Source organism: Amblyomma maculatum, chromosome 6, assembly GCF_055883805.1.
Source record: "Amblyomma maculatum isolate TAMU_Amacu chromosome 6, ASM5588380v1, whole genome shotgun sequence".
Classification (NCBI taxonomy): Eukaryota; Metazoa; Arthropoda; class Arachnida; order Ixodida; family Ixodidae; genus Amblyomma; species Amblyomma maculatum.
In genome coordinates, this window is record NC_139349.1 from 39,601,931 (window position 1) to 39,745,429 (window position 143,499).

The 143,499-nt window shown below is 44.9% G+C and overlaps 6 protein-coding genes and 1 non-coding gene across 10 annotated transcripts; 3 read left to right on the forward strand and 4 right to left on the reverse strand.

Annotated features, from left to right (window-relative positions):
- The first annotated feature begins 244 nt into the window (after window positions 1–244).
- Window positions 245–12,400, forward strand: twr (signal peptidase complex catalytic subunit SEC11 homolog C twr). The gene is made up of 6 exons (XM_084606512.1): window positions 245–439; window positions 1,106–1,215; window positions 1,876–2,025; window positions 4,795–4,914; window positions 7,924–7,981; window positions 11,997–12,400. The coding sequence occupies exons 1-6, from the start codon at window positions 395–397 to the stop codon at window positions 12,045–12,047; spliced, it is 534 nt and encodes a 177-aa protein (XP_084462638.1). The 5' UTR covers window positions 245–394; the 3' UTR covers window positions 12,048–12,400.
- Window positions 12,401–21,706: 9,306 nt separating this feature from the next.
- Window positions 21,707–44,073, forward strand: LOC146185594 (neprilysin-1-like). Of its 2 annotated transcripts, none has more exons than XM_084606513.1 (5): window positions 21,707–21,821; window positions 23,968–24,057; window positions 27,875–28,021; window positions 30,834–31,267; window positions 39,391–44,073. In XM_084606513.1, the coding sequence occupies exons 1-5, from the start codon at window positions 21,795–21,797 to the stop codon at window positions 41,093–41,095; spliced, it is 2,403 nt and encodes an 800-aa protein (XP_084462639.1). In that variant the 5' UTR covers window positions 21,707–21,794; the 3' UTR covers window positions 41,096–44,073. The 2 variants fall into 2 exon arrangements, with proteins under 2 accessions (XP_084462639.1, XP_084462640.1); XM_084606514.1 differs by lacking the exon at window positions 21,707–21,821 and adding an exon at window positions 21,940–22,050.
- Window positions 44,074–47,796: 3,723 nt separating this feature from the next.
- On the reverse strand, window positions 47,797–59,830 carry LOC146185595 (disintegrin and metalloproteinase domain-containing protein 10-like). The gene is made up of 10 exons (XM_084607871.1): window positions 59,822–59,830; window positions 59,411–59,644; window positions 58,356–58,548; window positions 57,816–58,009; window positions 56,270–56,450; window positions 55,523–55,685; window positions 54,305–54,403; window positions 53,619–53,809; window positions 50,234–50,439; window positions 47,797–48,028 (listed from the first exon to the last, which is right to left on the reverse strand). The coding sequence occupies exons 1-10, from the start codon at window positions 59,828–59,830 to the stop codon at window positions 47,852–47,854; spliced, it is 1,647 nt and encodes a 548-aa protein (XP_084463997.1). The 3' UTR covers window positions 47,797–47,851.
- Window positions 59,831–62,300: 2,470 nt separating this feature from the next.
- On the reverse strand, window positions 62,301–68,101 carry LOC146185596 (disintegrin and metalloproteinase domain-containing protein 10-like). The gene is made up of 4 exons (XM_084607872.1): window positions 67,972–68,101; window positions 66,185–66,326; window positions 64,698–64,816; window positions 62,301–62,608 (listed from the first exon to the last, which is right to left on the reverse strand). The coding sequence occupies exons 1-4, from the start codon at window positions 68,099–68,101 to the stop codon at window positions 62,301–62,303; spliced, it is 699 nt and encodes a 232-aa protein (XP_084463998.1).
- Window positions 68,102–74,633: 6,532 nt separating this feature from the next.
- LOC146185597 (disintegrin and metalloproteinase domain-containing protein 10-like) lies at window positions 74,634–96,872 on the reverse strand. Its single transcript, XM_084607873.1, has 13 exons — window positions 96,854–96,872; window positions 95,662–95,803; window positions 94,668–94,786; window positions 90,166–90,416; window positions 89,503–89,940; window positions 89,194–89,380; window positions 88,583–88,776; window positions 87,237–87,417; window positions 86,519–86,681; window positions 82,357–82,455; window positions 81,304–81,494; window positions 77,264–77,469; window positions 74,634–74,810 (listed from the first exon to the last, which is right to left on the reverse strand). Exons 1-13 carry the CDS (start codon window positions 96,870–96,872, stop codon window positions 74,634–74,636), a joined length of 2,367 nt encoding a protein of 788 aa, XP_084463999.1.
- Window positions 76,346–76,419, forward strand: TRNAP-CGG (transfer RNA proline (anticodon CGG)). The gene has a single exon. It is a non-coding gene; the product is annotated as a tRNA-Pro (tRNA).
- A 3,898-nt stretch (window positions 96,873–100,770) lies between the features above and the next one.
- Window positions 100,771–121,052, reverse strand: LOC146185599 (uncharacterized). 3 transcript variants are annotated; one of them, XM_084606515.1, is made up of 8 exons: window positions 120,885–121,052; window positions 116,041–116,082; window positions 114,629–114,813; window positions 107,910–108,052; window positions 107,657–107,773; window positions 106,875–106,979; window positions 104,221–104,440; window positions 100,771–102,520 (listed from the first exon to the last, which is right to left on the reverse strand). In XM_084606515.1, the coding sequence occupies exons 1-8, from the start codon at window positions 120,925–120,927 to the stop codon at window positions 102,335–102,337; spliced, it is 1,041 nt and encodes a 346-aa protein (XP_084462641.1). In that variant the 5' UTR covers window positions 120,928–121,052; the 3' UTR covers window positions 100,771–102,334. The 3 variants fall into 3 exon arrangements, with proteins under 3 accessions (XP_084462641.1, XP_084462642.1, XP_084462643.1); XM_084606516.1 differs by lacking the exon at window positions 116,041–116,082; XM_084606517.1 differs by lacking the exons at window positions 116,041–116,082; window positions 120,885–121,052 and adding an exon at window positions 115,142–115,296.
- Between the last annotated feature and the right edge of the window lie 22,447 nt (window positions 121,053–143,499).

Below are 143,499 nucleotides of genomic sequence, written 5' to 3' on the forward strand. Positions count from 1 at the left end.
TAAGCAAAAAATATTCACTGCAAATTAAAGGGTTGTTTTAGAAAAATAGGCGAGTGTGTACGTGTGCAGAAAAATCACTGCTTATATAGATAGATAGGTACGGCATAGATCAACGTGCTAACGTTTTTAAATATACTTGCATAGACGGCGCTTTGCGGTCTACCAGTCTAGCAACGTGAACATTATTTTTTTCAAGTTTCGGAAGGTGGCGCTAGCAGAAGAAAAGTTTGTTGTTTTTTTCGCTTTACAATCGCCGGGCCCCTTTCAACTGACGTGTACCGGTTAGGTGTATGTGGCGGCGGTGACGCTCGGAGTACTGCTGCGGCTGGAAGTGCATCTACACAGTTTTCGCTGCTTTTTCGGGTCTGAAGGACCCAAAATCCATTAGGCAAACATGCTTGGCATGCTAGATGACCTGAAACGCATGAATAAGCGGCAGGTAAGCTAGCGTACCGCGTACGCTTCATCCCATGCTGGCGATATCTGTGCTTGCCGCGTTTGTGATTTCCAAAATCAGCACCTCTGCAGGTAGAATTTACGCCTGTTCGTACGCTTCTCGTGTATTTTCTACTAGTTAATAAGTGTGGGCTTTGCTCTCTTTGACTTGAAAGGCAGCTCTGAGTGTTACTTTAGTCGACGTATCCTTACCGGAGAAACCGGCCGTCGCCAGATGTTTGGTGCACGAAATGCCTTTAATTATTAAAAAAAAAAGCCATTGGTCTTGCGAACGAAGCTGCATGGCGTTGTCTCGTCGTCCACCTCTAGCGTTTGTACTTACGAAGTAGTTTATCTATCTTTATTACAAATTTTGCGCACTCGGCCGCACCAAATTGCCAGCAGGCGCCTTGGGCATTAATTGAGCACGGTATTTGTAATTTTAACACGTGAGCATTGCCCAGAGTGTTCTTTTTTTCCTTCTCTTTGCTGCGGTTTGCTTTGCCGTCTCTATTATCCCTTGGTTATTTTCCGGATTGCTACGTGAACGTCCGTGCTTTCGTTTTTCTGTGGACTTGTGATTCTTTACATTGCGCCATATATTTTAATCCACGTGCTAGCACGTATTGTTAACATTTCTTTGTCGGTTGGCCTTTTCCCCATTATACAGCTTTTATACCAAGTATTAAACTTTGGTATGATCGTGTCGTCTGCGCTGATGATATGGAAAGGGCTGATGGTCGTCACCGGCAGCGGCAGCCCCATTGTCGTCGTTCTCAGGTAAATGCTGCAACATTGACCGTGCAAAAATTACTACGAGTTTCTCCGTTCACAGCACCGCCGCTGCTTGAGTTACTTGGAAAGCTAAGCCACCGCGTTCTGAGCATAACAGACCACCCGCTTCTGACAAAAGTAATTTGAATTCACAACCTTTGTCCAAATATTTTAGGCCACTTTACAACTTTATATCAGGCCGCGCAGTGCAGGTGCAGTGAGTGATGCTGTTAGCTCTGTGAAGCTCTATAAGTTGGGCTCTTCTAGCTCGTGGAAGCCTGTGAATACTGAGGGAGCATACCTGATTCTAGCAGCAGCCTAAACTAGATAGGTAAGGGCCTTCATACTTTCAAGAGAGGTTGCACAAAAGTCACAGCTGTTTGAATTCTCCCTAGAATGGTTCTTTAGATTTGAGCGGACTGCTGGCAAGTTATTCACTTGGGGACAACTGCTGATTCTGTGATCATACTTTTAGTTTTTGTGGTGTCCTTTTTGATGTCCAGTTTGGGACATCAGATGTCCAATAGCACTTGAAAGCTGACTTTGTCTTCTTGCTGATATTGGATTGCTTAGAAGAGGTCATTTAGTTTGAACAAAATGAGGCTTGTGCATGCTTCTTGCCATGGAATTTCGCTGATGGTGTAGCCCATCTCTTCTTGCCACCAGTGGTTCCATGGAACCAGCATTCCATCGCGGAGACCTGCTCTTCCTCACCAACTACAAGGAGGACCCAATCCGGGTTGGGGACATTGTGGTTTTCAAGGTTGAAGGCCGTGACATCCCCATCGTTCATAGGGTGCTCAAGCTGCACGAAAAGTAAGTAGGATGTCTTGATGTTGACCTGCCTTTCTTCCCTGGTTTTTGTCGTACTTGTTTGCATGGCAGAACCTTTTCTTTCAACCATGTACTAATAATTACACAATAATGTTAGATGAACTGTGGTATGGATGAAACTCTCGAGAAATATGCTACTCAGGCATTGCTTAACAGAGCATATTATGGTGAATGAGTGCTTTGTAGGGTAATTGCCAGAAGCTTTGTGTCTCGAAGGAGAAGTTTATAATCAGTTGGAAATTATCCCTGCCCACAACTTACCTGAGAGAGCAGGAGTGGCTGCTGCTTTGCACACTCAGTGGTGCAGTGTATTGTAGGCACTCACTGCAGTATGGGCCGCGAAGGATTGCGCAGCATGCCTACTTTCTAAAGTATTGTATGATAAGCACTGCAAGTATCTAACTTTTTCATAAAGAATTGGTAACCTTGTTATCATGGGGGTTAGGATTTTTTCTGCACCTCCTGTATATGAACTGGATGCTCAAATGACTGGATCCTTGCATCCTTCTTCTTGCATCCTTCCTGCCTAATCCTCAAGGTTTTCTTTTTCTGCCATTGCTTAAGCTGTCTGTCTGAACTTCAGTGCGAGTTCAGCGGACAAGTTTGTTTGATATAGTTGGGGCTTAAATTGGACAGTAGGTAAGAGAGCGAGAACTGGGCATAGTTGATTGTACAGGCTACTTTTTGGCGCACTGGCTCTTCATGAAATAGTACAAACTGGACACGGACAAGACAAAGCGCAAGCTGAAAACTGTTTATTCCAGCAAAGTTTTTTTCACATTTATACAACAAATGACTCATGCCACGAGACTAGAAGGAGGTGTAAAAAACCAACTGAAGCGAAGGATAATAACCAGAGATGAAAATCAAAATATCAAAAACAATCGAAACCAGTAACAACTAACTACTGATTGGGCAAGTCCGTGCTCCCAGGAACTAAATTTAGCACCAGGAAATCATGGAAAATCATAACTACCTACGAAAAAAAAAAAGAAAACAAGAAAAAACAGGACCGCAGTATTTGTTTTCCATGATTGGCTGGTGCTTTAGTTCTTAGGGGCATGGGCTTTCCCTATCAGTAGTTGTCATTGGTTTTCTTGTTTTTGATATTTTGATTTTCATCTTTGGTTATCATCCTTCGCTTCTGTTGGTTTTTTTGCGCATCCTTCTAGCCTTGTAGCATGTCATTCTTCGTATTAATATGTGAATAGCTTTTACGAATAAACAGTTGTCAGTTCGCGTTTCGTCTTGTCAGTGTCCAGTTTGTTTCATTTCGTGAAGAGTCAGCGCACCAAAAAGCAGCAGACAGTACGTAGCCTACCAAGTGGCTGAAATCATTAGCAGCTTTGTCACTGATAATGAAAAATGGGGCTTGAAATGAGAAAGGGTGGGCTAGTGACTCTCGCTCACAAGTGTCTTATTTCTTGAACCAGAGCAATTGGCCATTCTCATCAGCTGTTGGTTGCAAAACTACTTCAGCCTTAGCATTTGCTACTGAGGATGAATAAAGGACCGCACTTGAAATTTGACATAAAATGGGACCATGTATTCTGTGCAAGCTGGTCCCAAAACCATTGAACACATGGTGGGAAGGTTTTGTTTTGGTGTACACAGGAACGATAACACTAAGCTAGCAAGCTTTCTTGCCAGGGATGCATGTTTCTCTATGCAACATTTACTAGTGATGTTTGGCATTTTTTTTGCAGTGGATTCAGCAAAACTAAACCTGGCTTTGCTGTTGAAGTTGAAAGTTTATTTTTGCATCAAAAAACAAGATACAATAATATACAGCGAGAGGTCCCATGGTACAAGACCGCAGGTGGGACCTCGCATGGTAATAGATTTTGATAGGCAACATAAAGAATAATAATATTGTAAGAAAATTTATGAAGCAACACTGAAAATAAATAACGAAATACATAGTAAAGAGTGCATTGGCAACAGATTTAGATACAAAAACAGGATACAGAAAAAAGTACAAAAACGCTTATGAATTCCGCGACACAAAAGGTAAATAAAGAAATCACGAATTAAGAAGAAAATTTTTTAATTTCAACTTGAACAAAGAAAGTGTATTAGTTTGCCTAATGTCGAAATTCAAAGAATTCCAGAATGATATCGACGAAAATTGAAGGCCTTGTTTCCCGTAGTTAGTACTGACCTTAGGTAGTAGAAAATTATTATGTAGAGCGAACCGTGTAACGCTGTTGCTTCCAGCTAGCTGAGCCACAGAACCGCATAGCGGTAGGACTTTTTATTGTATATTCACATTGAAAGGCATTCAATACATTGTGGCTGTTTTTCCTCATATGCCTTGGAATATAACTCAGCTGCCTACCTTGATTGATCCTTGCACTCAGAGGCTTCAGCACTATATAGGTAATTGCCTTATGCGAAATGAGAATTGAGTGCATTGGTCACCTATAATGCAAAGTATTTTCAGTCTTTCTGGTTTTATAATGGGCTCGCAATAAAATGCCCAAAGTGTTGTAATAGTATCCGGAACTTCCCAGTTGAGGCCTCGTTATGAAGTACGCTACTATCATTTTTTTCTTTTGCCTCATCCCGTGGGCACGTACTGTGTTTATTTTTGAATAAACTGATTTGATATGAAAAAAAAAATGTTGTATCGTCCCTGTAGAGATCTATAACGTCTAATTCAGTGTACCGATGCTAGAGGCAAAGAAGGTCATTGTGTGTCTGTTTACATCGAGAGGTGGCCTGTAACCACTTTTTCCACTTTTCCTGTAGATCTGATGGGTCGGTGAAGATTCTCACCAAGGGGGACAACAACTCGGTGGACGACCGAGGCCTCTATGCCCCTGGCCAGATGTGGCTCGACAAAAAAGATATTGTCGGGCGGGCGAGAGGGTAAGTGGCCTTCATGCAACGACACATACAATTATGATGGCCTCACTTATGGTTGAACACCTTGTTAGCAAAGATAGGGGAGGCTTGTGGCCACTGCACTGTCCCCTGCTATTGTGTGCAATTTGCTTATGCTGTTTGAGAACTGGTTCTCATTCTGAGCTGTCTAGGCAGTTTGAGCAACAGATGCATTTGCGAGTAGATGCAGCAGCCTTGGCAGCTTATCTAACATCTAACAAATATTTCAGGCTTTGTTCCAAAGGCACATGCCAACTTCATGAGTCAGCTTTACCATCAAACTCGTTTTCCAGCTAATTTCAACTAAAAGCCCTTATTCTGAGGCAGTATGCTTTCTTTGTGAAAATTTAAAGGCTTTAAGTGGGGAAACTGCTTCTAGAGGAATATTTTTTCTTCATTACCAAATTTAACCAAGATGCACACCCTTGACTGGTTTTTGTAGTGAGAGCTACACTAAGCCAGCCTCTTCGCCATGATTGCACTTTTGCCGTGATTGCACCTTGGTCGTGGTGGCATTGACCTTGAGCTGTTGAGTAGTAGTAGTCTTGGGAGGCGGTAGATGGTGGCTGACATGGCTGAGCCCTAATGTAGGGCTTCCTGACATTACTTTTGGCAGGCGCTGCCAACTCTAGTCTCCTTTCATATGGGAGGGTGATACCACAATCAACCTGCCAAAATCCTTGCATTCACATTATCCCTAGCCCATGCAGGCACATTCATACGGCTCGGTTAAAGCGGAGTTTCATATGTTGGCTGGTAGCTTACGCTATCGCGTCATTGCGAAGGTGGGAGTGAAAACAGATAGAAAGAGGTGCCGTAGTGGAGGGCTTCGAACTACCGCACTATAAAGGCTTTTTCCTCATCGCACTTTAGGGGTCAAAAGTGCCCCCTATGGCACAAATAAAACTGAAGCCATAGAGTAAACTACTGTGTGCAAAAGCCATGCCTTTACTCTCAAGCTGAACCTAAGCGTAGCCATGCAAATAGCTCTCGCATAACTCCAGATTTAACTACAAGCTGAACCACGGCTAATGTTTGTGCTGATTTTATGATATGGTAGGCTTAGTTTTGAAGATGCATTTAATTAGCATCCTATGATTACCAGAAACATTAGAAAAAGAATCTCACTGTAAATGGTCACACATTGCATATGATTAGATTTCAGGAAGGAAAAGGAATGCAATGTTGGAAATAGTCCTTTAATTTTATCATAATAAATTATGTTTGAGACACATTGAAACTCAAGGTACGAATACTTGCCTATTGTGCAAACAATTGGTAACGCATTTTAAAGATTTTACAACCTTAATTAAAAATTCTGGTCCCAACATTGCACGCTGTGTGCATTAGCTACGTGCCAATAAAAATTAAGGGCCCCTCTGGTACAGATAACGAGATATGCTAGTTTAGGATTTGCTGGGAGTCTTAACATTTTCATTTTGAGAAAAAGGACAGAAAGAGACAGTGCTATATGAGAAAAAGGACAGAAAGCAGACGAGATATATGTATTTCTTCATGAATCACTCCATCGCAAGGTTTTTTGAGCTGGGTTCATTAACACTGGAAATATTGATTAAAAATGGCACTGTGCTCCTCCTCTCCCCCTCAACTTAACACTCTGAGGCACCAGGAAAAAATAAAGAAAACAGCTCGGGAACTGCGCCCTGCCCATGAAAATGTCATCAGCTGACGCTTGGTTCACCGACTTCTGATTGTTTCACTTGAGCTTGAAGTTTCTCCCTCTCACACCTTGTCTACATTGTGTGCTATAACAGACCCGTAGCTTGAAGCATGACTGCTTGCAGTCACTGAACTTCCGCAACTTTTTCTGGAGTTGCAAGTGTGGAAGGCTGCTTAGATGGCATAAGCGTATCACGCTTCCAGCATGAATGAATGTTCTTTCTTTTTCAACATTTTGGATGCTCACCCCACCATTGTGGCTCAGTGCTTAGGGCACTGGACTGCCAATCCCGAGTATATGGCCAGTGCCAGGAAGCTTCCGTGGAGCCATTGTCCCCAGTTTTAAATGCTAGAGCCAATTCTTTTCATAGGCGCCGGAGGAAAGCCTGCTAAAGCTTTGTATCATTGTCCTGGCAACAATATCGAGAGAGAAAAAGACGTCCTTGTCGAGCGCGACTTGAACCACCGCTAGTGAAAAGGGAGTACTATGTCCATATGCCGCCACCGCCATAGCTTATTGCGCTGCATGCGTGCACAGACAGTAATTCCTTTTTAAATATCAGTTTCCTTCCACTCACCAGGTGGAAGGAGCTCAAGTAGTCGAAATTCTAGAGGTCTGTACTAAGGCAACCCCCATAGCTGATGTCACTTTGGGACCCTAAACACTACAAATCAAACAAGCAATGACGCTCGCGTATTGCTATTATTGAAGACAGTCTGATTGATTGTTACTCTGCACATTGGCTCTATGGCACGTCTCGAAGAGAGCAAGTGTTTGCGAAGAGGGGATCTAGTTACAAGGACAATGCAGGTGCCACAAACTTGCTCGAGGGGCTTGTGGCACTTCAGCAGTCTGCATTCGAGTCCTACGTAATGATCCGAAACCTCAACTGCGTGTGCTTTCTGCATGAACAGCACGAAAGGGGCTGGTTGTATGAACGCAGAAAAATGATAAAGAAAGTCTGTAGCTGAGCACAGTGTCACATTTTTTGCATGTATTGAAGCCAGTGTGTGGCTTGCTTACTCAGCATAGGCTGGCATTTTCAACGCATTTTTCACATTCATACTGGTTGCTGTCCTAATAGAATGTGGCTCAAATTTAAGAAATGAGGAAGGGGGTGGCAGTCTTGGCTTTAGTCCGTGGCACGCAGATTTGATCATACTTCGCCGCTTTTACACCCTTTGTTGCTACCTGTTCAGTGCACCTGGTACTTGCTGCGTAGGAAATGAAAATTTGCTGCTCTGGCTTTGAGAGGATCTGCTCTGTGTTCTCCACTTTTTTTATACCTCACTGTTTTTTTTTTTCCATTTCAGGTTTGTCCCATATGTTGGTATTGTTACAATATTAATGAACGATTATCCAAAGTTTAAGGTGAGTAACTGCTGTTCATCCATTACTACTTAACCAATTATGCATCATGAAGTTATTCTCTGTTTTCTTCCAGTGAAATGTCTAAGTGAGGGACAAAAATTTGTTGTCAGCATAAAAGAAAACTTTATACGAGAAGAGAAAATGTGCACTGTATCACTCATGGTGGGCACCCTACCATGCCATGAAGTCATAGTGGAGCACTTCCATATAATTTTGACCATCTGGAGCTTCCTAAACCTCTCTGAAAGTGCACACTGTATAAGCCTCATTGCAATCGTCTCCTTTGTGACTGAGGCTTGATCTCGCTGTCTCCTACTAAGCAGCCATATGTAACAGCAGTCGAGCCACCTTGGCTATTTTAATTGTGGACCTTTCATGCAGTATTTTCGGCAAACTAGGGCAGGGAAATGAGGGACTCAGTATGGAAAACATATCAAAGAAGGCAGCAATCACTGGAAGTTGCAAAGCATCGGGCAGTACTATGTATAACGGGCTGCGCATCAATTGAGATTAACTATGCTGTGCGCTAGGTGCGGTTATCCATACGATTAGTGTTCAGGTTGTTACAGCAGAATGCAGTACAGCTCTTAAAACGTGGCTTAGTTATCAACAAAAATTCATTCATTCTGTCGGACTGAGTCACTTTGTGGATACTGCATCAAGTGCACTAATTGCTTCTTCTCTGGTTGATAGTTTCTTATTCGTGAACACAACTAACGCAGTGTAACGTAATGTAACTTAGGCTAATAGAGTGGGCTTCAAGAGAAGGGCAGCATAGCAAGGGCCTGTGAGCAAAAGGTTAGGTGCGCCATGAAGCTTTGTTCCGTTTGATCACTCTAAATGCCACCGGGCGCAGTTATGGCCTTCTTTGCTGTGCAAGATGCGCTGAGATTTAACTCTGGTGATAGCGGCTACGCACAACTGCAGCTTGTGACAAGCTTTTTTCATTTTTGGAAAGGAAATTAAACATTTTGAAGTTGCTGAAATTATCATTCTGGTAGTGATTGTGGTCATACCAATTCGATTTATTACGCAGCACGTAGCTTGGAGTGCTCCGCATCTGACGGTGCATGCGACCTCCACTCAAAAGCTCGAGATCTCCATCGGAGTTCTGCGTTGCTCAGCTTACTCAGTGGCCATTGGAGCTGCCCACGTAGCAGTGCACTATTTTGCTGTTGAGTTGACAGACTGTTGATTCAGAAATACCCATGTAACAGAAGTATTGGGCTGATAACAGTAGTCATGCAGCATAATGGAATATTTGCTTGTTATAGTGGTCACAAATTGGCCAAGCAGTCCTCGACATTTTCCAGTCTATAAATCATCGAGTCCCACTTTGCCAGGCACCTAAGCGCTTGAACTATGGTAAGAAGCTGTTTGAGTGGGCTGCAGAGGCTTGTTATTCCAGCCCCTTTGTTTCGCTTACAAATAACATTGCCTAGATGACGTCAGGTATTAAAGAACTCCACTTGCATAATAACGGCTCAGCCTCGATTTGCTTGACAAAATTCAATACCCTGTTGCACAAATGTGAAATATAGCAAAAAGGGAGAGATAATAGGCACAAAGAGCAGAAATTTTGCTGAAATCAGTGAATTGACCAATTATCTCGAAAATTGATTGGAAATAAAAGGAGGTGCGAACAGAAGGAAGAAGCACTTGCCAACGTATTAGAAAGCACAGAGTTTGAAACTGCACACAGCTCGCCCTTTTGCCCATGCTTGTGCTTCTTTGAGGGGAGCTGCTTCCTTTGCGATGCTGCCATGGACATTCTAGTATGTCACTGCCCACTTTAGCAAAGTTTTTTCTAACAGGTGTTATGTTAGCTCCTGCGCGCAGCAGGTGTATTATGGGCATTTCACATGAGCGAGGGGAGCCTGATGGCCGAACCTTCAATGAAGGCAGTATATTATCATGATAAGCTAAAGCTCAACACACTTCCGGAGGCAAAGCAAGCCTGCAAGGGTAAAATGAGTTGTGTAGCTCTCTACTGCTTCAAGCGGGGCCGTCCTTGTCGTCTCGTCTTTGTCCACGTCTTTTCGTGCTGCTTTTTCTGTCAAACGGTATGCTTGCGATGCAAACTTCCACTATGCTGGAGCCAAGATTTGGGGGCCAAGGGGAAGTGTACGGTGCACACACATCCTGCTTGAATTGCCACCTCCTGTTGGCAGTAGAAGTGTGTTGGAAGCATTATGCTTTACATGACACAGAAATTGATTAATGATCTGTGTGCCGCAACTAAAGTTGTATTTCCATTAAATGCACTGTCAGCAACAAAGGAAGCACAGACAGGATATCTGTGAAGCAAACGCAGGGAAAAAAGTTTATCTGCTGGTGAGGAAATATACAGAGGCAACGAGTGTGTTAGCTACGGCGAAGTATTCGTGCCATCGAAGTAAAAATTTAAGTTCACTGATATTCGATCACCCTCAGCTTAACTCGTTTAATTTTGCTATTTTCATTTTAGCAGCCTTTATATTTTCCTGGTAGTATAATCTGTGTGCTTTATGAGTGATCAGTTTGTGTAAGGCAGAATGGTATACATTTTCATGTGGCAAATGTTTTCTTTTGTGTGCTCACCTGCTGAGCTTCAGGACATGAGGTCAATTCCAACCACAGTAGCCATATTTTAATGGATGTGAAGTGTCCGTGTACTGTAAGGTGTCAGTGCACGTTGATAGAACCCCGTGTGATCGAAATTAGTCGAGCTTCTTGCTACGGTGCCTGTTATAGCCCACGGCGCTTTTAGACGTCTGACCCCAAGTACAGTACAGCATACCATATCATACCGTGTCATGCCATGTCATGCCAATCAGATGTTTGCTTTGTTGACCTCTGTTAAAGCCACTTGAAGTTGTTCTCAGTGCCATGTTTAAAAAGAAACATCCTTCAGTTTCACTCCCCCTGGTTTTTGAAGGGGAAATATGGAAGAAACTGTTCAAGGGGACGTAAGCTATACTATGTAGCTTATGTAGCTAGGTTATGTAGCTGTGCAAGCACTCCCACAATAGGAATAGTGGACTTGGACTTTGGCGTTATTTAGATGTCCATTTTTTTATGATTAAGGGTATGACTCCTTTTTATTGTTATTTTGTGAAAATTTGGCAGACTGTTTTCAGCGTAGAAGACTGTTTTCATATCTTTTTAAATCCATTTTGCACAGAAGTATTACCTTTTTCAGTGATGAAATCTAGCATTCCTGTGCCGTCAAAAGTGACAGGGTACACTTTGGCCTTGTTTTATGCATTGACAGTAGATTTACCAGTAATTTATGCACATGTCGCAATTATAGCTGTGCTTGGCAAAATAACATCGTTAAAACAGTGAAAATGTTGGAACAACTAGGCACAAGTGCAAATTGAGATTTAAGAAAATGTAGTGAGTAGAGTTGCTGTCTACCACATCAAAAACTTAAGTGATTGTCCACTATTCCATGCAAATTGCAGCAATTGTCCCTCTTTGACTTTGTTATTTCACGTCAAGGAATCACTCACTTAGCTGTGGGATGGTGCTGGTTCCGAGGTAGATGGAAAATAGATGGTTAAAGAAAAGCATGAGATTTAATGATATCACAGGACACATTTTCACTGTAGACTGATGTATATTGATTTTTGTTTAACTCGTATACTGAGGTAGCACCAGAGCGTTACGCTGCCGGGGTGGTGCAGTGGTTACGGCGCTCTACTACTGTTCCCAAGGATGCGGGATCGAATCCCGGCCTCGGCGGCCATTTTTCGCTGGAGGCGAAAAGCAAGGCGCCCGTGTGCTGCGCATGTTATAATGTGTTCACAAAATAGGGCAGCACTTTGCCAGGTCTTACCTGCCAGCACCTCATTCCAAGGAAGACGTAACCATACCACCCTTTAGGATGCTTTCATCCTTTTGGAGGAGGAACCCTAGATTACTGCAAAAGCCACTACAATAATTGCCTAGCTTATGACTCTTGCAATTCCATGTTGTAAAAAAATCCCTGTTGTGGCCTGGGCTTACTGTGGCTCCATCTTTCTCTTTGCAGTTCCTTGTGCTGGGGTGTCTTGGGTTATTTGTGTTGGTCCATCGAGAATAGAAGGCTGGTCGCGGCAGCAAACTCACTGTGTCTTCGATGTCGACTGTGCGCTGTTGTGCATCCTTGCAAGTCGACGGCGAGGGACATTCCTTCCCCTCGCTCCTGCTGCGGCGACCATACATACCTGACAGTTTTTCATTTTGTGTGCGGAATGGGGGAAAGAAAAAGTGTTCCTGGGGGGTTGCTTTGAAGAAGGACGCCTCTGCGTTGTACTACCCAAATCTTTGCTGATTAATAGTTTTGGAACAAAAGAAGAAAAAAGACGCCATACTTATAAATATATGTCATCACATCACATTTTGTACAGGTGGCTGGAGCACGTGAAAGTGAATTAAAAGGATTTCTGTTTTCTTTTTGTTGTGCCATCTTTCAACTTGTCATTAATAGGGTTTTTCTCTTCCATATTAAGATGGAAGGCATCTGACGTGTAGGGTAGTATGTAGTTGTGAAAATCCGAACATTGACCGTAGCAGAGTTCACACAAAACATTGAAATTTTCAGTTGATACAGTGGCTAAGCTTATTGCGTATAATATTTTCGTAACTTATTTTTGCCATTTTTACCTTTTTGCCTTGTATGCATCTATATTTCTAGAAAGATTTGCTTGGGCTAGAAGGGAATATTAAATAGGTGCTTTTTGTTAAGAAAACATTACTGAGTACACATGACTGACGCGATGGAAGCACGAAAATGTTTACGTACTTTTCTGTCTAACTTATTACTGCATGCATGTCTGGTGATATGATGTTTTGCTATCTTTGGAAAGGGGCAGAGGGAATTTACATAATGATTTTGTTTCAGGTTCATTTTACTGTTTATTTTGTTCTTTGACTTCTCTAGACCTTTGCTGTTGCTGAAAATACTTTGGAGATAAAGGAGTGGCAAAAATTAAATAGAATCAACAAATACAGTATCAGCAACCTCACATTGAATATAAACTTTCCATCTATTGCTTGTCAAGAAATGGAGCACTAGCACAGTTAAATTGTACCTATAAAATGCATGGAAGAGGGAGATTTCATGTGCGCATGACCAGAAATTTGTATTTTAGGGCATGGGCCCTATACACCTTTCCAATGAGTGGTCACTGGGTGTCGCCATATTGTTTGCTGGACAATTTTTTGCACATGCTGCTAGAACGATGGTAGCTGTAGTTGAACCGGTTTTTCAGAAGACCAGAGGGGAGGAGTGAACGATATGGCGACAGCCAGTGACAACTTATTGGAAAGGTGTATATTTCCCGCGCATTACCAGCCATACTGAAGGTCCATTTTCTTAACAACTACACTACCTAGGTCATTACAGCTTTTTATATTCCCTATTTTTTCTCCAGATGCACATTTTGCAAAGAATTTTCATGATTTCAGAACAACTTTTTCTTTTGCTGTTTTCATAAAATAACTTCCCATGAAGAAGACACTGCGTAGATAGCAAGCAATAAGCCTAGTTCACGAGGTCTGCATCTCCGCTGATAAAATTGGAAGACTGTTCAGCTTTCAATGTTCTTTTATAATGGTGGGTCAAAGCTGACAAATATTGTGTAGTTTAGCTATTAAGCAGATACAGCATGCATTTAAACAAATGATACCCTATAGGAATGTCGGGACCAGTGTCGATGTGGTGGGGCAGCTGCATCTAACTGTGCCAAATTGAAAATCTTGCTGCATGCTGCTATGAAATGGAAGTCAGCGTCAGCAGATTGATATATGTGAGGGGTGACACGAAATAAACGAGTAAGTCTGTAGCTTGAAAAAAGAGTGAAATTGTAATGATTTAGTGCGTTTTCAGTGGACAGACTGTTAACACTATTACATACAAGTATTAAAAAGAGTTCGAGAAAAAATTGGGAAAAAAAAGGTCACAGTTGGGCAGTGATGGATGCCTGTTGCATGGAGGACAATGCACCCGCTCACACGGCCCCTCGGTCAAGCAGTTTCTGACCTGCAAAGACATTACTATGATGGAGCACCCACCTTAATTGCCTGATTTGGGTCCATGCGACTTTATTTTTATTTTAAAGTTAAATCTTGCTTAAAGAGAACCCATTTTACCTCACTTTAAGAGGTTCAGGCAAAAACTGGGAATCTCCTGAAGAGCCTTCCAAAAACCTCGTTCTAAAACTGTTACCAGCAGTGGCAGCACCTAATACAGAAGTGTGTGAATGCTGAAGGCGACTACTTTGAAGGTGATAATGTCACAGAGAACCGATTCTTTTATTGGACCAGCCTCTGATATTTGTTCAGAGGTGAGCGTAGGAATTGTGATGGAGTTGCACTTTATTGTGGTCTTTACAAAGCGTGCAAGCTGTGCACCATCGCGAGCGATGGGTCTACATGCTCATGCAAGGTTGCTCTACATTTTCACGAATGTTACATTTATGTTGCATACTGAAGCTCATCTGACGGCCCGTCAGAGGCGTGGGAGATAACGGCCTCTATGACTCTAGATCGTCATCTCTGCTGCGATATACCGTTCCCCGCGTTCTCCCAGTCCACGCCGGGAAAAGAAAATTAATTCCAGCGGTCTCCGCAGGCAAGGCCGCTGCTGTCGAGAAAACTGAAGATCCTCTGTCACTGATACACCGATACGCTGATTTCTCGATCACAGGGGCAGGGTAGCGACAGCATACGACAGCACTACTTCTGATTTGTGTGTGACAATTGACGGAACTGACACGATCGCCTTACTTGACACCGGTGCAGACAATTGCAGTGATGAGCCACGCCCTCGCCAAAGAATTGAGCAGTTTGGACGCCATGATTGGGCCCTATCATTCGCACTGCTGGAGGTCACTTCATTAGCCCGGCCGGAAGGTGCACAGCCCGAATCGGCATCCGCGGTTTCACCTACGTCTGTGAATTCGTCTTGCGCAACTGTTCGAGAGATTTCATCCTGGGGCTCCACTTTCCGCTGGTAAATGGTGCTGAGATCGACCTACACGAGGCACAAGTCACATTCTCGACTAAACAGGCGGTGACATGCTTCGACACCCGAGATCCTTGTAGCCATGCAGCTGCGTATCATGGAGAATGATGTCACGATGTCACCACGGTGCAGTGTCCTAGGCCCGTATTTCGAGTTTGCGTCGTTATCGAAGTGTTCGAGTCATCTGATTGGTCAAAACGCCGGAATCCGGTGTTGCCACTACGGAACCGGAAGAGGTGTCAACATCATGTTTCGGCGTTTCCACCAATCAGCTGACTCGAGGTCTGGGAGATAGCGACACTTTCGATAACGACGCAAACTCGGAATACGGGCCCTGGTACGTGCGCGTGCATATAATGACCTGTTTCATGACTGAGGGCATGGCGGAGGGCCATATCCCGCTGCTACTTGAAAGGGGTCTGTCGCATCGTTGGCAGGTCGAGGTCTTGTCCACCTACGGGTTGGCTGTACTACGGTCCAGGGCTTAAAGTCAGGGGAGTCTCGTGGGGTCTGAGACCCCTTGCATGAATACGAAGCCGGCTGTCATATTTTAATCCTCTCATTGGTTAGAACATTTCTTTGTTGTTTCGGCAATTTGGCAGCGAGTTTTAATAATAATTAACATGTATCTTCTATAGCCCGCGATGGAGGAAAATAATTTCTCCAATTTGTAAATCGATGTGCGAAGCAGGCCACTAGCCGCTTTCTCCTTCCCTCTTTATTTCCCTTTCCACCTGTGCTGGAATCAGTAGAGACTGGCGTTACCGTTCTGCTCACCAACTTTGCAAACGAATTTCAGCACCTTGTCAAAGGCATGGTGATCTTCCTCCAAGACGTCGCGGAGTGCCCACATTTGTGCGCCGTGGAAGGAGCCCGGTTCAAGACGATACTGGACCGTGTCACGTTCTGCCACCTGTCGAAATGAACACCGAGTTATCGCCGGCGCAGAAGGATCTGCTTTCGTCTGTCTTGGCAGATTTTGCAGACTACTTCGCCACGTCTTCCAAAGTGGGCCGAACTGCAACGCCCATACCGTGTTTCTCCGACGCAACGAGCAGCAATTAAGAGACAGGTCACCGAAATGCTTGCCGACGATGTCATTCAGCCGTCTACAAGCCCGTGGGCTTCGCCGGTTGTTCTCGTCAGAAAGAGGGACAACACTGCTGTTCTGTGTCAATTACAGAAAACTTTATCTTCACTAAAAAGAACGTTTACCCACTTCCCCGCATAGACGACGCACTCGGTCGACTGCGAGATGCCCGATAATTCTCGTCGCTAGACCTAAAAAGTGGGTACTGGCAATTAGGGGTGGATGAGAGAGACCGGGAGAAGACGGCTTTCGTAACACCTGATGGCTTGTATGAGTTTAAGGTGCTATACCATTCGGCCTATATGCTCGGCACCGGCCTCGTTCCAAAGCATGATGGACACCGTTCTGTCCGGTTTGAAGTGGCAGTCGTGTCTGGTTTACCTGGACGATGTCGATATATTTTCGACTGCCTTCGACCAACAGCTAGAACGGTTACGCCTTGTGTTAAAAGCTTTCAGAGACGCTAACCTTACAAACCAGAGAAATGTCACTGCGCTTCCTTGGTCACGTGGTCAGGGCAAAAGGCGCGTTCACCCGGACTATACCCGGACCCTGAAAGACCGCTGCCGTTTCTCGTTTTCCACGACCGACTGACAACAAAGCTGTTTGACGGTTCTTAGGTTTGTGCTCATATTACAAACGCTTTGTACGAGACTTCTCGCATGATCGCGAAACCGTTAACCACACTCGAGATGACACGCCGTTCCTGTGGGGAAGTGAACAAGAGGCCACTTTCCTTGAGCTTTGCAGCCGCCTACAGAATCCCCCGATACTCGGCGATTTTGATGACGCCGCAACTGACGTCTTCACCTTGGTCACTGGATCCTGGTGATAAATTTCGCGGGTGTGCTGACGTGTCTATTTACCACTGATCCCCATCTGGCCAGATATCCACCGAAGGGTTACAAAATGTGACTGCAATTACACGAATGCATTGTCTAAGATCACAGGGAGATCTAATGGAAATGTTAAGCAATGGAAAGCTTCGAAGGCCTCTTGAGTGTCCGACAGAGACCAAGGGGAGGGAAAAATTGTGCGGGTTTAAGCATGGCTTGAACCTAGTGTTAGAGCGAAAGGTGTGAGTGTTGCCGCGAATTTTTCTACGGACACCTGGATTTAATGTGCCACCGTCACAAGGTTCGAACGAACTTTTTGTCCTAGCAACTCGCTCTTGTCATTCGCCTCTACCAACTACCGAGTTATATGTCTTCTTTTCTTCTTCTTGTACTTTTTGTTTTTATTTTTTTTTTATTTTTCTTCCTTTTCTTCTCCTTTCTCTTCTTGTTCTTCTTTTTCTTTTTCTCCTTCTTCTTTCCTACTTCAACTCCTGGCCCAGATCTCGGTCTATACCTCATGACAGTTGCTAGGCAACAGTCACGTGGCACGGTGCCACGCCGGTGGTTTGAAAACCTAGTGCAGTGCAGCTTTCGCTACAAAAGAAAGAAATAACTAGCGTAGGTAATGCCTAGGAGTTCCAGCTAGAGAGTATGAAGGGATTCTGAAACCGGGCCACTAGTGCTGCAGAGGTGTCAGGATTGTTTTCACAGATCTGCTGGCAATAGTGCGGAAAACGTCTCTGTAGGCCACCGTTGCTCTTCTCATGTGACAAATGTTGGTTGTTTCGTAGAATTGGGGTGGTATACAAGTTTGGGGTTAGGTGGGCGGATGAGATTAGGAAGTTCGCAGGGGTCAAGTGGATGCAGCTAGCACAGAACCGGGTTAAGTGGAGAAATATGGGAGAGGCCTTCGCCCTGCAGTGGGTATAATCAGGCTGATGATGATGATGATGATGACAAGTTTGGGAGACGCGGGAAGGAAAAGACATGAATGAGTGAATGTCTATGACTCTTTGGGGGTGTGGGACAGTATCGTATTATTGGTTAGCTACCAATTTGTACGTAGCTTTAGAAGTGTTAAATAATCAGAGACCGTTGTCAGAGATCTTGCGTAGACGATTGTGGAGTGAGGTTGAGGGTGTAGCCTTGTACAGAGTGTATAGAGCGGAGTTTATAGTTTTTGTTGTTATGGTTTGGAGAGGGTTATATAAGAAAGGTAGCAGAAAAAATGTATTGGGAGCGGGAACCTGAGCGAGTTGTTCTGCTTGCATTTCTGTGAGGTCTGACTGTTTGGAAACTACTCTGCAGGCTGGGTAGGTAAAACTGAGTGGCATGTAGATATTTCCTGACGAACGGCCAGTACCGATTATAATAAAAAACTGAAGGAACTGCCCACTACTTTACAAACGGTGAATATGGAAAGAGCATGGTTGTTCAGGGTGAGGCTTACATGGTAACTGTTTCATTTATTCGCTTAAGTGTTTTGAAGCAATGTTCCAGCGCACCAGCACCAGACATTATTTGTATATTGTAAGAACACTGGTTGAAACTAATACTTGCATGGACGCATTGGTTTATTCACAAAATGGTGAGCTATCTTGGTAACACACACGTGAAGTATAAGCTATATATATATATATTCCCCCGGAGCGAAGAGGAGCCATCCTGGCGACTTAGGGTGAGGGCAAGAGGAGCGGATCGTAGTATGTTTTGAGGCGGCTCACGTGCACAGTTTCGCGGCCACGATGACGCATGTCCGAAGAGGGAGTGAGTGGCTCCACGATGTAATTCACAGGGGAGGTTTGGCGGACAATGCGGTAGGGGCCGTGGTACTCGGTTCGAAATTTTGATGACAATCCCGGTGGGGTGCCAGGAACCCTACGAGGGGAATCTCCCGGTTCTATTGAACCAGCCCACCTTCTCTCTGACCTGGATGCCTCCGACACCAACCGTGGTGACTACATCGATGCTCTGCAGTCCGATCCGACGCCTGATTCGTTGCCAGAAGACTTCTTCCGAACCGCCATCGATGACGCCCTTCCTTCCACCTACCGGACGCAGCTTGTGGCCCTTTTACAGACGTTTCGCTCCGCGTTCGACGCCGCCCACACACCTCTCGGCCGCACTTCCACAGTCGTGCATCACATTCAGACCGGCTCTAACACGCCTTTTCGACAGCGCCCCTATTGTGCGTCAGCAGCAGAGCGTCGCGTGATCAATGAGCAAGTTGAGGACATGCTACAACGTGGTGTAATCCGTTCACCTCAAAGCCCCTGGTCTTCACCAGTGGTGCTAGTAAAGAAGAAAGATGGCTCAGTTCGCTTTTGTGTTGATTACCGGCGCCTGAACAAAATTACCCACAAGGACAATTACCCCGCACCTCCACCAAGTGAAAGGGGGTGTTTACTGTATAGCCCTCTCCAAGTTGCACAGAAAACCACACAAGAGCACAGCCAGTCTAGGCCTCCACAAGCGAGCTCGAGCAGCGCAGCGGCACTTCGTCGTTCTTCTCCTCGTCTTTGTGATATCCTCGCCTAGTTCATCCTCGTCTTCATAATATATTCGCAGAGTTCACTACAATATATATATATATATATATATATATATATATATATATATATATATATATATATATATATATATATAGGGAGGGGGTTGAAGCTCGAATCGGTCCGGTAGGGCATAAACGTAAAGGAGGTGACACCTGGCCGAAACATCGGAATAAAATTTACTGTTTTTCCACCGTGTTCACCCCCTTTACGTTTATATATATATATATATATATATATATATATATATATATAAGGTTGCTACGCAGGTGTAAAAGCACGCCGCGGTGACAGCACTATTAATAATCTGTAATCGTGTGGTTCATGCAAGTTGCGGCACTTGAAAAAAAAGAAAAGTAGTCATGCAAGCCGTTTCTGCATAGCTCAAAACACTTTAATAAAACTGTTTTTATTTTGCGTTTTCATGAACAATTAGGGTGGATTCAGATCTCTTTCATTTTTTTTTTTTCACCTAAATGCTTGCAGTGGATAAACATTTTGCTGCTACCTTTGTTCGTTCGCGTTCGTTCGTGCGTTAAATAGGTTCCCTAATCGGGGCACTGCACCTTAAGAAACGAGGAAAAAGAAACGCACGTAGATGAGAAGAAGAAGCGAGGGAGAAGAAAAAGAAGAAGCGATCATGGAAGAAGCCAGCGGCAAGAGTACACGGTCTCGCCACAGGAGGTCATCTCATGGTAGACGAAGGTCCTCCACGAAAGGAAAAAAGCTGCTCGTGAGATATGCAATGTTGTTTATAATGTTATAGTAAATTGTAAATCGATTAGGTTTACGTATGAGTCGCACAGGTAATGGCGGAACCGACCTGGACGGCAGGTTATTGGTTTTGCGATTGGGCCAGTGCTTGCGTTAGATGAGAATATTTTCGGGCTGGTATATAATAGCAGGCCAGTCAAATAGAGCGCATTCAGTGCTCGGTTGCACTACGTAATCTAACCAAAATTAAAAAAAAAAACTAAAAAAGACGAACTATTCGGCAGGGACTTGTGTGCGTAGCCTATTTGGCCACACATCTCCAGGTTCGGAATTATGAAGTATGTCGCCAGATGATTTCGTAATGTATGTAGGTGACTAGGGGCACATATGTCCGCATTAACAAAACTTACTTCACCCAGTGAAGGGTCTGAGGAAGCGTGCAATCGCAATCTGTTCTTTTGGGTGAACAGCTGCTTGAACCTCTCACGTCAGTTCAGCAGAATCCGATGCAGTGCTTTAGGGGATATAGGACACACACTGATATTGCATTCCTTTATATAGGGACTATTTGCCTCATCCAAATAACTACCGATGATGGAATCGAACTCCCAAACTTGTGCTCTGCAGGGTGATCCGCTCAGCAGCATGAGTGCATGATGAAGGCGGGAAAGGGCACGCTATACGTACTTATGCTCCCGAGTGGTAGCAGCACCTGTGAGATAATGTGGAGGGCACGTGCACGAGTTAAGCTTTAGCCTGCCAGTGAGGCATTAAGTATTGTATTTTAAAACTGTTTAGCTAACCCGGAATCGGTTTGGTAAAGCTGAGTCAATGCAATATGACTAAGGGGAAGGTGAGGAATGTCACTTCATTGTTTCTATAATAAGTAACTCTGGCGATCTTTCGATATTCACAGATGTCAATAAGAAATGTAAACTATCAATGTCAGGACTGTGTGTACCAAACCACGTGGTGAGAACGGTTTAGCTTTAAAGATCTTTAAGATAGCCGTCTCTCGGGATGAATCGTGTCGAACGGGTGTTTACGCACAACATTATGCACCTGACGTCACGCTAAGGTGGCTGGTCACCCTAGTCGCGCTTGATACGGCCTCCTAACTCATCGATCGTGCTAGTTAGGAAACTTACTTTAAAAACTGATCTGTTCTAACCAATGTCTGTAATTGTCGTCATAATTAACTTTCTGGAATGCGCTTCGTTTCCTTTTTCTTTTTTCTTTTTAGTTATCTCTGCGATTCGCATGTCTAAGAATTTTCGCTACTGCATCTTATGTTATGCTTATCAACAACTCTACTTAAAAAACTGACCAGTTTTAACCTGTGAATTTTGTATGCTTATGGATTGTAGTGTTATAAAGCCATCTGCGATTGTTGTCATAACCTTCTTAAAAGCATTTCGTTGATTTTTGTTTCTTCTTAGTTATCTCTACGGTTGTTGTGTCTAAATTTTTTCCGGTACTGCATCTTTTCAACTGATTTCGTCACCGGTTATACCAGTATGTTTCACAATCCCAAAGCTGGCAACGTAGGAACAGTTTGCTTCAATGACCGCGAGTCCCGCACCTATTCGTAAACATCCAATTATGGTCAACTCGGACTGCCGACTTATTTTACATGTGTCCTATTGGATTTTCTCAACTGGTAATATTAAATTTCTCTGACACAGCTTAGCACAAAGTAGAATAATGACTGAAGGCAGCTCTGCTACCTGCAGCGAACAGCTTCCGTGGGTCGGCTTATCCTTGGCTTGCAGTTCGTACTTTTTTGTTGATTGCGGTGACTAGCTTTGGGTTGTTGGATTGTGGAATGTACGTGGAGAACTCTGAAAAAGAGAAAGGTGCTTTCAGGAAATCACGTAAAGCTTCGCGAGGTGTGTATTATGTTATCCAATACCTCGACTGGCCCCAGACTCTAAGGGCTCCTGTTCACTCGGAACATATCACGCGGGAGTGCAAGTGGAAGCCATTCGGTACTGCGACTTACTATGTGGGAGTATCTTCATTTGACAACTCTACGCCAACATTGCTCTAATATACGAAATATGTTACTAATGTGCCTGTTTGTTGAAGAGGCAGCTACAAAGAGGAAAAGAGTTGCAATAAGTTTAGGAGATAGTTCGGGCGTCGTAATTAAATAAATAACAATGCCTGCTCAGTTGCAGCAAGTCGCGAACAGCAAACTTTTGGCTAAACTGCGGAAAGGTCATTCGCGCTTAGTATATGTATTGTCGGACCTTACGCATGTTTGCGAACTGTTGCCCGACTCACTGCAAATCAAAATAAACTTGTGCCATTATTATGGTTGATAACGCTCAGTAAGCGTACTTGCAATACCACTATTTAATGAAATGCGCGTTTACACCAAATTCAACATACATCAGCAGCGCGTCGAAAGTCCTACGAAGGCTTTGAAGAGCTCGCAGATGTGTTTGCTGTACTTTTCTCACTCGTCCTCGCCTTGTCAAAAATGCATGCCTATTTACTGTTTTGCCATATATCCAGGCTCATGGAACGAAACCCCGTGCGCGACAGTTGCACGCAAGATATGCCATATTTCGTGAGATTCTGCGAGGTTAGTTTTTGTCTAGCGTTCCTGTCATCTGCAATCCCACACACGCGCGCCAAGGAGCGTCACACGACAAAGGCGATGGTGTATCCAAACATACCGGAGAGTGTGTGACAGATACAGTGCCTTTCTTTTTCTGTAGGCCAATTATAATTATATGTAGCACTGCAACGAACGCCGATAAGAGGCAAACGATAGGAGAAGAAGGATTAGGAGACATCTGAGAGACCCACTAATTAAGGGTGCTGTTGTTATTGTTGTGGCTGTAGGAAGAAAGAAAAAAAAATGCACGGGCTTGCTACTGGCTCTGTAGCTGAGCCACCTCTGCTGCCTCGCCTCCTCTGATGGGGCTGGTACAAGTGGGTTACCGCCGCTTGCGGCGAGAGCTATCCTGTCACCGAATTTTTATCTGTTGTAGGCCGTCATTGCACCCGCCACCGCTGGTGGTGGACGACGGCTGTTGTTGCGGCGCGCGTCTTTCTTTCCCTCTTCCTTTTCTTTCTTCTCTATTTTCTCTTCTGTCTGCCCCGCCGGGGTGGTGCAGTGGTAAGACGCCCGACTACTGTGCCGGAGTACCCGGGTTCGAACCCGACCTCGGCGGCTGCGTTTCGATGGAGGCGAAACGAAGAGGCGTCCGTGTGCTGTGCGATGTCAGCGCACGTTAAAGATCCCCAGGTGGTCGAAATTACTCCGTAGCCCTCCACTACGGCTCCTCTTTCTCTCTTTCCACTTTCACTCCCACCTTCCATTCCTTCCCTTACGGCGCGGTTGCGGTGTCCACAGAAAACAAGTGAGGCAGTTACCGCGCCTTTCTCTTCCTATAAATCAGTATATATATCTCTTCTGTCTGCACGAGGCAGCGGTGGTGGCTCAGCTACAGAGCCAGTTGCAGCCTGTACATTTTCTTTTCCTTCTTCTTACAGCCACAACAACTCCGCTGCCTCGTGCAGACAGAAGAGAAAATAGACAAGAAAGAAAACGAAGAAGCAGAGAAAGACACGCGCCGCAATAACAGCCGTCGTCATGCGAAATGGCCTATCGGTACATAATGTGCAAGCCGCTAACAATGCACATTTTACTGTATTGAGACGGTGCTGCCTATTAGTTTTTGATACAGGGTTCGATGAAAGGAGTATGCAGTATCTAGTATCGTTCTCCTTATAGGGCATTACTTATGAAGGTCCGAGGGTCGAGATTTACACTTCTTGCCTTCACTGTACAGGTAGAGCCAGGATCCGGTTCCGGACCGAATGTTCCGTCTGAGGGCGTCGCACTGTTACCTGTCCCTGATGTTGATCCGGCCATGTCACTGGTAAGTATAGTCATTAATAGTGGGAGAAACTCGTCATGAATTATTGATTTCTCGTTAGCAGGGCACATGTTCCGAGCTGCTCCCAACACATTGGGTTGTTGTCCATTTGATACTGAGATCTTATGCGACCTTGGAAATCTCATCACGAAAAAAAAAAAAAAGCGATGATTGGTCGAAACCTGGAAAAGGGAGGGGATAATAAAGATGGTTCTTTCTTTCCCCGTGACAAAATTCTGTGCCGATTGATGTCTTGCAGGCAGAACAGTGGCTCTTGTCGTGGATTGGGTATATAAGCTTCATATGTACATGTGACTATTTACAACTATATGGCAGTATTGTACATCACTGACTACTCCGTGAACCCATTTCAAGGCTACTCGAGACCAGGGCCCGCGTGTCTGTCTCCAGTCGTGTCCAAAAGCTCCCGGTTGAAATGGATGCATAGAGCACCGAACGTTTCGCGTTCTCTCTCCAGGCGTAAAAGTAAATCATAAAGTTGAATCATTCTTAAACTCAATTGATCGCGATTTCAAAGAATTCCGTTAAACCACATTTACAATAATTGCCCTTTCTGTGCTGAGAGCCCTTATACTCCAGTTGAAACGTTCTCGTCTTTGGTCTCCATTTCCTCTAGCGGGCGGGTACAGACGTTGTAGATTGGGGAAAACGTTCGCGGCCTGCATGACGGAATATAGTCACCAAATCCGAGCTGACAAATAACGGGAACTATCTGAACGGGCTGACCGTCGGGAAGCTAGCCAAGGGGCACAGAGCCGCCCTCGCGTTCATGGCCAGGGCGCGGTTCGGCCTAGCGTAGGGTTTTTCGCAATGTCTGGCTCACCCCTGCCTGATCGAAAAGAGTACTGACAAATTATTTAAGACTGTTGCTGCCGGAACACCATGGTGGGTGAGCGGTGGCGCTTTCATGGCATCCCGTTTAACGCAGAGCACAAACGCGCTTGCCCATTATTGTCTTAGGCCCTAATATGAGTGCATTAACCCTGTAGGAATGCCGATGTATTCGATGCCCCGAACAATACGGGAGGATACGTGTCTATGAATGCAGTGCCGCCTCTCCAAAGGTACCGGGTGCTGCAGTGAACACATGAGGTGGATTGTTTTTCTTATAAAAGTTCTTCCCTAATGTAAAAGTTGGCGTGTTTTGTTGCTCGTTTCATTTTTTAACGTATTTATTTTTTATTGGTACACACACATGTTACCTTGTGAATTTGAATCATGTGGCTGTGGTTCCAAGTTTTTGCAAGTATGCTCACCCCAATTACCCAAATTGTTTATTTGGCTCATAAGCCCATATATGCCACCAATTTGATTATAGCGCAGTTTAAGAGGTGATCTCAGACAGAAAGAAGGACACAGGGGGATCTGTGAGTGTTTGTGATCGCCTCTTAGAGCAATCAATCCGCAGAAAGCATACCGTCTAGTCTGCCTCTAGGTTCTTTAAAAACCATCACCTGTGTTCTCATATAACTGATGGCCTGTATGATCCATATCGAACAAGGTCATATATTTCGACCGTCCATATAAGGAATTTTCAATGTAGAAAAAAAAAATACACATTTAAAGCCGCTTTCTTTCTTTCTTACAGCACATAGGTGTTGTGACGCTGTCCCTTCGTGAAGGGAGCCCAGTAGAAGCCAAGAAGAGGTTGTGAAAGTATGGAACGTTATTTCAAAGGCGACGTATCTTTAAGGCACCGCAATGTGAACATTTGCTAGTCACTTCTCCCTGGAAGTAGGGCTGAAGCCCGCCCATAGAAACATGTAGGCAAAAGCAAGCGGAGCATACAAAAATGAAAAGTAGTTCGTGTTCTTTCGAGTGTTGTATCTACATCCAATGTTGAACTTCGCAAGACATATCTTCATTTTGGCCCACTGAGGGAATGAAATTACTTTAGAATGGACGTAATCTGGCAGTTCGAAGAGAATGTTTATAGAGAACACACGGATACTATTCCTTGCTGTCGCTCTTTCTCTTTTCTTCGTTGCTGTTAGCGAAGCTGCCGTTTATTCGTCAGCATTGTGTCCTGTCATTTCACAATCTTGTCTTCCACGCTGAGCCTTTGTGCCCCAAGCCTCAAATAATGCCGTTTTCAAAGACACGTTTTAATTTCTGGCAAGGGCCGAGGTGTGCAAGAACAGAGCAGTTAGAACTTGGAACACCGATAGGACCTTTTTCGTGTTTAAGTGCTACGTTTTTGATAACGTTACTGGGTGATTAGTTTAGGTTAGCATAAACATATTTGATTTCATTTGTGGGGTTTAACGTCCCAAAGCGACTCAGGCTATGAGAGACGCCGTATTGGAGGCCTCCAGAAATTTCAACCACCTGGGGTTCTTTAACATGCACTGACATCGCACAGCACATGGACGCCACTCCGTTTCGCCTCCAACGAAACGCAGCCGCCGAGGTCGGGATTCGATCCCGCTTCCTTGGGCACAGTAGTCGAGCGTCTCAACCACTGCGCCACCCCGGTGGGGCATAAACATATTTGAGCTAAAAAGACGTTCGCGATGAAACTTCTATTTTATGCACCTATATAAAATGTTTGTCATTCATGTTTTATGCTTTTTCTACACCGCATGTGTGTTTCTTCAGTTTCGTCTCGTCTTTAAGCCCTTCTACATTCTTATTTTGCAAAAATAAAATAAAATAAAAAGACCACATATTCTAACTTTTTTTTTTAGTTGCTGTATTTTACACATTACGCGCGATTTCGATATACAATACTTTTTTGACATTGAATATAACCATCTAGCTTTTCATAAGCGCCATTACAAGCATTCATTAAATTAAAGTACTTATAAAAAGTTTATTTAATCAATACTCAGGATCTTCTAAATATCAGAAAATAAATGTGCCCTCAAGCCTTGAATGCATTAAAAATAAAGCGAAACAAAATGTAATCCGGGATGTATCATCTTAAGTGCTGGGAGTCCATCAAACTGTTTCCACCGAAATCAATGATGATCGAGAAACAAACGGGCAATCTGATTTGAATTGACGCAACGGTCTTGTCTGTGTATGAGGTCGGATACTCCTATTTGAAGGCCGATGCGAGGCTAAAGTTGGTCACCTCAAACTCTGCCTTCATTTTGTTTTTCTACATTGATCTCCGAAGATAATCTAAACGGCTCAGCCATGTGCAGAGTGGTAGAAATCAGGTTTGATGATGTGTATAATAGTTTCTGGGCGTCGATGGAGATCAGACGAGTTTGTAAAACGATTGCTTTGGGTTTAAGTGTGGGCGATTATAGGACCGAACGAAAGGACAAATGGAGAAATGACGCTCAAAGTAAAGATGAAAGGCATACAAAAACTAGAAATGACGCCGACCATTTCATTAGCATGAATTATCATAAGCAACAGTCATTCATCTTTAAATGTGCTGGGAGTCAGCGCTTCTTCTCTGTCGATGCTCGATCGTAATATAATTACTGCTACCTAAGTAAGTTTTCCACACTGTTATTCATACTGCATTTGTTGACATTATATCTTTGAGAAAAAGACAAATGAAGGGATTTGTTCTATATTACTGCTTAGCATTTGTACTGTGACCTTGAACATGAAATAGGCTCAAAATCGAATGGGTAGCTACAGGCAGCGCTAGTGTAAGGAACCTGTTAATCTGACTCCACGTAATGAAGTATTTGCTCTAATTCATAATGTACTGCGGGAATAGCACCGGAAGCGACAAAAGGTTCTGGCTCTGCGACGCGTGTCATTTTGTTTTCACTTCTTTTCATCGGAATAAATTTCATGTACACACATTGTCGTTTCCTGTGGCGATATATTACAGGACTCGATCGGAGGCTCTCAAAAATCAACATCCGATTCATCAAAGCCAAAAGCAGACAAGAACACAGGGAGGGAGCCGAAGGCAGCGAAGACCACGGAATCTGAACCGAAGGCCCGGAAGGGCACGGAATCGAAGACAGCATTACCGGTGAGCCGCACACCTGAACGGTGTTAAGGAAGACTAGCTTCGACTTACTAATAAGTAAGTCGAAGCTAGTATTATTTAACGCTCTGGGTGCTTGCTTGGCGTAAAACGGTACCTTGTGGTATAATAAGGACTAGAAAATAAGATATGGTAGTAAATTAATATTTAATCCCGCCAATTTAGGGAATAAAAACAAAGCACAGCATGCGATCGTAATTTCGATTAGGAAAGCTATATACCGGTAGGCATGTCAGGTTGCGATCTTTGCGAAACAGAAACAAACTACCTTCATAGCATTCATATTACCTACTTTGACCGCACAAGTCTAACTACCTACATGCACTGGACGTTTTTAGGATGAGTTTAAAACATCCTTAGGATATATGTACAACGTAATGTGGGCGCGGCGTCTACTTGATACGTTACGCTGTTTGGGAAGTTTGTGGGAAGGTACGTGTCTGGGAAGATGCACAAACAGCACGATGTCTCAGTAGGCAATTCCACTAACTAGCGCTGTCGTGTGTAAACACTAGTTACAAGCATGCATGGCGGCGTCCACACTTCCCATCAGCGGTACTGAAGGCTAGAAATCTCTCCTCAACGTGACATCTGTATCAAAATATTTGTAAGGAGCGTCCTAGTTCCATCTCCCAGTACACTTTCGTAAGACTCAAGCAGGATCTGATCCCCTTGTTTACAGTTTAGGAAAATGGTAGCAACTGCTGAATCGAATGTCCTGCAGCGTTACTTCGGTGGGCAGATGAAAAATATTTGTTCACTGTCTGGCCGAACGTCTGCGTTTTATGTGCGAAATGCCTTTTCCTGCGCTCCCTGCTAATGTCGTCCAAAGCTGAAGGAGAGCCTGAATCGAAACAGAGAGCGACATTAAGCAGAACCTGAAGAAGTGCACGATACCAACTAATTGCAAATACTGCCAACTTTATCATCCGAATGGGAGCTAGGAAAAAAAACAAATCAAGGGAGAACTTAAGTCACTTTGCGTGCAGCAAGGCGAAAGTTATTTGGCCGCCCTGATGCGACCCTTGGAACTCCCCTGTTAAATAAATAGAGAGAAAGAGCTGGCAGTCTCCCTGGGAGAGCTGTTGCACACAGAGAGAAAGAGTATAGATTGAGAGAGAGAGATGAGTCTCTCTCCATTTTCATAGAGAGATATATAGAGAGTAAGAGAGACTCTCTTTATCTAGAGAGCTCTCCCTCCCCCCCCCCCCCCCTCTCTCTCTCTGGAGAGACATCTCTCTCTCTCTCTGTCTACAGACAGTAGAAACAGAGAGAGACTCTCTTTCTCATCACTGACTATCAATCTATCATTATAACTACCGGTCCCTATATACCAGAACCCCACCAATATTCCGCGGAATATCGGGGACAGATCTCTCCCTTTCGCCCTAAAAAAGCGCCATACTAAGAGCGGCATTTGAACCAACGTTGACAGAAACAGGTCAGCTTCGCTTCCTGCTGCCATCGACCACTTAGAAGCTACCATGGCCCCCTGTGTGAGTTTAACTGGTAGTCTAACATGCTGGGCTGTGGTTATCGTGGTAACGAAAATCCTTCATCGGTTTATTTGGCGCCGTGTACGTTTGCGAATCCTGCTAAGAGGAAAATCGTCTGTGAAGAAATTATAGGAACAGTAACTGTTTTAGCCACATGGTATTGCTACCTAAGGTGCTTGACTGTGAAAGTTTAGAAACCATGTTTAGTAGGTAAAGTACTCCAGCCGCCCGTTTTCGGAACCTTGTAGAAGGAGTCTCATGTGGGGTGTCAACTAGTGACGGCATGCTGTACATATTTTCGCGCTCTTCGTTACTTCATATGAATTGGATACATCTTCTTTAGGGACTGGAGGGGGAGGAGGCTCATGTGAAGTTTAATACTTTCTTTCTCCTCTTGGTTCTGCTGGGGGACAGATATATCTGAAGTACAACGGGTAAAGTTAAGACGCAACATATATGTAGTGCTTCCGATCCTCTGCCGGTCATACGACACATCTTCAGAACCACAGCGGTCAATTCTTCGAATATAAATTTTGTAGCGTTGCAGCTAGATGATGGCGTGAGTTGGAAAGAGTGTGAGAAACAGGAATAAAGATCGATTAGTGAGCTCTTTTATCTTCTACGAGATGGGCAGAGAGAGAACTAAGTCATCCATGCCTGCAGTTCCGCCCCGGTGCAGTGCTCATTGCGACAGCCCCCTGGCAGTTTCGAGTGCTTCAGCGTGCTAAGACAATCGCGGGTGGGCTTCAAATAAACTCATGCTCACAACTGCATTAGTGCGCTATAGTTCAAGTTCTTTATTTCATTTCAGCGCGTCTTGTCCTTTCTCCCTGTCGCTCGCCTGTTTGATTTCTTCCTCTTGGCCCTTCGCCACCCTTTCCTTTCTGCCGCCACAATTTCAGGTGCTCCTGACGTCGCGATAGCAGATACCGCGGCCGGCAGGAAACTTTTTTGCCCCTTCTTGCTTATATAAAAATGAATAGCCACACTACTCAGTTATCTTATTTTGCACGAATTCTTTTTTCTAATATTCATTCTGCGTCATTTACATTGGTTGACAGCGCAATGAAGGATCTTTGTCACCGCGAGAAGAGAGCGGTATATTATTCAGCGGCCTCACACTGGCCTCACAGATAGCAGCTGTCTCGTATGAAATGACACTGTATGATGAATAGGAAAATGAATCGTTGAAAATTCCCAGATTAACGCCAGCCTTCCGGCTATCTGAATAGCACGTAACACGCCAGCGATGCCACTCTCGCCCGATGCTAAAATTCTATTCTATTCAAAATTCTATTTAGGTGCCGCATATAGCTCTTCAGGCCGGAGAAGCAGCTTCCGGGTCGAGCCGGCCATTGCAACCTGAGCTGGGGCAGCCCCCACCTCTCTGCGACCAGGTGCCGTGGAATCCGACGCCCGTGCTAGGGGAAACCCTCTCTTCATGGCCGTTCTGGAGTACGCTGAGAAAAGTGTCCGTGGACGACCGCAAGCATGCAAGGATAGCTGTGCTGTGCTCTATTGCGGCGCTCATGTTGATCATCATCGGCTTCGCCTTCCTTTCCCGGGTCGTGCCTGAGGGTCTGTGCTCGTCGCCGGCCTGCCAGCGCCACCGAGCTCTGCTCGATGCCAACCTGAACTCGTCAGTGCTGCCCTGCCGGGACTTCTACGGCCGCGTGTGCAGCCGGTGGGAAACCACGCATGGCGGCGAGTCTGTCACGGACGCCATCTACCGAGAGTGAGTGAACGCCAGTTCTGCGCGTTAAAATGCCTCATTATTGATTTACTGATTCTAGTCAACTTCAAATCGAACAACAGGCACAGTTTTTGTCAAAAATATGCGGGCCGAGCAGTTCGCAATCTCGCAAGTGCCGAGACGTCTTGTCCTCAACCTTCCGGAGCTTACATATTCCTGGAGTGCAGATGCTCAGTTATAGAGCTTTGAAGCGAATCTCTTGGGTTGTACATTTTTGACGGATATCCTGGTAGCGTATTTTGGGCCGCCTGCTATAGAAAACTGAACGAAAAAGGTTCAGCCTGCTTTGACCCAACGACAAGCGCATGACGTGGTCGGGCTGCTTTCCACAAAGAAGCGAAAAAGTCGTACTTTTAACCATCAGTCAGTCAGTTCAGGCGTTCAGTCGTGTCCGACTCTTCGTGACCCTATGGACCATGTCACGCCACGCTTTCCGGTCTCTCACTATCTTCTTAACATCACATAGCTTCATCTGCAATGCCTCGAGAATGCCATCTAACCATCGCGTTCGCTGCCTACCCCTTCTCCGGCGACCCTCAACCTTTCCCAACATCAAATCTTTCTCCAGCGACTCCTCTCTTCTCATCAGATGACCAAAGTAGCTGAGCTTTAACTTTAGAATTTGACCCTCCAATGAGCAGTCAGGGTTTATGGTCGACAATATCGACTGATTTGATCTTCTGGCAGTCCAAGGAACTCTTAAGAGTCTTCGCCAGCACCACAATTCAAACGCGTCAATTCTTCGGCGGTCAGCCTTTTTCACAGTCCAACTCTCGCATCCATACATCACAACTGGAAATACCATAGCACGGGTTATACGGATCTTGGTTGGCAGACTAATGTCTCTGCTCTTTACTAGGCGGTCAAGGCTAACCATTGCTCTCTTTCCCAGAAGCAGGCGTCTCCTAATTTCATGGCTGATCTCTCCTTCCGAGGTAATCTTGGCGCCCAAGAACAGAAAATCTGTCACAGCTTCCACTTCTTGTCCATTGATGCTCCAGGACTTGATAGGGCAAGACGCCATGATCTTCGTCTTTTTAATGTTCAGTTTAAGCCCAAACTTCTCACTCTCTTCTTGTACGCGCATCAGAAGTCTCTTGAGTTCCACTTCACTTTCTGCCATTAAAGTGGTATCATCCGCATATCTAAGGTTGTTGATACGTTTTCCAGCAATCTTCACTCCAGCTGAAGACTCGTCCAGACCGGCCTTCCTCATGATGCACTCTGCATATAGGTTAAATAGGCAGGGCGACAGTATGCAGCCTTGCCTCACCCCTTTCTCAATCGGAAACCAATCAGTAAGACCATGCCCAGTTCTGACTGTGGCCTCTTGCCCTTCATACAGGCTCCTGAGGAGACAGATGAGGTGAATTGGAACTCCCATCTCTCGGAGAGCTTGCCACAATCTGCTGTGATCTACGCAGTCAAACGCTTTCGCATAATCAATAAAGCAGAAGTAAATGGGTTTCTGGAACTCTCTTGCTTTTTCCATGATCCAGCGAAGGTTGGCAATTTGGTCTCTAGTTCCTCTGCCCTTGCGAAACCCAGCTTGCACGTCCGGAAGCTCCCGATCCACATACTGCTGCAGCCTACCTTGCAGGATTTTTAACATCACCTTGCTAGCATGCGAAATAAGCGCGATCGTGCGGTAGTTGGAACAATCTTTGGCACTGCCTTTCTTTGGAATGGGGATGTAAACTGACCTCCTCCAATCCTGTGGCCACTGCAGGGTTGTCCAAATCTTTTGACATAATGTATGCAGTGTGTTAACAGCGTCGTGGTTGAGGTTTTGAAGCAACTCAGCTGGAATACCATCAATTCCGCTTGCTTTGTTCTTAGCAAGGCTGGCTAAGGCCCATTCAACTTCACTCTTCAGGATGCCCGGCTCGAGATCAGTAATCACAACCGTCCTATGTTGGGATTGCACATCCGGGTCCTTCTTGTACAGTTCTGTGTATTCCTGCCACCTCTTCTTTATCTCTGAGGCTTCAGTGAGGTCCTTGCCTCGTTTGTCCTTTATCACGCCCAGCTTAGCACAGAAGCTTCCTTTGATATCTTTGATTGTCTTATACAGAGCTCTTGTGTTTCTTAATTGGCTGTTGTCCTCAACTGCTTGACACTGTATGTTCAGGAAGGCATTCTTATCTCTCCTTGCTATTTTCTGAAAATCCGCATTGAGAACCTTGTATCTTTCTCTTTCCCCCATACCTTTTGCCATCCTCCTTTCCTCAGCTATTTGCAAAGCCTCTTCAGATAACCAGTTTGCTTTTTTGCATTTCTTTTGCTTTGGAACTACCTTAGTAGCAACTTCTTGTATTATATCACGAACATCAGTCCACATCTCTTCGGGCTCTTTGTCTTCTAGATCTAATTCTTGAAATCGATTCCTCACTTCCACAGCATATTCTAATGGAATCTGATCCAGATCATACCTGAAAGGCCTTCTAGTTTTCTGCGTTTTCCTCAATCGAAGCTTAATTTTGGCAACAAGAAGCTGATGATCGGTGCCACAATCGGCCCCAGGCCTTGTTTTTACTGCTTGTATAGCGCTTCTCCATCTCTGCCGGCAAATAATATAATCGATCTGATTCCTGTACAGACCGTCCGGTGAAATCCATGTGTACAGGCGCCTCTTGTGCTGTTGAAAATGAGTATTCGCTATGGTCAGGTTGTTTTCTTGACAGAACTCTACTAGCCTCTGCCCAGCTTCATTTGGCTCACCAAGACCGAACTTGCCTGTAATTCCGGATATTTCTTCACTCCCGACCTTAGCATTCCAGTCTCCTATGAGAAAAACGACGTCTGATGATGGGGTGCGGTCTAAAAGGCATTGTAGGTCCGCATAAAATCTCTCAACGTCAGCTTCTTCAGCAGCAGTGGTCGGTGCATAGACTTGGATAACTGTTATGTTGAAAGGGTGACCTTGGATCCGAAGTGAAATCATTCGGTCGTTTTTGGGGTTGTACCCTAGCACTGCTTTGCCCATTCTTCTGTTTACTATGAGAGCGACCCCATTCCAACCATATAAAAGTATTAATCATCCTCATGTGACTTGTTCACTGAAGCCTTCACGGCAGCACGTAAACCTGAGCTGACGTTAATGTGCGGAACATTACAGAACGGTGATTCCCAACAGAGGTTTTCCTTGGCTCCCGGTGAGTAGCTACCCATGCCCTGGGTTTGACACTATATGGTCGTAATGTGCGTCGTGTGTATTTCTCCACTGAACAGTAAAACGAAATCAGTTAGTGGTATTTGATTATACGAAACGACCTAGATGCATCGAAATTCTTGAGCTGATAATTTGGTTTCATTGTTCGCTTTTAATTTAGGTAAACAGACGAACATTAAGTGCTGAATGCTTTCTATTACGGAGGAATTGAGTGTGGTGATTACTGCAGACTTGATCTGTATCCAGCTACAATTTCTTTAAAACATTTCACGATAACCTGGCTTTGAAAAAGGCCTCATTTTCTTGCATTTGTATACGAAAGGTTACTCACTGCTATTTTTGTTTTCGCAAGCAAGCAATTCATCTTATTTCGCATACCGTTTAGGTTTCAGCCTAATCTTTGCTTTTGCCATCAGGGTGCTAGCAAAAGGTAAAAGACTTGCGCAAAAAGTAGATGAAGAAAGAGACGTGACAACAAGACAGAGCGCAAACTTCCAACTGGTTTTATTTAGGAAACGGTACCTACTTATATAGACAAGTGAAATCATATCATATTGATCAAGAGTAAACACGTGAGCACACAACCAGCGAAGATCATCTACCAAGCAGGGCAAAAAATGACTTAAATCTCATCAGATTATCACTGAGGCCAAAAAAATGTTTGCTGTGTAAGAAGGCTGAATGATGTAAGCGAGGTATACCAGCAAACGCAGACAGATACACACACATGCAAGACTGCGCGCGCGCAAACAACACACACACGCACACAGAGATACACACACAAACACACAAACAGACAAGCACACGTAAAATCTTAACAACACATTTCTATGGCTAAGCCAAGTCAGACCTAAAAACAATGTAAAAACAGGCAGTCGAAAACTAAAACCGATAAAACAGCCAAATGGCTGAAAACCTAAGTGAATAAAATCAATTTTCTAAGCAAAAGCCGCGTCAGTCATAAAAATCAACAACAAACAAGAAGCAGTGTAACAGCAAGTAACACAGCAAATCACACATGTCCCAAAAAGGCTAGCTCCTTATCTAGGAGTGTCAAAGAGGTTGAACTAATACATTTTTCACCGTTTTTCGTTATTAAAAAGGCCTCAATGATCTCTCTCTGCACTTTGGTTTTGCTACGTGCGAGAATTACAGTGCCCTCATACACAGGTTTGCATTTATGGCAGACAATATGGTCATACAGGTTGCCAGTTTTATAGCTTTCCACATTCCTCTTATGTTCAATGATTCGGTCATTCACACATCTACCCGTTTGTCCAATGTATAGGCACCCACAAGTGAGAGGCAGGCTGTACACAACATTGGTGGAACATTCAATGAACCTGGTGCCATGCTTCTTTTCACATCGCTCGCGTTTCTTGGCCAGAACGGTACAGACGCTTGACAGCTTAGTAGGCGTGGAAAAGAGAACAGTCACATCATTCCTGTTGCCAATCTTCTTCAGGTTATGGGAAATTTTGTGCAGATAAGGGATGACTTGAACCTGATGTCTTGGCCGAGGCACAGTCGAGGCTTTCTTACTGTCATTCCTTTGTGCTTTATGCAGTAGACTTGCTGTTACACTGTGGATTACGTTGGCGGGATACCCTGCTTTTTCAAGACGATTGATCTGGATGGTGACGCTGCTTTTCAGGTTGTGTGAACAGCTTCTGGCAAGTGCGGCTTGAAGAAGACCAGCTATAATCCTACGTTTGATTAGCTTCGAATGGGCGCTTTCATAGGCCAATAAGCTTTTCTTGCTGCGTGGATTGTATTTGAAACAAGGGCCGCATCCGGAATCGCTGAAGGTAATAAGCAAATCAAGGAACTGAATCTCCTGACGATGTGGTAATTCCCAGGTGAACTTGAGGCCTTTTGCTTCGGCAGTGAACAGCCCTACAATTCTGGCGACAAGGGCATCCAAGTCGCATCCAGGCGTCGCTTGAAGTATGATAAGGTAGTCATCCACATACCTCAGAACTTTCAGAACACCCATGCCTGTCAGGAAGTCACACATTCGTCGGTCCACGGCAGACAAGTAGATGTCACAAAGCACCGGTGCCACAGAAGAACCTATGCATATCTTTTCTTTTTGGACAAAGAATTTTTTGTTAAAGAATACTGCTGTGGAATTGAGATAAAACTCAAGCAGGGTGATGAAGTTGTCAGTGCTTAGCCCTGATGAGCTCTGGAAGTTGATTTCACTAGAGCACTCAATCTTCTCCCGGACAGTTTCAAGGAGCCTTCCTTGTGGAACAGAATAATAAAGATCTTAGGCGTCTACGGAAAAGGCTGTCTTTGCTGATTACAGGCTTTGAAGAGCTTCTACTGCGTCAGTAGAACTTTTAACCAAGAAGGGATCCTCAAGTGGCAGGGACGTAAGCTGCTGCTGCAGGAACTTACTTACTGCGGCTTGCCAGGTTCCTTTTTCCGACACGATGGTCCTCAGTGGGCATTCAGGCTTGTGTGTTTTGCCTGAAAAGAATACTTCTAAGAAGTGATTCTTGGATTTTTCGGCGACTTAACTTTCTCAAGGGAAAGATCCTGCAGCAACTGCACAGCAATAGATTTCTGCTTTCTGGAGCGAAATTTAACCTCTTTGAAATTCTTTCCTAATGCTTCAAGTGCTTTTTCTTTAAAAAGCGTTTCAGGCATGACCACAAAGCCCCCTTCTTTATCAGCCTGTAGTGCGGTGGCTCCGCAACGCTGTATTGCCTTAGCTATCTTCATAATGGGAGGCTTGCTTCCCTGGAGTGCGTCCACTGTTCGTAGCAAGCAGTCAACGCCGTCGCCAATCACTCTCACCTTGTTAGCTTCTTTGGCTCCTGCTGCAACGGTCCTTACAAGTTCCAGTAATTGGGGTCTGCTGGTCATTGGTTCGTAACTGAACTTCGGTCCTTTTTGCAGCGTTCTTCTGACGTCATCAGGTAGCCGCACCTCTCCCAGAACGACGAGGGTGTCCGACGTAGCACGCCTACTTTTTTCTTGTTGAGGCAAATTGCAGACAATGCAGCGCCACTGAAACTCTGTTGACTGGGCTATCAGCTTCTTGAATTCGGCGAGACGGCGAGCTTGTCTTGTTGGATGACTGTGTTCACTAACATATATCTTAGCCATTCTTCCAGCAGTCGAACTTGGTGCCAATACTCAGATTTGAGGATTTTGCAGATCCGTCTTAAGTGACCCCACGAAGGATTAACGTGTCCGAATAAATGTCGAACCTCCAGTGGCGCTATTTTCCTTCTGAGACAAAACGTGATTTTTTGCCCTGCTTGGTAGATGATCTTCGCTGGTTGTGTGCTCACGTGTTCACTCTTGATCAATATGATATGATTTCACTTGTCTATATAAGTAGATACCGTTTCCTAAATAAAACCAGATGGAAGTTTGCGCTCTGTCTTGTTGTCACGTCTCTTTCTTCATCTACTTTTTGCGCAAGTCTTTTACCTTTTGCTAATATGAACCAACTCGCCCAGAAGAAAGTACTTATTGAATCAGGGTGCTATTTCTCGTTTGAGCCGCCGTGATGCCTGAAGGGTAACGAAGTTCGGATACTAAGCCTGAGGTTTCAGGATAAATTCCGGCCGTGGCGGCCATGTTCTGAAGGAGACATATTTCCATATTGTCAATTGTACAGTAAACAAACATCTGGCTTGGGCTCGCAATCCGTCTGAAGGAATTTTAAGTATTCATTTTCGAGCGTAAGTCTCAGAAGGCACTTTAAACGAACAACCCCCCCCCCCCCCCCCCCACCCCCCTTCCAAAGATAGGGAATTTTTTTGCATGGTGTTCATTGTTTGATGGAATGAGGGAAAATACAGAGAGAGGACAAATGTAGTACATGGGATTAAACGAATATTTCGCCGCAAAGAAATCTTCGTTTTCGGAAATCTGACTAGATTTTCCCTAAACGACAATTTGCTACTTCCCAGAGTTAATACAAATTATGGCAAACAAACCCCTTTGTTTTCAGCTATAACTATATGAAATTCACTACCCTCATATGTTTAAACGGTTCGGTCGTATAGGCTCTTCACTAATATCGTCAAAACATTCTTATTAACGAAGTAATTATAACCACACAGTTATGTTTTTATTTTTTTATGTATTGTTCTTGTTGTTCATGGATTTTAACATATCTTAATGTTCAGTTTCTGCCATATTTGTGAATTTGTTTAAGCAATTTGTTTTAGGAGGTCCCCCTGACAGCTTTGCTTTGGTACCTCCTTCTGTACCAAATAAATCATACTAATTTGTGTAATACATTTCTGAAAATAAAAAAAACCTGAAACCTGAATGAAACCTGAAACGCACCTCAGTCCTAGAAAAAAAAAACGACGTATTGTATACACGGATACAGGAATGTAATAGCTGTAATGAACAAATACATGATTTACGCTATCAAGGTAATAATGAAATTTCAACTGCTGTCTTACGATTTCCAAGCCAAATGGCTAATGCACTGCGCCAGAAAAGCAACAGTATCAGCTTTTAATTGTGCTCTTAACTGTTCTTACAAATAATCTGGTTTCCGCTAGGTGGTGCGACTTAATGCCTACATTGTATAGTTCACAGGCCGGAAATGCGTGCTATGGAGTGTCCGCTAAATAATTTCAGTCGCCTAAATTTGCCTGAACACCCTGGAGATCAGCGACCTAAGCGGAATGGTGAGTGACACCTGGAACCTTTTCTCGGTAGGCGAGGGGGAAACCAATCTGCAATCGAACTTCTACGGCGTCCCTCATAGGCCACGTAGCGCTTCGGGATATTAAATAAAGGCCCTGGATTTGAGGCTAGATGAGTCTCTATGTGTTCTGTGATTGTTTGCAGAAAAACTCCTTAACAGACATGAAATAAGCAACTAATCTTGCAACTCCACCGAGAACCCAAACATTTCATACATCCGTATTTTTTTTTTTTTTTTTTTTTTCAGATTCATGACCAAAGTGGCGACGATGGCGGCCAATAGGACAGTGCCGCAGACCGGGCAGACCGCAGTTCAAAAAGCTGCCGCGTTCTACCGCTCCTGTACACTCGTTTGCACTGGGGACCAGAATCACGTGAACGAGGTTCAGTCAATGTTGGCGAGCTTTGGCATCTACTGGCCTGAGGTAACAAACGCCTCGAACCTCCTCCACATTTTGCTATCCATGGCTGCTGCGTGGAACTGGGCGAGCGTCCTGCAATTCGCAGTACAACGTAACGGGCACGTCACAGTGCGACCCTCATCCTTCTTCTGGCACGTGCTCTCGGGAAGACAGCGCATGCTTGAGAACAACACCAACCGGAACTATTATCATGAGTACTTCGATATCATGGTGGCTGCGTTCGGCCGCGCAACGAAAGAGCGCGTATACGCTTACGATGACCTCATCTCGCTAGAGGACAATGTGGTGTCTGGCTTGAGCGCTGAGCTGATGAGCTCGGAATGGGACACCCTGGAGAGCAGCAACCTAAGTGGAATGGTGCGCGATACCCGGAACCCTTTCTCGGTAGCTGAATGGGAAACCAATCTGCGATCGAACTTCAACTTCTCCGCTGACTCCGTCCTGAGCGTCAGCGTTGAGCACACGATGTTCTTCGTGCGCTTCTTCTCTTTTGTAGCCAGCGAGGGAGAAAGCATGATGGCTTACTACGTCGGCTGGGTAGTCGTGCAGGCCCTTTCGCTCCTGGCCAGCTCGGAGATGGTCACCAAATACTTTGTGGGTGACGGCGTCGTAGCGTCTAGAGAGCATGCACTGTTTTGCGCAAACCTGGCACACATCTACATGGGCGTAGCTTTTTACGCGGATCAGCAGGCCACAGAGGTCACAGACAGTGTTCTGCAAGACGTCTTTCAGGTTGAGAGCAACGTTCAGGCAGCGTTTAGCAGTACCTTGAAGGGATCACCGTTTTACGACGTCGTTCCCTTGTCGCTGGCTGCCAAGGAGGCGCTGGAGCAATCTCTAAGGCTAATGAAGTCTTTTAATGCAGACACGTTGAACAGTATGTATCAGGCGTTTTCCGACATGGATGACAACGTGTTCGACAACGTGCGACGGGCTGCCGCGGGTCTCCAGCTGACGAAAGCTGACATCAGCATGGCGGACTTCGTGAGTAACGGTAGCGCGCTTCTTTCCTTGCATCCCAGCCACGGAAACTTTACCCTCCTGCCTATGGCCCTTGAGAAGCCTTTGTACGAGCCGGGAGCGCTCACGGTGGTTAAGTACGCGACAGTAGGTGGCACAGTAGCTGACGCCTTCTCGACGGCCACTTTCGCAAGTAGCCCTGAGGCGTTCGACCGGAAACTCCAGTTGGCGTTCACGCTCAAGTCGACCTGCTTTTTCGGGAGCGAGGTGCTCATGCGTCACCTTACACTAGAACACATCGAGCTTGTACGAAGGGTAACCTCACTGCGTGTCATCTTGACCACCCTGGTGCAGTCGAACCACGGACGCTCGCAGTCCGCTCTGTTGGCCGGCTACGAGTCTTTGACAGATATCGAACTGCTTTTGTTCTTCTGGTGCTTTGTGCAGTGTGGCAGTGTCAATGGACGTCGCAGGTGTAATGGCCCACTCAGCCTGGTGGGCCAGTTCTCACTGGTCTTTGGCTGCAAGAAGGGTGACCCCATGTACACTGGACGCGACTGCGACATATAGAGCTGAACGCATATAGAGCTGCGGAGCACTTCACTTTTAAATATTTAAATATTTAAAAGTCCAGACACTGTTAGTAGTGCTCAGTGTAATTTGTTTTGTAACTTTTTTCTTTTGTTCTCTTTCCCCTGAAAATGCCGCTTTCTTGGGACCAAGAGACACTATATGTGCTGGTGCGCTCTATAGACTGGTCGTCAAGCGAACGTTCCGTGTGATGACAAATCTGAACCTTTACAGTTTCGACGACAGCTGAAATGCCATTCAGCATTTACCTATCATTTTTTCTTTCGACATTCTTGTGACGTATACTCGCTCCTTATGAAAACGTAAGCCTGGAATTCTTTCTAATCTTTTTACACTGCATTTTCTCTGAGTAGAATATTCTGTACTTTGATGGTGACATGGCAGTGGTGATGCTTTACATAACATTGCCTCATCCTTGTTGAGTCGCAGATAAATTAGAGCTAATCCTGCTCTGTGTGCCAACTTTTTGTGCTCCCCTGCAGCTGTTGCGTTTTGTATTCCTTTTACTTGTCGAGATTGAGTGCTGGACATATCAGTACGGAATGCCCCATATAGTGTATCGTTTAGACCAAAAATTGCATGGGCGAACTATTGTATCCACGTCAGATATCGCATTGTAATTTCTATTATTTACTTTCGTTATACAGTATCTGCTGTAGGATGTTTTTCAAGTGAACGAGACACATATAACAATCGTTATATGCGCCTAAACTGACTTGGTCAGCAATCTCCGTTGAAGTAGAAATACTATATTGTGTCACTTCACGAAGTGTGAAGGCTCTGTTACTTTTCTGCCGTACCAGCCTCGTTCAAGTTCTCACTTAACGAAAACTAAGTTTTTGACTATCAGCGCGCATTTCACTAAGCCATGCACTTATGTTCTGTAAAGCGTTTTTGTTTAGTCTACGTATGTTCCTGCATTATTGTTTGTTTCTCTAAAACTATTCCGTATTGTTTTTTTCCTCACTCTTTGCAGTCAGTAACCTTTATGTATTCGGTTTATTTTTATTTTTATAGCTTTTCTGAATATTATAGTTACTTGAACAAGGGCTCGTTGAAGCGTGTCTTCTATTGTTCAGATGACTGCGGGAAATTAAATGATACTTATCTACGCTTGGTCGCAAAGAAAAGAGCTAAGAAGATTGTTTTCTTGTAAAATAAGAACATATTACTGCGGCACGTAAAGCAAGGAATGAATCTATCTTCGATTACTTGAAATCAGCTAATGAAACTTTTGAGGGAGCGAGTGGCACAAAATGATGGAACAGGTTGACTAAATTTTATATCAATAGCTTGCTGCCGATACAAGGAATGGCTCAAAGAAGTTAAATAATTCACCTAATTAAATAGCGTGTTATTCTAAAACAAAGGAGTAATTGACTGAAAGACTTCAAGAACTATACTACAATTGACTATAAAATATTAACCCAGCAGAACATTGTACCCGTAAAAGTCTTCGAGATTATCTGCAAGTTCTAACGAACCAGATCATTCTTAGTGGCCGTGTGTTCACATGCCCTTATTAAGTTGTCACACATTTCAATACCTACTTGTATTCAGTGATTCCGTGTATTCTGAAGAAAGCGCTGGCGAGTGTGTGTTCCTTCACCTGTAACACTTGTAACTTTCCCGTACGAGGGAGTTAGTGTTGCAGTTTCGTTGCGGAAAGTTCACATGGTCCATACAACATCCTAAACTTCTGCAATATGTTGTATTGTTAGTTCTTTGGTGTTCATTCCTCACCGTCTCACTGGTGGCGGCTTGGGCGTCGTGCACAGCACACATTTGCGGATAATATCGTGTATCAAGTATCTTCATCAGCCATCGCTATCCTCCACACACGAGTCTCATACTGGAGCTCCCCCTGCTCGTTGGCGATTCTCTTACTTTTAATTTGAGATGTCTGCCATTAGGTAACGCGAGAAACTTTCTCCCACATTCCCCCCTCGTTCGTGGTTCTTGCCCGATCTGCGTTAGCAGCTCCCCATGCTTTTATTCTCTCAGTCAGTTGTTACGCTCTACAAATACAATGCGTTTTTAAATGCCTTACATTTTCTTAACTCACCAGTTTCTCGGTGCCGCTTGCTCTCACAGGACCATCGACGGCACTGATTCACGCGGCAAAATTGGCATTGCGTCAAGACGCTACTGAGTCTGCGTACGTTAGTGCACTACGTATAGAGTCACCATCGTCATTAAGACTCAAGGGCGTTATATATGAAGCTGATATCAAATGCAGGAAATGCCACTCGACGGTCACCTAACGTCGCAATGTCGAGGAGTACTGTTCGAAAGAGGCATGGTGCACAGTGTGACGCATGCTGCAGGACGTTCACTTCGAACATTATTGGACAGAAACCCAGTAATAAAGATCCAGTACGGGACCAAAATGTTTTAATTGCAATTCACAGCTAACTTTCATACAACGTTGTGGTGAAAATATTGATTCCTAAACGTTATTATTACAGCCTACACTTCAGAAGTACTAAGAGTAACAGAGAGTATCTTCATACTACGGAAAAAGGACCAGATGATAATATACATTCCATTCTATTATCAATTCCCTGTTGAAGTTGCACCATTGTGTGTATGCAAGACAAGGAGTTCAGAAATGGGTTCAGAGCCTAATAATTCCCGCCGGGGGGGTGCAGTGGTTACGGCGCTCGACTATTGTTAACAAGGACGCGGGATCGAATGCCGGCCTAGGCGGCCGCTTTTCGATGAAGGCGAAAAGCAAGGCGCCCATGTGCTGCGCGGTGTCAGTGCACATTAAAGAACCTCAGGTGGTCAAACTTTCCGGAGTCCTCCACTACGGTGTTTCTCATAGCCTGAGTCGCCTTGGGACGTTAAACCCAACAGACCAAGCCACAGCCTAATAATTTAAATCTGTGTTCGTCTTTTGACTATGCGCTTTGTTCTTAATTAATCAGTGCTCAGTATGTAGCAGAAAAGGGGAAAAAATAAAGGCAGATATTCATATTGGCCACCTGAAAATTTGTGGAAGCCACCTTTAAAGTGGTCAGCATCTTTGTCAAGTTAATTGTGCTTTTTTTTTTTTTTTCCAGCATGACGTGCTGTGGGGATATAGTTATGCGTTCATTTGAATTGTGTAATACATCTGCCCTTGCCACTTTGCTGTGGGGCCTTGTTCAGCAAAACAGCATCAGTGCTTATGCGGAGAGGCTATACTATGTAATTTGTTTTTGGAAAATAAACATCAACATCAACAAGGGAGGAAAGGCCGGGGTGGATACGGGCAAGGTGAGCTGGGGATAGAAAGGTACGGGACTGGACCCGGCGTCAGGTCCACTGCTAGAGTTCAGAGAGAAATTTGTGAGGTAAGGGGAGGGGGAGAGGAAGGGGGGGGGGAGAAGTGAATATGAAGCCGTTGCTCTCTATTGTGGAGAGAAATATCGTTATAGGTAGCCAGGCGTCTGAGTGCTCTGCCTGGCTATGTTTCTGGCCCAGCTCGGTTGACATGCGCTCGAGATGTGCTGTTGCTTCATTCTCACGGTTGCCCGAACGAGCAGGTGCCCATAAGAGTTGAAGTGATCTGGTCGGGGGTTGAATGGACTTGAAAATTTTGGAAGCAGGCGTGTGAACCCTGCCTCGTGCAATATGGGTGACTGCTGTTTTTTAATCACTAAATATTAGTGTGGCAGTGGCTGAGGAGATTGCCAAGGGAACTTCGGCTTCCTTTGCCTCTAAGGAGGATTGGGCTTTAATTGAACGAAAACGGTGGGGTGAAACTTGTTGGAAATCGCTTTCAAGGCCTAGGCTTGATCAGTAGTATATTTTGCGGCGTCACGTATATATTACACTGGGGTTTAGGCTGTAATGTTTGTGCAGAGCCGCGGTTATGACTTCTCACCGAGCTGTGTGATGGATTGGGCGTACGCTTTTAGGGAGTGGATGAATTGTTAAGTGAGATAGAATTGTTCCCGAGCCGAGTGCATGGGTTCAAGGGAGCTTGCACGGTTGACACCTAGGGTGGAGAGAACGTGCCTCATCTAGTGGTGGTTGATAGGCGTTCAGGCTGTGTTGTGCGAGTGGTTTCGATAAGCCCATCTAGGGTGTTGTGAACCCACATAAGGAGCAGGTGGACATTAGATGCATGCTTGGGAATATTAAAAGCCTGTTTATAGGCTTGCTTAATTTGTGAATTTTTTTTTCTTTCTCCACCTTGGAAAGAGACAAGTGTGGAAGGGAGTACACCACTTGGCTTATTACTAATGCTTGTATAAGGCGGCGGGGGTCGTGATCCCGCATCACTCGGTGGCGGTTGGCAATTCGCCCAAGATTCATGCTCTTGTGTACTGTGTTGGTGAGCTTATTAATGGTGACTATATTCTTGCTGTTCTTTTGAATAATGAAGCCCCGTATGCGCGCCTTATCAATTCCGGTAACTTGTTGGCCATCGAGTTTGGCTCGAATATTGAATCATGGATCCGTATCTGTGCGGCACAATAGCGTTGCACACTCATAACTGATTTAAACTGATTAATTTATATGAAGGGAAAGGCGTGGTAACTGTCTCACTTGTTTTCTGTGGACACCGCAACCGCCCCGTAAGGGAAGGGAGGAAGGTGGGAGTGAAAGTGGAAAGAGAGAAAGAGGAGCCGTAGTGGAAGGCTACGGAGTAATTTCGACCACCTGGGGATCTTTAACGTGCGCTGACATCGCACAGCACACGACGCCTCTTCGTTTCGCCTCCATCGAAACGCAGCCGCCGAGGTTGGGTTCGAACCCGGGTACTCCGGCACAGTAGTCGGGCGTCTTACCACTGCACCACCCCCGGCGGGGCACACTCATAACCATAATATTTGGTTCACAGGAAAGGAAAGACGCAGTGGACACATGAGCTGCACCTTAAGGGAAGGGAGGAAGGTGGGAGGGAAAGTTGAAGGAGAGGAAGCGGATCCATAGTGGAGGGCTAAGGGATAATTTCGACCACCTGGGGATCTTTAACGGGCGCTGACCGCACAGCACACGGACGCCTCTTCGTTTCGCCGCCATCGAAACGCAGCCGCCGGCTGTTTTCACATATCCACAAATAAAATTCCCATTTGCCTAATTAAGTCAACCTATTATTTGCTTCCAGACTGATTAATAGCCAGGGTTGTGCCTTAGCAAAGAAGGGCGACTGCATGTGTTTAAGCAACTACCTGCCTGGCGTGTTCTCGTTCTAATTTGACACGTCTTCATCGGCCGAATACTTAAAGGTTACATTCTGACGCATGTTTGCTTGAATTTGAATACGGCTTTATGACGGCTGTTAGTAGCGATCGTCAATTTCAGCACAGTATTAGTGTATAGAATGCGTATTTGTTCAGCGCAAAATGCACAGTACAAACGAAGGAAAGACGCAGGATGAACGCTGAACATCAACTGATGGTTTATTGGTAGGAACATCAACTATATACTGCAGATGTGTGGAACATCAGTTTCTAAGCACATGCTTCGCCTCTGCTTATCAGACAGTTTTACAATCAGAAGGTTCATCTGGGCTAACGTTTCTGCTAATCTGATGCTTGAAGCTGCGCAGTTCACACGTGTTGCTCAGCACTGGAGTGCACAATGGTCTGGTAGGGCTGCAATATTCGGCAAGGTGGCTATTATGTACATGGAATTGGTCTACTCTTCGGTGCGTTCGCAATTTGCCGTTATTTAGTGCACTCGCAGAACAAATGGCTTCTTGAAGGGGTTTTTGCGACGTCACAGCACATTGTTCGAAAACGATTGCTTTAAGCAATATTAAAACTAATCTAAAAAGTCTGCCCCTTAATTAAGCATATAATAAATATGCTTAATTATAATATTTAAGCTTAATATGCCTCCTTCACCATAATAGGAGCCTAAAGGAGCCAATGAAACAGAGTTTTGTTTTTTATGAAGTGCACACATGTGGCAGAGTGCAGGAAAAACAATGTAAACGTTTTATAATGCAGTTTGTCGTTCCATACGAGTCAACAGCTATCCAGTTTGACTTGTTGTACATAATACAACTTAAGACATAACAATAAAAAGCAACAAATATGGAAAGAAATAGTAGCTGGATACAGAATGACAAATGAACTCACTAGCTAGGTACACGCATTGGCGCAGTGTCTGTATAACGGTAGAATAAGCAGATTTTAACAAATATAGAAAAAGTAGTGGCTGGACACAAAAATGGCAAACGAACCCACTTGTTGGCTGCACGCATTTGCACAAACACTGTATAATGGCAGAATGAGCATATTTTTTTTTCTTACACATTGAACGTGGTAGATGCACGTTGAAGATTAGTTTTATTTCAAGGCATTAAGTAAAGAATCATCGATTCAAGAAGAAAGGAAAATAATAGGATGTTATCCGGAGACGTGCGTCGGGTCGAAGTGGGCTAAATCCAAGGTGAATCCCTAGTTGTGCAAAGCCTTACAAAAATTTGCAGCTCACAGAAGTATTTCCTTACATTCACAAATCGTTCAATATTGTGGCTAATCCGGCGCTATTACACGCCCCTGTCAATCATTTGGCATTTCCGTTGTAGCAACGGAGTACGTATCTTCTGGCAGCGCAGTTCGGGATGGATGAATAATTCGGCAGTACGTATACATTAACACTATTTCAAACCTGGACTATCTTTCTCTGCTTTGTACTTATTTCGCATTGTTGTCCCGAGGTAGATTCCCAGTGGAACTTGCCCACTGTGTCAGGCACAGTGCATAGTGTTTCAAGGCCATGCGCAACCAATCACATGCGCGCCATCTCCTTGACGAAGGAAATTGGGTGGCGCGCACTGTGGCCCAGGCTCATCTCCGGTGGCAGGTGTGGGTTGCTGCTCGGCGTATGCACGGCGCAGGCACGTAAAAACACAACTGTAGCGGCTCCGCCCACGATGACAGCGGCCAGTGTCAGGTACCAGTAACGCTGGAAGAAACAGTTTGATATTAAGGTTTTGTGATTTTTCTGCTTTAAAACAATATGAAACACTTCTTTGCAAATACGAAAAGAGACATTGAACGCCATACTGTCTTAGAAGTAGTGATGAGAAGCTTTGCAAACATTTAGTCGCCTTCACACACATGGGGGCAGGGGTTGATTCAGGTTGGCAATGATTGGCCTAGTAGAAACATTAATCCAAAAATGGTAGTATAGAGCGTAATAAATGCAAATATTTACTGTAATGAATATTGTGCTTGAAGCGCATGAAAGTGTTATACATACGCGAGGCAAGAAGGCGATATAATGAAACGGGAACAAGTTGTGAATAGGGTGGTAGGCATTAACACTTGTAACACTCTTTGGAAGACAACAGGGCAATTCACTAGGTATTTTCGAGGCCTATTCTAATAAATAAATACCTTTAACTGAAAATTACGTGTTGTGTCATCGTAATAAACATACCATTTAAAGCCCCAAGATAGCGGAATTACCGCTCCAGACAAATTATTAGGTTGAAACTTGCAACGAAAAATAAGCATAGACGCATTAGAGACATTCTCCCTATCCATGCCTGCTTTGCTTGGTACCAAGCGGCAGAGAAAAGTTTGTTGCAGGGACACGCATCATGAACGCAAATAGCGCAAAACGAGGTGACTCGCAAAAAAAAAAAAGAAAAAAAAGGTGGTGGTGACGTCAGCGCATGTCGCCTATAAATGTTCGTATTCTAAGTGTGACGCATCGTATTGTCAAAAAATATGCCTACATACTAACTGGTCAGAAAAATCCTTCTTCTATTCATGTCGATGGTTTGAAAAATCTGGCTGGTATTTAACAACGGAGTCGAACTAATTGAGACCGTATGTACGAGGGTAACATTGAGTGACATACATAATTATACTTTATTGACGCACAGCCAGTAGTACCCCTCTTCAAAACACGCACAAAAATAGACCACATCTTTGAATCACAAAAGAGGGTAGCTCAATTCACCGCTCAGATAAAGACGCAATAGAACCCGGTGGTTCGTTAGCGGTCACTTCGCTTTTGATGGCCATTCCCTACACAGGCTATAGGTGCGCACTGGAAAAAGGTAGCGTAACTCTACTGGTCCAAGTCAAAACCTTGAAATGCTCAGCATTTGAACGTTTACTTGTGTTTGTAAAGATTATGAATCTCCATTTGATGATTTTTCTTTTATTGTGAATATTGACCGCATAGGTTAAAAACTTCGTTCTGCAGAATATGCGGCGTCAGCGTTGTGAGCGAAAAAATCGACTACCACCTCGCAGGTGGTAGTCGGCAGGCGACAAGACCGGGAATGGATTGGTTGTTGGGTTTTGCAACGTCTCGAGACCACATGATCAAGCCGAATTAGCGGGAGGTGCCAACACGGGTACCTCCTTTGAGATAAGAGGGTGATATATGAGAATCGAACTATCCGGCACTATTATCTTCCAAGTCAGACACGCTTCTACTCCGAGTTGTCTTTCGCACAATGTGCAGTCTGATGTCTGCATGCTAATGTGAGCGTGTGAGAGACTATAGAGGCACACATTAAGGAATTAGAGATGAAGCGAGCCGCGAAGTTCATGTGCGCGAGCGGGGTTTCCCAAGCGTAGGTGGGAATCAATAACGCTATCATGTTGTACCCTTTGGGGCGGAGGTTAAATGTACCGAATTGTTCTAATGATTCCTTTTTGAATTATCTTAAATCACGCACAAGTACTTTTCAGTGGTCGAACGTCTCACTCTACATAACCTCCGTCCCAGATTCCCTCATCTATATTTCTTTTTGAACATTAGGAAAACTCTTCCAGGTGCACGTAATTCATAAAAACATGAACGCTACTCATGACGGTAGCTAGCGCAACGAAAGTATTGTCTGGAGCTTCCTGGTGGTGGTTTGTGCGATCGTCGACATACAAAAGAAATTTAACGATATAATTGAAGTTCATCTAACAAGTTCCACAGACATTTAATATTCTAATCACTGTTCATTCCTTTTTTTTTTTTTTTCGCAGTAAAAATGCTTGATGGTCTGATTACGTGCTGGATATGTCGTGGTGTTTGCATTCGCAGAATTTTCGCAGGGGTTTATCGCCTATATTATTGTTGTGAGCCACATGTTTTGCAAGACCACATGCAGTTTCTGTGATTTTGGCGCCATCAGGGACAACTTGCGATCCTCACCAGGAATGCACTGGCGGTTCCCTTGCCTCCGAACACTAGCCTCTTCAGCCTGGAGAGGATTCCTTCGGCGTCGATCAGTTGGCACCTCTGGAATACATCGCAGTAGCCTTGGAGGTCGTAGCAAGGAGCACCCGGCTGCATGCGTCGGCCGCAGAAGTCTTTCATGCGCTCGAATGCGCAGGCCTCCTTGCACTGGCTTCCCGGCTCTGCAGCAGGCATAAAGCGCGGGATGCTTCTTTGGAATGTGCGAAAATAACTTCGATTTACTACGTAGGGCAATAATTAAGGTTAACCATGCTTATATAGAGCAAATCCAATGAACATGAGTAATCCCGACAGCGCGGACAGCGAAGCTTTGCTGTGAACTTGTTTTTAACAGTAACATTTACTGCATCACAAAATATGTGGGGTTTTAACGTGGTTAAACCAAGTAATCGATCGAACGCATCGCTTACCTTGGTATAGATTGATACGTATCATAACCCAAAAGTTCGCAGCCGCAGGCGAAGAGAGGGGTCCCCGTTTGCCCCCAGGTGAGCGCATGACCCATCACTGCCCCAACTACCACCTGTCAGAGGCACGCTTTTGAAGAGGACTGCGATATATTCTGCCCAACATTTTCTCAGTGACGTAAACATTAACCAACTTTTAAGGCGAAAGCCTTTCTAGGTCCATGAAACGAAATCCCGTGCGCGAGATCTGTGTGCGAAATCTGTCATAATTCGTGTGGTTCCACGAGATTAGTTCCGGTCTAGCGTTCCTCCCATCTGCAATGCCACGCTTGGACGCGCGCTAAGGAACGCTACGCGGCAGGAGCAATGGTGTACCGTCCAAACTCAATTGCCGGAGAGAGTATGGCAGTTACTGCGCCTTTGTTCTCCTGCAAATAAATTATAATTATATGTAGCACTGCAACGAATGCCGATAAGAGGCAAGTGATGAGAGGCAAATGATAAGAAAGGAAGGGTAAGCTTTTGTTATTCTCCTCTTAAGAGACATCTAAGAGACCCTCTAATTTTTTAACCAAGCTGTACGAACGTGCCTGCGTGGCCTAGGAGCAGTACCATCGGGATTCAAGGGTCCGGGAATGTTGGATTGGGGTCTCACCTTCTCATCTGGATCACCTTCCCGAGTTGGCAGCGCCTGTCATTTCGGCCATGAGGTGTGGCTTTATGACGTCACAGTAACCGCTGACCAGTCAGCTCCCGGCCATGTCACCTGACAACTGCCGCCTACCAGAAGCTTCACTCAACCTCCGGCGTTTGCAGCTTTGGTCGTGAGGTGGAGCTTTAGCTCCAAAACCGAATCAGTCAATAAATTGCTGAATAGGAAAGCAATTCAAGACTTCGACTTCCTACGCAGAGTGAAGTGTACAAATATAGGGTATGATAGAGGTGACCCTGTAACGACACACATGGTAATATTAGAATTGAACTTATCAGCTGAGGTGGTTTGTGTGATTATTCGAAGTAAACACAAAAGCTCTGCTGGGAGCCTGCCGTTTATGAAATATTTTAAAACGTGCTCCTGCGATCACTTCAACTCACTAAGGCGACACCTCACCGCCCCCTTCCCGTTGACATCAGATGGCCTTTTTGGTGTGCCCTCTAATTGGATGTCCAGAGTTTCGCGGAAGAAACGAGGAGCGGTGGGGCGCAGCCTCGACTAGTTTTTCTCTTGCGCACCGAGGTGCTCTGATTTGAGAGGGGAGAGGAGGAGTATCATTTTTGATCGCAGTGTTATGTTCAGCCACTATCGCGCGGAATATCCAGCGCGGATGGAGCAGATGTCGGGACATCATTCAGAGCGGCGGAATTTTTGGCCATTTCAGACCTGTGAAGACCACCGCCTATTGTTTGCAGTGACGGGCCTGCCCTGACGTGTTCGACAGCCACGTGTCTTTGTTTGTGTGTATTTTTGTGCGAAAGTTTGTCAAAGCGCGGCGTTCGGAAAGAGCTGCTACCAACGGCTATTGCGAGGAGGTTTTACCGGCGTCAGCGTGGCTGTCTCTGCAACTGCGAGCCCCAGCATGTTCGGCGTGCAGACACGTGTGTTTCTTATGACCCGTTCCCTTTTCCCTCTGGACTGCAGTCCAATCCCGTCTGAAGAGATTTGCTATCTAGAGGTCTGCTCGCTTAGTTTTTTTTTTTTTTATTTGGTTCATAGGAAGGGAAAGGCGCAGTATCTGTCACACTTGCTCTGTGGACACCTGAACCGCGCCGTAAGGGAAGGGATGAAGGTGGGAGTGAAAGTGGATAGAGAGAAAGGGGGCCGTAGTGGAGGGCTACGGAGTAATTTCGACCACCTGGGGATCTTTAACGTGCGCTGACATCGCACAGCACACGGACGCCACTTCGTTTCGCCTCCATCGAAACGCAGCCGCCGAGGCCGGGATTCGATCCCGGGAGCTCCGGCACAGTAGAGGGCGTCTTACCACTGCACCACCCCGGCGGGGCATCTGCTCGCTTAACATTTCTCTTTTCTGTCTTGGACCTGCCCTTCTGGCCGCTATTATGCGATGCAATATTAAAAAAAAATTGTTGTTAGGCGACGCCTCGTTGTTTGCCGCGGGGCTTACAGGTGCTTTCCGCTTGTCCTCGAACCGCTAAGCCCACGCCTTGGAGCGCTCGAGCACCTTGTAAGAGACTATCTTCATTGTTAGTGAAGCTACCTTAAACATTGTTGAGTTGTGGAAAGGACTGATGGAATATCGATTATTCGAATGCGTTGTCTAGATTTAGTAAATACCGTTTTATTGCCTCCTTCAGAAAGGGAGAGGCTAGTGCCGCAGGATGGCAGGAGAGCTGTCATTCTCTATCATGACTTTTGATGTACTGCAAGGCTGAATATGCTATCATTTATTCGGAGAATTTATAACCTCGCGTATCCTAATATGTAGAGGCCTAGGCACTTTGTGCGCTGAATTAGTGACATTCTAGCAGGAACAGCTTACACGTAGTAGTACTTTCTCGACATATCACCTGACATACACTCAGAGAAATTTCAAATCTCTCTAGTGCCATCATATTTTGCTTTAAAACGCCTAATGCTAACCTTGTTACCAGATTGTAAGTTCGCCACTGTCAATGCGCAAGCGAAAGGCACAGTGGAGAAAACAGGAATGAAGGAAAACTAACACATGGGTCGAATGCTTGTGCAACATTCATTCTCTTGGCTTAGTTTCTTGTACTTTTTCTACACTGTTTGCTTTTTGTTAGTAGGCTTTACTTACATGCCATATATTTAGTACCGATAAATCAACTGCTATCTCTCAAAGTTGCCCAGCAATAGCCAATTTCTGATTGTTTTGAAGCCAACAGCTTATGCAGACGCTTCCATAGTACGCGGCGCATGTCCGGTAGCTACAAAGGCAGCTTGCACCCACCGTCCTCCCTGCAGGCGATGAGGCACATGTCCTCCATGCTCAGGTGTGACGCGGTCAGGTAGCACTCCTGCATGTCGTACAGGCGGCACACCGACTTGGTGCACTCGCCACTATCACACAGCTGGGTGCCACGGTTGCAAAGTGTGCCGTCCGGCTTCCACTCCGACGGGACACATTCGCCACTGGTGCCGCTAAAGTGAATGTTAAGGCAGGGTTGCAGAGATGAGCTTCCCACCGCGTACGGGTTTCGCTCTGCCAGCGCTAGTGGGATACACTCTTGTAAAGCGGAAGGGATGTTGAAATTTTGGACAAGTGACAAATCTACTGTCTTAATTAAAAGGCCGTGTGCTTCGGGCCCGTCACTTTCCTGAGCGGCAGTGTTAAAGGCATATACTACATGGCCTAATAAGCAGTGAACTAAGGATTGAGAACCAATTGGTCGAAAACCATTTTTGTGGATAAAAATATGCGATCACATTCAACACAGTAAAAGAATAAATTCCTGTGTCATTCGGACATTGTCGCGGTCATCTTTCGGGAACAGAATCATTCGTTTTATGAGAAGAATTGCTGGGCATAAATGTGACGGAATAAAGGGGAATACGGTTTGCTTCGAAAATTAACGATGGAGAAAGGGCGAGGGGGGGGGGGGGTGCTGAGAATTAGTGCTGATATAAGAAGGATACTCGCAGAATGCCTCGAGGATGCAGTCGCCTTCAGGTCTGCAAACTACCGAGGTGTTGTGAAAGCGGCACTCTGAGCTGCAACAGGCATCGTTGCTCGGGCTGCAAATAAGAGAAATGGTTGCAATTGCGTATAATTTTTCAAGTCATTTCAATTACGTGCTTTTCGGCACGATCGCGGTACCGTGCTCTGTGATTACATGCTTTAGAGTCGAGTATAGTACCATGGTCTCCCTGAACCGAAAGTGCGATTACGTCTAAGCTTCGCTTTGGTAAAGGCAAAAAATGTTCGCCTGCGATAGTTGCCTGTCAGTTACTGGTTCTAGAGCAGGAGAGCTCGAGAACCGAGAGCTCCAGGAGCGTTAGGCATCCAGCCGTTGAAATAAACCTAGAGCCGTCCCAGCAAGGCACATCTTCCTCTGTTCTTTTGTTTCAAAAATAACTTATTTTCTTACGGGGCTGTTCAGGTGTCCATCAGAGTAAAACAATAACTGCTGTTTTACGTTCCGTACAGCAGATTATTTAGAATAAGGTGGAGCACAATCGCAAAACTGTCTCGACAGAGCGGCGTTCGTGAGGCCGAGTGAGACTTAAAATAGCAGTTAAGCGCCGAACGATTTGGCCCTTGAAAAAAGAATTTTCTGTGAAAATCTCTGTCCGTTCTTCACATGGGTGCTAAACGAAATCTTCCCAGGATAAATTCTAAAATAAAGCTTTAACTGAAAAGAAAAATTACTAAGTTTTATTCCTTATACTTACAAACTAATATCAATAAGCCAAAATCGCTTGGTTCAAGTGCTTGAGTAAAATGACTTTAGTCTCCTGCTTTCAAAACAGCCAATACATTGCTACGTTTGGGGAGACTGAAGCGCGCGCGCTCTGTCACCAGCTCCATTTACAATTCAAATGCTGCGCACTGCGAAAAGAAAATTGTAAGCTTAAGGATGTGAAGGGAATTCAGACTGAAATATGATCATTTAGAGGAATGTCTGAAGTGGCCTAAAATAATGTGTTATGGTGTGGCCACATATATGGAATACAGTTAGCGCCTCTATCATAGAAGGGGAGAAAGAGGAATGAGTTTTACATTGGTGCTGTTAAGTTATAAGAAGAATCACCCAGTAAATGATGGCGCAGGAAATGTAGAAGTGGAAAATACTCATAAGACCCCGACCGCCCACAGAAGAGCGGGATGCACAGACTGAAGAAGTGCAATCGTACCTGCATACGGCTCCAGGCTTGAGCGTGCACGCCTTGCGGTTGATCTCGCCGTGCTCTCGCGCGTAGCAGCACGTGTCGACGCCACAGTCCTGTCGCTCCAAGCCACAGTCGCACTCTTCATTCTCTTCGCGGATGGAGTTGCCGCAGAAAGGGCCCTGGGGTTCTGCATGTGCGGGCCGCAGAAGCTAGTGGTGGAGGTGGTTCTTCTCCCATCCCACAATTTACCCTATCGTCGTTGCTTCCACTGTCATCATGCCTCGAGCGTTGTGCGCCAAAGAACATTTATTGGTGCAATCTAAAACGCCGTGTATTGACTTAATCGTATTTGCCATCACCATGGGAAATCGTTACAACTGTTCAAAGCAGTAAGCCACTGCATGGGTGCAGGTTTAGTTACAAACACGTTTAGGAATTCCCCAAACAGGGCATCGGCCACATTTTCCGCGTAAACCTTACAACCGCGCTCCTCATCAGACTTTCTTACGCCCCGCGCTACGGCTGCCTTCCACAAAAATCTACTTCGTGTTTCTAAGAGTCTGCGGTTAGTTTATATCAGCATTACAAACCCTGCTCATGCCAAATCCTTGAACTTGACTTCAGCTGGGACGTCATCGATACGTGTTTGTTCCTGACCCACTTCTCTGTACTCCTATCGCCGAACGTTACAACTATTGACGCGTTTCCATTATAATCATCGTAAAACGTGGAGCAACGCTACGACCGCCATCTCCCGACGTTGAGCCTCACCCTGGAGGCAGTTGGGCCGAGAGCCTTTGTTTGAGAACATTTGCATCAGGACTGCCGCGATTCTGCGCACGCTGCATACGGAGAATCGGCGGTTGTTCCGTTTTTCGCCCCGCGTAGAGCTGGCGAACATGATGTAGTTGCCAACGATGCCATCCGGCGCGCACTCTGGAATGTTGTCGTGCTGCATCAGGGAAACGCACAAGCACCCCTACTCGGTATTGCAATGTGGCGATGGATTTTCTACGGTCAACATCGTGAATTTCGGTTTCCCGCGTAACAATACAACAAAACACGCTCAATTTTCCTGAGTTGTACCCTCTGTAACAATAAAAAAAAAAAACGCACATGCGACGAGAAGCGCAAAATCAGCGTAGCTATATTATGCATTTAGCTTTTACATTGGCATCCTTACGGTACAAAATCTAGACAGAGGCTCGTTACGCATCATAGCTGAGACAGGTACGTCTACTAAACACGGTCCCAAGCTTATAGATGTAAAGCAGTCGTACGCTATTTCTCATGAGATAAATTCATGTAATCCGCTGTATCCTTCAGTCATTTAGTGCAAACAGCGAGACTAAACTAGACTCACTCACTCACGCACACAAAGAACCGTAGTTTTAAACCTAGGAAAAGTTTTGTAGGTAAACGTTCGGGGCTAGCACAGTCGAAACTCATACAAATAACTCGAATGGGACCGCGATATAGTCTTATATACCGATAATTCCAACTGAAATATGCCAATATATATCTTTGGCTATTGCCCAGAAATATAAATATATTTGGCTCACGCTGATGACACGCTTCTTGCAAAGATGTTCCGCCGACTGTGTTATAGCACGCAGCTCGTGAAGTTTTGCTGGACCTAACCAGCTTCACATCGAAAGTACAGCGTATGGTTCTTTGGAACTACGCACTGTTTCTTTAAGACATCACATCTCGTCACCAGAGCACAGTAAATACAATAACCGCCAAATAAAGTTACGTTACGATTGTATTTCGAAATGCCTTATGAAAAGCGAGTGTCGCAAATAGCGTCTGGTTAGTTATATTGCCTGAATTTCATTACAGTGACGTGGGGCAGAAAATGATCGCAAGATATCGAAACAGTTACGTAGCGCTGGTGCTCCTAGCAGATGTCCAAGGACGCGCAGTCGAACCTTGTCCGCGCGAGAAAAGTGGCCAAGAACGCCATTACGGGAAGAGTTAACTGTAGCAATGCAACACGCAGTTGTGTTTGGCGAACGACCGCAGAAATTAGAGTTAGAAGTATGACGCTACTTTACTGTACGTTTAAATGGTGTGTTACGAAGGGATAAACTGTGGATTCGATATACCCAATAATTGGAAATATCCTGTCGATATATTTGGTCTCATTGCGCTCGTAAACGCTATCAAATACATAACTTTCAAACAAATACCCCCTTTCCTTTTTACGACTGATTTTGCGGAGAGAGCGCCGGCATGCTAACATTGATGAACACGAGTAGTACTGGATCATATCAACGCTGGCCATAGCGTAGCCACTACGTGGGTTACGACTTACAGGCGCGCCGAAACTGTGGCCGAGCTCGTGGGCGAAAGTGACCTCGGAGATGCGGTGCGCCACGCGCATGTTCTTGTTAACGAAGGTGACCAGGCCCGTGTTAAGGCTGAGCCTCCCGATGTAGCCTTTGCTTCCGCTTTCCACAGTGATTCCACTGACGGCCTGGAACTGCTCGCAGATGCCACCCGAAAATCCTGCGAAAAAACAACAACAACATATTGCTTTAACACGACGTTTCGGACTATAATGAACCCTCACTCATGATAAATTTGGACAGAAGTACACATCATATAGTAGGCACAGGATGCTTAGGCTCGTTTGAAGAAGTGAATCTGAGTACAGACCATCTAGCCTAAGGCTGCACGCAAGTTTCCGCGCATAAAAGCAACACAAAATTTACAACTTTTCTTTGCAAATTATCAGCGAATAATATAGAACGGTAGCTCATAAGCGGATAAGGGTCACAAACGGCAGGCCGGTCACAAATACCGATATCTACGTTAAAAAAACCTGCCTGATATCAAGGGCCAGTCTACTGACCGTCGGGTTCGGCCATGTAGGCGAGGCCGAGTGTTCCGCCGGGAAAGTCCCTGTGTGTCCACAGGTACGAGGCACAGAAGCCGTCGTGGTTTTGCTTGGACAGCTCGTGCAGCAGGTGAGCAGCGTCAAGGTTGTCCTGGCAGAAGGGGTTTGTTGCCGCTGTCTCTCCTTCACAGGCGCTGGTGTCATTGATCTGCAATGCCGTCCCGAATGTCTGATCAGATTTGTTATCAGTAGAGGCAATGGAGAACCCCGCGGTATCCACTGCTTCAGCGGTAGTGAGGGTGTTCATTAAAGAAAAACTGAGGAATAGAAGTGGTCTTGTGTCAGTACCTTACCCCGTTTTTATGAAAAAAAAATTGCTTTTATCTCAAATGGAGCGTTGATATGCTAGAACTGACAAAAATGAAATAGAAATTTTGCCACATTTACCTTTTACTAAAGAAAATTTTGGTGACGTAAAGAAAGTTAAATTTGCTCACTCAGATATGGCTAATATCGTTCCTATTTCACTTCTAGAGACAATCTTCACAGATACATTTTCGGTGTTCCTGTCGCAAGTTTGAAACCGGTGGGGCTAAAAAAAAGCATTCTCCTTAATAATCCATTTTTATGAATGAATATGCCTTTTATGTTGCTGAGCAAACGTCGGTATATATAGCTAGAAAGAGTAAAATTTATTTCTGCCAAGAACAAAATGTGTGTAGTTGATGGCATTTTGATGTCATACTCAAACTTCCTTTATATCGAGACTTATTCCTGCAAGCTTCAGTAATCTGACACACTTCCCACTTCCCAACACGTATAACGGAAAAAATTTCACTTTAGAAATACAAAATTCGGAATGAAATAAATTAGCTTGAACTTTGGGGGCTATTTGTGACAGCTCTCACCACGAGTCGCTGCACGACGAATCTGATGTCGGTGATCCCGTTGAAGTTCGTGCTTCTAAACATATCCGAGACAGCCATCACATGCTTCGACACCATGCTTGTCAATTCCTGCCGGGCTCTGAGCATCCTTTCGTGGTCGCCTCCTTGCCACGACGCCACGGCCTCGAACAGCGTGTGGTCGATGGCGATCTCTAGGTTGCACACCCGCTGCACATACGTCTTCGGCGACTTCTGAGGAGCAAATATGTTGCGGCTTTGGCGCAATGCTGGCACGAAGTTCTCGACCTGTATGTTGGAACCGTTCTTTGTGGCGGGAGTGTCAGCCTGGCTGGCCGTCGAAGTCGTCTCCGATCTGACTTCGTGCACAGAGCGCTTTCGCCGGGGCTCCTCGTGAGGCTGTTCAAAGGAAACGAGATGTTGAATGTTGGACGTAGCCGGCGCAGAAAACTGGAAAGCTGTATTCTCTTCGACGGGGTATTTTACAAGTATAGTTTGTATGGGACACTGCCCGCGTCTCGGCGTCATCGTCGGCGTAATTAGCATCTCCGCTCCCCCAAACTCTACGACTACTACCCGTCTCATGACTGGTTATAGCACTAGGTGCACCAAAGGTGCAAAGGGGAAGGAGAGGAGCAGAGAACAGACGTCGAACAACAGACCCACAGTCTAAGAATTTCACCTGAAATTTGCCTTCTTCATTAAACCGCCTGTTGCTCAATTTCGCATTCATCATCATCATCATCAGCCTGATTATACCCACTGCAGGGCGAAGGCCTCTCCCATATTTCTCCACTTAACCCGGTTCTGTGCTAGCTGCATCCACTTGACCCCTGCGAACTTCTTAATCTCATCCGCCCACCTAACTTTCTGCCGCCCCCTGCTACTCTTTCCTTCCCTTGGAATCCAGTTTGTTACCCTCAGTGACCATCGGTTATCCTCTCCTCGCACTACATGTCCTGCCCATGTCCATTTCTTCTTGTTAATTTCCACTAGTATGTCGGTAACTTGAGTTATTTCTCTGACCCACTCTGCACGCTTTCTATCTCTTAATGTTACCCCTACCATTTTTCGTTCCATAGCCCTCTGGGTTGTCCTCAACTTAGGTAGAACTCTCTTGGTTAGCCTCCACGTTTCAGCCCCATAGGTGAGTACAGGCAAGATGCAACTGTTGTATACTTTCCTCTTGAGCGATACCGGTAAGCTGCTAGTCATAATCTGCGAGTGCTTGCCAAATGCACACCACCCCAATCTTATTCTTCTTGTTATTTCTTTTTCATGGTCCGGATCTGTGGTTACTACCTGTCCTAAGTAGACATATTCGCCTACTACTTCCAGTATTTCGCTACCTAATGTAAACTGCTGTTCCTTCCCGAGGCTGTTGAACATTACCTTAGTCTTCTGCATATTGATTTTCAAGCCTACCTTTCTACTTTTTCTGTCTAGGTCATCAATCATTATTTGCAGTTCATCCCCCGAGTTGCTTAGCAAGGCAATGTCATCAGCAAATCACAGATTACTGAGGTATTCTCCATCTACCCTTATCCCTAACTGCTCCCATTCCAAGTCTCTGAATACTTCCTCTAAACAAGCTGTGAATAGTACTGGGGAGATTGTGTCTCCTTGCCTAACACCTTTCTTTATGGGAATTTTGTTACTTTCTTTATGCAGAACTATGGTTGCTGTGCAGCCACTATATATATCTTCCAGCACTTTCACGTACGGGTCTTCTACCCCCTGATTTCGCAATGCCTGAATCACCGCCGAGGTTTCAACTGAGTCAAATGCTTTTTCATAATCAATGAATGCTATGTATAAGGGCTGGTTATATTCCGAGCATTTTTCTATCACCTGATTGATGGTATGGATATGATCGATAGTAGAGTACCGTTTCCGAAACCCTGCTTGATCCTTTGCTTGATTGCAGTCTAAGGTTGTCCTGATTCTATTAGCGATTACCTTAGTAAATACCTTGTACGTAACAGACAGTAAGCTGATTGGTCTGTAATTTTTAAGGTCCTTAGAGTCCCTTTTCTTGTGAATGAGGATAATGTTTGCATTCTTCCATGGTTCCGGTACCGTCGATGATACCAGGCACTGCGTATACAGGGTGGCCAGTTTTTCTAGCACGATATCCCCACCGTCCTTCGGCAAATTTGTAGTTATCTGATCCTCTCCAGCTGATGTCCCCCTTTTCATAGTTCCTAGTGCTTTCTTGGCCTCGTCCTTCGTCACTGGTGGGACGTCGGTCTGTTTTTCCCTACCGCCAATCTCATTACGGACCTGACTACTTTGGCTACTGTAGAGATCTGTATAGAACTCCTCGGCTACTTTCACTATCTTGTCCATATTAGTGATGACGTTGCCAGCCTTGTCCCTTATCGCATACATCTGGTTTTTGCCTATGCCCAATTTCTTCTTTACCGCTTTAAGGCTTCCCCCGTTCTTTACAGCATGCTCAATTTTCTCCATGTTATACTTCCTTATATCGGCCACCTTGCGCTTATTGATTAGCTTTGATATCTCGGTCAATTCGATCTGGTCTGTTGGATTGGAAGCTTTCGCATTACTGCAAGATTAAACACTCAGGAAAATATTAAGTGAAAGAAAAGAAACGAGCTTGCTTATTAGCAGCGAGAAAATAAGCTTATTTCTCTACTTAGCAGTGGCAAACGTTTTAGGGGTTCAACCACAGACCAAAATCATTTCAGTACTGGGACAGACTGAGACGAAGAGTCGAAACCAAAGTTCGCAACTTCCAGCATGTGTACTCTATGCAATATCAACAGTTACGCATACGAAATTTGCGTTTAGACCTATGAGTTGTTGCATGCACCTTAGCTACACATGCAGGCACCGTGAGCAACACGAAATAACCATTTGCACACCACTCAGTAACAGTGCATATAAATGAAGTACATAGCAAATATGTCAAAATGTTCTCTGCTGTTTTGGGTAGCCTTGCAATTCCGAACAGCATCGTGAGCAGTTGAGAATTGCTGAGGATTGTCATAAAGGATAAATTATTTTTGCCACCAGCGCCAATTTGTCATCATCACTGGCAATCTAATCTTTCAATTGTTATTATAGGAACGACAGTTTGATCGCACACCTGGACATGAGGTCGTCGGTAGCTGCGCCGTATTCGATCCAGGGCGTCCTTAGTCGTCCCGTAAAGCCCGCAGCGTCCGCTGGCGAAGCTGACGTCGCGTGCCGAGTATATGAGCGAGTGGAAGGGCACCGATTCCGGGAAGAATCGGCCGGCGCGCTCCACGTAGAATTCTTCACCGTCGCGGGGCAGCGAGATGCTTCCGCTGAACACGCCGCCTATGATAGACCCAACGACACGGCTTCCAGGTGCACCTGGGAAAAAGCGTTGAGTCCACTTCTCAAGATTACATACAAATGTAATTTATGCCTGTGCCGAAGCGTTGCTATAAGAAGCTTCGAATTCGTAACATTTGCAGCACACCATGTGTTACCTTAATTTTCATTGCAACCATTTCAAGCTGGAAAAATTTCGAAGAAAGACACATAAACATCGCTTTAAGTGTATGACGCGACAGTGTGTACTCAAGGATCATTGGGTGCTCTTTTCCTATCGCTTCGTGGAAGCGGATTTTTAAAAATTTCCCAAAAGAGAAATAAGCAACTAATTTAACAAAACAAACATGTCTAGTGTGTAGTAGCGGACCGCAGAATGCCCGTCCTTGTTACCTGCCGACTACAACCTACCAAAGGCGTCGCCATGATTTTTCGCTCGCAACTCCGGCGAAGGGTTTTCCGCAGAACGAGAACCCTAATGCAGCCGCGTAGAGTTGTCGCCGACAAGTACAATGCCAGCTGCCGGCCATCTCCTTGTTGTTGTGTGCACCATCGGCGAACTGTTGCATACGTCGGGGCGGCCCGAAGAAACACAGCAGCCCCTTCTCTTTCTTAGCACCTATTCGAGGCGACTGCTCCGAGGTCCCCGCCACGGCAGCCGAAAAGTTGGAGTACCCATGCAATACATAAACTTATTACGTCTTCACCTCACTGAGCAGGGACAATCAGATTCGAACTCATGCGTGGTGGTCGATTTTTTATGAGGGCGCAAGGCAATTCCTCCGTGTACACTGCCATGTTATTTATTTATTTATTTATTTATTTGTCTTTACCCTCAGGGCCGTACACGCATTTCAGAGGGGAGTGGGCAAAAAGAAATACAAGAAAAAAAAACTGTAAAAAGCGGGTACATAAATAATACATCCTATATATACAATATTAGCTATGAAATCGGCAATAATTGTATTAGTAGACACAAAACTAGTAGTACTTATACAATGCAGGTTAAAGCTTTGCGAAAGTTATTTGTATCAGTAATAGATATAATTTCATTAGAAAGATCGTTCCATTCTTTGGAAGTACGGGGAACAAATGAGCGTAAGAAAGAATCTGTTTTGCATAAAGGGATGGCTACTTATAAGACGTCAGGTGGTGGAAATTATGTGCAGCCTTCCGCTGCGGCGTTTTCCACAGCCTCGGTAGCTATGGGACGCTAAATCATATAAACCAAACTGACATGTGAATGAAATTTTTGCAAACTCAGAAGCTGAATGATGAACGAATAACTAGATATGTAAACCGCTGCCCGTTCGCATCATAAAATCATCAATGTGAAAGCAGTTTGCACCATATGATCACAGATAAGACCATGACGCATCGAACTTTCTGCATTGCACAGAAACAGTGATCGTTATAGGTATATTTTACGAATAAACGTAGTCAACAGTCGGCGAGTCCAAGGCAAGCGTACAGAGGAGATAGTTATTTTTTAATTTATTTTTCCTGTTGACGTGAATTAGTGCTGTGATCATCATAGGAAGAAAAAACTGCGCGCCGCAGGTGGTAACCGAACACATAATGATAAATATGTTTTAGTTTTTTTACTTACCCTCTTTTATCATTTCCTTAACTCAACCCTTATAAAAGGAGAAGCAGCAGCGAAAAGCAACCACTTTTGAAAACGATCGGTCCTTCGGTCGAAACCAGTCAAATAAAATGTTCCCTTTAGTGAAGCGCGCGTGCGCGCGCGACACACACACACACACACACACACACACACACACACACACACACACACACACACACACACACACGCACGCACGCACGCACGCACGCACGCACGCACGCACGCACGCACGCACGCACGCACGCACACGCACACGCACACGCACACACACACACACACACACACACACACACACACACACACACACACACACACACACACACACACACACACACACACACACATAGGTGTAAAACATGGTGCTGGATCTTCGCTGAGGCAGTAGGTTTGTCCCTGCGACTCTGGTACAAGATTAAATAAATTACCTATTGGTTTAGTTGATATCTTCCACCTGGGTCACCGTTATAACTTGAAGCGGCGATGGATCTATATAGAACTTACCCGTCACATGACCAGAATAGAGATGCTTGAGGCTGGGCCGAACAGGAGTTCTTTGCATCTGGAGGATGAAGTCGTCGGCGAAAGCGGACCGGTCTTGCTGAAGGTGCAGCCTGAAGTCTCTGAAAGGTAACACGAAACACATGCTGACGTCCGTTATCTCCTGCGTGCCTTTATTCGCATTAGCAACAAAGGGAAGGACATCAACCAATCTAGATGAAAGGCCGCGAGGTCTTCAGAGGCAGATGATTTGAGAGAGAGGGCTGTCTATCATAGGAGCTTGCAACATGGTTTGCTGGATTTTCAAAGTAGGTCAAGCTAATTTACTTCCAGTGCTAAAAAGCAACTAGGATCCTGCCGAAAAGCGAATGCCCAATTAGGAATTATCTATTCAATCTCTCCAAAACAAGCACCAGTAATAAAGGGCTCTGCGGCCTTGATGAATGAATTGATCGCAATAATCAAGACATATAAACATGATAACCGGGTGGAACGTTGGGACGCTTTGGTGGTGCGGGAAGCGAGTGCAATTAGAAACACATCATTTTCAAAGTTCTGTGACACAATGCTTTGACAGAACAATAAGACATTGTAAGATTAAAATTTTCATTGCGCCACAACAGTGTCACTAAAAAATTTCATACTTGTAAATATGCGTTCAAAGTGCTCGCAATGCAGTTGCCCCAGGATAAAAATAACTGCTAGGATGGTGGCGACATTACGAGAATAGACAAGATGATAAGGGAATCTTCCTGTTCCAATTGTAGCAGCTTAGGCAGCTTAGGAGAAAACCGCCCACAATTTGGCGTAGAACGCAAATGGTACATATAAGTTGTTTTAAAGTCGTTAGATTAGTGGGAATAACCTCGGTCATTGTGTACACATATGTAACTTATTTCGTTTTGACTGGAGCACACCGTGCTGAAATATTTAGTCTTTATCTCCATAGCCCCTGGTGAGAATCTTGGCAGTAATATTAGGTCGGGCATACGAACCGAAAGTGAAAATCTGCTTTTAAGATGGACACCTTCCGTTTCTACACAAACGCCGACATAGCCGCAAACTATGTGTGTATTAGTACACCTAATTTGCATACAACTGCGTTTTAAAGGGTTATGTTAAGCTAATTTCCGTACACAATCAACTCTTGCAGAAATTAGTCAAGAGAACCCTGAACACAGTATAAGGTCAAAAGTAAGAAAAAAAAAAAAGATGTCAATAAAGTTAAAGCAAAGAGGGTGGAATTTTCTAGCCTGCAATCTGAGTATGCCCGTTAAGGAGATATCAATTTTGAAAAGTTTTCTTGAATTCATAAGCAATGCAATGCTTAACAAGGGGAGGGTAGGGGCGCGGCAGGAACTCAGGCCATTAGAGCCAAAGGCTGGGCAGCGATTGTTATACGTCTTGCAATGGGTCTAATCTCTACGCTTTCCTTTTACAGTGGTGCATAGTTCATCAATTTTACTTCAAACTGGCTAGTCCACTCTCACCTGTTGTGGGCTCTGAATGCCAGTTGGACGTTGCGCATCGATCGGTGATGCGCAGTGGAGCGCTTCCAGCGTCTGCCAACCTCGCGGATGGGCTGGTACGTGAGCGGTTCGTAGTGGAGCACAAAGTCGTTGAGGACACGTGCTGTGGTATGAACATGGACGCGCTGTAAACTTTTGGTTTATTTTAAACGTCGTTTCCCTCTGTTTTCATCTTGCAATTATATTAAAAAAAAAAAGCAATTGCATATAAAGCACCCCTCTAAATTTTCAGCCACGTCTACTGTAATACACTGCCTTAATCGAGTTGTTCAAAAACTATAACCTGCACTAAAGAAAAATTACAAAAATGGTTCATAAAACAACAGGAGTACCTAGCTGTGAACTTTATGAAATCAAGTACAGGAACAGATATTCTATTGGTGTTGGGCAAGAAAAAAGCTAAGAGCAAAGCAGAAGTTCATGCTGCTTGTACTCCTTTGCCTCTATTTTATTAAAAAATAAAAGAATGCAATTATTAGAGTGAATGTTTAAGCAAAATACGTATATTTAGCAGAAGATTGGACTTATGGATGGTCTCAACTTCCATGGCCTGAATTAGACTGCATGGCGCGCAGCAGGGGACTGAGAACAGCAATGCCGACGTAAAATAAAATAAAAAAGATTGCTGCTGGCAATTTGTCATGAATGCCATTTTGTTGTTTCCAGCTAGTCACTGTTCCAATCGCTTGCTGGCCTAAATATGCGCAGGAAAGACAGACCAGGGCCCGTATTCCGAGTTTGCGTCGTTATCGAAAGTGTCGCTATCTCCCCGACCTCGAGTCATCTGAATGGCGGAAACGCCGGAACATGACGCTGCCACCTCTTCCGGTTCCGTAGTGGCACCACCCGATTCCGGCGTTTCGACCTATCAGATGACTCGAGGTCACGTGAGGTAGCGACACTTCGATAACGACGCAAACTCGGAATACGGGCCCTGGTTTATACTTGTACTGAAGCACGCAATGGTATCAGCAAACTTGGCATCAGGTGTCAATCTACCGCTGCAGTCAATTAAGCATGTGACAAAGAGTGACTGCGCAAGGTCCATGCAAAGCACTGCTTGTACTACAAGCTTCGAAATGAAGCCTGATATAGGGCTGGACACAGCAGAAATTGCGACGCGCGTTGGAGATTACCTGAGTAAGCAAGGGAGGCAATCCAGGGGAGCGTCGCGACTGCGAAGTGAAAGGCTCCAAGGCCAACCATGAACAGCACGGAGAAAGCAGCAGGCGTTACGGGAGTCTCAGATCTTCTTCTACTTCTTCATTTCTTCTTACGAGGGTGACGCGTGCTGGTAGAGTGGCGTATTTCAGAATTGCGTTGGCTTTGTAGAGTTACGAAGCTCCCCAGGATCGTGCTCTCAATTGCCTGCTTAAAATTCAAAATTAGGTGCGCTATTTGAGTATGATATTTATGTACAAATACCGCAAGCACATTAAGATGTGTTTGCATTTTATTTTGTTGAGGATTACGGTCGCCACTGCCTTTTGGCGCGATGAGGTAGAAAAAAAAATCAGGGTTGCTTAAGCTCCGTGTTTAAGGATATGAGGCGTTAATGGCGCCTCTAGTCGGCTCCACATAAGGATCGAATTTCGCGTACATGCACTTCGCTACTCGTTTAGTCGGTAATCCATAAAGGTGTGCCATTTTCGTCCCACAAGTGCTCATTACTGTCGTAAGGTACAAAACTGCGCGTAAGGTTATATACGTATATAAAGCTCCGCTTCAACGAAACCACCAGAACGTGCCTGCGCCTAGGAATAGAGTATCTGACTCGACATCCCGGGGGTTTATTCTCGTCCCGCCCGCCATGAAAAGGTTTCCGGCCAACTCGGCCATTTCGTGTGGTCCAGTGACGTCACACAGCTCGCCGACCATTCGGTATCTGGCCGTACCGCCTGCCACTATACCACGCGTGAAGAGGCACGCCTTGTGTTCTCGGACCCTGGGCTCCAGCTAGCCGCCATCCAGCTGGCCTGGGACGCCGCCGGCCAACAACGTCTGCCGGCCTGCGTCTGAAGCGGGGCCGGCCATCCATCCCAAGCGACGGAGGGCCGGAGCTCCTTCATCCGCTGGCGTAAATAAAAACATCTACTCTCTCTCCCTCTCTCTTGTTCACAAGGTTGACGCTGAGACAGATGCCAACGCAGATGGGGCGCTCGTCCTGTGCCCGTCTTGTACCGCATCAATTTCTCGCTACTTGTTGCTGTTGCCCTCATAAAAATGACACATACCCGCAAGGGGGATTATAGTCATGACCAGGCGATGATTACAGTTTCTTAGATTCCATACTACAGAACTGAGATTAGAAATTTGAGCAAATCAGGTTCACTGACAGAGATGGCTGAAAATGGTACTGGGGCTTACTGAGCTTTAAATTTGTAAGAATAAAAAAAAAAGAAAATATGATTAGGAATAACAAAAAAATATCGAAAATAATGGACGAAGAATTACCACCAGTTATGATGGAAAGCGTTTTGATTCTAGAAGAAAATTTTGTATTGCAGAGCAAACATTCCCATCGGCACATCCCAGCATATAAGACAGAAAATACGTTTAGACAAGCGCAAATTAAGTTTTTGTAATGACATTTCTAACAATAGCCTCCTGAGCGATATATATCGGCGACAAAAGAGCAAAAAATGTTCAGTTCTTTCTGGCTCAGCACAATATTGGCACGAAGGAGAGGTTGCAAGGCCAGTCCTGTAAAGGTAAAAATTTAGGTGAGGAAGACAACGAAGTCGTGTGTGGGAAACCTCAACCTTTCCTACTGGTTTCACGTGGGGCCAATCCCCCTCGTGGGTATGTGGCATTATCTGAGGGCACAACAAAACAACAACAAGTTTGCGAGACCGTCAGGCTTTACTCCTGTCAGAAAAAAGTGAAACCTAATACTGGAATGTTAAAACTGTTTCGTATTATTTAGAGGTCATTCAGGTGTCAGCACGTGAATGGTGAGGTGGGTCGGGGGAAATTAGCTTCCATAGCAGAAACGTTTCTTGGGTTCCCTCTGTTTCATGTACTTATTTGCAGATGCAACGCAAACAGACTAGCTTCACATGTCAAGAGATAATTTACAACTCGGATGATCTGATGCGATGAACTGCGAGAAGCTGCATCAAGATAATGGGCTATTGAGTTGATGCTTTTCCTATTCATGCTTTACTATTTATGTTTCTCTATTTTATGCTTTTCCCTTTTGCCGGATCATAATCTACGAATCTCGCGTCAACTACTTTAATTTTATGCTTAAGCAGTGTTTTGAGGCCCTATTATATTTTTGTCAACATTTGCCCTCGTCGCTTTATACACACCTTACTTTACATGGCGACTCCCACTGGATGAGCCGATGAAACGAGTTCGAGGAGTTATTCCGGTGACGCGCGCTGACTTTCGGCGCCGCCTTCCTGTTCTCCGCACTCCGCACTCCGCACCTCTTGCTTGGGGAGGGCTCTGCGTGTATTTCTCTCGTAATCTCACGCGCCTTCGCTCCCATCTACACAGGTCTTTCTCCCGCCTTTCATCGGAGGCGTCACCAATGGACGTTGCGTCCACACCCAGCTTCCTGCGGGTCTCTTGCGCTGGATTTTGTCGTGCTGCAGGGCTCTAGTAAAGGTGTTTTCCTTTAGAAACCTGATACGGCATCATCTTTTTCACGGCTCCTAACTCCCCATTGGGACTAACCATCCAACTGGGATAATCAAAAAGTCTAATAAAACTCATTAATACAGGTGAATTAATTGGATATATAATTAAGATACTTTGCAGCAAGGTGTGCCAGTCGGCTGAGTTTTTTTTTTCTGTCAATAGTTATTCTATTCGAAACACAATTTTTTATAGAATTTTTGAAACTTCGCTTAAACACCCGCTATGTGTAAACCTTGCTCAACATGTAAAGCTGCATGGAGACGAACTCAGTCGTGAAAATCTGACGCACTGTCCAGCGAAAATTAATCTATGTTTGATGCATATATGTAATACGTCTACCCTCGCACATGAAGGCAGCAAGCGCTGTTATTTCCATTACATCCCGTCGGCGAAGAGTTTGAAGGCGGAGCGCGGTCCACTATTGTGTCCGCAATTTTACAATGCCTCTGTTTACGCGCAGGTACAATGATAAAGACTGGTTAGGAAAACGTAATTCTGATCACAGACGTTTTAGTAAGACAACCTTTCAGTCTTGCATTGATGAGCACAAGCTGTAAGAAAAGGCTCTCGCAACGAGCCGTTAATTGAAAGTCAATCGAGCCGCAGTTCACATGTATATACGTACTTCTTTAATACGCATCCCTTCTGGCCGCAATCATAGATTTCGCTGGAGGCTGTCCGACGCCGAACCTCTCTCTTCTTGAGGTTTACTGAGACGCGAAGGAGACGGTTGCGACGTCATGAGCCCAGGTGGTGCTGCTTCGCGTCGCGCGTCTTAGTCAATGAGAAGGCAGAGCAGCTTCACTGCCGCATCTATTGAGAAAGTGGCGCGTAATAAAGTTGCGGCCGTCGCTGCCGTCACCGGGCAATGGTGCGCAAGCGCATGTTACTCCTGACTGAGTAGCCGTGTGTCGCTCGCACGCCCTCAAATTCGGACTCTCTTCCCTAGCGTGTCTCTCCTCGGCCTTCACAGACAGCAGACGTGTACGCGCGGTACTCTCTCGACCTCGGCTCCGAACCGCTCACCGGTCCGCTCGGTGATAACACTGAAGATGGTGTGAAGAGAGTTCAACACGGGGCTGCGCTACGTTGTTGATTAGCGTCGCTATGGATGAAGCCAGGCTGTATGGCACTACGACGTCATCACCGCTCTGTACCTACTTCGCATTTGATTAACTATGCGAATTGTCTGTCATTTTTTTTCTCTCCTCTTTTTCGCTTTTGGACAACAAACATTTATTTCGGCATGGAAAGAAAAAACTACAGAATACTAATGGCGATTTCCACTGGTCGATTACAGCTGGGCACCAGAACCCGAATATAGCGACCTAAACCGCTACAGAGCGTATCACCCTTGGTCGACCAGCGGAACGTGCCGAGTGCCCGGCGGAAGCAATGCTGAGCCATTTACGCGAGTTGAAGTCGCATCCCAGCAGTGAAATTGTTGCGGTTGATAAATATGTAGGAGTGCGGCCCTCTGCAACTTGCTTTCGCATAATTTTAACGCTGTAGACGTTTTTAAATAGACGCATTTCGATACATTAGCAAAAAAAAAAAAAATAAAAAAAGGAAAAAAAAAAGGTGATACCCAGTATGCTCTGCCTTTGTCTCTAAAACCGCTAAAAACAACCAGAAAATTCCAAAAGTGACGACATCACCGGCTAGAACTTCCGGCGAGATCCGACTTTGGTCGGCGGATCAAGCTAGAGCGTCCAACCTTGCCTCAAGTTGCTGCAGACGACCAGCGGAATACAGTCAAAACTCGATTTAACGAAACCCGATTTAACGAAAATCTCGATTTAACGAAGGTATCCTAATTCCCCCTCAGACGCCCATAGGGTTCAATGCTTTGACTAACCCGAAATAACGAAACCGATTCCGTGATGTCCCGATTTAACGAACTTTTTTTCGAGAAATAAGGGTGAAAAAGTGTTAATTTTTGGTCTATTTTGTAGACAGCACCCCAAAATTTATAAAGTTCACCGACTTTGGCAGAAAATAAATTTGTAGTCCCCTCTGGCCTTTCTTGTCGAGTAAGAATTTTTGTTGTTTCTTTTCGTACGCGCTAGCGGCGCCGGTCGTGGTGTTGGCGCTACCCACTCGAAAGTAGCGCGGGGGGTCATGACGATGACCATACGGACCCCCAAAGATTGCGCTAGTTGTATGATTACCAACTTTGGCGCCAATTTGTCATTAGCTGTGTGGCTTGCCGTCCCGTCGGCGGTATTTAGGGAAGATTGTTGCGCCGCTAGCCGAACCGTCCTTTGGGTCGGTGCTACCGGCGTGAATTCGTCACGCGCAAGTGCGACGAAAAGTGAAAATGGTACGTGCTAACCGATACGACCGCGATAAGCTGGTACGGTTTATGCGGATGCAAAATGCATTATGTTCAATGGGTGCTCAGTCGCGGACTTGACTTTAACACTTTTAAAACTAAAGTACTGTTTAAGCGGGTACGTTTTAACGAGGTTTTACAGTAATCGAATGTACTGAATTATGTGCCCAAGAAATGCCTCATTCAATTTAACGAAGTTCTCGATTTAACGAAATAATTCACGGCTCCCCTCAACTTCGTTAAATCGAGTTTTAACTGTACACGCAACCTATCCCGGTCGACCAGTGGAATGCGAAATTGTCATCCCGGGGCAAGAAAACGTGCTCCAGAGCGACCAGTTGAAATCGCCATAAGTTTTCTTGAAAAGACTCTGCATCCAGACATCAGATGAGGGCGCTTTCCGGCTGCACAGATATAGCAGATATTTTAGTCACCTTTGAATAGCAGTGTAAATGCCGCCCACTGCTTTAGAGATCGCACGGAATCTGCACATGCAGAAGGACGTAATTCAGCTCCCTTGCATAAGGTTTGAGATTTGATGCCACAAAAATACAGTCAAACCCACTATAATGATATTGTGGTGGCATGGAAATATCATGGCCATAACCGGGTTATCTCAAGAATGACGACCTATAGAGAATTTAATGGCGGGAAAGAGCTTAGCTTACAATATTATAAAAAAATCCCTATCAGCCATTATCGTTCACTTCTTAATAGGATATCTTGTTCTCGGCTATCTGCAAGGGTCCGAGTCACTGCAAGCACTCTGAAGGGTGACCTCTAACAAAAACGAAGTCCCGGAAGGTGTCCAGTATTTGAAAGGCCTATTTCTCATAGATCTTTTTTCTTTCGAACTTTATTGCTCATGAAAGGATATGTTATGAAGAATGAAGGGTATAACCAAATAAATGAAAAAAAGGTTGGCTGATGTAATGAAATCGAGAAGTGAACGATGGTGTGGTCCCTGCGTCCAAGCGGCATATGACAACGGATTATGGGGGGAGAGGCTAGCTGTCACCAGGTGCTGGATTAGCGTCGGTTTCAGCACAGCTGACGGCTTAAATGAGTGTCTTGTTGGAGAAATCTTCATTTTTCGAATCCGCATCGTCGAAATGGAAGAATTCTCGAAGTCTCACATGCGGCTATCTTCATTACGCCAGAAGAAGGTTCGCGGAACCAGCATTCCGACCGAAGCCCGTTTTCCAGAAGCTTGCGGGACCGATGTAATGTGACGCTCTCTCTCTCTCTCTCTTTTTCTCTACGCTAGCTTATCCCCCCTCCCCCTCCCCAATCCCGCGTCGCAGCGACTTTTAAACGTCCCCGGCACATGCGACGTTCGTAACCTTGGTTGACTAATGAGTTTTCGCTTTCACAGCAGCAAGTTGGTTCATCAGTTTGCTCCGCCAGCTGCTCGTGTTTGCGCTTTCTCATTGTGAGCGTGGTTTAACTAGAGTGATTGTAGCATTTCTATGTTTTTCTTTTTAAAGGGTCACTCTGGGTGACCAGATGTAATGATTATAAGCGAACATGCTCTATAGCAGTGTTATCATAAGCGATTTACTTTATCATAGAAAGCATGCAAAAGCTGACGAAGCCGCCGCGGTTTACTGTTACGTCCAATATTTGTTCTAAGCGACATTGACTGTACTGAGCTCGTAACCTTTCATATCAGGCTGCATATCCCTTTCCGTGCGACTTAAGCCCGGTTCGGTCTAGTTTGTTTCAACATAACATATCTTCAAGGAGGTGCAATGATATGTATTTCTTGGCGATAACAGAGAACTGGACAAAAATGACAAAATGAATCTATGTAAACATTTGCCTACATGTATAAACACGAGGCATGTGGAACTGCATAAAGGAGAAAGACAGCTGTTACAAAAACTTTAACCTGGTGTTTGAAGTACGGTGGAGTTGTTTTGAGTTCAACAATATGTAGATTATGATACACGCGTCAGTGATTCAGTAGAAAAGAAATGAATTCGTAACGCCACCTTAAAGAATGGGTTGTGTGTGTAACAGAGGTTAAAAATAGGACGGGAACTCGTGCCTTTCTTGGCTTTTAATATGTTCATAGCTTGAAAAAAGCAAATTCGGGCCTTCGTTGTATCGTTCACTTTATATAAAGTTCAAATGCGCACTATAATATATCATTGTGAATACTTTGACTTTCAGTAGAGACAAAATTTAACACAGACTTCTTATTGCACACATTTCGCTATAGACTGCTGATTCGAGAACTATAAACAATAGCACGATTGATATCCCTAGATTATCTTTTTGACATTTTTACTTATTTTACGTTCCTGTGTAAATACTGACTCTAGATATAGCAATTCCGCTGGGTCAGGTACACTGCACAGTTTTTCAACGCCCGGAATATTGGTAGTGAGAAGAGGGTGGCCTCTCCGCAGCAAGCACAGCCAATCACAGGCGCGTGAACTCCTTGAAAAAGGACACGGGGTGCCGCGCACTGTGCCCCAGGCTCATCTCCGGCGGCAGTTGCGGGTTGCTACTCGGCGTGTGCACAGCGCAGGCACGCACGAACACCGCTGTAAAGACTCCGCCTATGATGACCACCGCAAGCGTCAGGTACCAGTAACGCTGCAAGGAACAGCGCATAATAAGTTTTCTGATGCTCTTTTTCATTTTCAAGGGAAATTGCATCAAATCAGTTAATATTTCTGGATGATATAATGTACCTGAATTATCTGTTATAAAAGAAGTACATTTAAACTGGCAAATTTTTGCATCCCCCAAAAATGAACAAGATGCGCAGAAATCAAGATTGTTAGAAATATTTATCTATATATATATATATCTTAAAATGAACTAAGAGTGTCATATGCCCCAGTAAACAGTAGCAATGCTTTGGCGGCCAGTTGTCGGTCTTCTATCGAGCGCTTCATCATCAGGATACGTTCACGCTAATTTATCTTGAAGTCGTGTTCGAGACTGCATACGACAGATGCAACAAATGATGCTTTTTACCAACAGCACATGCTGGCAATGCGAGCTGTAGAATTTAACTTCCGAATAGATAGGTCCATGGTGGTCTTCGGTAACTCAAGAGCGTTCCGAAGCGTGTTATACATGCAGAGCTGGGTACTAAGTATGTTTATGCAACACGCTCGCCCGCACCATTTTTGTTAAAGCACTTCAGCTATTACGCAAATAGAGTCGCGCCCTTGTGTGACATTCTGTTCACACACACACACACACACACGCACACGCACACGCGCACGCGCACGCGCACGCGCACGCGCACGCGCACGCGCACGCGCACACGCGCACGCGCACGCGCACGCGCACACACACACACACACACACACACACACACACACACACACACACACACACACACACACACACACACACACACACACACACACACACACACACACACACACACACACACACACACACACATAAAGCGTTGGGGATGGTAATTTATGTCTTTTTTTTAATGTTTACTTGGATAATCACAGAAATTAGTAATGTTATCTGTTGAGGGGAAAGATAATTAAACACAAAGTAGAAGAAAAAACAACGTGCCGATGATGAGAACCGAACCCACGACCTCCGAATACCGCGTCCGGTGCTCTTCCAACTGAGCTACATCGGCCGCTGTCCCCCCTGCTACTTGCTTGGGTATTTATGTTGTCTGTATACGAACCTTGAGAGTGTTCACCAGCGCCACCCTCAACCATAGCGGCGGACGTGGAACGTCCTTTGTTACCGCCAGCGTCACGTAGAACGTGATCAAGAGCGAGGGCGAAAGCTGTGCTAGAACCCTCTTACGCTACCTATGGCTTCAAGACTGCCAGAACCGAGACCCCCGTAAGCTACAAGCAGATCAATTAAGGGGAAATGAGGGTGCTCGTTATAATACATGAAGGAAAGAAGCCAACAGTCGGCGAGGCCAAGGAAAGCGTTGGGGATGGTAATTTATGTCTTTTTTTTAATGTTTACTTGGATAATAACAGAAATTAGTAATGTTATCTGTTGAGGGGAAAGATAAATAAACACAAAGTAGAAGAAAAAACAACGTGCCGATGGTGGGAACCGAACCCACGACCTCCATGAAGGTTCGTATACAGACAACATAAATACCCAAGCAAGTAGCAGGGGGGACAGCGGCCGATGTAGCTCAGTTGGAAGAGCACCGGACGCGGTATTCGGAGGTCGTGGGTTCGATTCCCACCATCGCACGTTGTCTTTTCTTCTGCTTTGTGTTTAATTATCTTTCCCCTCAACAGATAACATTACTAATTTCTGTGATTATCCAAGTAAACATTAAAAAAAAGACATAAATTACCATCCTCAACGCTTTCCTTGGCCTCGCCGACTGTTGGCTTCTTTCCTTTATATATATATATATATATATATATATATATATATATATATATATATATATATACAGACACGTGTGTGTGCGCCTGCTTGCATGCGTGCGTGTGTATGTGTGGCGTTGAGGTTTTTGCAAGCTGTAGGGGGGAATCAGCCTTGTGGATTCAGCCGCGGCCGGTTCACGTAACACAAAAGCCTTCCGTCATTCATTCATTTCAGCGTACTTCCCTTGCCAATTTTTTTTTTTTCAGTCCGTCGATCGCCTTGTTACATGCTGTCCCCTTCAACCCGTTCCTCTTCGCCTACCGCTCTCCATCGCCTACCACAATCTCTTCGTCATCCCTCTTTCTCTTTGCCTCCCACATTGCCTCTATTTTTGAAAGTGAAGAAGGGTATTTCCTGTTATGCATTTTCATACAAGCCAATGACGGCTTCAGGTGGATGGAATGACAAATTTTCCTAACTCCGGGGCTCTAGTGCAAACACAAGAAAAACTCGAATATCGAATGCCGTTCTGCTTAAGATTTTCGAACCAGAAAGTTTGTACAGCAGGGAGGCTTTTTAAAGGCGCGAAAAACACAGGACAAACGCAGAGAAGATGACGGGGCGAAGCGTCCCGTCATCTACTCTGCGTTTGTCCTGTGTTTTTCGCGCCAGTAAATGTTAAAAATGTACTGTAACCAACTAGCCCAAAAACCAGACCTCACCAATAAGGCGCTGGCTCTTCCCTTGCCCCCGAAGACTAGCCGCTGCAGCCAGAAGAGGGTGCCCTCGGCGTCGATAAGGCGGCACTTCTGGAAGACATCACAGTATCCTAGCAGGTCGTAGCAAGGGGCGCCTGGTTGCATGCGCCGGCCGCAGTAGTCCTTCATGGTATCGAACGCGCAGGCTTCCTTGCACTCGCTTCCCGGCTCTGTAGCGTGCGGAAAGCGCAAACATTTTATCGGCACGTGCGCAAATAGCGCGGGGTTAACTAAAGACTACTGCGCTCTCGAGCCAAGGGCGCTTAGCTGCGAAACATGTCTGGAGTCGAAGGAACGGTGAGGCTTTTTTACGGCCTGCTGACTGAGAGGTAAGCAGGTTCGGCTGCTGACCTCTAGCACACGGCTTAGATATCAGCGGCAAAAGCCGCGTTTCGATAGAAGCGAAGATGGTTTTGATTGTCTAAGGGCTTAACGTCCCAAAGCAACTCAGGCTATGAGAGACGCCGTATTGGAGGACTCCGGAAATTTTGACCAACTGGGGTTCTTTAACGTGCACTGATATAGAAGAGTAAAGTGCCCGTGTACTGTGCGGTGTCAGTGCTCGGCTAAATTAACTGAGTCTAATCAATTGCGGCTTAAGTTAATCAATTGATCCAGTTTCGAAAGGTAAATTTTGCACATTTTACTTTACGACTTTGTCTTTCGTCAGCAGAGCGAAAAGGAGGAATAGAAATGTATACGTTACTGAACACCACCAATTTTCACTAGCTAAGGTGCACAGTTTTGCGGCGATTACGAAGTCGATGCTTGATGTTGTGAGAATGTTTACAATATGTTGTTTGTAGGGAAAAGGATAAGCCTGGCGAAAACACTGGCATAAATTTCTGGAATACTCTGAACAGTTAAGACACTCAGCTGAGCGAGGATTTTCCGAAAATGATTGCCTAACTAGCGGAAGGCGATGATTCCGGAATTTGCATCTGTGGAATTTTACCTACCATGTACTTCCCGTCGGTCCCCTCTTTGATTCTCTCACCCTTCCGCCGCCCCAGTTCAGGTGTTAGTGATGATTAGATAGCAGATACCGTGGCTGGCAAACATCTTTTTACTTCCGTTTTTTGTTTATTTGAATAAAACCACTTAATACTACTACTGTAACTTTGGAGCGGCTTGGGATCCGGCGTTCAGTGAGGAATAGGGCAAGGGTCCATCGAGCCAGACTGTGAAAGGGATAGCCCCCAGGGCACGACGCATCAGTATGTTTCGGGCTCTTGCAAAATGAGGCTGATCCGACTATATAAATTGCATCATGTAAACGCTGATCGTAATGTTTTCCCGTTTCATATCAAGTCCCTTTCTGGCCGCCTCGTCCTTGTTACTGCCCAGACACAGCAGCCTGGGCCATAACACGCAACCTGAGCCGTGACATTGGGAACAAATGGAAGGAGGCCAGTTAGGGAGGCACTGCCATTCTCTAAATTGTCCTTTAAAGCGCATCGAAACGTAAAAAAAATTAGGTTGATTTATAGGAAAGGAAATGGGCAGTATCTATCACACTTCTTCATGGACACCTGATTCGTACCGCAAGGCTCGGGAAGAGAGGAAGATGGGAGTGAAAGTGGAACAACGGAAAGAAGTGCTGCAGTGGAGGGCTGCGAAGTGATTTTGACCATCTGGGGACCTTTAACATGCGCTGAAATCGCACAGCGCACGGAAGCTTCCCGGTTTTGCCTCCATGGAAACGCAGATGTCAGCTGTCGGGTTCGAACCCGGGTAATCCGGTTCAGCAGCAAGTCGTCTTAACCACTGAGCTCCCGCGGTAGGGCAGCACCGAAACAGGGCAAACTATTTTTCAGACTAGCTGTACATTGGACGTCCGGATGATAAAGAACAATTTTTGTGGAAAGGAAAGAAATCATTGACTCTCACTTCTCTGTTAGCTAATAGGTCAGAGATCGAGGGATATGAAAGAAAGACGTGCCCAGGTAGAGGACTTCAGAATAGATTTCACCACCTGGTGATCATTAACATGCACTGATAAAACGTTAAGAGCACTCCAGAGGCTGCATTGAAAATATGCGAAAGCCTGAGAATTGCTACTCCACATGGTACATCGTGCGCCCGTTTCATTGATTTTTCTAGCAACACCGTGGCTCGTGCGGCACAGTGGAAATTTCTTTTCCTTGGCGCTCGTTCATTGCAGTGCGCCTGCAAGTGTGGGATCGACTGTACGGCTTCACTCCGGTTGCCTGGCGTTGTATAGCCAAATGACAATTTCATGCAACTTGACTGTTACGTCACCTTGCCACGTGATAATCTTAGTGATATTTGTAACCCATGGCTATCACTTTTGTGACCCAGTTTTGTGATCCGCGAGTGAGCACTTTTGTTTGAACCAATTTGGGACAATATGACTCTGCACTTCCCAGAGGATGAAAGGTTGAAATGAGAATTGAACCCACTGTGTGTCTTTATCACAAGTCAAGATAAGCTACTCTTAGGCCTCGTGGGCACGTTCATAAGAGGGAGTTTATATGTACGTCGGATGAACTTGTACTAAGCGTAGCAGTCTACGACTGTTTGCTAATGAGTATATGAGTGATAATAGAGGCACAGAGTAGAGGATTTGTGTTTAAACGTGTAGCAAAGTGCATGTATGGGCACGAAGAGCCGTTAACGCTGCCGTCGTACCCTTAAAGTCGGATCTTGTGTCCCCGATAATCTTTTTCGGAGCTCTTTCACATATCCAATGACTATTCTTGTCTATGTGCTTTAAAGAAGAACTAGAGGGACACTTCCGCTCTTCTTTAAGCGTATGACACGATACTGTCCTGTGGTCTTCTTTGATTACTGTTGTACTTCGATTGGACCGTTGGAGACGTGACGAAGGCGCATTCGCGAAGGGACACTCCGACGCATTATGGACGGAAGGAAGGAACCAACTTTATATTCGCGTTAGTCAGAAATTGATACCGTCACATCCAGAGTGCAAAAAGTATAGTCTCACAAGAGGGAAAAATAGGTCGTCACTTAAGACTCCTTGAGGCAAGTCTCCATCGCGATTACACGCTCTGCTTTTGGCGCCTTTTCTAGAAATTTTTAGGCCTGTAAAATGACCGCACGGTGGGATGTTATGCCTATAGGACGCCCTCAACGAATGTCGCAGGCACGACCACTTCACCACCTCACTAAGAATTCCTGCCAGCGTGCATCCTACGCCATGGGTGCTTCTGCTTGTGGAATGGCGACACTCCGCTGTCTCTTTCAGCCAGGTCATAACATTTCCTACATAGTCAATAGAATACAGTCGTAGGACACCACAGGAAAAACCACGTGATGTTCGCACAAACACGTTTCTGCCTGTTCCAAATCCGCGCAAGCGTAGCTTGCATGGCCTAGGCGGTATAGGGCGTCAGGCTCTCAAACCGATGATTGTTGGCTGAAATCCCACATAAAATCTACATATTTTTTTAGCCGAAATGAACTAATTTATAAATTCATTACACGCATGACGTCAAGTCTCACGCGAGCATTGTTGGTTGTTTGAAATTTTCATGCGAGGGTATGTGACTGTGACACGATCACCCTATCGACCAACGCGGATGTTTTGCTCGCTCCCAGCTACGGTGACGAGAGTTGAGCCAGCTGTACTTCGACATCGGATACTGGCAGTATAGCGTAAACGCGTACACGTAACTGTAGATAGAGTTTTAATATGTACAAATAACACGCTCAAGGGGCGCTTTATTGTACTGAGTCGGCCGTGGTTTTTTTTTCATAGGTCACTTTTTCATGTTTGTTTCGGCACGACAGTGCTTCAGAATTTCGCGGACTTTGCCACATTGTGCGCAAGAAGTAACGATATTTCTCTTTACTTATTCGGGTAAGTAGTTCACACCGATTCACGGATGTCATCACGCAAACATGAGTTCGAAATACAGCTCAAAGGCTGATTTTCTCTATGCACAAAGCCCTCGGCTTGTGCAGTGGCGTATGGAGCACAGAAATTGTGTTGAGCAGCTAGGAGCCCAGCTTGCACCCACCGTCCTCCCTGCAGGCGATGAGGCACATGTCCTCCATGCTCATGTCGGCAGCTGTCAGGTAGCACTCTTGCAGGTTGTACAGGCGGCACACCGACTGACTGCACTCGCCTCTCTCGCATAATTGCGTGGCTCGGTTGCACAACGTTCCGTCTGGCTTCCACTCCGACGGAGGACATTCTCCGCTGATGCCGCTGGATACGCAGTTAAGCGCCGAACAAAGGGATAACAGAAAAGAAAATTGCCATAAGAAACAATAAAACTCTATGGAAATGAGGGGCTCTTCTGTAACGAAGCCAGCACTCAGTGAAGCCAAGAAAGGCAAATCAGGGCGACGGATCTAAATAAAAATACGAAGAAATCTGAATTAAATATCAACGCTGTCGGAAGAAAATGACACTAAACGATAGAGAGCTTAACTTTAAAATGGGTAAATGAATACATTGACGTGGAGCAAGTAGTGACCGCAGAGGCAGAGGCGTAGCAATCGCGAGGGCATGATTAATACGAGATCAAGGATATCATGGAGTGTTGGTGGTAGGCACTTTCAGGTGATCCACAGCAGTTTCAATATTGGTCACCAGGTAAGTATAGGCATAACAGCTGAGCTGTGTTATACAGTATTGAGTTTTAGTGAAGAAGCGTTGGGGCCAGCGAAAAGTCTATTTTAAACCGGGGAAATCAACAACCTGTGGAAATGAAAATGATGATTGAACGTTCAGAGAAAAAAAGAGAAGCATGGGGCCTAAAAACAAACGAATATTGCTGAAATCTTAGTCGAAATCAAAAAAATCTTATCACTTGTAGGGTAGACATGAAAAGGAAAGATTCAATTGACTCTGCCTTTAAGTACCAATGTTTGCAGCCCCATGAGGGCAAAGGGCAGTGTTAAATATGGATGTGGCAAGTATCCTTGTTCTGTAGTGCACATAGTCATGCTGCTGCTGCTGCTGCTGATGGTGATGGTAAAGGTTGTCAGTTCTTACCGCGAAATAAATCTCTGTTGACGACAGATGTTGAGATTACTGAGAATTAGTATAAAGCTACAAAGGATACTCGCAGAAGGCCTCGAAGGTGCAATCATCTTCAGGTCTGCAGACCATCGAGGTGTTGTGAAAGTGGCATTGAGCGCTGCAGCAGGCACTGTTGCTGGGGCTGCGAAGCAGAAGAGGAAGATGTTCAATCTGTTGCCGCTCTTGAATGATCGTCTTAGGCATAAACACTTGTGTGGCTGGTAGCACACATGTTACCACTTTGAGCCCCCCTGCCCAGGAAGGTCCGGCAACTTTTATCATCTCCTGACGGAGTGCTCCCTCGTCCGTAGTCACATCACCACGCTAGCACTTCCACGCGATCGGATGAGAACCCTGAGCATACAGACCGTACGTTGATCACTGTGCAGCCTTCATTACAGTAACGTAGGACGCGCTCTCTTAAGACGCCCGTATAGCGCATCTAAATGATTCAGTGAGCTGCGTGTCCATATTCGCACGGGTCAAAAGCAGTCGCTAGGAAAACGGTGGTACGAATCTTATATATCAGGTAGACGTCGTGACAGTACCGTGAACAATTCGGGACGATTACGCTTTCTGGTAATCTCAATCATAAATATAGCATCCTCGCATAGGTGCGGCTCATACAGTGATGATACGCGCTTTGATAATGCTGCGAACCAATCAAAACTTTATTTCTTTTTTGTTTCTACAGCCGCCGGCTTGCGGCCTTATCACTGCGATTCTAGAGCACGCATCGACTATGTACTCGTTGTTTTGTCCATTTATTCTTTCATGAGAAGTAGCCTTATTTTCTTTGTCGCGCAAGATGCGCCGAGATATATCTCGAAGATTCCAGCTATTCGCGTGTGTTGTGCAACTTGTGCAACATCTTCCGCACAATACTACAGTTTTAGCCAAAACATCATCTATGGTATGTGAATGTACGCCCTAGAGTTTTGTTGGAGAGTACTAATATCGTTCCAAAATCTGGCTGCCGATCCCTTCTAGACCGAAAAGTTTGTGCACAGTGCTTTTCCACCGGGCACTGGTTCTTAAATGGTCTGTCGAATTACTGTGAAAGATCCCAAGTAGCTAAGTAAGCTGTAGTGTGATGTTTAAATAGAAGGACCTCTCCCGTACCGCTTAGCTGTAAATGGTGCCCAAAGTAAACTGTACTAACCCTGTACTCTCCGTTATAACCTTTCTTTCAAGAAGCGGATGGAATGTTCGCTTGGAGCAAGGCGACTGATGCGCCTTTGGCTTCATCACCAGGAAAAAGCAGAATCACAATACTTCCTAGGGAACGCGTCGCCCGTGATACCGAGTTAAACATAACAAAGAAGAAACGCATGCAGCTCCGGGGTCTTAAAAAGCAATTGTTTGAGTGCAAATGTCATTTCGAGCAGACCACAATTATGTAGAGCCCGGAAAAACAGCTTTACTAAAAAAGACGATTTTTTAAGTTCTCTTCCTGATATTAAAATTGGTGGATTGACTACTGGTAATGCAGGAACAGCAGTTTCGCTTTGTCACTTCATTAATGGTGCGAATGAAGAGTCTTGTAAGAAAGTAATCGACTTGATGAAAATGGTTTGGATAAATGACTGCACAGTTAAAGCGTGGAGTTGAGAGCTCGCATTTGGGATTATGTTTGAACGGTGCTTCCCTGAGTTGTCTCGGATCAGGTTCGTGCTAAGAGGGCTGGGCAGAAGCGAGATCAAAGGGAGTGACCAACACAAAGCAGCCACCACCGCCATGCAAGAATCCACAACTTCAGAAGTGATATAGGTCGCCTTTTCCGCAAAAACGTTGTTTTTTAACCAATCCTTTCGTTGACTGACTGCCTTTATCACCCTGCTTTAAAAACAAAACTTAGGACACTGCACCCGGAAGTGGCGCCTCGGAAATATGCGTAGCAATAATACCCTCTAGTTTATGTTTCATTTAATAGGACTAAGCTAGAGGTAGCAATTGGTAAAAGAAATACAGCATTGTGTACTTCCGACTACTCCACCTACGCCTGATCTCGAAACCGGGGAAAACCACTGGGGGCTCAGGCTCACGCATAATACAGGGATGTTCCAGGGACGGTAAGATATCTGGACCTCGCCCAGCTACTCCAGGAAGGGTAAGGTATCGTGCTCGCTCTGGTGTGTCGATACAAACTGGCATCGGTGTTCTGGTGTTTTATCTGTTGGTCTTGGATACTCTGGTAAGGGTTTCCTCTGCACCTGTGTCCAAGACGTTGTATGTACTCTGTGCTGCAATGGCATTAAAAGATGCATGGATTTTATGTCACAATCGGAATGTGACATTAAAACTGATTTTTGTTCCAGCACTGCTGCTGAGAGCATAAGGTGGCCCGCACTCTATTGCGGTGCATTCGGAGCCATCTTGACACGCAATCTCTGTGGTTCTGGACCACTCCTGATACCCCGAGGCGCTAGGATTTGGCAGTATCATTTTAAGCCTCTAGAAGTGCAAGGTGCGGCGATAAACGCGGACGACAGTAGTTGCATTGTGTCTAAACGAGAATGATCTTAAATCTGCGGCCCGTTGTTGTAAATTTCTCACGTGCGCGTTGTTTCGTTTTAGCTTCTGTGGAAGGCTAGGGGTTAGGAAAAAGCCTGCATGAAGAAGTAGTAATCTGGGTTGCAAAACGACGGACATAAAAGTTTTTAAGGCTAGAACGCGCTACACCTGCCGGGAAAAGGCAAGGAGGAAACGACTGCGGTTGAATGTTTCTCTACTTCGCAATATTTGTGCACTTATGGATTTTTATTTTATAATGGGATAATAATTTTATGTCCATCTTATTCAGAATAAGTTACCCTCCGCGAATGAGTGTTCCGCGAATCGCGCTGCTCCGCATGTGCTGTAGGTGTGATACCAGCGCGATGAGCGCATTTCCATGAAGGCGAGATGCGAAAACGTGCTTGAAGAAAACTGTATTCTCATTTTTTTTTGTGTTGCTCTCTTCATGAAAGTGTCTAAGATTGGTGGTTACGAGTCCGTTTTGAAGAGCATTTTCGCTTTTCGTTGATAACATTTTCACTGATAGCATTTTCGCTTTTACCGCAAGGAGAAATTTAGTATCCTCACTTGCTTTCAGTGCCATTCGTACAGTGTCATGCGATAAAATTAGTGACATTCGCTGCAGAAAGTACTGTACGTGAATGGAGCTCGGCGAAATAACAGCGCTGGGCTTAAATGCATCTATAACACTGCCCGTGCGCCGGCCACTTTTTCTCCGCGTGGTGAAAGTGTATGTACTGTGAAAGCTTGGCTATACTGGTGTAGCTCGAACTAGCTACATTTTGGAATAAGTATTTTAAAGCAGGACAGGTGTTGTGCAATACGGGCAGGTGTGCGCACTCCGTCTGTTACCACATCCGCCACGCAACATACGCTTTCAAGGTAGCGATGCGTTTATTTCTGAAGGACGTCGGTGGACCATTGGGTACCTTAGAGCTTGATTTAGGTAATTGGCGCAGGGACTGCGGAAGCCTATACGATGCACTAATTACATCATCCTGAAATTCGTTTCTTTTGTTGACCGAGGAAACACCTGCCGCAGACGAGTATATGCAACAGCTTCGCTTTTCAAGAAAAGTGGCGAGGAGGCAAGGTGCATTCCCAGTACGTTGCTGAGAGAGTTCTATTGTAAATGATACTTGATTTTTCCGCGCAAAAACATTCTGCCAAACTCGCATCTCATGAGGCGAGGTGTATCGAGGATCTGTGTAGCTGGTTTCTGCATAAAACCCACTTGCCGCATTATCTAGAAGGTTTGGTGTTATGCATCACTTTCCCGAAAATGTTCAGAGCTGCGAACAATCGCTTGTCCCCGGCAAGCCGTACGCACACAAGAAAGTGTTGCTGGCTATGTCGTTGAAGCGAGAGATCCCAGTTCCAGCGTTTTAGCCGACTTCATCTCGCTGCTCTTCTCCGATGGCAATCTTCGCGTGCAACAAAATTCTGACTGACAGAATAGTTTGCAACTGCACCTTTGTCATTCCTAAGAATGTGACATATTCTTTTTCGTTGATTGTTTGCAACGTCCAGACACTGGGGGCTTTTCAAATAGGACCCACGTTTCAACATGTCATTAAGCTGACGCAGAGTTCGCCATCTATTAGTAGCAACTAGTCCTGTCGCCAAATGTTTTTACGAAACCGGTACCTAATTTAGTTTAGCTCAGAGAGGAGGAAGTGCGAGCATACCTGCACACGGCGCCCGGCTTGAGTGTGCATGCCTTGCGCTTGGTCTCGCCGTGCTCACGCGCATAGCAGCACACGTCGACGCCGCAGTCTTGTTGCTCCAAGCCGCAGTCGCACTCTTCGCCGTTCTCTCGGATGGAGTTGCCGCAGAAAGGACCCCGGTACTCTAGGTTCACCAGGCAAATATTTATAGTATTACGCGGTACAGAAATATTCTAGTTCAGGGAAAGCATCTGTGTAATAATCTAAAATAGTTGCCACCCCGCATAAAACCAGTACCGATGACTCCCAAAGAGTGTGCCTAGTGAGAGTAGGTTTGATTATATGAATGAAAATTCACTGATGCAACTAGTTTGTTAATGCGTATATAATACGGTCGCGTCACCGAAAAGCCTGCGCAGGACATGTCCGCAGAACGTGCTCGGCGGAAGGGTTTGTCCGCACAACCAAAATGTGGCTCTCTGGAGCCCCAAAATTTGAAATGTACATAATAAAATTGCATGTACATAATACATACAGGCATCTCTCGAATCCCTTGCCTCAATACATACCTGCGCACACATTTGCGCACACATTTCGCATTAAGATTATCGTAATCGTCCTTACATTTTTTTGTCCTCTCCTCAGCTTCAGATTTAAAGTTTCCTGTCGATACACAGTTTGCATTACGTGAAATGTGAAACACCATTAGGATCGCCACTTCTCTAAAATGGAGCCTCACCCTGGAGACAGTTCGGTCGGGAGCCTTTGTTGACGAACATTTGCGCAAGGACGGCTGCAATGCTGCGCACGCTGCACTCTGAGAAGCGTCGGTTGTTGCGCTTGGTACCGCGCGTAGCGCTGTCAAACATAATGTAGTTGCCACCGGTGCCTTCAGGAACGCACTCCGGAAGATCGTCGTGCTGCACCGAAGATACGCACTGAGAGTCTTTATTTTGAACTAGACTGTGGTCATGCCATATACTGCTAACACCGTAAGCCTTCTTAGTTGTCCCGATAACCCCGCAAATAGAACGCATGCAGCGTTGTGAAGCCAAGAGCGCTTTCATAAAGACAAAGTGCTAGGATTCGCTTCATTTTAGGCTCGAAAAGCGGTCTAGGATCGTTAATACGATCATCGGCCACTAAAGGTGACAATACTTGCTGCTGTTATAGCTTCTAGAATTTTCCCTTTTAGTTAATTTTTTTTTGTTGGGGTGCGATCCAAGTTTTATTTTCTTTTTTTTTTTTTCAGTTTATAAACAGCCGATAGGCAGTGTACTGAAAGTTTGCAACTAAAGGAAGTATCAGATAAACAAGGAAGGCAGCAGATATAGTTCATGAAGTTGCATTTTATGCGTGGGTAACTTTCGATGTAGTATGCTAACGGGGTTTTTCTTCCTCATACACTGCTAAAATTGCGCACGCTTGATTTAGCCTTATGTCATTGCTCTGGAATATTATAAAACTAATTTGCTTCGCCTTTCTGTGTGTAGTCATCAGGGTGCAGACGATGCACAACCTGAAGACGTCTGTGGCTACACTTCAAAAGGGTTAGAACTAAGCTCGAGTTGATGCGGCGTACAGTGCAACTCCGTGATCTTTCAAGATCCGAAATTGTCTGAGTAGGCCGTAGGCTGCAAGAATTTATGGATGCGGTAGCTACGGACAGCAATTGGTTCGGTGAAGTTCAAGTACCATGATCACGAACCTGAACTTATGAAATTATTCGCGGTGCGGTAATCGAATGTATCCAAATAGTCCGCTGTATTCTCTGCTCATTAACCTGAAAAGTGTGGGGCGAAAATTATTCTTCTCGATTTTCTATAAAGCATACATTTATTACACATGAGTTCATTGAGATTAGTTGGTTTTGACGGGGGACACATGGAGTGGCAACATAAAAAACGTATTTGCCTCTGCGCGTTTTGCCCGAAGTATTTTGGCAGCGTCTTGGTGCCTGTCTCCAGTATACAGCGGAGCCTTCTGAGAAATAGCTGGCGGACATTTTCTTCTTCGATGAGCAAGAGTTATTTGGATTACTCGGCCTCTGGTAATATCGTTATCACTAGAGTGATTGGGACTTACTGCCGCGCCGAAGTTATGCCCGAGTTCGTGGACGAAAGTGACCTCGGAGACTCGCTGCGGCACGCGCATGCTCCTTCGGAGGAAGGTCACCAGGCCCGTGTTAAGGCTGAGCCTTCCGAAGTAACCGTTGGTAATGCTGTCCACGAAAACAGCCGCGTTGCCCTGGAACCGCTCGCAAATGCCGCCTGAGGATTCTGCGCGAAAATACGTTTGATTGAATGCTTGGAGTGATATAACTGGTCCATATCGAAAGTCATCGCACGGTTTCATTCAGGACTTTCCTGTGCGGTACAGGAATTTTCTGTAATAGCACACAATCCTGTATCCCTGATCCTGTACAATAAGCCTGTATACAATTTCCTGTATGAAGTTTATATAGGATTTCTCAGTACGGGTGCGAAACGCTGACATAATGTTAAAAGAGAAAAATGCAGAGGACTAACAGGGTGCATGAGGAGTGGGTAAATAACAGAGCCCTGAAATGATGCCAAGAGAACACCATTTTAAAATGACAACTTTATGGGTGTTCGTGTTCTGACAACGACCTCAAAGACTGCATCAATGTGAAACGTTCAGAGTGGCCGACATGAAGTAGCGGTTAGCTGGCTGACCCTCGGCCATGAAGGCGAGGCCTAGCGTCCCTCCGGGAAATTCGCGGTAGGTCCAGAGGTACGAGGCGCAGAAGCCGTCGTGGTTTTGCTTGGACAGCTCATGAAGCACATGTGGAGCATCGAGACTATCCTTGCAGAAGGGGTTCGTCAGTGCCGACGCTCCTTCACAGGTGCTAGAGTCGTTGATCTGCAATGCATCGCAAATGGCTCAATAATTTGCCTTCCAACTTGGAACATACACGAAAAGCGTGCCAAGAAACAGCTCTGTCAACTAATTTTACTTTCGCAGTGACCCATAAAGGTTCTCACCACGAGTCGCTGAACCTCGAATCTGATGTCGGTGATGCCGTTGAAATTTGTGCTTCCAAATATGTCCGAGGCGGCAGTCACGTGCTTGAAAACCATGCTGGTCAATTCCTGGCGGACTCTCAACACCCCTCCGTCATCGGCTCCCTGCCACGAAGCCACCGCCTCGAACAGCGTGTGGTCGATGGCGATTTCCAAGTTGCACACCCGCGGCACGTATGTCTTACGGAACTGCTGAGACAAACCAAAGACGTTTCGATGGCGCGGCGCTGACTGCGACATGTATCGATCCTCTGTGTCGTGAGCTGCGGCGTTCCTTTTAATCCTTCCGGTGATTGAAGTCGCCTCCAGATTGGCATCCGGCAGAGACCGCTTTCGCTGGTGGTGCTTGGAACGCTGCTGGGAGGAAAGGAGACAGGCGATCTTATTGAGGTGTGTGCCCTGCAAGGAGAATATTGAGGGACGCGGACGGAAAAAGGTCGTTTTTAGTGACGTTCCCAAAGGACAATAACAGTGGTCGACAGGTTCATTGGCACATAATCACGCTGCGCGTGTCATTGTGATTAGTTCCGGCCGTCATTACCTTTCTATATGCTGCACACAGCTTGCGAAACGGGCTATAATATTTTCTTTATTCTGTGGACTGTAGCAGTCAGTTCGCCGTACCCGGTTTTTATCTCGCCTGTAGCGGCGCTTTATTCGGTCCAGGGCGTCCTTACTGGTACCGTAAAGACCACAGCGTCCACCGGCGAAGCTCACATCGCGTGCCGAGTAGATTAGTGAGTGGAAGGGCACAGAGACCGGGAAGAATTGGCCGGCGCGCTCCACGTAGAATTCCTCGCCCTCATGAGGCATCGAGATGCTTCCGCTGAACACGCCGCCTATGATGGACCCGACGACACGGCTTCCAGGTGCACCTGGAAAAAGTGCTGTGTTCACTTTTTAAGATCTTCATCAGAACTGATTTCGCGTCCCCTAAAAATCTCAGTGGAGGCAGATTACTGCTTCAAATTCGTAACATGTGCAGCGAATCTTACGTCAATTCACGTTTTCTTGCTGCCGATCAATAGGGAAAACACTGACGTAGATAAATAAATCAGAGGATTTTGCTCTTTAGGCAGTTGGCTATTTACGGGATCATTTGCCTGCACACTACGCAGAAGAGCCCCGCCGGGGTGGCGCAGTGGTTACGACGCTCGACTACTGTGCCCAAGGAAGCGGGATCGAATCCCAGCCTCGGCTGTTGCGTTTCGATGGAGGCGAAACGGAGTGGCCGTGTGCTGTGCAATGTCAGTGCACGTTAAAGAATCCCAGGTGGTCAAATTTTCCGGAGTCCTCCACTACGGCGTCTCTCATAGCCTGAGTCGCTTTGGGACGTTAAACCCTAAAAAACAAACAAGCAGAAGAGTACTGACACTATATTTTAAACAAAACTTGTTTACAAATTTAGCATTTACTTATAGAACAAAGTTTTGGAGTTTCTGCATCACTCGGTGAGCTCTGCGACAGTGATTCCTGAATGAGCATATTGGGCAAACTGTACTGCTTCAAAGAATCGGCATGACAAAAGCAAACATTTTATACTCAAAGTTCGTTTTTTAATAAGGCTATAAAATCTGGGTTCAATGCCAATGGTCAAAGTAATCCTGTTCGTACAAGATTTAAAATGGAGCGGTTTTCGGGTGGGTGACAACAGGAGCAGTTAGACCGACTTGATGTTTCTTGTCTAAGTTTTCTGTTCTAGTGGCGTATCAGAGGAAAAATAAGTAACTGTTAAGCTGGCTGGTACTCTACATGTTTAATTCATAGTTATGAACAAAAACAATGGCAGGATAGTTTGCGTATGTACACGAGGGCGTCATATTAGTATTTGTTTTAACACAAACACACACTAGGACCGCAGCGTAGCTGGTTTTTCATGGAGACGAAAAGCAAGCCACCCTTGTGCTGTGCGATGTCTGTGCACAAGTGGTGGAACTTTCCGGAGTCTTCTACTACGGCGTCTCTCATAGCCTGAGTCGCATTAAGACCGTAAACCCCACAAACCATAACAAACCAGCGAAGGAGAGGGGCCCACCACACGCTTCACTAGGACTAACCTCAGAAACAGCACTCGTAGTTGTTAGTTAATAAGCATTAACTAATGAATCTTTATTAGCTAGTAGATCAAACCGTTACTGCTCAGCTAGGGAGCACAAGGGCTTTAAACGAAATTTCCATGATCTAGTTTTTAAAGAGGAAAAGGAAAGAAGGAAGAAAGAGGGCGCAGCGAGTGATTTTTGCGGTGTCCTCATTGCTTCGGAAAAACACTGAAAAAGGGCATCTAGTGAAAGAAAGAAATTGTTTTCATGGAGCCATGATTCGTCATATCTTGGAAGGTATTCCCAAGAATAGCTCTTATCCTTGCGCGCTCTCACCTAACAGCGTACAAATTCATAATTTTCAATATTCTTATTGCCTGACCGAATATGTAAGCCGCTCGGCCACTTCATCTCAATAAACTTCGGCCTTTCACTCCAGCAGTCCGTTAGTCTAGAGCCAACAACGTAAATGCTTTGGAGGCTCCGACACTTATCGTCGAGCACGAGTTGGTCTGTCTCTGGAGTCTGCTCGTGTTTGCAAAGGAAATAAAGAAGACGCCGCATGAGCTGTACGTTATCGTACGACGAGTCCCGAAGCCGCTGAAGAGGCTTTTACCCACTACACTTTGGCAGACTTCAAATACTATTTCCGTGCAAGACATAACCTAAAGAAGTCACCGCAAAAAAGCATCATATTCTAAAGCATCGTTGTCTAAAACTCGCGACGTATTCTACCAACTGACAAGAAGAGATGTTTCGCAGCTCCTTATCACTCAGTACATAATAAAACATTACTCTACACTAATGGCGTTACACCGGCTATACTGGATATACTGACACGATTATTCGGCTGCTCGTATAATTGTTTTTAGGCAGTTGGGGCGGTTAACAGAAGGAGGTGGCGAGTGGGATGATCCATCATCGGCCACCACAGACGATGAGGGGTGAGGCATTCGCTTCCGAAGTTTAACGGGCGTTGACGAAGCGCAATGCTCAGTATGGTATGCAATCTTTGCTGCATGAAGTGCATTGCGTGCTGCGGCGCTGCCTTTTAAGGCGAAAACATGTTACATCTATGGTTGCACGAATTCGACAGCTGGCGCATCACGTCGCATTTCGTAGCGCATCACGTCAATGAAATACGCCAACATTTATATGTAGCGCATTATCTGTGGCGCGAAGTTGGCAGAAAGCGATGTCGAATATTTAAGGCGAAGGTGGCGTTTTTGTTGGAACAGGTTTTCATTTATTGTTTTCTGCAGCCTTTTTATCATAGAGGTGACAGTAGCATATCGAATTTCGTAGAGCATTACGATAATACAATGCGCCACCATGCAGCGCGCATTGTCTGTAGTGCGATGGTGGCGGCACATGATGTCGCATATTGAAAGCGAAAGAGGCGCTTCGATGGAAATAAGTTTCCATTTTCTTTTTTCATGCTTTCCGGCTGGCCGTCGACTGCTGTGTGGGAGAGGATAGCGATAAGTACAAAGGGGTGCTCGGCGAGTGCACTCCGCCCGTGCTAATGGCCTTTAAAGCGATGCGACCGGGATTACATATGCGCGGCGAAAGTGGACTTACTCCTCTCAACCAGTGCTGCCTGGCGCATTAATGCGATGCGCTTTCCTAGCGCATTACCCCCCGGCTACATGAACGCGATGCGTTAGACACAGGATGCGATGCTATGCGCCAGTAGTCGCAATCTCGCAAAGACTGCTTAAGGCTCGTCAGATGCGAAACCCGTCATCGGAAATCTTGCATGCAAAACGTGTCCGCCAGAAGTGGTGCCATTTGTGACGTCGCATGTTGAAGTTGAATGTGTATGAGTGGGTTGTAATTGAGTAATAAAACAGTGAGCGGTGTAATATGATGTGATGAATAAGTGATGATGTCATGCTAAGCATAATTAATTAATAGATGGTAAATAACAGAAACAGAATGATACTTGCCACGTGGATAATGACAAGTTATATGAAGATAATGAAGGTGAAAATAATTTGGTGTAATTAAAGGCAACCACGGGCAAGAATTAATTAGTGATAATTAAGACATAATGAATGCCGATAAATCATACATAACGAGTAATGATAAGATCAATTAAAGAATGACACTGCGGGTGGTTAATTAGCGTAATGTGTGGTGATATTATGTGGCAAGATATCATACCAAAGCCGCGTGACGAGGTGACATCATATAAATGCACGAGACGCACACATACACAATGGGCTCGAAAAGTTTGTCGTATGACTAGATGACTTCATACCAACGTTACGACACAAAAAGTCTTACAAAAAAGTCAGAAAAGGAGGAACTTAGTAGCACAAAGGATTAAGCGCACACTTGCGAGTCGCGAAAAGCGTGCGAGCGACTGTCGCATGCAACCAGGAAGCCACTCAACTCGACCGAAGTTTACACTTGCAAAGGTGACCCGCGGGTCGCTTTCCCGAATTAGTATCATACGGAACGTGATTTGTCAATCTCGCATCTTCACCAGTAACGAAAAGTGGTATGCAAAACGAAAATTTCGTTCACTTCAGCTCAATCTCTGATTGGTTACCGGTTCGCAACCAGCATTCGCAAAGCTGGAAAATCCGGAGTGCTCGAATGGCCTGTGACTGTCGCTTTTCGACCAAAGCGGTCGTAGAACCTCTGCGAGTCGCAAGTGTGAACAGGCCTTTAGTCATCGCAGCAGCTTATGCTTTTGAATTTATCCAATGTTGCAGACGGCAGTGATCTCCAAGCTTTGACTTTGAATGCGGCGATCATTGGACTTCTCCCAACTGCTGAGGAGACATTTTCCGTGGCGATATAAAAGCTCCTTGATAACAATGGGGGTGATGCCACATTAATTTCAATGCCATTCTAAGCTAGGCGCGCTGACCAGCTGCGGCGGGTGACATATTTCTGAAGCTGTCGCAGATAAATTAACATCTTTTCAACGGGATAAACTTGCCGCGTTGTTTGTGAGGCTGATGTCAGTGAAGCATGTGCCTTGATCGTTTGTGCAGTATGGTTATGAGCTACAAAGATTAGTTAGAAGAAGATAAAGACGTCGTCTTAGTGCACTCTTGTAAGAACAAGCCTTACCCGTGACGTGGCCCGAATAGAGATGGTCGAGTCTGGGAGGCACTGAACTTGATTTCACCTGGAGGGTGAAGTTCTCGGAGAAAGCGGAACTGTCTTGCTGAAGACGCAGCCTGAACTCTCTGGAACATACGGCGAAACATGTTGCGTCGTCGCTAAGCATCGGCATGTAATCGTTCACGATCGCAGCAGCCAGGAAGGTAGTTTACCCACTGAGATGGAGGTCAAATGCTAGCAACACTTCATTAACAAAGGATAATGAAGACTGGATTGTTAACCAGCAGTGTCTTTAATACCCCTCAGACCATTTACGAAGAAGTACTTTCAAATTAAGACGTGGCGACAAAATTCGAAGGATAGAACACTAACAGTATGGTGCTCCAAAGCCTGGCATAGTTAATTCGTTGAGTTCTATAAAACGACCACCATGTATCACTTAAAGTGAAGACTGAACCAACTGGAGAACTGGAGATATTAGGGGGTTGCATGAAGTCATACTTCAACCAGTTTTGAACAGAGTGTGAGATGTTTCCTGTTCACGCTGTTATTTTTTTCCATCTAAGTTAGCACTTCAACGCACACTGAGCTAACACTATTTCTGAAGTGGGACACCTGGGGCAGGCAGTGATTTAAGACGGTCGAATGAGGCTTTAAAAGACGAACCCATGGATATTTATGAGAAAAGCAAGCAAAATAAATACTTCCTTACAGGGACTCTCGCACTCAACGTCGTATCTTAAGCAATTCATACATGTAAGCTAGTTTTAAGGTTTTAATTGTAGATTTCAGGTCGAAGTAAGTGCCTCCTCACGAAGATGAAGACATGACGGATGAATTGGAGGGCTATGGATGTCTCGTACTTTAGGAGCTGCTGTTGGGTAAGAAGAGCGGAAATCGAACGTAGGAAGGGTTGGATAAAATGAAGGTGCTCTAACTGTGTCGAGCCCTTACTGGGCAGTCCAACGCGAACCTGTGGGGAATTTCCGGTAATGCTCACCTGTTGTGTGCTCTGAATGCCAGCTGGACGCTGCGCATGGATTGCTGATCCGCAGTCGAGCGCTTCCACCTTCCGCTGGTACTGCGGATGGGCTCGTACGAGAGTGGCTCATAGTAGAGCACGAATTCGTTGAGGACACGAGCTGCGGAAATGAACAACAACAACAACAACAACAACAAAAGATCTTTCTCCAAGAATTGTATTTGACATTACATTTTTCGGACATTCAAGCGTAGTAATTTTAACTTTTTCAGACATTCGGACACTAACTTTTTCGGACATTCAAGCGTAGTGGCGTTCTTCATGTACAGATGCGGCCAAAATATTTCGGAGCCCGCTTGTGGTGTTCAAAAATTTCTCACGCGTTCTGTTGCAGAGGTTTGATGGCTACCTAGGAGCAAATGCATATGCAAGCGCATCAGCTGTATGTGCTAAGTATAAGGTACCTCTTAAATTTCGCTAGGTAACGCGTGACAAAAGTTTTGTAGCTATGCTCCGTGATAGTATGGCCGGGATTTTACCGAGCACTTCCTTAGTCTTTTTTTTTTGTTTTTTTTGATACGCGAGATTTCCCAGTCAGGCGCCGGTTATTTTACTGAGGAGCATCACTTAATTAGTTCATAGCTAGAAAATAACCCCTTGATACAAAACGGTTTCGCGAACCGAAACAGCAGGTGCACTCCCTTATAAAGCACACACGCCGTAGGAGGCCATGACTGGATTGGGTTGCAGGAAGTTTATAGATAAAAAAAATTATTAGAATAAAATTAGCACCATCCCCCTCGCCGCCCTGTTACTAATGACGAATTTAAGTATGAGCACAAGAGGCCGCTAATAGTCGGTAAATGTGTTGCAGGCACTGAGCTGCCTCCTGCTATTGTTCGCTCTCGTGGTAGCCTAAACCTGAGCAGGAAGTACGGCGAAGCAGTACAGTCCACATTTACGTCCTAAGTAAACATAATATTAGTTAAATTGGTTACTGCTGGATTTAAACGAACGCATGTACCGGATAAAAACACTTTTGAAAAGCACTCATATTCAGTGCGATTCCGGACTGAAAGGTGTAGAAATGAAACGCGCATTGAATCTTACCTGGGTAAACAAGGGAGGCCATCCAGGGGAATGTCACAGCTGCAAAGTAAACGGTTCGATAGCCTACCATCAACAGCTCACGGAGGACAGCAGCCCTTACGAGTCTTCTTCTTCTTCATGTTGGCCTCTTGAAACAATGCGCGGGCTTCGGCGTTCTTATTTTGCTTTTTAATCCCTTACATGGCCGACTGCCGCTGGTACAGGTACATAGGTAAATAATAAGCGCACAGTAAAACCACGCAAGGAAGAAACATGCTGTGAATGAGCAGTGTGAAATAGAAATTATCTGTCATGATAATACATTAAACAGCTGTATTGTCTGGTAGGTGCTACATTTGTTCTTCGCTTTTTTTTTTTTTCAGGAGCTTTAACATTCAACTACGACGTCTTTAAACCTTGAAGGTAGGGAGGGAGTATGCTTTAGTAATAAAATTACAAGAGTTAAATGCTGCTGAACCAAATATTGAGCGAAAGCATTAGCTGCGGGTGACCGAGGTTCTTCTTCTCTTTTTCTTCTTCCTCAGCCCACATATAAAGCCCCATTTTAATAAAGCCGTATGAACATGCCTTAGTGGCCTATAAGGGTAACGTGAATGCCAGGGTTCTGTCAGGCAGATTCTGACATAGCCGTCCCATGTGAAACGAGAGACCCAAGATGGCAGCTCTTGCCAGCCCATCTCTCGCTTTTATGTCACGTGGGGTGTGACGTCACGCGCTGCGCCACGGCTGCGACCGCGCTACGCCGACCGCTTGAGTTCGTAGCCCAGCTCTCACCCTAGTGTCACGTGGGTAAGACGTGGCTACCGGCCGCGCTACGCTGAAGGTTCGAAACCTAGAGTTAGTATTGCTGTCGCTATAAAATGGAGCTGGGACAAAGGTCTATTCAAGGGAAATGGGTAGGTCAGGGAGGTCACAGTTTGGCGCCATTGCCTGCCTCACGCTGGCAGCAGAAAATATAAGCCGTGGAACAGCCGCTCGCTTGCGAAGGTGTATATATAAGCTGAGAATTGCGGCGAGTCTGTAGTACTATGCTAAGGATGAGGCAACAACGCTTACTGTGAGCGCTCGCTACCCTCGCCTGCAAGCCGAATCTACTCATTCTGCCGACATCAGTCGCCGCGAAGAAGCGACACGTAGGAGAGATGAAGCTGAGAGGGATGGAAACTAGTGAAGAGCGAGAAGAGAGACTTGCAAATCGACGACGCAAGGCAGGTGGGAAGAAGGTGCGACAGGAACAACAACAAACGAAAAACGATTCGGTCTTATCCGCAACTACTAATGCTTTAACTTTGTATATCCCGGCTTAGCTGAGTTAAGTCACTGACAAATTATTTTGTATACCGAAAAAAGCTTAACTTCGGAGAGGCACTTTGAATCATATCAAACAGAATCTTAACTTTGATGATCATTGAATCTGGAAGGGGTTTTTCGCGTTTATGGTGAGCTCTTTGTGTGCCCGATTTGCCGCATCTGGAAGGCACCGGGAAGCAATATTTTAATGCGAGGGCGTTAGGAATCCTATCCTACAGAAAATGTTATCGTCGCTGTCGTTGTCAATTTTAGTATATGTACTTTGAAAGTGCAAATATTATTATTATTATTCGTTGTCAGCGTTGTGAGCAAAAGATGACCAGCATGCCCCTGGCAGGTGGTAAATGGCAGGTGGCATGACATGTGGTTCTGACATAGGTCGGCTGTTTGTGCGAGTTTGCGAGTTCGCATTGCTGTAGCGGCGGACAGAGTGATGAAACCTGTTTGAGGGCGAACATAAGAATGCGTAATTTCCCTACACAAATAAATATTTGCAGGCTGTTTTCCAGGTGACGTAACAGAAAATGAACCAAACACATTTGACACGGTCCCCGACCGCGCGTCGTATCAAACATGACGTGGTCTCATGGCCGAGCTCTCAGGAGCTGCCAACTCGAGTAGCTGGTGTGAGATTAGAGGGTTGGATGGGAATATAACCGGGAGAATTGGGTCCGAGTATACCAGGCTACTGTAGACGATGCAGGCACGTTAGTGCGTCTTGGTTAAAGCGAGGTTTTGTGTCTATGCCAAGTTTTCCTTCTCATAGTTTGGAAGGTTACGACCCTGTACGCTAAAGGGTAATTGTGAGATAAAAGAGGCGTAAGTTAAGGGATGACGTAATAAACCAGCAGCAAAATATACGCTTATGACAACGAGGATCCTTTAAGGGAACCGCAGAAGAGTGCCATTAAAGCTGCAGCCTGAAAGGCGTAAATATAGATGTCCCTACAAGATGTTTTCATTGACGTTGTTTTTCTGACCGAAATTAAAATAACATGTTAGTACAAGCGTGGAATTTTTCCACATCGCTCAGCAGCTAATCGCATGCGAGTTGATTCGACACGTATAAACTGAAACCTCGGTCAGTTGCAGTAGTCGTCCATGTGACAAGCTTTTCTTAAGCGTCCTCTGAACGTGTGGGCAAATTAAAAGAAGCAGTGCAATTCACCCGACCGTCCACTCTGCTGGGAAAAAACCCAGTAATGGCGCTAACACGAGCTGTATTACTTCTTCAGACTGAGGTTTTCTGACGCTATTACACAAAAACCTAAGTTAAGCAATCGGAAATTTGTCTCCCCAAGAAAATTTCAAAGCAGTGGAAGTAGACACGGAGACAAGAAGTAGACAAAGTGAGTGCTCAGTTTCAAAAATGTTTACTGGAGAAGAACGGCAACTTGGAGAAGAACGGCAACTCAAGCCTACTCTTCCTCAGCTTCCTCGTCTTCGCTGGCGGGCTGCTGGCTGACACGGGACATTATGGCCCCCTAGTCATGTGGCATACATAACCTAGTTACGGGATGACATCAAAACATGAATACCCTAATCATGAGATACACGTGATGACGTCACAACATGGCTACGCTATCATGGGGCATGGCGGCCATCCTTGTTATTTGATGACGTCACAACATGGCTATCTATAGTCTAATATAGATACAAATAGAATATATATAAAAGTATACATAACTGAAAGAAAAATGAATTTTACATAACCAAAGTAGATTAATTCTAAACTGCAGCGTACCCCCAGAATGAACAACACATTTTTTATGCGTTGTAAATGTTTTATAAACATTAATCAGAGCAAGTGCTTGCTTTGAACTGTGGTTAGAACAAGTGCTTATGCGTTAATAATCTTAGCGCTTATGCAACATGCCACAGAAGCAAATGGCTGATGTTCTTTGCTAATGCTGCTGCGCTTTCTCACAAAAAACTACATTTTTCTCTAAATGGCACGGCTGGCTCCCTGTGACGTACCGTTGACGATTGGGAAATGCGCCTGTATAACCGCATAAGAAGAAAATTATTTTTAAACAATATAAACTTAGGGCCAATCATTTCATAGAGATTGCTTATTAATTAACGAAGAGTTTTACGAAGCACATATCATTATTAAACAAATAAAAAGAACTTCATGCCACAGAGAGGTGGTGCGTCAAGTGGAGGAGCTGAGAAGCCACGACGGAAACTTTAGTTTGACTGAGTCTTTAGGAATTTTGCTGCTCTCGAAAACATTTAGTGAAACCGTTATAACGCCGTTATTCTAGGCCGTTTGGAATTTTTGGAACTGGTCACAGCAGCGAACGCTCACAAAAATAATGAGCGCGCAATCCGCGATGAATGACTGTTATGATATTAAAGACTTCGCGTTTCGAGCATCGACACTTTCTATCTTACGTTTGTGCTGCGTTTCTCTGCCCAAGCTAGATCATCGGTGCTGAATGCCAGCTGCACCAGTTATACTGCACTGCTGTTGAGTGCCTGCAATGTAGCTGGTGGTAAGATGGATCTGGATCTCCGAAACGAGCACAGCCAATCACAGGTGCTTCATCTCCTTGAAGAAAGAAATGTGGCGCGTGCTGTGCTCCAGGTTCATCTCCGGCTGCATGTGCAGGTTGCGCCTGGATGAACACCGTCTTCACTGCTCCGCCCCGATAACCTCCGTCAGGTACCAGTAGCGCTTTAAAGAGCCGAACAACACACGCTTTGCGATGGGTTTTATTTGAAGATCAAATTTAATAAAATCCGTTCATTGTCAGGGGTTGAATGCAGCGACTGTGAGAGACTGAAAAATAAATGCGCTAAACATTTTGTACTCACAGCAAAAGAACACGACATACCACAAGCAACAGTCTCATGCCACAAAGATTACCATATAGTCCGCCATTTATAGTACACCATATAGTACAAATGTAGACTGTATTATTCAATCATAATTTTAGACTGCGAGCTTTTACGCTGGATATCACAGGAAGTTTGTCGTCCAGAAACGTTCATATCTGTTTGCTTTAAACTTGAAGTGGGAAATGTGCATTATATAAAATTCTGAAACTATTGATAAACGAAGTATAGGTAGAGTCACTATCTTGTGGCGCGCAAACGCTTTCCCAAGTTTGCTGGATGATTGCGCAACGAAAAGCCTCAAGATTTGATAAAACGATAGAGTGAACATCAACCGTGTTTTTAGTTTTCTTAGTTGTTTCAAGAGTTTCACTCACAAGCAGAAGGATACAAAGACGGTAACTAATTTCAAAGTACATGACATCAGCCTCTAAAGGATCGATATTAATGTTGAGAATGAACGTATCTGACTAAGACGCGCCATCAATAGTCACAAGGGTTGCTGTAGATATGGTGTTTAGGAAACCTGGTGTGCGGTGTTTAAGATGTCGGAAGATGCCGAGTTTCTGCTTTAACGCTATTTCTATGTTGTCGCATAGTAAAGTGCAGGTGAAGTAATATTGAGGAAAACGCAAAATCCTGAATCAAATTATACCTAACCGAAAGATTATTCAGTTGGCTGTTAAACGTGTTCACGCTGGAATGGACCGAAAGTGTGCCTGTTTGACTATGATAACTTTGATAAAGTTTTCGGTTTTCGGGTGGAAAGCGACATTGCAGAAGACAGCCAACAGTAGCACTGAAGGGACAAAAATTCGTGCACTTGACGCCGATAACTGGTAAAAGCTTGTCTTGCCTGCGCATATAGTTCCATCTACTATTTCTTGCTGGCTTATAGCCGACTGCGATATAGAGAACAATATTTATTTTGAAGAGCACATGAGTGCTCCGCGGCAAAGTTCACAACGGTTGTAAACAATTTCGCTGCAACAAATAAAGGCATGACACAAACGGCGAGAATGCAAGCTTCCTCCCCTAGAAAATTTAGCCATTATGTAAATTCCTAGAACTCGGCAAGCGTCTTGAAATGGCCCTTAGTATACACGGCAGGGCCTCGCGGAGGGATTTGGCGTGTTGCTCTTAATTTTCAGCGTGAGAGCAAAAAATGAACTTTGCGCGCTCATGTACTAACTTGGTAATACCAATTTACACTAATATATGCACAAAATCAATTTCATTCAACAGTTTCTACAGTTGAATGCATTAGCTTGGAGTTGTGGGAACCAATTTGGAATTTTGTTTTAAACTCGGTAGCATTCGCTGCGGTATGATCTGCCGTCCTTCAGACAATACCTTAATTTTATAATCTTTTCGTGAATCATACCGCATGTTAGCTCATCTCAACACACCTTGACAGATATATTTGACTTTATATCTTGTCGTAGCGGGTATCATGTCCTTCCCGTAACAGATGTGCTTCATGCATTTGGTTCAAAGTTTTAGCGATGCGATCAACTTGGAGGCTTTTGATGAAGGATCGTTGACGATGCGCTCGTCTGGCGTCCGTCATGCCGCTTTGGGATGCCAACTGGAGCAGGTGTTTCTCTTTGACCTTCTACGTATAGTCAGAAGAAAACAAAGCCAATAATTAGAATTGAAAAACCCATTGCTCTTAATTATGCATCAGCAGACGAAAACTGCATGACTCATTGGCGATGCATTAACTGAGAGAGACTAGCAGTGGCCTCCTTGCATGTTACCGTCAGCGGTCGTACGTGCATATATACTTATAGTTAGTGAGCTCTGACTTAAGGTTTCTTCTAATTGTACGCTATAGCGACGCGAAACCAAGGGAGCCCAACTAACAACTAGCGCTGAAAATGAAGCAGGCTTCTGTACTCTTACATCGCACATTCCTCCACTCTCACCGTGCTTTCCTCACTGCCCGGTAACGCCTCCTCACGTTACCACGGTGACAACTCAAAAGGTTGTTCCCGTAACGATAACCTTCCGGATACGCTGACCACTACTACAACTACTATTACGACTACCTTCAGATGTGATGCCGGCAAAACGTTATTTTCGTGAAGACTAGAAGGGTGAGGTGCGAGAGGCTATGTGTCATCTTGAGATACCTTGTGTGGGCCCTCAATACCGCGTCAGGTGAGGGGAAGGAAATCCACACTTCCGGGTGATTTTGGGGCCATTTCATTGTCCGGAATTGTGTCTTCCTACCCGAGATGAGCAGGGTAGAGTCTTACTGATTTTGGTTTGAGAGTTGGATATCCTGAGGTTTAAGCGCTTAAGACAATTGTACATAGTAAATATAATTAAGGTCGGCTTTATGGTGAGTACATAAACAACAGTATAATCAATGTACTGTATATATATGTATATATATATATATATATATATATATATATATATTAAAGGAGCTGACAGTCCACGAGTCCAAAGCAAACGTTGGGGATTTTTTTTCATATTATATATATATATATATATATATATATATATATATATATATATATATATATATATATATCCTCAGCCTCCATAACTCGCTTGATTACAAGGCTGCCGTATACAGACCACAGATTCATGATTCATGAACTCTCCTGATTGCAAAGATATGCGCGTGTTACGAAAAAAGTTAATGGGGACTAGCCTCCTGACCGCAGAGATCAGGGGTTAAAAAAAAATAACCTATATGGATTTATTTTTTTGCGAAGGAACCGAGGTGTTTGTGCAGAGAGGAAGGGAAGGAGGTGTGGACAAAATTATTGAAGTGGCAGGGAGTGCACTCGGGAAAGGGTGTGGGGTATGTATGGCGGTGAGGGGGTGGGGGGTGGGGGGAGGACACTAGTTCCCACTCCTCGCTACTATAGTCGCTCCTCTCGCAGCAATAACCGCTGATTTTTCTTTTCAGTCTGCACTGTTTGTCTCCCTAGCATAGGTAGTGCCCTAAACTAAAGCCGAAACATTATTTGTACTTACTGCTTGTCCCCTCCGTGGTAGCATCTACTGACAATGTTTTCACCGTCTGACAGGCCCTCTCCCCGCCATCTGGCTATCGCCCTACTCTACTTTTTTACGCTTCTTTTATTCTCATGTTCGGCGGTGATCAGTTAACAAACGATTGTCCGATAAGTTTCTTCTGCCATAACGGCTAAAACAGCAAAATAAAGCAAGCAGGTGTGGTGGGCACGCGCTCCAGAATTGTGAAGTCGTAGGTGCGGGGACTTTCAAATAAAGAGTATTTTTGATCAATGGTCAAAATGATATTTCTCGTACAAGAAAGTAGTCTATAGTACTTACACAGATTCTAGGCCAGTGGAGTTGGTACGAGAGAAGTGCCCAGATCCAGTCCCAGAAGCTCACATCCACCCAGAGCTTTCTATTCATGTTGAGGTAGGCGTAACCACTTTGCATGATCATGTAATCGTTGAGCCGTCTTCCCGCACAGCGCACCAGCATGTCCACGTCGGGGCACTCAAAGTCGGTGACGTAGGCGTCTAGAAACTCTGCTGTTACATCCCTGCGTAAATTCATCATAGTGAAAAACAGCCAACAGTTAGCGTTCCTTTTTTGTCTTGAGCTCGGGTTTTCTTTTTTTTTTGTTTTTGTCGTGATTCCAAGCGGCAAACTTCTAGTAAAATTGTCAGGAATAATATTGTCAACAAAGAGAGTTTGCCCTTGGTTGCGCGTGTCTGGCCTCAAAAACGAGCAGTTACATAGAAGTACCTTTCAGGGCTTCCAGCCATGAACTGCTATCTCATTAAACACGGTTTGCAAAGCTTTACAGGACATACACTTTATATGCATCTCATATGTGCCACTAAACTAATTAGTACTGGCCCTGTGTGTCACAATTCTAGCCTAGACGGTTGTAACTAACCACACCTTCTCCACTATAGTGTTCTCTTGAGCCGCGAACAATGAAGGCTCCCTACACTTGCAGATTCTATAGTTTTCCTTAATGCTCGCGCTTCTTGCACCTTGAGGGGCAACGGCATGATGATGTCATTGATGCTAGTAGTACATGACCGGATAGAAGCGCTTGGTTTGAAGATGTAAGAAGGACGCAATAAAAAGCAAAGCCCAAGAAACATTGGTAGTCATGATCAGAATAGTTACCGCAGGATATGGGCGAAGGCATCGATAAAGTATTACCGTCCGTGATGTTATCACCGAGCTCCGCCGCAGCTCTTGAATGTTGTGTGGATAAGTTCGAGTTTTAATTTTTGATTACGTCGTTAGAATGCTAGCCCAAAAACACTATGCAGGCATTACCTACAGCCTATATAAGTTTTAATCCTTGAATATGGCGGAATTCTCGAAAAGAGATGCAGCTGATTTTGAAGGGCTTGCTTCCCGAGAGAAAAAAAAAAGAAATGTACCGGATCGAGCGTTCTTTATCCTTGTCTTTGTGCCTCCGCGCTTTTAGTGCATACCAAAGGAGGGTTATACGGATCTTCACCATCTAGACTGAAAGTCGAAACCCTATGAAGTATTAGGTGGTAGTTCGGCTGATGAGGAGAAGTATCTGTAGAGACGAACAAATACACGCGCCTCTGCAGAAAACTACAACTCTTCGCGGAGACTATCTGGGAGACTGGGTGTCACAGTAAAGATAGGCATAGTCATCGTTGACGCAGCCCTCGCGTCAACGTGGATAGCGCCATTGGCAACGCAGTGAGGGTGGCAACCTTCAGGCAATACAAGTATCCTCTCTTACGATGTTCGTGCCAAGGAGGCCGCACTGAAGTGGGTGTCATACGTGTCGCCACAGCCATGTGGCATTGCCGACGCAGCGACAGAGAATTCCAGATCTTCTGTCAGAGCGACTGACATTTTGGGCCATTTCAGGTCTATATCGACCGCCGCCTGACACCTTCTCCGATACGCGTCCCCTTTTTCACGTGTCGCGGCGCTCGAAGGAGAGAGTCGCCGACCCAGACCTGGATAGGGCAGCCTTTCACCCTTCAATTCCTGGCACTTTATTTGGGTCAGCTGGAGAATTGTGTGGGCAGGTCCACACTATGTGGTGCAGGCCTGCCTTCGGACTAGGGACCCCACCTACACACCTCCTCCCTAATCTCTACTCAATAACGTTTTTCACACACACACTCGCCGACCCCGGCTGTGCGAGGAAGATTTCCCCGGCGCCCATTGGTTTGGGTCAGCGAGGCCTGTCCGGACAAGAACAAATGACCACCAGGTTAACGTTTCCCTTGGAGTTCGACCACCTTGCAACAACTGGTAGCACCAGAGGATGTCTGCGAGCCCTGTCCAGCAGTTGTAGGAAGTTTCAACCCGAAGCAGTGGCGCCATCACCCCATAGTTACAGGCTGACGTTGGTTCCTTAAATATATTGGTGACTAGTATAGACAACGCTTTTTGGAAAAGCAACTGGGATACCGTGAGTCACTTTTAGTCGCGCACCACGCAACCGCTAGACCTCGGCACAGAGCGTGTAAGGGGCCATCTAAAAATGGCAGCGCGTACCACGGCGCAACTGCATCCTTCTTTTCCTTCGCTTTTGCCGTCTTCTTTTATTTTGTGTTACATGGACGATGAAACAATAAAGTGGGGTCGCGCCCTGTCATGCTACCTCCGTAAATGCTTAAGACATCATTTAGCGGCATGAAAAGGAGAAGAGAAAGTGCCAAATAAAGTTGATGGTAATTTACCAGTGCTGTGGCTCCAATTATTGACCCTATGAAATGTCTTTCTGATTTTCTTCCAAATTACAGTGTTTTTGCATCGGAAAGCACTGAATGACGTAAAGTTTGTAGCAGGTATCGACAAACTATAAATAGACTGCTTTCGTACTCCATTTAGAGAGGTCTGTACATTACAAGCTTCCACTTAACGATGCATGCATGGCGTCCCTTGCCTTCTGAGGTTTCCGCCCATATCCACTTACTAAATGGCTACGAAACATTGTTTATAGTAGATTATGCACTTACTCGCTGGAGATAGTTCCTGCTTTTACGCCTTTGGCCATGTCCAGAGCTGCCAGCCCGATCTGGTGTCTGCTGCTGTACCCAATGCATGCCAGACAGGTCCTTTCCCTGAGAAGTGAACATCAGCAATGCTATCAGTCGCGTAAACGAGTGAACTATTTTTTAAAGACTAAAACTGTTTACGCAGTTATCCTATCTAACCATTCCGATCTAAGGGCTCGATGTTTATTGTTTATGGGGTATCATGGTACTACCTCAGCCCTTCTATTTATTTATTTATTACAAATACCTACAGCGCCCATTGGGCATTATCATAGGGGGGGGGGGGGGGGGGGGGGCTAGTTTTTATTATGTGCTGCAGTGAACTGTTTACGCAGCTGCCTGCGAATATTTTGGCCGTTTTTTATATGGTTTGGAGGTGCTTTTTTCAATTTTTCGGGCCTACTTCACGCAAGTATGCTCTTGAAGAAATAAGTGACTGGTGCAAACCTAAATTATTATTCGTAAACGTCGATATATAACTAACTTTGTTCTTTGCATCTGAGCACAGGAACATTAGTCCCGTAGATGTCTGATACGCTATTCAATGCTATCTCAATTGTTATCACTGAAAAAAAAAATTACTTAACGCTGTTCTAGCTTCTAACGTAGAGTACTCAGGAAGAACAGTAATTTGCCCAAGCCTTCTCTGAATTCGCAAATAGCTTCCCTGCTTTTACCTAAAGAAACGATTTATCAGTTTATGCGCAACTGTTGCAATATAAGGAAAACAAAAACGGTCTTGCCTGGGGTCATCCGATGTGGCAGCCTCCAATTCGGCCAGCTCCGCTCGGAGTCCGCTGGGAAGCAGATCCACCTGACCCACGCTTCTTATTCGTAGACCAAGGGACTTCAGTTTATCCCTGCGATTCGAAAGTTGCGACTTTGTTTTGTGGGTTTCGCGAGTATTGACGAAAATGAAGCCAGTCAAAGCTTAGTTTTCTCTTGGCGGCCAATAATAACTGTCGTTCAAATCCACCGCGGTCGATGGTGACTCACAGTGTTTGTAGGCTGGTCGTCAACGTGCCGATGGTCTGGCAGAAAAGTGCGTCCCTCTCAAAAGCGTTGCGTTTTTGGTGACGTGGTGCGAACGCGAAAGCTGTTAATCTGTTGACGCCAGCTTCAAAGCTCCAGCAAGAGGCCTGCAGAAGCGACCAGAGGTTTCACATCCGATTTTAATTGTTGAAGATCACATGAAATTAAAATGAGCTACCCGAAAGTAACGGCTTGCTAGTGACACAATGAAAATAGCTTTGGTCGCAGAGAGTGAACTGGTATTGTGTTCAGTTTCTGGCTTGGCTTGAGGCAGTCATTGTTATCTGAGCTACCAAATGTCCCCTCCACCCTCACATCTTCTCCTTTTAATGTACTTCGGCGTGCAACTTTCACCAAATCGAAAAGGAGGCTCCTGTGTACACAGCGCGGAAATTCGGAGTAGGAGAGTTGAGAAATATAAAGTCGCCGTTATACAGAGTGACATAAACTAGGTGGTCTTGTACGTGCCGTCTAAAATCTTTGCCTAGCTCGTCTGCTTTATGTATGCCATTAACATTCCATAAGAAGGACCTGGCAAGCTGACCTTCACAAATTTTTGCATATCCGTGCTCTCCATTACTTTTGTATGGAGAAAAGAACTAAAACATCAAGTCAACCCTTGGCTGTTGATTATGGTGCTTAATATCATTATCTAAGACATTTTGTATCTGCTTCATTACACCTAAAAAGTAAGAAAGCGGGGCTAGTTAATACATCCACCCTCAAGAACGCCTAAGAAATACTGCCATGGTCGCATAACTTGTTCATTGAAACAAAGTGTACTTTAGCATTGTATTTGAACTTATTACGTAATCATTGCTTAGCGAGAGACCATGCTGGGTTTTTAGGTACTCTAATACCTTATAGAAATCTACATGCTTGTTGTGTAAATTTTTGTATTCATACTTTATCAATTTCTGCATGCTGGTTAGACTTGGAAACTACCGTTTGTAGCGTAAAGATATTGAGCTATGCAAGCTGATCGAAAGAGGCTTGTAAACGCACCTGCATGACAATACTCATAATACGTCGCATTACGGAAGCATGCTAAATAGTTGAGGACGTCAATTCCTGATGCTTGCTTGCAACTGACAATGATTACGAGTTTTCTAGTTTAAGGACTTGGCACATGAGGTGAGCGTCGGTAAGCAACGAAAATAATTGAGTGACCAAGGCATATCATACATACAGTGAGCCTTATGAAACACAACTAAGGTTAAGCGCATAAACTTGTTCGTAGATTTTTTTCAAGGCCTGTAAAGAATTAAGAGCAAATGTAACGCATATCACTGAGATGGAAAGGCAGGAATAATAAAAGAGGGCTATTTATACATAGAGTTTAATATTTACTTTGAATGACAGAATTCTTTTCCGTTCTTTGTTGTACTTTTTTATATATGCTTGAGTTAGTGTGAGTTAGTGGTAGTGTGTGTGTGTGTGTGTGTGTGTGTGTGTGTGTGTGTGTGTGTGTGTGTGTGTGTGTGTGTGCGTGTGCGTGTGCGTGTGCGTGTGTGTGTGTGTGTGTGTGTGTGCGCGTGTGCGCACACACACACACACACACACACACACACACACACACACACACACACACACACACACACACACACACACACACACACACACACACACACACACACACGCACACGCACACGCACACGCACACACACACACACACACACACACACACACACACACACACACACACACACACACACACACACACACACACACACACACACACACACACACACACACACACACACACACACACACACACACACACACACACACACACGTAACTAATAAATTTTGCATTTCTTCGTTTACCAGTAAACCCTGGGGCCTGAAACTGGCAATTTAGCAATGGAGATTCAGATTAACAAGAAAAGAGAGCTAGAGATGCTGTATGATTGCCCGGTATCGATGATTGAAGAAAAAGAGTATGTAATAAAAGTACATGCGAGAAGTTCAAGCTCTGTTTCTTTGCTCGAAGGCACGTAATACTAATGGCAGGTTTCAAATTTGGTATCCTCTCATCGTGTGGCTCTTGCTCTGCCCAGGAGGCGCTACGAAAACGCTACTAAAAAGCGTCCTCTACGCCTCTGCTGAGTAGGAAAAAGCCCCGATGTCTGCACTCGAATGCATGCAATCGGTATGGACCCACAGCGTTTTTTGTTTTGTATTAAGTCACGAATCACAACAAATTTAAGGCGCTGAAAATGCTTTCAGGGATGTCACGATGTAAAAAGCCAATAAATAACCCAATGGCAGGCATTATACTACCTGCAGTAATCGGAGGCAAAGTCTCGGCACGCTGCCAACGGATATATAAGCAGGCGAGTGTCACGCGAATTTGGGGAGCGGTACGAAAGCTTTGTATGTAACTAAGCTGCGACGCATGAAATGAAACCGCGGCAAATGTAGGTAGCATAAATAACCCACTTAAGGCGGAAACATGTTTCAAACCGGAGCCTTGAGCCGGCCGTGCATGGGCAGCTTGGGTTTACGTTCGCTGCATGCAACTCTTAAACTTTTATGTTGGTCCTAGGCTGGTTATCGCTTTCTACGCTCTGTTTAACAGATAAGTCACGCTCCGAATTTTTTAAAATATAGAGTCCACAAAATTCATACAGAAAGCTGAAGCTTGGACTGCAGCTATACATTCGAATGATGCTGCGACAAGTATTTTGATGCTCCTCGTTAGGTACTGATATCTCTGAATAACACACACTGACCTCGTTCCATTGCTCGACTACCAATTGGAATTATCTTGTGTGCTTACAACATTCGAGCCAGAGCTACTGCTTGCTGGTGCAATGGGGACTTTTTTTTATTATAACGCACTGGCAACTCAAGAACATGGTGCATTTCATGGTCGAAAGGCTATTGTGAGTTGCTTGGCCATTATAAATATGCACCAAAATTCATCTTTTTCTGTTTTCTCTTGCAAGTGAATTGCTGCTTTCAATGCGATAGTAAAAGTTTTAGGTTAACTCTAGTTGGTTGCCCTCCCCTTTAGCTGCTTCAAGTACGCGCAGTTTTTACTTGTGAAGCTGTAAAAAAGAAAAAAATCAGACGGACGGTTTCTCTCGCGATCACGCATAAACACGCGTGCACAGCTGCCTGTATTCTATATATTTTATCTTTGAGCCGGCAAGTCGAGCAGCTGGCATAGAGCGAACGGCGTTTTTGTCGGACCTGGGTACCGGATTTCCCGTATAAATCAAAACGTAACCCGTTTCGTGCGGCCATTAGTTACGGCGGTAGAGTCGAACACTGGCTGACGACGTGTCAAGGTACCGACAAGGTCGATACCGTATATGTTTTGAACGTTTCGCCGAAAGACACACGCAGTGGTGCTCATTTTTTTTTTTTTTTTTGAAACAGGCTACTGCCGGATCACAACGATGTGCATGAGAGGCGACGAGTCTTTTCATGCTCACGAAGGGGCAGAAAAATGCACGAGTTGATGAGCAAAGTCTGCAAAGTAGGCGCTGCAACATAGGCAAAGCCGCCGTTGTACCACCTAGGCAGTTTTTGATCTGGTCGCCATGAGGCGGCGCTACCGTATTCAGTACTCTAGCGCAAAGGCTCCAATTTAGGGGCTTGAGCTATGCCACAGTATTAAGCCAGCAGTGTTAAGTAGGTCGTGTCGGAGAAACCAAACATTGATGTAGTAATTGACACTGAGCTAAAAAGTTTGATTGGTCGAGAGCATTATAGCGTCATATCACTTCGTTGAGGAATTTAAAACACCTTACAATGCTCAAGTTAAGCGAGCAGTTAAAAGTAAATAAAAGGGCATGGATTGTGAAATAATGTGTGACGGATATGTCAAATCGTCCACATATATAAACACATTCACTTCCCTTCCCCGCCGGGGTGGTGCAGTGGTAAGATGCCCGACTACTGTGCCGGAGTACCCGGGTTCGAATCCGACCTCGGCAGCTGCGTTTCGATGGAGGCGAAACGAAGAGGCGTCCGTGTGCTGTACGATGTCAGCGCACGTTAAAGATCCCCAGGTGGTCGAAATTAATCCGCAGCCCTCCACTACGGCTCCCCTTTCTCTCTTTCCACTTTCACCCCCACTTTACTCGCTTCCCTTACGGTGCGGTTCAGGTGTCCACAGAGCAAGTGTGACAGATACTGTCCTTCCATTCCTCTGAACCAATTATTTCATTTCATTTCATTTTATTTCCTTAAAGGCCCCAGGAAGGGGTGTTACATAAGGGGTGGGAAACATTATAAAAACATTGTTATTGTACATATTTTTTTACACTTTCAAAGAACTTTGATGAGCAGGTGATAACAGCGATGTCACCTGGAAGGCCTTTCCAGTCTGCAGCTGCGCGGGGAAAAAAGGAATTCGAAAAGGTAACGGTGCGTGACAATGGACGGACGATTGTGCAGGCGATGACTGGTGCGGGGTGATATGCGTGCTGGGGGAAGAATATAAGGGGCTGCCCGCATGGGACTGTTGAATATTTATGGAATAAAGAAAGGCTTGAAGTGCGACGACGGAGAGACAGTGATGATAAACCTGAGGCTGTTTTTAGGGCAGAGACACTAACATCATAAGAATACAGTGCATGGATGAACCTGACAGCGCGATTTTGAACGGACTCGAGAGAATTAATGATGTAAGCTTGATGGGGATTCCAAATGGGTGACGCGAATTCCAGTTTAGACCTGACGAGTGAATTATATGCTAAGAGTTTAACATGTTGAGGCGCGCAATGTAGATGACGTTTTAAGAATCCTAATGTTTTATTGGTCGATGATGTTGTGTTAGTTACATGCAAATTCCAAGAAAGATCACTAGACAGTGTTACGCCTAAATATTTATACGACTGAACAGGTTGTACGGGCACTCCAGAGATTACGTAGGAAAAAATAAGAGGATTACGACGACGGTTATTATTATTATTATTATTCACTTCCCTTAATGGGATTCGGATCCAACAGCCTAGTATTGCGAGTCAAACTAGGTCAAGCAAGGCACACGTAAGATTGAGAACAGTCGGGTGTTTATATGTGGTGTATTCTTTCCCGTAAAGTGCTGTCTTACGACTTCTTGCTGGACAGTATATGTACAATTACTGATGTAGCAATTCAGTTCAGTCGTTCAGTCGTGTCCGACTCTTCGTGACCCTATGGACCATGTCACGGCACGCTTTCCGGTCTCCCACTATCTTCCTAACATCACATAACTTCATCTGCAGTGCCTCGAGGATGCCATCTAACCATCGCGTTCGCTGCCTACCCCTTCTCCGGCGACCCTCAACCTTTCCCAACATCAAATCTTTCTCCAGCGACTCCTCTCTTCTCATCAGAAGACCAAAGTAGCTGAGCTTTATCTTTAGAACTTGACCTTCCAATGAGCAGTCAGGGTTTATGGTCGACAATATCGACTGATTTGATCTTCTGGCAGTCCAAGGAACTCTCAAGAGTCTTCTCCAGCACCACAATTCAAACGCGTCAATTCTTCGGCGGTCAGCCTTTTTCACAGTCCAACTCTCGCATCCATACATCACAACTGGAAAGACCATAGCACGAGTTATACGGATCCTGGTTGGCAGACTAATGTCTCTGCTCTTTACTAGGCGGTCAAGGCTAGCCATTGCTCTCTTTCCCAGAAGCAGGCGTCTCCTAATTTCATGGCTGCAGTCTCCTTCCGAGGTAATCTTGGAGCCCAAGAACAGAAAATCTGTCACAGCTTCTACTTCTTGTCAATTGACGCTCCAGGACGTGATAGGGCAAGACGCCATGATCTTTGTCTTTTTAAGGTTCAGTTTAAGCCCAAACTTCTTACTCTCTTCTTGTACGCTCATCATAAGTCTCTTGAGTTCCACTTCACTTTCTGCCATTAAAGTGGTATCATCCGCATATCTAAGGTTGTTGATACGTTTTCCAGCAATCTTCACTCCAGCTGAAGACTCGTCCAGACCGGCCTTCCTCATGATGCACTCTGCATATAGGTTAAATAGGCAGGGCGACAGTATGCAGCCTTGCCTCACTCCTTTCTCGATCGGAAACCAATCACTAAGACCATGCCCAGTTCTGACTGTGGCCTCTTGCCCTTCATACAGGTTCCTGAGGAGACAGATGAGGTGAATTGGAACTCCCATCTCTTACTGAAATTACTGAAATGCAATTAGGCGAGCTGCTACATTCATGTTGGCGTTTCATATCCTCTTTCCTTCACGCGGCACAGTGACACAGTGGCACCGGCGCAACACTCGTGATCTAATGTACGTCGCTGCTCCAAGAGATGGCGCGCGTTTTCTTCGATTCGTTTCTCAGTACTGAACTTGTCTGTTGTGCACGTTCGGAGGCGGCCTTCTTTTTGCTTCGTTTGAGAATTTTTAATTGCTGTTGTTCGTTTTGTGTATCAGTTAAAATTACCTCGGAGGACCACAATGCGCTATCGCGTCACACCCTTCATGAAGCTTAAGTTCCCCTCTAATTTTATTTTGCTTTGAAATATGCAAGCCCGAATAAGCAGTGAATACGTATTATAATAAACGAGAGCGAGCAGCGAGCGGCGGCCAACACAATTTCTTTAGCACTTATCGTGTGAAGGAACTCGGCATTGCATTCAGATAGATTTAGAATGAGGCTCCTCAAACTAACAGAAAGGTTTGTCAGGTGAGATAACTGCTCGGACAGACACTCCCGCTTACCTGGGTAAACAGCCGCGTTCCAGCAGAGTAGGTGTGTTCAAGGCCAGCGCCCGTGCGCTCGGCGTAGCGTCGGTTCCCGTCTGGCATGACGGCAATGTGACTGGGAATGGGGCCAAATCGCAGCAGCCAGAGCACAACCACTTTGTACCACGGCAGCTGATCATCCCAAAGCTGCCTACTAGATTCTGTAATGAAAGCGTTGGCGTGAAAGTGAACGCAAGCGACACCCCTCCGGTTTGATGAATCCCGATTGGGAAACAGTGCAACCAAAAACTACCCGCATTAATTAGCTCTTACGTACCGCTAAACGTAATGTTCTTGCAGAAACCATATTCGATCAAAACGATACCTCGGGCTAGTTGGCAGTTGGTAAGAAATATTCTGAATAGCATTGAAATGACCAAGACGTGCCAGAGAAGCGGTGAAAACTTTGAAGGTGGTAGGATTTAATATGTTCACAATTTTGTTGCGTGTCAAGTTACCGGAATGTACTGTAGTGTCTTAAGACATTACCAGCAGTGAAGGGGATACTGAAGAGAGCTCCGTCCATTTATTAGTTGCTGTGTAGCTCAGCTATTTTGACGGCTATTGGGTAACACTCGATGTTCGTATTGTCAGCAAGAAAATGGGGCTTGAAATACTTCCGCTACAGGATTTAAACTAAAGAGGCCTTAGTTCAGTACGAGGGCTTCCCACTGTTTTACAATGATTTGCGGTGTAAGGTAACCTTTGGTGGCCGTGCCAACAATCGGTGTCGAGCTTTGCATTGCAAATTTCACTGGATTAATTAGGCAATGACGGTGACTATCTGTAGATCTTCTATATTTCTAACCGATAATTGCTGCGGGTTGCTCCAGAGTGTTTTTTGCCTGCAATTAGAACGCGGTGCCTTATTTAAAAAGGCCGACGTCTACTTGACAGCATTGTCCCTTTAATATAAGCTATAAGCAGTGTCATTCACTTTAAAATAGATGCTGATGCCGTACCCAATAGCTTGGCCCGGCGTACACTTCCGTGCAAAGGCTTCCGCATTGAGAAATCGAAAACACATCTGGCTTGGCAATGGTGTATCAGGTCACGATGAAGACTTTTTTTTTTTTTTTTTTTCCCGACACGGCCTTGACACTTGCCTCTTAAACGGGGACACGACGACGGCGAAGGCTTTTCGACTGAACGAGTTATATATCCTATTGAGTAACATGGTACGCCGACTGCTCGCGCTTGTTTGTAGAAATGTGGATGGTAGTGGCACCAGGAGGCATCCGGGGGAAAACAATCAGAACAAATTCGCTATTATAATTTGAGCCTGTGTGTAAGTATCGTGGCATTTGCTACGATACTTGCGAGATGGTGAAATGAGAAGGAGCAGAACGTTTTAAAGTGAAATCACTATTCATGCGAAGCTCTCTCACCAGTTCCATGTCTGCATGGACCTTGGGTTGACCTTGTGGAGCCTAGCATGAGAACATAAAAAAAAAAAAGAAAACGTTGGAGGACTGTTATACTTGGCTTATGAGTTGATGCAATAGCGTACTTCATTTAGTGCGTCGTCTGATGCTGATGCGACTTTTTGGATTCATTAACTCGTTATCTGCTGATATTTTTTAGAGCATATTTTATTAGTACGACGATATACACCGATATTTAGTATGAGCAAACGCTTAGTTTGCATTCTGAGCAGTTTGACACGTTTGAATAGATTCTTTTTTTATTTATTGCAACTTATTGCTTGAATAAATAGAGTCGGATCAATTAATTGCAACAATTTCAATAACTAGTCGTCGCATATCACTCATTAATCAATTATAAATCACTAGAACCACAAATTACCATGACAAGATTTTTTTACTAGGCTTCCGATTATTTTCGAGATGCTGTGCCGACTTCTACGCCAACGGCTTGGCGGTTTAAGGTTGGCTTCAACTGAATTGTGCTACAGAAAGCTCAGGTAACGCGCCTTTAACACCGCGTTTTTAATAAGGCATCTTTATATCTTTTTAAAGCTCGTTTTAGAGAAAGGAAGGCGCAGTATCTGGGGGGGGGGGAGGGGGGGTCTCACTTTTGGGCGGACACCTATACTTAATTATGCCAAGGTCGCGGGCCCAGTGAGTCAAGGTCATTCAGGTCCAGCCAGGTGAATTCCGAAGCCGATCCCTGATAGTAGAGCTTACATCCTAAAACGTTGTAGAGGAGGGAATCCAAACCCATGTATTTTGCGTGGGAAGCGAGTATGTAATCTCGCAGCTATCGTCACAGCCGATCACCCTACGTGGTTTACTGCCACTTTCTCGAGCCGTGCATTGCATGTAGTCTTCACCAACTTCTAAACAAAAGGCAAAACCACGAGCCGACATGAGTAAACATATGCTTTTGCACAGTGTGTCTACTTGGTTGAAACTATGCTAAAACACTACCGTAATTTGCGAACTTCTCTCTGTTTTTCTCGGAAAATATTGCAATGCAGGAAACATGCTCTGTTGGTCTTTTTTTGGACAGTAACAGATCTAAACATTTTGAGCATTTATAGAGGAGTTTGAGAAACGCCAGCGCCACCTGATTAAGAAACGCCGAAGCATGAAAGCCTCCAGCCCGACTGACATGATATAACTGGTAGACATAACAAGGCTAATTAACAAACATAAAGCGTCCGACATAAAATACGAAAGTAGAGAATCTGGACTGAATAAATGCCAAAGGCGGCGCGTTGCTACTTTAGTTGCTTACTTGATGCGACGGCGGCGCTTGCGTTCCTAGCCCGCACTCGCCCAGATGATGTATGTGTGTGACGTAATTACCTAGGTTAAATAAAGGACAGGTCCAGTTGATTGAAGGTTATGAAGTCGCGAAATTCGATTGCGAGGATGTAATATAGCAGCGTGCAATGCGACGACCACGCCGCTGCTGATGGAGGTGATAAATTAAATACTTGAAAGCGAGAGTTGGACGAAAACTCGTCTAGTCGAGGTATATATATATATATATATATATATATATATATATATATATATATATATATATATATATATATATATATATATATATATATATATATATATATATACCAAAGGCCATATATATATATTGACAAAGGCCGGACCCCGGCCGAAACGTCGGAATAAAGTGTTGTTTTTTCTACCGTGTGTCACCTACTTTAAGTCTATGCCCTACCGGACCCATTCGAGCTTCAACCCCCTCCCTATATATATATATATATATATATATATATATATAGCTTAAATGAGGGACAGGTTCAGATTGATTGATGGTTATGAAGGCGCGAGATTCAGGCCACAGTGTTGCAGTTTTAAACGTGGTATGATTGGTTGCGATGATATAATATAGCAGCGTGCAATGCGATGACCACGGCCCTGCTGATAGAGGTGATAAAAACTTGAAAGCGAAAGTTAGACGAAAACAGGTCTGGTTGAGGGGAATCATGAAACTTAAAATTGCAGACGCGACTGAAAAAGAAAAAAAGGAAGAAAGCACAGCAGACGCTTCGGCTCCCCCCATAGCCTTCTTCACAGAAAAACAAAAAAAAAAACAAAAACGAGAAGCGGAGGTACGAGCTTATGTAGAGGTATGTACGTTTCGCTAGTAACGAGCAAGTATGTTAAGGAAGTTTTAGAAATTATGAAAAGGATGAAAGCAGCTGGTGAAGATCAGGTATCTGCAGATTGGTTAGAGAATGGTGACATAATGCTAGAAAAACTGATCACCCTGCATACGCGACACCTCTTGGCAGCAGTTGTACCGGAACGTTGAAAGAACACTAATGACATCTTAATCCATACGAGAGGGGACGTCAACGTCTTCAAAAGTGACGACAGATTAGCCTACTATCCGTTACGTACTATGCTTTATTAAGGTAATCGCTTATGGAACCAGCGCGGTCTAAGACTTGGAATAACACGAGGGTCAGGCAGGAATTCATAAAGGCTACCTTACAATGCATCACATCCCTTTCCACAACCAAGGTGGTAAAAGAATGCTTGGAATATAAACGACCCCTACACATAGCATGCATTGATTAGAAGAACGGATTTGACTCAATCGAAACCTCAGCAGTCATGTAGGAATTGTGAAATCAGGGTGTAGATGAGCCATATGGGAAAGTACTAGAGAACGAACTAAATTTGTTTATGGGCTCTAAAAGAGGATCGTTCAGAAGCTCCCAAATCACACTTCAGTCAAGGTGAATTTCAATTCCGAGCTGCCCAGGCTGGCTTTCGCGCTTTTGCGGGGCCGTGTTAAGACGCGCTAAAACATTGGTCGATTTTGATAGGATCATATCTCGATCTTGTCAGGCAGTGTTCGTTGCAATGACAGCACGCAATTCCTTCATCACCTCCTTATCGCTATCATACCATCTACATATTGCTTTTTATGGCCATATGAAAACTCGTCCTTCAATTTCTATCTCTTTCATATCACCTGATATCTCCTTTCTATTCCTCATTAACACGCGCAAACAACGTTCCCCTCTGTCCTTCAGTCAACATGGCGGCGCTGTTGCTGTGAGTTTCTGTGCTCGTTTCCCTGCGAAAAATTCCTGATTCGAATCCGCTCCGACGAGGTTCTTTTAAGGAATGGTTGTCTGCTTGTTTAACACATGACCATAGGCGTACCGGTGAAACCACTCCCCGCGGCCAGTAATGCTAACTCATTAAAAGTGCCTTCAAAACATTGCTGCTTATTGTATCACTTAACGAAAGTTTAGAAAGATCGGCATTTACGTTGTTCACGGCTTTAAAGCAGAGAAAAAAAAAACATTATACCCGTCGAAGATGCTTAATTATGCATGTGATTAAAACAGGCACCTTTCTGACAGGCAGTTTAGCTTCAAGTCAAATACATGAAGAGAAAAAAAGTATCATGGAAGAGTCAGTGTCTGCTTGGGTGGTTTCAGTCAAGTTTCAGAAGTATACGAAACAGTGTTACCAAATAATACTCGCCTTTAAACTAAGTTTTGAGTTGTGGGAAGCTTATTTGGTATCAAAATAGCGATCAGTGCCAGAAAGGGGTACGCGCATGTAAGGTACGTTTAGATATGTGTACAACATAAGCGGAAGATGCCTTGCTTGAATTTGCACTTAAGTGTAGATTTGCGAAGCGTGAAATGCTTATACTCTATTATACAGGGAAGAATGATTTCTGAACAGCATATATGAAAAGCTAGAAATCTTGAGCGTGTAGCGTGATCAGTCGCAATGCAAATGTCCCTGCAAAACTGCATGAGAATCAACCACATGTAGTAAGATAATTAATAAGCCTCCTCAAGCGCACGTGCTAAATCATATATGCACATTCTAAATGCCCATTGAGTCCTATACCTGCTCCTGCACTGCAGCATATTGTTATTTTAATACATATGTTTCTCCTGTGCCATTTAAAAGAAGGCCGTCATGAAAATCTTGAGGCAAACCGGCCCACAGTGCACGTTAAAGAACCCCAGGTGGTCGAAACTTCCGGAGTCCTCTACTACGGCGTCTCTCGTAGCCTGAGTCGCTTTGGGACGTTAAACTCCACAAACCAAAATAGAAAAACCGGCCCAGCCGCTTCTAGCCAGAATTGTGCGAAATTTCTAACATTTTTCAGTAACTTTCTAATTTAACTGAGTACTTTTCAAACAGCAATGTTTAAGGCAATTCAGTTATTCTTTTCGGTAGTTATTAACTACTTCCGCGCAGAAAAGGCTGCCTTGCCTTAGGCTAGCTCTCAGGTTAGGAATATGTTACCATCAATGATAATTCACCTTTGCCCTTGCAGGAGATGCAATCACAGCGTCGGCTTGGCTGGTCTTTTCTAGAAACGCTGCCTGACACACCCATATCAGCTCAGCCGCAGTGTGATATGGAAACCGTGTTTTCGGAAAATTCTGGCGCGCACAGAGCATTTTGTAGTTTCCTGCACAATTACCCCTCGCCTCGCTTCGGACTGGCTGCAGGTAGTGCGTCAGTGGGCTATACATATTTTAATTTTCGCGAGTTGCATGCAGCAGTGCTCTTAGTCGTTTTTTCCCCGTCATGCCAATTTTGAGGCCTCTTTGCTGTCCTATGCATAAATATACCCACGAAAATGTCTCCTCAGGAACGTTAAGAAGCGCGAAACTATTGCTGCGGCGCTTATTGAGGCAACTTGCCCGCCTTTTGACAAAAAAACCATGCAGAAGTATGGAGCGCTCTAGGAAGGTGATCCGACAAGTTTCTGTGGCAGCAGTGTACATAACTAAAAGACCAAAAGTGTCTTCTCTTACCTGATTTATGTAGCATAGGGGTTAAAAACCCTTCCTGGGCCATTTGTGTTTCCTTTCATTCAACAGTTTACAATGGAGAGAGGAGGTTAACGTTGCAAAGCAAGCGACCTTTGCTCTGGGGAGCGTCGTAATGAGAAGCATCGGATAGTCCAACCACCAGGTGCGGCGGTACAAGCTGCCGGGATCTAAAATGACGTATGCAATGGCGTATGGCGTCATTGTTGCTAAGGGCCAGAGTACTCGAGTGCCCGAGTGTGTTTCTTGGTGGCGGGGAATGGGCTTTCGGCATGGTGTGTTCGCCTGGCGTCTTGAAATCTGCATACACCAATCATGTTACGCTCGCATAGGCTTGTTTTCAATGCGCTGAACAACCACTGATTTGATATTTTGTTCGCCGAACTTGGTATGGCGACGCGGAGTGACCGAAATGTATCTTACCAAAAGTAGCACTCGATAACCGCGATTCCACACGCGAAGAAGCATTGATCAGTGGTACACTGCGCCTCTCGAAACAGCACAAAAACATGAAACCATTCTCGGCGAGTCTGAGGTGGGTTAGAAGGGCCACATGACGTATACGGGAGGCGCGAGGAAGATGATGCGTGATATTGCCTTTAACGGTGTGACTTCGGAAAAGGGTCGCCACACCTGTGCGTTGGTGTGTGTGCTTGCTGGGAACGGTACTGGGGATGCGAAGGATGCGGCGAGCGGTGTGCTTTTCAGATATCTTCTCTTAAGAAACGCTTCAGCAACGTGGCGTCAGAGGGGCGCTTTTCATCGTACGCTGCAGCTGCTCTGATCGGCTCACAATCTTTCGTAGCCGATTTGTGTGTTACCATTTTACACCACTGAAGTGTGCCACATATATGTGAATACTTAAAAAGTAAGAAAACACGTAAATTGCGGTGGCTGTATTCCACTGTTGCGGAAGTTTTGGTTGACAGCATACACTTGCTCTCAAGGGCAGGTATGAAGAAAATTAGTAAGCCTTCTTACGCGCACACGCTAAACCATATACACTTATTTCAAATGCTCGCTTAGCTCAAGTAGCTGCTCCCACCACTGCAACAAAAAGTTACTTGAACACATATGCTTCTCCTGTGTCATTTAAAAGAAAGCCGTCATAAATGCGCATGCGCTGACAAAGTTGTAGGTCCCACGCACTGGAACCACTCTACCTTGGACACAGTGTGATGTCACGAGCAACGTAACGGGGCATAATAAATAAATAAACAGATAAAAAATAATGAGGACTGTTTAGATTTGCCTGAACAGTATACGCGGTAGCGTTTGCGCTGCTTTTTTGTTGCCGCTAGGATGCTGCTTTGATGACACTCGCTTCTTCGCTTATTATTAAATGACGTTGACATTTCAGCTCAGCGTCTTTGGCTCCGACCGCTAAACCAGCCTCAGCCCTGTGTTTACGAATATCGGCAAGTTGCTGACGTTTCAGTTCGTCTTTCTCCGCCCAATTACGGCGCTTCGCTTCCGTTTTGTTACGATGATACTTCAGCAACCCATTACATTTTTGCCACTTTATTCGTCCTCTCGAACTGAAAAAAAAAAAAAACATAAAAAAGGAGAGGGAGCTCGGTCCAGCAAAAGCTGTGCCAGGCTTAAATTCAATTAAAAATAAATAAAAGGGAACAAACGCTCGAGATAAAGAACAAAAAGAACTTTTTAAAACGCGAAATAAGGTTTAAAAAGTAACTAAAAAAGAGAGGTCTGTTTAGCAAGGTGGTCCACGCTGGCTTAAAGAGGAATAAGAAAAAAAAAAAAAAAAAAACAGAAGGTAGCATCTAGACCTGCACATGAAACAAAATCAGGAACCAGAACAGGAAAAGAATGGAACAGCAGAACAACAAACATACAAAAATGGCAAAGTACCTACGGAGAGAGAGGCAGACATATAAACCCAAAACATAAGAAAAAAAGAGAGACTAGGTAGAATAGTAAACAGGGCAGTTCCGAACACAAGAAATAAAAAATCGAGAGAGGCAATAGAAAATTGCAGTCTGCTACGGTATTGTAATCGTTGGCCCGGAAATCCACAAAGAGAGAGAGAGAAAAATAAATAAATTAAGGAGCAGGAGAATGAAAAAAAAAAAGAGAAAGTGCTGACACCAAAGACAAGAGAGAGATGATGAGAAAGAATTGTTGAACCTAGACAAAACAAAAAAGGAAAAAAAATCCTATTAAATCTAGTCTGATGTGAAAAACGTCCGTTATTAAACCAGATTACATTAACCGCAAAATGCTCGGTAAGAGAAATGACGGAGGAAAATATATAAAAAAATAACTACTGCACCACTATACCGGACTCATTTGACAACTGCAGCAGAAGGCAAAAAGTATGTATTATGTCATAGAGGAATAAAGAAAAAATAATAACTTTCCTCATTTCATAGCAGTAGGCATGCTGCCCATGCGGTCTTGGCTCTGTAGGCAAGAGAGACAGCAGTCACGGGCGCGTCCAGAAAAACTGAAAGGCATGCCTAAAGAACTCTGCTCAACACAGGAGCACCCTACCCTGCGAAGAGCGTGGTAGCGGTTTTGCAGGACCCTCCGACGAGACCCCCCCCCCCCCCCCCCCTCCCCCCGCCAGGCTCAAGCACTGGATCAGCAGGTCATCCGCTGGTGCCTGTAAAAACAAAGACGGAGAGTTGGCGGCATCGAAGGGCACGCCACGACAAAATACAAATGGACACGTAAAAGAGTGATCCAGTAGGCATAAATGATCTGCGAACTACAGGCATAGGCACTTCCATGCAAGCAAGTGGGCATGTCAGAATCAGACAGGCTGAAATGAAGAGCATTCTTTCTCCTCTGTACAGAGCGGGGTAGGGGGTAGGCAGGACACTCCGAGGAGTCCCTCATCCCCAGACTGAAGCACAGGATCTAACGGAAATTCGCTGGTGCTTGTAAAGCCAAGGATGGACTGTTGGCAGTAGTAGCGTGCCCGCCACAACAGGAAACAGGTAAAAAAACGCACCCAAGTAATAAGACAGCCAGAAAAAAAAAGAGAGAAAGGCTACCTGAGAAGAAAAACAATGGACTCACGAAAAATATTAGAAACGAGAAAAAGAAATCATCTCTAAATGATTAAGATTAGGGAAGAAATAGAAAAAAACAACAACAGAAGTAACCTTTCAGAAGAGATATGTAGAAAAATAAAACCTAAGGCGTATATTTTAAAGAATGCGAAATATCAAACAAATAGTTCACTAAAAGAAGAATGTCAGCGGCAATAGTCAAGTATAGTGTTGCTTATGCGTTGAACCATTTGAATTAAAATTGCACAAGCGAGAAGATACCTAAGAAGCTTCGGGTATTGAGACGTTGTAATATCTGATGAGCCAAAAAACTTTAGGCAAGAAACAAAAGCAGCAGTAGGGGAACAGTCTTGGAAGTAGTGACGAACGTCATTACACATCTTGCCACAGGAACAAAGTGAAGAGGCGAATAGACCTACGTTTTTAAAATAAAAAAGCAAATTTGCTATGTCCTGTAATTAAAGATGTAATTGCATTACGGGACGGTCAAATTCGTAGTGTATTCTACTTGTTTTAACATTTCGACAAAAAAAACTTTCACTGCTTTTGCTGAAACGGCTGCATAAACGAGACATAGAGATACATCGAAGCTTTTTTACTACGCCATATGGAAAGTGTTCATTAATTTAATATATAGAAAAAGAGGCCCCAGAGCGCGGCATTTTGATCGGAACTTCCTGCCGGTACATAAAGAAAAACTAATTCCACGCTGCACCAGGCGTGATAACCCCGGAAGTCGGTGCATAAAATATCTAATTTGAATAACCACTTCTAAGAAGAGCATATCTCCTTCCTTACATAATAATAGAAATTGATACATGATGCAAGAATGCAGCTGAATTTTCAGTTTTTAGCATAAAAATAGCTTTTATTTTTCAAATTATTTGCGAGCACGAATGTTTGTTCCCAGTGTCAGGATTATCATTCTTTGCATACTATTATCGCGCATGACCTCTGAGGGAAAAGAAAAAAAATAACAACTAATTCTTCTAGTCGAAGGCAGCACGAAAAGACGAAATAGATTGGTTTGAGAGATTTAAGGTAATAATTATATGACATTGACGGGCGGAGCTGCCGTGTATTATTCGCTACATATGTAAAAATTTACCATTTTTAGAATATTGCTGCATTCCTAATTACTCTTGTGGCGCCGCCATGCGTCCAGACTGGATTACCGATGTTTTAGCTGGCCTTAGCCACGCTAATGACCCAGGCGTTCTTCGTCTTCCTCTCTCGAGCTCCCTCTAGCCTTGCTACGTCCCAGTGCCGCGTCACTGTGAATAAACCTGCCTTCTAACCTCCTGGCTGTTTGACGGGGACAATATGTTGACCTAATAAAGCAAAAGAAGCCGCATATTCTGTTTTTTATTCGAAAACTAGCCGTGCGGCATATGATCGGGCTGCCTTGAACTTAAATCGTGTAAAATACCATTTTCCTTGCGATCGACATTCATTTGCTTCTACGGACTACGTGCCGCAACAATCGAGAGAAAAGTAGTTGCTCAAGTTCAATATTCTTCGGTCCTTCTTCATCACGACATTTTTCAAAGCTCCCGTTTGGCACTTATATTTTTATCGTCATTGCCTCTGGAAATTATTTTGTATATGCCATTAAACTTTAGCCAATCGCCGCATGTGGGTATGCGCCTTGTTTCAAGAGATGTAGAAGAAGAATGAGAAGTGCTGGTTTTCGGACGTCTTTTGAATCTCTCCGAACATCTAAGGGCTCAACAACAACAGCATTCCGAAGAAGTTGATGACCAACGGTGAGCCATGCCAGACGTTTTGACAACCTCCCTTAGAGGTAGCCGCCTTGTAGCCTTCACTATTTTCATGGCGGCCTCTACGCACAGCGTCGCTGCTCAGATAGACTACGAAGACTACGATCTAGAGGATGCACCGACTCCGATCCTAGCCGGTTGGTACGATATCAGCCGTTTACTGGTCAACCTTTTGGTCACAAAGCCCAAGAACGCCGACATCATTTCCGCTCTGGTTGCCTCGAATGCGGTGGACGTGGACTTCATCGACCTTATGGACCGATTCTGGTCGCAGCAGCCCAGCGTGTTTGTCTTCATCCTCATGAGCATCAGCTACATGGTAGTGCTGGCTGTTGGCACACCGCTGTACTTTTTTGCGCGAAGTCGCGATATGATGGGCGGCGACCGCACGCAGGACATCAACGAGGGGTACAAGTTCGTCCTCCAGGCCCTCACCATCGCCTTCGTTATCTGCATAGCCGTAGTTGGACTGACGCTTGTGATCACGGTGTTTACTGTCTACCTCCAAGCGTCGTTAGTGACAGGAGAGCGCAAGGGGCTGTTCGCCGACCTGAAGGGCGTGGGCAGTTACGCACGTGCTTTAGGCGAAGGACTGCGGAACGTGACAGAAAGCCAGAAGAAGGCGTTGCAGCGCGTTCACAATGCAACAGAACGTAGTCGACTGGTACATGTTGTGTACGATTTTTTCTTGCCCCAGGTGGAAAGCTCGACGAGCTACATGAGAATTGACTCCGCGCATAAGTTGCACCTTCTTGCAGAACTGGCGCAGAAGCACTCGCGTGTCTCTAGCATGCTGCGCACGGTCGACGCTTTGAAGCCCACCTTGCAGAAAAATATCACGTGGTTCATAGCATCTAACTTTGTAGAAAATTACAATAGCGAGATCGTGGCTGCCCTCAACGAGGTGCCTAAAGCGCTTGCGTATATCACGTACACGGCGAAGCACATTGACGACGACCTCACAACCTTTCTCAAGTCTCAGCGACTGTTTATGAATCGACTTAACGACGACTCTAGGGGAAGCCTGACAGCTTTGTTTGGAACTCGCTTTCTCTATTATGGTTCTGCGTCGGTCCTTGTGTGCATTGTCCTGTTGGTGTTCTTTGGTGCTGCATTTCTTATTGGCGTGGCTAGCCACGATGACACTGTGCCGCCAACCAAGAGAAGCATGGTGTCCGAGAGGTCCGGAGATGGTCTTCTGCTGGGCATAGCTATGAATGCTGCCTTCGGGTTTTTTGTCGTACTTTTCACCATGATAGTCATGCTTCTTGGCATTTTGGCTGACGGCTACCTCTGTAACCCGTACAATGACCTAGTTCGCTCCCAGATCCCGGACTCTTCATCTGCTACAGTTCTGAATGCTGTGTGGGACACGTTTTGGAACCGCAAGGCGAGGGGCAAATATTTTGCAAACCTAATTCCTGGACACTGGCTTCTTAACTGCGACTCTGATAAGAGATTTATTGATCTGCTGCCAGCCTCGCTATCAAAAAAGATGAACACGGTGCATAATTCGAGCACTGCGTTTGCCGTGGCATTAGGCAAGGTACAGGTGTCGGTTGACAAAGTTCTGCCCAGTAAAGGACCTGACAGTATGAACCCTTTGCATTACGATCAGCTCAAGCACTGGCTTTCTGATGCCACCCAGCAGATCTCTGTTCTGTGGGCGAACAATCTGAAAAATCTGGTGGCTGTGGAACTGCCCAAGACGGACTCGGAAGACGTAGAGTGCATGCAGCTGTTCAACGTGTACGACAGGGCCTTCCGCTCGTTTTGTGACTTGACACTCAAGAATCACAACGGCTGGTGGCTGGCCATGTATATTTGCATGGGGTTGTTGGGCGCCATGGCTCTTATGTCGCACCACGCATCACGCTACTTTTTGATTATGACCAACTATACATACGACGGGTCTGAGGTAGAGTCAACGTCGTCCGATGACTCGATCACCGGGAAAAGTAGCGTTGAGAAGAGTTCGGCGTCAGTGCCCGACACTGGAGCAGCCGGCGAGAAGAAACAGCCCCAGCACGGATCAGAGCCATCGAAGGACGAAAAGGCCACTGAAATTTCCACAGCGAGTGACGCCGCGAAAGCTACGCAGTCAAAGGATGAGGATCGCGACAAAAAAGAACAGGACATTGTGAAGGAAGAAAGTGTACAGAACACTGCGAAGGGCAGAAAATTGAGTGCTGCAGCTGAATAGCACTACAAATTTTTTGACAGGGTAACCACGAACGTTTGCACTCGGATGCAGGTTACCTTAATATTATTTAAATATTTTATTGTGATATCAGTTGTGCTGTGTTCGAATGGGACTTCAGGACAATAGGATAAACATTTTTTAGGACAGCATTTGGCAATTTTTCATTATATCGTTTCGCTTACTTTCTTTGGCTTACTAACAAGACTTTGTAAACGATGTTCACATGTATTGCGGTATTTTAACAAGTTTGCACTCAAAACTGTGTTATGACAATGTTTAATGACTAAGCTTTAGTTGCGTCACATGCCCAGCTTGTGTAAAGCAGGGGAATCAGTAGTGAATGTGGGGTCGGGCGAAGTTCAACGAGTGGCAGTTGGTAAATTCCCAACTTACTCCAATAAAAACAGATAAACTAACCACTCTGTTGAAACAATTACCACACGTGTAGTTAACAATTAACATCTGCTCAAAAGTTGGAACTGCCCAAGACGGACTCGGAAGACGTAGAGTGCATGCACAAGTTATGTTGCTTCTTAATATGCGTTTAACCTGCCAAAAACAGCACATGAAATATGTGAGGTGTCCGCAGAGGAGACATTCAGATTTATTTTTGATAAAGAGCACACAGCGATTTTGCATTTCGCCATCACCAGAATGCAAACGCCATAGCCTAGATTTCACTGTACGTCCTTGTGCCCGGCAGCTGAAGTCCACAGCAACTATACGTTGCCACTTGGTACACAAGATGTGTACTCTGTTTATCAGTGGTTCACGCATCGCGAGAACTACTAGTTAGTCATTGAGAAAGGAAGGGGGGGGGGGAGAGGAGCAGTGGGATGGCATTTCTAATTACAGGAGATTCTATAGCGGCCCGCGCATGATTATTCTGGTAGCCGCGAAAATTTACAGGAATGAGAAGAGTTGTTCTTTTCGCTTAGGATATGAACTACTACACTAGCACCTTTGCAGAGTCGGACAATAGCCGTGGTGGCGTGCAGACCTTTTACACCGGTCCACCAAGCTGGTGAGCCATCAGAATGATAAATAAGCCAAAGACGACTACTGCTGCAGCTAGTGTGGCGTGTGCCTCATGACAGTCAAATTGTAGGCGACTGCAGCCCAACTGTTTAGGCGGGCGGGCATAAAATCTTGAGGCGCCGAAATCGAGGCAGCCGCACGTTAGTCGTCTTGGAATGCAGCTCACCTTTTTTCGTTTAGACCAGCTTTTCTAGTGCGTCATATTGTCATCATTATTGCCATCATGAAATTAAAGCCGGCTGGGCACTTCAGGCATCGGGCTGTCCCAGTGGTCTTAAACCACGTCTGGCTGCACTTGCAAACAACTTCACTTTCGCCCGAATCTCATCTTCGTTGCGTAACCACTTATTTCAGACGCCATTACCTTTCTCAACTGATAGCATTTTTTGACTAGAGTTGACATTTTCCATATTAGAAGACCAAGTGTTATTTGGACGCTAGGAGCGCACAGTTATTTGGCAGGGTAATCTTAACGTCACTATAGTGCACTAACTACGCTTGCGGCGTAATTGCCTTATGTCACGCTTATAAGTATTTCCATACACAACATTTCGGAACATAATACGGCCAGTAGATGACTGTCCAGAGAGCGCTAAAAATACAAAAGGAAACGTTTCCAGCAAGCAGCATCGTAATGACTTGGAAGCAGCTAGACATAAAATTCACTTTTTGTTAATAAAATCCGTACTTTTTCAATTGTTCAACTAGCTGGTGTTGTCTCATTTTTCCAAAGTGCGTGTCTTTGATTTCTTCTGATTGATTTCATGCAATTGTGTGCAGTTAATAACAGGATGCAAGTAACAGCACTGAACAAGCGGTTTGGAAGAGGGGACAGCCGAACACCTGACTGAACACCTGAGCATTCTGCTCTTCTGCGAAGCCGTTCGCAATCTTGAGGCCTCCTCCTGCCGCGGCAATCTTGGGATCCAGGGCGTCACATTTACTACATTTACTACATCAAGGCTACTTGGTAGTTTCCTGGAAGATAGCTATCACGTAACCTTTAGTGGCCATTGACGAGGCTATCCATCGACTTTCATAATAATTAAGCAAGCTGCCTCAAGTTCTCGTGAGGTTTACCTTTCGTGTATCTAAAATTAGTGGTTAGCCAAACAAGCTAGCTCAGGTGAGACAGGATCGATATCAGTGAGGCACACACGGCTAAAACTTCAAAGCTTCTCTCACTGCGAAAGAAGTTGACCAATCGAAAGCTTTCCATTTTGAATGTGTAAAGAATGACATCCTCTATGGGCCTGGCTCGCTGGTATGGAGGCACCACTGCTCCGGAACAAGTGGCGCCACTTCCCACGCAGCGCGCTCGTAAAGAGGATGTTTACCGAAGTCTACGCTTCTCGGTAGCGAACATGTTAGAAGGAAACTTTTTTTCGGTCATTTCTTGCCTCGTGCCACACGCGCACATAAGAGACACATGCACCATGTGTGTGCGCTGCAAGATAAACCAAAAAGCAACATTTAAGTACGCCGTTATCCATTCTTGCCGTCTGGTAGAAGGCCGCCGGCGCTTTGGGCGCAGCGCGTCGTCGACGCGCCGAACGCTTCTGCTGGCGGCGTTTCGTTTTAAGGTATGTCAGGCTCGTGCAACGAAATGCCATGCGCGAGAGTTGTGCGCGAGATCTGTGCGTCGGATCTGTGTGCTGATGTGTCACTTCTTAATCATCCTTACGACGTCCTCAGAAAAATAAAAATCCGGTCTTCAGCGGGAATCGAACCTCCGTCCTCGGGTTCACAGCCGAGTGCTTTAACCAACTTAGCCAGGCCAGATTTTCTTTTCTTTATTTCCTGTTAATAACGAAAAATACAGTGGGGCAAAGTCTTAAAGTATAATAGTACAAAGTGCGCTAGCAAAAAGTAAGGCTTCACAGAGATTTAAAAATGGGTTATGTTAGCCAGTTGGGTCAAAACTAGCATCCATTCAGGTTTCTCACTTTGGTCATTACAGATGGGTAGCGTACACTTTCAATAAAATACTTCCTCGCGGAGCGAACATCCACGTCCGCGTGTCTCACAGCCATTCTAGTTTTCCATTTACTGTGGAGGCAAAGCAACATGAAAAAGTCGTATGACTCCCCCACCCCCATTTGATTATGGACAGGCAGGAAGCGTATACTTGTAATTGACAAGTCCTTTTTAAAGTCATTTGCAAGATATCCCACAGAAAGACTGTACCCTAGCAGTCAAGGAAAATATGGTATATGGTTTCCGGTTCATGCAAATCAAACGATCCCCCGACCACGAGACAAGGAAGCCTTTTTTCCTCAACCACGGTTTAGCAGGTAATGCACTTACCACTGTGTAAAAAAAAATAAACGTTTTTTTTTTTGACGACTGTACTGCCATCTTTTTGACTCCTTTTAATACATCTTTACCTTCCCCTCTACAGTGTACTAATCTAGACAAAGGCACTGGCATCATTTCATCAAGCAAGTTCTTATAAAGTTGCTTTTGGGTTACAGCACTTAGGTATTCCAGTGCAAATCTCACCTTTAAAATGTGAAAGGAAGCCCCCAACCTCGCGCAAAAAAGACACTCAATCATCTGCGTTTGATGTTGCTAGCGGACACCAAATATTTAAGTAAGACTTGGCATAGTTTTTCTTCGAAAACCGTATGCAGAAAAGGGTTGGTTTGGTTACGTAAGCACATAAACCTGGACACTATTTTCGTAAAAATAAATGGGCCACACCAAGATCGTGAAATGCACATCATAATTCTCCTTATCTGCCGTGACAATGATAGTAGAGATGACAATGACGCTGCTATTAGTGGTAATGACAATGATGAGAGTAGTAATTTTAATGACGGTGGATTTAGTTGATAATGATCATGAGAGCAAACATGATGCACCGCGTGCAGCAGCAACGCTCCGGCTTTCGCGTTTCTGCAGTGTAGAGTCCACGGCGTTCTCAGAATTTTCGTTTTTCTTAGAGCTGCCACTCCCACGGGAAACTCGGCTCTGACCTGCGTAATGTAGCTTTACGCCACAATAGGAGGCACTTTGGACGACTAAAGTGCGATTAGGCTAAAGCCTTTATAGCGCGGTGGTCCATAGCCCTCCACTACGGCACCCCTCTCGCTTTTTACTCTTTCACTCCCACCTTCCTCATTTTCATTACGGCTCGGTTGAGGTCCCCGCGTATTTGGGTTTGCTCGGTACGGTGGCTCCGCAAGGGACAAAACGACAGAAGAGACGAAGAAAGCGGGCTGTTCCGACTAGCATCTACCGCCCCCAGAAGCCGAGCAGCCTAGCGATTAGCGGCGCATGCTTTTTCAAAAGGCGTCACGTTGGACGCGGCACTAGCTTGAGAAAGCCTATACTACTACTACTATATTACTACCACTACTACTACTGTTATTATTATTATTATTATTATTATTATTATTATTATTATTATTATTATTATTATTATTATTATTATTATTATTATTATTATTATTATTATTATTATTATTAGTTGTATAGAGGAAGACTCGTTTCACTAAGTTAGCACTGAATTGTCTGTAGGTAACGGCAAAATTACCTGGCTAAATATTATCTTCACAGTTTTAATTATTAATGATAATAATAATTGGTTCACAGGAAGGGAAAGGCGTTGTATCTGTCACACTTGTGTCTGTGGACACCAAGGGATGAAGGTGTCCACAGGCACAAGTGTGACAGATACTGCGCCTTTCCCTTCCTGTCAGCCAATTATTATTATTATTATTATTAATTAAAACTGTGAAGATAATATTTAGCCAGGTAATTTTGCCGTTACCTACAGACAATTCAGTGCCAACTTAGTGAGACGCGTCTTCCTCTATACTACTACTACTACTACTACTACTACTACTACTACTACTACTACTACTACTAATAATAATAATAATAATATAATAATATTAATCGTAATAATTAGCAGAGAAATATTACTATGTATTATTATTTTTATTATTTAGTAGTAGTAGTAGTAATAGTATAGTAGTGGTAGTAGTAGTATAGGCTCTCTGAAGCTAGTGCCGCGTCCAACGTGACGCCCTTTGAAAAAGCATGCGCCGCTAATCGCTAGGCTGCTCGGCTCCTGGGGGCGGTAGATGCTAGTCGGAACAGCCCGTTTTCTTCGTCTCTTCTGTTGCTTTGTCCCTTGCGGAGCCACCGTACCGAGCAAACCCAAATACGCTGCCCGCGGAGAATTGTAACAGATACTGCGCCTTTCTTTTCTTGTAGGCCAATTTGAAACGTTGAAACGCTTCTGACGCCTTCTTCACTGCGTCTGCTTCTATATTCTGTGTGGTGCGGCGTTCGAGGAAGAGCTATATGAAAGGCGCCGCCCGGACGTCTGGATCGGACGCCCGGTAGGATCAGCTTCGTATAAAAAAACTGAAAGGCGCGGTAGCTGTCTCAGTTGTTTTTCTGTGGACACCGCAACCGCGCCGTAAGGGAAGGGAGGGAGATGGGAGTGAAAGTAGAAAGAGAGAAAGAGGAGCCGTAGTGGAGGGCTACGGAGTAATTTCGACCACCTGGGAATCTTTAACGTGCGCTGACATCGCACAGCACACGACGCCTCCGTTTCGCCTCCATCGAAACTCAGCTTCGTATATGTTGTTGTTGTGGCTGTAGGAAGAAGGAAAAGAAAATGCACAGGCCTGCTACTGGCTCTGTAGCTGAGCCACCTCTTCTGCCTCGTGCAGACAGAAGAAAGAAAGTAAAGAAAAAAGAAAAAGGAGAGGGAGAGAAAGACGCACGCCGCAACAGCCATCGTCCACCACCTAAGCGGTGGCGGGTGCAATGACGGCCTACAACAGATAAGAAAAAAAAATTTGGTGGCTGGGTAGCCCCCGCCGCAAGCGGCGTTGACCTACCGTCCCAGCCTCGTAGGGCCAGGAACAGCCACCCTTCCCAGCTTCGTATATGCGTGAATTGCCAGGTGGCGTCATGACCAGTCATGATGCCATTACCGGATGTAACGTCATTAATACATCAGTTCCGATTATTAAGACATCATGATGACATCACATCCGACCATTACGTCACGGCAGATTACATCACATTATGATGACGTCATAGTCACATTCATCTATGCCATTACCCATGATTAGCTATAGTCACGATTAATGACTGATTTGTACCGATTAGTGACTAGTTCGTTACTAGCCGTAACTATTACTAGCACTAGTAAAGCTGTAAAATGGTCGTGGCCGGACGGACAGGGTCATGGCCGCGAGTATGAGCCATTAAAGGCCCAATCTCGCCGCAGAATCTTGCGAAGACATTTGACACTTCTCGTGGCCGGACGAGCAGGCTCATGGGCGCGGGTATGAGCCATTGATGGCTTTCGCCTTAAAAAAAAAAAAAAAAAATACCCTGTTTATTTTTTTTTTGCGTGCCGCACTCTCGATAGAAACAAACGATCGACTGTACATGATAGAAACCTAACGTGCAGTCCAAAAAAAAAAAAAAAAGAACGCAGGAAATGCGCAGTCAAAATGAAAAGCACTGGGTGCAATATCGGGTCGGAAATGACCATAAAACAAATTTAAAGAAAGACTGTTACTTCATTCGGTGTTAATTTTGTTTATTCTTACGAGGAATCTGGATGAAATCGGAGGACAGCGTCGGGGCTACCCACGACGGTAGATCCAAACAACCGCTTTTTTCGGCGGGGCCTCCCAGACGGCGCCACATGTACGGCCGAAGCAGCAACGCACCAGTCCCATATAAGCAATAAAGGGTGATTAGTTCCAACAAAAATATCAAGTGAGGATTGTACTTGTGAACCTTCGTCATTTGTGAGGGAAACCTACACTTTATTACTGCAATGAACGAGTCGGAGAAACATGCTCATAGATTCTGCGTATGGCAGGCTTGTTGTTGACCTTGATCGAGCACCACATGATTATTGCCCGCGGAAGGATCTGGAGATCTACGTATCTGAAACAAAGTAACTGCGACCAACTGAAATTAAGGCACCGTGAATCCATAGATTGAGTCGAAATTGAGTTCCAACATGGTGATAAGCTGCATGTCGTCGTCTGTCTGAGAGGTTATTCGTGTCGGTGCCTGTATAGAACGTTGGGAGCGATGTGGAAATCCGCAAGGCAACTTTCGCCGCCAGTCATGCGCGGCGGTCGGCCCAAGAAGTAGGCTGCTGTCGAAGGAGACGCAACCAAAGAGTGCAAATAAAACAAATGTGCATGCTCTGTATGCTCTGTATGCTAAATTTCGCTGTGATTCAGACTCCTGGAAACAGCGTGTGATGGCAAAATGGCGGGCGAGTCTGGCTGGTAGACAGAGAAAGAACACAAAGACAAAGATGAAGGGAAATGTGTGTTTGATTTGGGGTCTGTCTGGTAGACAGCGATAGAACACAAAGACAAAGTTGAAGAGAAATGTTGCTTTGGTTTGGGCTGTTTAACGTCCCAAAGAGGCTCAGGCTATGATTGGATGGCTCCGAAAATTTCGACCAGCTGGAGTTCTTTATTGTGCACTGACAACACATGGGCGCCTTGCGTTTCGTCTCCATCGAGAAGAAGCCGCTGCGGCCAGGATTTGATCCCGCATCCTTGAGCACAGAAGTGGAGCACCCTAACCGCTGCACCAGAGCTGCGTGGTCTTGAAGAGAAAGAGACAATTTAATTGCACGAAAGGCATTGAATATAAAAGAAGATACCAGATCCGAATACCCTAAATTCCGTCACATTTTCGTGCTTAATGGTTTGGTTAAGACGGCTAGCAGAGTTAATGATTTTCTTGTACAGGTGCAGGAGGGAGACAGTAAAGAAAAAAAAAAAAAAACCCTTCCGGAAAATGAACCATGAAAACAGCAGTAACGTTGAGCGAGCAAAGTGAACCAATTAAGATAACACGAGCAGAATGTACAATCAAGGGCAGCGCATTTACTGTTTGGAAGGTGCTTACTAGACGCAATTCGGTCTCCCACAAGTGCCTATAATCTCCGAGATACGTTGTCTTTTCAAAACGCATATGCTTGATCAAGTCAATGCAAAGATGAACAGGTCTATATTGTAAATAAATTTAGAAGCCTTTCCACCACATGTAAATGGTAATGTTCATTAAGCGCAATACAACGACATGAACTTTGTACAAAACACCACAAATATGCATTTTGTTATATCTTGCCCTCCACTCATACTCAACTGGCGATCAAAGGGGGCGAGTACGTATTTTCATTTTTCTCGCCTTAACTTCCTGGCAAGTTGGGGTAATATATATTCGAAATAGTATGAGTTCATTATCTGGAAGTGATTAGAGCACACTGCACACACTAAGCTTCCTAGCTGGAGTTAAAAACAAACTGGGCTTGCCTTCCTTAAGTATCTATTTTTAGAAATCATGACATATAGAGCTGTTTCACTAACGAGATCCTTGCGCCTCCCTCATTAGCAAGCTAACCCCCAGTCGAGCAGGATTAAAAATTCAGTAACTCGGCTCTGAAAACACAGCTAATGGTAAGCCGCCAAAGAATTCTGTCCCCTGCGCGTCTTCAAGGCTTGTTTTCGACTCGTGTACTATGATCAGCTTCCAGGAAGTCTTTTAAATTACGTTAGAGCAGTGCGCTTACTGAAGCTGTCTTCAAGAAGTGACTGTTCGTTCCCTGTAAGCATAGGTGTACTACAGCCTACTATGATGCAGCATCCGACTAATTACCTTCGTTCTCAGTCAGGGAATTAGGCTTTTCCATCGACTCCTATGCTTAATCTCTCCAGTCGTCAGGTCGCGAACAGGACTAAGGAACCGCCATAACAAGTAGCCGCCGGTAGAAAAACGACATCCCGCACAATATAGTAGCAGCCAGGCCAATTATTTAGCAAGGTAGGCGAGGGGAGAGGGCGCTCGTCTTTCATGGGTGCAGGGCCATTTTCAGTAAAACAAAGGTGGAAAACATTGCTTTAATATATTTATATACAAGCAACTGGCTCTTTTTTTAGTAAACCATTTAAGTTGCAGGGAGACTAGAGAAGCAAGAGTACATATTGAGAAAGCTTCAAGAACTTCTTCGCTTTAATGGAACACTTCGCGTGATCATTGCGCTGCCGAAATCTATGCAAGCCGAGGAACTGTATACGCGAGGCTGCCTCCGATCCGCCAGGCAACAAAAATGGCGCATGCAAGCAATGCTTGTTGCTTTCAAAATGGGTGGAAACTAGTTGTCCACATGAGACCGGACATGTCGCTTCTGCCGTTGATCTACTGGAAGTTGTTTCCTTAGATAGACATTGTCGTCGTGGACGCGAAACAAGTGTCGCTAAGAATTCTGCCCTTGTGCGTCTCCAAGGAGTGTTTTCGACCGGTGTACTACGACAAAGGTTAGTATACAGACAATATAAATACCCAAGCAAGTAGCAGGGGGGACAGCGGCCGATGTAGCTCAGTTGGAAGAGCACCGGACGCGATATTCGGAGGTCGTGGGTTCGGTTCTCACCATCGGCACGCTGTTTTTTATTCTACTTTGTGTTTATTTATCATTCCCCTAAACAGATCACATTACTAATTTCTGTGATTATCGAAGTAAACATTAAAAAAAAAGACATAAAGTAGCATCCCCAACGCTTTTCTTGGCCTCGCCGACTGTTGGCTTCTTTCCTTCAGCTTCCAGACAGTCTTATAAATTACTTTAGAGCAGTAACCTTCAAGAGATGAATGTTCGTTCCCTGTAAGCAAAGGTGTACTACAGCCGACTAGGATGCAGCATCCGACTATAATTACCTTCGTAACAGCCCCAGGCTCTGCTCCAGTTCTTGAAGAACCCCGGGCCTGTGATTTACTGGGTATAGTGACAACACTGATTTAATAAATATGCTATACTGACTTCATATTCTTGTAACTGCCTTTTATCCTTTACTTTTATATCCACTCACTCCCTTCCCCCAGTGCAGGGTAGCAAAGCAAATCGGTTTGCTCTTCCGGTTAACCTGCCTTCATTTTCTCCTCCTCCTCCTTTACATGCACCTGCCAGGATCATTCAGAACTACATAAGTGCGCCTGCAAAGTACATCGCCAGGTGGCCAAATGCTCTGATGACGCCAATAGTGCTTCCTGGTGACTGCAAGCAGTTCGCCATGATCATGGCGTGCTCGTGCAGAGGTCTCCTATTCTCGCTCATGAGAACACTTTGGCTTGACCACTCCAGATGGATTGTACAGCCAAACTGACATTTTTTTTAAAGCTTAACGGTCAGTTAAGAAAAAAATTAACTAATCATTCTTGCCTGATCTTACGGGCAATAATATGCTGGAAAATCAAAGGCTGTCAACATGAAAGGCACGACTCCCTTTTAAAAGTTTCTGAGCGAAACTCAACTAGGAAGCACTAGCATCTAAATTCAAATGAGGTCCTTTAGCGTTCTACATTTGGAGTTGCACTACCATGCCAATTAATGCAATTTACAAGAGTAACTAACCTTTAACATATACGACCCTCAGTATGACAATATTCCCCATTAAAATTGAAGGAAGTTTAAGGTAATTTTGATTAATTGCTTAATCAATAAGCCTTCTAAGCCATTTTACGCCCGCCTGCTCAAACCGCAGTGGGGTATCTCTCACAGATTTTAAGCCACATAACGTTAACTGCCCAAAACAACTCACCCTGCATACCGACTCACAGTATATAATGCTGTGGCTGTCTGTCCGGCGAAGAGCACGTGCCGTATTTCCGAGCCAAAAGGGGAGTCTTTGTACTAAATTAGGTAGTTATTGGACAGGTAGGATTCGAGGGAAACAACTGGACCGATGAGGTAGTGCGTGAAATGATTTCAATCTGCGTTGGCTCAGAAAGACGACTTTCGAAGCCACTTCCCTGATCACGCTCGGGACAGCACCGAATGAGCGTAAGGAAATACCTCGGCAGTTACCACTCGTCTTAAACGACTACCGAACTGAATATCGATAGCAGAGAAGGTGCTCTAGCACAGTGTCCACCCTGGCTTCGCCCTCACTGTGGACGTAATTGATCGGTGGAGACAGTGAAGGCCTCGAAGAGCCCATAACGCTTTAATTTCAGAGCTCAAGCTTTGGTAGCTTAGGACCTTATGCTTATGCCTATGTGCGAGATAATGGAGGCAAAAATTAAGATCATCATCATCATCATCATCATCATCAGCCTGATTATACCCACTGCAGGGCGAAGGCCTCTCCCATATTTCTCCACTTAACCCGGTTCTGTGCTAGCTGCATCCACTTGACTCCTGCGAACTTCTTAATCTCATCCGCCCGCCTAACTTTCTGCCGTCCCCTGCTACGCTTTCCTTCCCTTGGAATCCAGTTTGTTACCTTCAGCGACCAACGGTTATCCTCTCTTCGCACTACATGTACTGCCCATGCCTATTTCTTCTTCTTAATTTCTATTAGAATGTCGGTAACTTGAGTTATTTCTCTGACCCACTCTGCACGCTTTCTATCTCTTAATGTTACCCCTACCATGTTTCGTTCCATAGCCCTCTGGGTTGTCCTCAACTTAAGTAGAACTCTCTTGGTTAGCCTCCACGTTTCAGCCCCATAGGTGAGTACAGGCAAGATGCAACTGTTGTATACTTTCCTCTTGAGCGATACCGGTAAGCTACTAGTCATAATCTGCGAGTGCTTGCCAAATGCGCTCCATCCCAATCTTATTCTTCTTGTTATTTCCTTTTCATGGTCCGGATCTGCGGTTACTACCGGTCCTAAGTAGACATATTCGCCTCCTACTTCCAGTATTTCGCTTAAGATATTAGTGATTAAGTTTGGCTATTTCTTACATCATGTGGGTTATGTGGGTTAAGCCCCATAAGCCATCGAAGAATCAGTGCCTGGCAATGCCATCTGCCGGCTAACACCTCACAGTGATGTTTTTCTCACAACGCCGACAGCGACGCCAACGCTCTATTTTCAGAGTTACGAGTAATATAACGTTATCACGCTCTCTCTCTTTCTCTCTCTCTCTCTCTCACACACACAACGCCGACAGCGACGCCAACGCTCTATTTTCAGAGTTACGAGTAATATAACGTTATCACGCTGAGATAAGAGTGTACGTTGATATCCATAACCCTGGATTCTCTGATTACTTAAGACATCACCGTTGGCAAGCTGTTTTCTACATCGTTATACGTCGCTCTACCCAGAAGCGCTTGGCCTCTTTCTGGCTGCGGAAAGACGGTTTGTATTATTTGCGAAGACACTGAACTGCCCTCGTGCGGAGGCGAAGAAAATAATAACTTGTCGTTATCCAATGACCACCAGCAGGAAGAAGGCTTGCTGCCAGGGTGTCACTCAATATTCGTATGGCTTGTATGACTCACGAATAACAGACCCCGGCGTCGACTACAGGGGAGAGTAGAATGGTCTCAGATTGGTCAAGCAGGACTGAGAGATCATCACCCGGAGACCAATCAGCAAACGGCGTCAAATTCAAAATGGATTCTTGCAGTAGAGGGGCGCTCCATTAGATAAATGTGTGATATGCGAATATGTAGCCACAGCTACAGTGATGCCAAATTCCTTCCGATGACATTCGATATAGTTAGTAAATCTAGATGAAAGGGCCGAATGTATTTGGCGTTTGTGGTGTTACAGCCACTTTAGCAACATAATCGGTACTTGATTCACTCGTGACATCGCAAGCGATGCCATTGCATTCAGTCCAGACAGCCAATGGAATTCTGGTTAGTTATCACTGCTTCATGCGTGGTTTCATTCTGTATTTATGTTATCGCTGCTGTCAGTAAATTCTGATTAACCATCGTGACGCGTCGCACCCTTCATGATGCCCAGACAACTGCGTCACGCAAACTTCAAGCGTGACCTGAACAACTCACGCTTTAGAACGCCCATCCACTGTCTTTATTTCGAAAGCAATACTACGCCAGGTCTAACCGCTCGTCGCTGCGTGTAGTGTCTAGTGTCCATGTCCTTATTTAAAAAGAAGGAGAAGAAGAACGCTCGGTCACCCGGAGCTAATGCTTTCGCTCCATATTCGGTTCAGCAAAGTTCTCATCTTTTTTTGTAAACCTCAGATGGTTTACTCTGATCCGAGCCCTTCAGTAGGATAAAAGTTAAATTTTGTATTTAATTACGCATATATTTTCAGCAAATCATGCGTTAGGAGAGCTTACGTATTAATAAATCGCACAAGATATGAAAGTAGCTTTGATTTTTCAATATATTGGCGGTTTCGTTTCATTTGCTGTCTGTAATTGTTCAGCGCTTCTGTTTCTACCACTGGCTCTATCATGCCAATTACTGCCTGAGAAAAATACGTTTATATAAACGCATATATCAGAATATTAAGAATCGGGGGAGTAATATGTGGGTTATATTGACCTTTTAGCACTCGCGGAAGCATGGGGCCTTGTTATATCAAATATCTACGCATACACTAAGTTCTGGGAGCTATACTTTGTTTCGAAGTCCGTTGCTCAAGCGCAAATGCGAAATTCTTTTCTGTGCGTTCTGGCACACTCAATTTAAAATTAGTGATAAATGATACGACCTCTGTTAAAAGAATGCTTTTTTTGTGGAGCCACGCTTGAAGTTTTTTTGCGTGTCTTGTGCTTCAACTGGCGAGCAGTTAAAAAGAAAAAAAAAAGACAAAAATAGATGAGTTGCGCATTTAGAAAAAATGCTCACCTCGGGAGAATCAATGAAATGAGTGTGCTTTAGGGAATGATGCGCAACAACCAAGAGGTCATTTCGCATAGCTTAGAGAGAACAAAAACAGGAATAAAAAGAAATATTGTCGGAAATAAGAAAACATTGTGTTGTTACGGTTGGATGTGCTGGTATGCGGAATGAGGCGTATTTTTGCTTCAAAGGTTCCGCGCTATGCGATGCGAGATTTAGTAACCATAACGCCCGACTACCGAACAGTTAAGTCAAATTTGCTGCTGCGCCGTTCCGCTCTCAGTATTCCGCGCCTTTTTTTTTTTTTTTTTCTGATGCTTAAGTCAGCCTTCGTACGCAATAGAAAAACCTGCGCACAAGGGCAGCCACTCTTTGTAGGAAATGCCCCAATGTTTATTCATCATACTTCTTTTGCGGAAGGAATGTTGCGATGGGGCAGGTAGGATGGCCGGAAGGGTGTGCGACATGTTGGAAGTTATATTGCCTGCGGTGATCGCTTGTACAAAAAGAAAGAGAATGGCTCTGAAAGTGCGGCAAGAAATAATTATTTTTGGTGCGTCTGCTTTGAAAGCGAAGGAATTTCGCTTCCAGCTTCACTTTCGTTGCACCTGGTTTAGGCAATGCGTTCGGGGAAGGTAATGCTGCGGAGACTCATACTGAAAGTTTCCGAAATAATGCCCTTGGTTGCGGCCATGGAAATGCTTTTATTTTCTTTCTTCTAGCTATCTTTTGATGTTAAATTGCAGCATCGTTGAACTCATAAGTTGCATAAGCATTTTATCAGGATTGAGAATATAATCTTTTGTCTCCGTATTGCCCACCACCCCTCCTCCGCATGAAAATGTGCAGGGAAATTGCTGTATATTTGTGAATTTACGCATGCGCATTACATTATACAACTACCTCACTCTGCTTACCTAACGAAATGTTTCAGTTACATATCAAATAAGACCAGCTTGTTTTTTTCTGTAAATGACGATATAAGCCGCCGATTAGTCTCTTCGAAGGCGTTGCGTGCCACTGCACCCTTTTCTTCTTTTTATCAATCAATCAATCAATCAATCAATCAATCAATCAATCAACCAATCAATCAATCAATCAATCGATCAATCAATCAATCAATCAATCAATCAATCAATCAATCAATCAATCAATCAATCAATCAATCAATCAATTAATCCATCCATCCATCAATCAATCAATCTAATCAATCAATCAATCAATCAATCAATCAGTTCAATCAATTTTATTCTGCCTGTATTTGAAACAGACAATCTCAGTCAATGTATCAATTTTATTAAAAGTAATATATATATATATACGGAAGTATACATGCAAGTGCGTATTCAACCTTTCCAGGTGTTCCGGCGCTAGGATTGTAACTAGTTAATGATTATATTTATCAACGATGCGCCAATCGATGGAGTGCACAATCGTAGACACCCTTATAGTGTGTTATGGTAGCTGTTCCGGCCTCACATGAGATGCCCTCGACTTGAAAAGTTCAGTTGGAACCCAGCTACCTGTAGTGACAGAAGGGGGTGTCTGGTTGCCAGCTTTCGCCGGTTCCAGCCAGATAAACAGTCAACAAACACAGCAAACTTTATAGAGCAAGAAACGATAAAGAGGATTCACATTAATATCTTGAACGTATACACCAGGCTCATAAAAAGCAAGGCATGCAACTAAAGACGTTCTAATACAATAACAGAGGCTTTAAAACAATTTAAAATACACTAGAGATTGACAACAAATACCGACCAAATTGTTCAGCGGGATCTGTCGCAGACCTACCTTTTTAGAGTCATGCTGTGACCACCAGATCAGTGGGTTTGCCGAACAGCGGGTTGACCCCGGGAGCCGAGCAGTAGCATCTGATGACTCACGGCAACACTATCTAGCTGACTGCCAGGCAACGCCACC

Coding starts and splice junctions, on each gene's coding strand:
- twr (XM_084606512.1), top strand. CDS start 395: ATGCTTGGCATGCTAGATGACCTGAAACGCATGAATAAGCGGCAG. Junction 440..1,105: donor AACGCATGAATAAGCGGCAG/GTAAGCTAGCGT, acceptor CCCATTATACAG/CTTTTATACCAAGTATTAAA. Junction 2,026..4,794: donor GTGCTCAAGCTGCACGAAAA/GTAAGTAGGATG, acceptor CTTTTCCTGTAG/ATCTGATGGGTCGGTGAAGA.
- LOC146185594 (XM_084606513.1), top strand. CDS start 21,795: ATGTGTCCTATTGGATTTTCTCAACTG. Junction 21,822..23,967: donor CTATTGGATTTTCTCAACTG/GTAATATTAAAT, acceptor TTCACTGTACAG/GTAGAGCCAGGATCCGGTTC. Junction 31,268..39,390: donor ACGGACGCCATCTACCGAGA/GTGAGTGAACGC, acceptor TTTTTTTTTCAG/ATTCATGACCAAAGTGGCGA.
- LOC146185595 (XM_084607871.1), bottom strand. Junction 56,451..57,815: donor GCCACAGTTTCGGCGCGCCT/GTAAGTCGTAAC, acceptor TCCCTGATGCAG/CACGACAACATTCCAGAGTG. Junction 54,404..55,522: donor AAGCCTGGAGCCGTATGCAG/GTACGATTGCAC, acceptor TCTTATTTGCAG/CCCGAGCAACGATGCCTGTT.
- LOC146185596 (XM_084607872.1), bottom strand. CDS start 68,101: ATGGTCGGCGAGCTGTGTGACGTCACTGGACCACACGAAATGGCCGAG. Junction 66,327..67,971: donor TACTCTATTCCTAGGCGCAG/GCACGTTCTGGT, acceptor TTCATACCACAG/CACGTGTCCTCAACGACTTT. Junction 64,817..66,184: donor GCATTCAGAGCCCACAACAG/GTGAGAGTGGAC, acceptor GTTACCTTTCAG/AGACTTCAGGCTGCACCTTC.
- LOC146185597 (XM_084607873.1), bottom strand. Junction 94,787..95,661: donor GCATTCAGAGCACACAACAG/GTGAGCATTACC, acceptor CGTATGTTCCAG/AGAGTTCAGGCTGCGTCTTC. Junction 89,381..89,502: donor TCGAGGTTCAGCGACTCGTG/GTGAGAACCTTT, acceptor GATGCATTGCAG/ATCAACGACTCTAGCACCTG.
- LOC146185599 (XM_084606515.1), bottom strand. CDS start 120,927: ATGGCCCAGGAAGGGTTTTTAACCCCTATGCTACATAAATCAG. Junction 116,083..120,884: donor CCCTATGCTACATAAATCAG/GTAAGAGAAGAC, acceptor TTCTCATGCTAG/GCTCCACAAGGTCAACCCAA. Junction 108,053..114,628: donor GAACGCGGCTGTTTACCCAG/GTAAGCGGGAGT, acceptor TCGCTTCTGCAG/GCCTCTTGCTGGAGCTTTGA.